The sequence below is a fragment of the Zonotrichia leucophrys genome, chromosome 3 (genome assembly GCF_028769735.1).
Source record: "Zonotrichia leucophrys gambelii isolate GWCS_2022_RI chromosome 3, RI_Zleu_2.0, whole genome shotgun sequence".
Classification (NCBI taxonomy): Eukaryota; Metazoa; Chordata; class Aves; order Passeriformes; family Passerellidae; genus Zonotrichia; species Zonotrichia leucophrys.
In genome coordinates, this window is record NC_088172.1 from 90,906,079 (window position 1) to 91,039,662 (window position 133,584).

General features: G+C 46.2%; 3 protein-coding genes and 1 long non-coding RNA gene across 9 annotated transcripts; 2 read left to right on the forward strand and 2 right to left on the reverse strand.

The window, feature by feature from the left end:
- The first annotated feature begins 5,155 nt into the window (after positions 1 to 5,155).
- Positions 5,156 to 16,517, forward strand: LOC135445009 (uncharacterized). The gene is made up of 3 exons (XR_010439423.1): positions 5,156 to 5,314; positions 6,084 to 6,180; positions 16,270 to 16,517. It is a non-coding gene; the product is annotated as an uncharacterized LOC135445009 (long non-coding RNA).
- An 8,498-nt stretch (positions 16,518 to 25,015) lies between these two features.
- Positions 25,016 to 38,542, forward strand: RAB1A (RAB1A, member RAS oncogene family). The gene is made up of 6 exons (XM_064709224.1): positions 25,016 to 25,407; positions 31,495 to 31,567; positions 33,605 to 33,700; positions 35,041 to 35,136; positions 36,122 to 36,253; positions 36,497 to 38,542. The coding sequence occupies exons 1-6, from the start codon at positions 25,022 to 25,024 to the stop codon at positions 36,692 to 36,694; spliced, it is 981 nt and encodes a 326-aa protein (XP_064565294.1). The 5' UTR covers positions 25,016 to 25,021; the 3' UTR covers positions 36,695 to 38,542.
- Positions 38,543 to 39,170: 628 nt separating this feature from the next.
- CEP68 (centrosomal protein 68) lies at positions 39,171 to 48,488 on the reverse strand. 6 transcript variants are annotated; one of them, XM_064709220.1, is made up of 8 exons: positions 46,760 to 47,465; positions 46,233 to 46,261; positions 44,596 to 45,006; positions 42,632 to 44,068; positions 41,423 to 41,545; positions 41,102 to 41,198; positions 40,490 to 40,645; positions 39,171 to 39,784 (listed from the first exon to the last, which is right to left on the reverse strand). In XM_064709220.1, the coding sequence occupies exons 3-8, from the start codon at positions 44,977 to 44,979 to the stop codon at positions 39,753 to 39,755; spliced, it is 2,229 nt and encodes a 742-aa protein (XP_064565290.1). In that variant the 5' UTR covers positions 44,980 to 45,006; positions 46,233 to 46,261; positions 46,760 to 47,465; the 3' UTR covers positions 39,171 to 39,752. The 6 variants fall into 6 exon arrangements, with proteins under 6 accessions (XP_064565290.1, XP_064565287.1, XP_064565291.1 ...); XM_064709217.1 differs by lacking the exons at positions 46,233 to 46,261; positions 46,760 to 47,465 and adding an exon at positions 48,172 to 48,471; XM_064709221.1 differs by lacking the exons at positions 46,233 to 46,261; positions 46,760 to 47,465 and adding an exon at positions 47,519 to 47,552.
- Positions 48,489 to 53,696: 5,208 nt separating this feature from the next.
- Positions 53,697 to 87,561, reverse strand: SLC1A4 (solute carrier family 1 member 4). The gene is made up of 8 exons (XM_064709225.1): positions 86,968 to 87,561; positions 77,788 to 77,830; positions 76,623 to 76,685; positions 71,382 to 71,548; positions 68,431 to 68,664; positions 67,042 to 67,236; positions 65,493 to 65,627; positions 53,697 to 63,311 (listed from the first exon to the last, which is right to left on the reverse strand). The coding sequence occupies exons 1-8, from the start codon at positions 87,492 to 87,494 to the stop codon at positions 63,077 to 63,079; spliced, it is 1,599 nt and encodes a 532-aa protein (XP_064565295.1). The 5' UTR covers positions 87,495 to 87,561; the 3' UTR covers positions 53,697 to 63,076.
- Positions 87,562 to 133,584: the final 46,023 nt, after the last annotated feature.

Consider the following 133,584-nt stretch of genomic DNA (forward strand, 5'->3'; position numbering starts at 1 on the left):
TTTTAAAACTTTAATCACATCCAGATATTGAGAATGAGGAAACAACAGAGTTGTCATACCTAGAAGGAGGAAGGGACTATGGAAACAAACATGGACTGATCCAGTGGTGGGCAGCTGTGATGGAAGGACATCCTGGTCACTCTGCACAGCTTTACCTGCCTTTCTAATATACATCTGATTAATGATCTTCTTATAATCTGCTTTTCAGAGCATGGCACGGTTTATATTGCTGGTTGAAGCCAGATGCATAAAGCAATTGCCTAAAAAGCCTGCTCTTTGTCCAGCAAAAATAATTAATCTGTATGTTATAAATCCCTCAGCTTGTTGGACCTGACATAGAGGGGTCACTAGGGGAAGTACACCCAGTTTCCTACTCTGCTGGGTAATTCTGAACACAGCACTTAACCAGCCTGTGCCTCAGCCCCATAGAGCTGCATATGGTACCATGGCACCTCATACTAATGCTCATGTAGAAAGCATCTGCAATCTCTGAGTGAGAAATGTTTCATTTTGGGTTCAAATTATTTGTCAGACAGAATGCTTCAGCTGTGCTTCCTCATGCACAGTGGTGGCAACATTTACTCTGCTCCAAGGCAAACTATGTTTTAATATGGCAGCAATGAAGTAAAAAAGGAGCAAACTTTCTTCACTAACTTTTCTGAGGTTAGATACTCAGTAGATCCTTAAATAGGTTAAATATAACACACAACTCCTTCTTAATAATGTTTTGTAGCTTTTATCAGATGAGCCTTTTCCTGCCAGGAATTTAGGCCATCAGTTAAAGAAAACTCAGTATGACAAAGGGTTAGTTTGATAATTGCCATCAGAATTTATGGTGTAATCAAGGTCTCTCAGGAAATAGTGATACTGAAGTTTGGCAAATATAAATGGCTAATTTGCTCTTTGTAGCCCAGCATAAAGATTTAATATCAGAGGTTCTGTACCAGAAGTACCTGAACTTGCATCCTGCATGGTGTAGTCAATAAATTCACCATTCTTCTTACTACCAGCTGTTGTTGATGTTAGCTGCTGGATAGCCATTAAAGATTTTTGTATTTCATTAAATGTCATGTACAGTGCAAGGAGAGGAAATTAAATGTGGTTTGAACAGACATCTCTTTTAAAACTTGTTTTACTGATTTAGCTGAACAGAGATATTATTTCTTATTTTAAAGATTTTTAAAAAGAAGTGTCTGCAAGAAGAAAAGCCATGGAGAGAACTATCCACATTTTCCTAAGCTGTGACTTCTGTGAGTGAGCTAGATGTCGTGATAGGAGATAATAAAGTATGATGACTAAGCAGAGTGCTGAAGCTTATCAGAGAAAGTACTACCTCTCTTTTATAAAGAGCTTGATAGACCTTTATGAACTTGCCAAATAAGTGCTCTGTGCTTAACCTAATAGTGCAGGCATACAAAGAGAGGCAGGAAATACTCAGAATTAGAAGGGAAAATGAGTTATTACAACAGCTGTCCTATAGCTCTGCTCAGTATAGAAGAGAAAGGAGGGTCTAGTGATATCTTGCTTGCAGCAAAGCAAACAGTGTGTTCCTTAGTCCCTCCTCCACGCCCCACAGAGCCCTCTCTCCCAGTGCAGGTGTGTGGAATTTGGACCTGTAAACTCTGGCTGGCTGGAGAAACTGAGGCCAGTTCATTCCTATGCTGATGAGGCTGGTTCCAATGTTGTATTGGCAGGGCAGGACAAAGACATTCTGCCTGAAAAGTAGCATTAATCTTTTCTCTTCAATAATCTGTTTGGCTTCTTATTGAGGCATTTTACCTTTGACTTGGATTTGTTTCATTACTTTACCAAAAATAGAAGACTAGAAATATTCACAGAAAATGTCCCCTGACTATACACTAATCACTGATAGTTTTCTGGATTTGTCAAACTGTGGATGTAATAAGTTAAAAACAGCCTGGATACTTGTGAATAGATCATGGTTTAAAGGGCAGACAAGCCCTCAGCAGACACACCTTCAACATTGTGTGACAGCCTCATTAGCATTGAGGGACTCTGACCTTCCCCAGATCCTGAATATCTCACTTTCCTGCTTATCAAACCAACCACACTCAGGTGCCAGAGGCAGTGTGGCCATGGGGGCCAAAAGCAGAATAATTTTCCTGCTAAGAAAACACAACTTGGTTGTCAAACTGCAGCAGCCCAGGAGTGCTGAGCAGGCCTGGATTTCTGTGAAGGACAAAAGGGTCTGGATTCTCCTCCCTATAAGCACCACCCATTCTGAGTCATCTGGGCTGGAAGTACTGGCATAATTGCAAAACATCTTCACACACATGGCATGATCCACTGTAGGTTACGTGAGGATTCTTGAGTGAGATATTTGGCTGTAATTAAAATACTATGAGGAGAGGCTTTTTTATTGTTGGGTATTTTTCACAAACATTTCTTCACAGGGCAGAGAAAATGGGGGTTTTTTTTAGCATCATGGGTACAGAAAGTGAACTTTTATTTTTTGTTGGCTCATTTCCAGATAAACAAGAACACATTCCAAAGGTCATTTTGTGTTTTAAATTCAACAAAAATTCCATTTTATGTAGTATCTACAGCATATGTCCCATCTGCCATTCAAAACTTTTAAAACTCAACTTCAAACAAAGTTATCTTACAGACTTCAGGCACTGTAAATCGACGTGAATTTTGACCACTGTAGATGTGGTGATGCTTTGTCACAAAAGCCCAGATCCATGCAGGGCATATACTGTGCTGATTTCACTAAAATTTAGGGGACACAAATAGTTTTATGGTAAAGAAAATCTGCCTTTATAGCTTTGCTTCTTATTTGAAACAGTGCAATTTCTGAGGCCTTAAGATGAATCAGTAAAATGTGCAGATGAGATGTGTTGGACACTAGACCCATGGGAAACCCCTGGATGCTCTCTCTCCCTGTTCTCCATTGCCCTAAATATTTTGTAGTTGTTTACATGTGCAGCAGATGCAAGGTATTAATAAATCTGAATTCTTCACTTACATCACTGGTAACATTTTGAGGCCACTTTCCAGAGATATAAATGGCACCCAATGGAATTTCAGAAACCTGAGTTCCAGAGATTTCAAGTTCTTTTTACACCAGCTGAAGTGAATTAAACCATTTTCAGAAAATTGGGTTCCAGATATTAAAGTCTGGCAGGCAAAGCTGGGTTATCCAAAATTAGATGCCAATTCTGAAAAGATAATTGTAAGTGATGATCTCATAGGGGATGTCTGAGACAAAGTTAAAACTAGAATCTAAATTATCTGACACCAATCTTGTGCATTAACCACAACACTGATTTTTTAATACTGTGAGGTCAAATACTGACTTGTTAAAGAATAAATGCAGTTTTCAAAACCATCCACAGCACATGCAAAATAGTGTTTTGATGTAATTTACTGAATTCTGGTAGCTGAAGTCAATTTGCATCTCAAATTTTCAAAGACAGTAGTTTCAAATAAATTTGTTCTTTAGCGTAGTGAAGTTAAGCCCCATGCAGGTAAATATTGCTTTTAATTAATTGATTAATGGATTTTAATTTTTTTTACCATTCTTTATCTGTTTTCTGCATTTCTAAAGTAAATTCTTACCAAATACTTCTACATGGGAGTATCTGTGGTTGCTGTAAAATACTGTACATATTAGATGAAAGAAAGCAGTGAGGTTTTCCATGTGAATGCTGTACATATTAGATGAAAGAAAGGAGTGAGGTTTTCCATGTGAGGGCAGGCTGTGCGAGCTGGGGTTGTTCAGCCTGGAGAAGAGAAGGTTCTGGGGAGACTTTATTTTGCCTTTTCAATACTAGAAGGGGCTTTATAAGAAAAGTGGCAGAAGACTTTTTACCAAGGGCTGCAGTGACACAACAAGGGTAAATGGTTTTAAACAGAGAGGGCAGGTTTAGATTGGGCTTAAGAAAGGCATTTTTTGTGTCAGAGGTGATGAGACACTGGCACAGGCTGCTCAGAGAAGCTGTGGATGCCCCAACTCTGTGAGTATTAAAGGGTTTGACTAAATGAGAGAGACATTTCAGAGTGAACTGCAGTGTCTTTCATTAAGTAGCTTTTCCAGAATGCATACAAATTCTCAATATTGCTGGGAGTTTGAATTGCACCTTTCACTTTTTCTCAAAAGACTTGGTATTTTTAAAGCCTTTTGTTTCTGGCCAAGTCCAAAAACTTACTAAGATTGAGAATGAAAATGGGGAAATAGCTCAAATATGTGGATGCACCACGAGCTTAAGATAAGGAAAACCTCTCTTCCCTTGTCACACTCAATATCACAAAATTTCAGCTAGCAACTTTGTAGAGATTATTTGCCCTGAATTTCAAATTAAATAAGAAAAACACGAAGGAAAGGAAATACAGAATTTTGGGGGGTTGGTTTGTTTTTTGGTTTTTGGGTTTTTTTTATTTTGCAGGTGAACATTGTACGTACTTAAAACTTTTGAATGAGAATTTTTATGCTTCTTGATATTGATGGGAGATATTGATGTCTTAGGCTAGATAGTAAGAGAGGAACATGCATTTACTTATATTCCAGTAGCCAGGCTCATGAAGAGAAAGTCTCCGATGCAAATAAAAGACTGTGAGGTTGTTTCCTAATTGATTAGAAGCAAAGAGCTGTCAGACATCTGGAGTGTGCAAAGTGTAAGACTGACCTCTAATTTCTCAACTTTGGCAGTTTTGATGCCACTTGTACTTTAAATTAGTATTAATACTTGGAGGGGAAATGCAGCCTTCCTCTCTTTAATCTTTTTCTCTTTAATCAACGCTTTATAAATGCAGTAGCACATTTCAGATGTCAGTAATGCATTTTTATCTGGCAATTGATTAATGTGCATAATAAGATGGATAGGCCTGTCTGCTGAGATGCTGAACAGTGACATGCAGTGTAGTGCTACTTGAGGAGGAAATAATCTTTTATTTATTATTTTCATTAGGGCTCATAGCTTTGGAAATCAATAGCTGCTCTAAGATGGATATGACATACTTCTACTTCCTGTAACTTATGTAAATATTTGTTTCTAATTATTTTTGAGAAAACATCCTTTCTATGCAGAATCAGCTTTACAATCAAAGCCAGTGTTGGGAGGAACACCCTGATCAGATTATTAATCAGCCGTGAGGAAGTGGATATTTAAAACAGGAGGTGGCAGCCTTGAGTAGTAAGTCAGTGCTGTCTCTGCCTAGTTAGGCTCAGATCCAAATGGAGTCAGAGCTGGGCACAAACAGCTCAGCATCTCAGCCCTTTTTCTGAAACATCACTACGGCAAGCAGCCCAGATAGTGAAGATGGCAAGAACTAGCTTTGTCGGTTTTGCTTGGTAATTAAAAATGTAGCTAATTAGTTTAATACTTTTAATGTGAAGCTATGAGTTTTCCTAGATTTTTTTAACATTTAACATTTAGATGAGTAGTTGTAGCAGGAAAGACTGCATCACACTGCAGAGGCAGAATTTAATCTGTGTCATTCTCCTCTGGATCTGTTTCTTCTAACTAGGAAAATTATGTTGCAGACAAGAATAACTAATAAAATATGGAGTTGATTTATTCAAAGGAAATTTGTGCCTATTTCTGGTCTCCTTTTGGTATCCTGGAATTCTGGGTGATTCTTCATCCCCTAACTGTGGTGTACAAGCAGGTCATGAGGTACTTATATCTTCTTCATGAACTACCATGCAGTAATGCCAAAGTAACTTACTTTTATTAGCAATATCACTGAAATTTTCTAATCCATAAATCAGCAGAAACCCTTGCAACTACACAGTCTCAGCAGACAGAGGAACTTGATGACATCATTGTTTTTCCCCTGTGAAAATGCTTAGTTGGAAAAAAGACAAAAAAAGATTAAATGAATCAGAGTAGCTCCATGCAACCTCCCACTTCTAATCTTTTTGAAGAATGTGAACAGTACCATTCACTGGGAAAAAATGTAACCAAGAGAGTTCTGCAGTGTTGTTAATTTCTGCTGGATATTCATAGTAGGAATTGTACTTGTAAATTTTGTGTATGTATTGATTGATTTTTCCCTACAGCTCCACATTAAAAAAAATTTTTTGGGGCCAAATTTCAAATTACAATTTTTTCCTTCAGATGCATGTGAAAAGTCTTCATTTGAAAGTTTGCTAAGCAACAAATCCTTCAAATAGAACAGCTTCAACTCTGCTCTGCCTTGAAAGCACACATTCATGTAAGTATTGATCCATAACAGAACTAATTTTCTGAGCTTGTTTTTTTTGTCACAGTCTGTAGGCAAAAAATAGCATTTTCCTCTTTTCCCCTGTGGCTTGAATCCTGCAGTTGACCTGTGCATGCACAGATCTGTCTGCTGCACACAGACACCATTGCCTGGATGGATCTACGTGAGAGACCATGTTTTCTGTAACAGTCCAGTCCTGTTAGGCGCAGCAGACATTGTCAAGGAACCTTCTGTTTAATCTTTTTATTAAGCAAATATTTCCTTAAGTTTGCATAAGCAGTTGCCCAGCCATGGCTTCCACACAATCCTTTAATAAGTGGCAGGGTGTGGTGATTACATTTCCTCAGAGGCTTCTCCTCCATCTGACTACCAAAAGTAATTTATTCCTCAGTTCATTTGTTTTATTTCTCTTCCCTTCCTTTGTCTGTCACAGGCAGGCAGATCAGGGAGTTAATAGCTGTCTTTTTAATGCAAGAAGTGGGTGGGGGATGATTCTTTGAGCCGGATTCCCTAAAGAAATAAGGCTTGTGTTATCATTCTCTGCCTAATCCAACCCTCAACATGCAACTCTAATAATGTGGAACCCCACTGGCCATTTCACTTCATGTGGAAGAGGAACAGGGGACTCCAGTCTTCCAGCTTCCTAGCAATTTATGGAAGTGGGTGGCTGGGGGGAGGAAAGAGAGCCAACTACTACCTTCTAGTATTAAGGTACTTGTTAATTTAGGAGAGAGATGCCAAATTTTGAGTACCAAAATACCAAAAAATTTGAGATTTATTTGAAGTCAAGATGAGCACCTCCCTTTGTGTGTGTTTGGCCACTGAAACTGTGAAAGAATGTGCAAAACTTGCTTGATACAGATGATCAGTACTGATCGCTACTTTTAGGTTGAAGGCTGAGTCATAACAGCTGTTCTGTGCATTAATTTAATTTTCATTCCACAGCATTTATGGGATTGGAAAATGTGCCAAAAAGCATTTTGTTCTATGAGGAAGTGTAATAAACTTGGGCCTTATAATGTCTGTGTTGCTGGAGAAATATAGTTTTCTTTTTTTTGAGTAGGTAGTTTTGGAGTCTTAAGGGCTCTCTTTCTGATTGTTGCTTTCTTGGAACAACAGTAGCTGCAGCCTTGGCTGGGTTAGGACATGGACAGATGTCTTGTTCCAGATACAGCTGTGCAGAGAAAAGAGGTTTGCCCTCCACAGCCAAATGGGTGCTTCTAGCTGCTACAAACTGGCCTGTCATGGAGAAGTTTTTATGGGTTTTCTCTAATTCATACTAAGCACAGAGGTGTATCATTTAAATCAGTTTAAAATCCTGGTCTGAGGTATGGCAGCTGGCTCTGCCTCACCTGAGTTAGCAGTACTGCCACGAGCTCTTCTGTTAGCACCCTGAAGAGTGGTCAGGAACTTCTGAGGTAGTTAATCTCACCCACTGGCTCTTCTAGATGTAGAAGAAGCCACCTCTACATAGCCTGAAGGCCTTTTGGTAGTTCCCAAGCATATGGCATCATGGGCAGGACTTCTGCCTGCACAAAAGGTGAGTGACTGCCATTTGGGGATTTGAATATCTGAAACTGAAAGTAAAAAACTGACTCATATGCTTTTACAAACCAGTTCCAGAGCAGAGTCACATTTTAAATTGGGCCACATGTGAAAATGGTTTCTTATGGTGAGAAAAGCTGTAGATATGTGGAAAAGGTATTTGAAGAACTATTTAGTGGTTTGAGGCACTAAGGAGATCTATTCTGCTAGCATAGTTCTCAGAACTATGACTATGAATGGCATGAACAGCTATTTGGGGAACCCTAGCCTTGTGTGTGGCAGAAAAGTCTAAAAGAAATGAGCAAGAAGTCCATGAATAATGGAATCATTGAAGCCTGGTTTCCAATGGATTTGTGCTTCATGCAAGTTCTCCCCCTGGCCTGTATGGTCTTTGTCTTAGATGGATTTTCTGACGCCTGGTAAGAATGAGGCTTTTGCTACACTCTTCCACGGCTGGAGACACCATCTGGATCTCCTCTTTTTCCAGCTAGCTGCCTACTTTCATTAAACTTGAGATGATTTTTTTGTCTTGAAGCCTCTGATTCATTTTCAATTTTAGTTGAAAATCAGCACTGGATTAAAAAGTTACTCTAAGAGGAAGTGAAGATAGCAGAATAGGCGCTCGCACACAAAATATGATGACAAAGCCTTTTTTGTCCTTAGGGAATCAGAACAGTTGGAGAAGGCACTTCCTTTATATTTAGTGATTTCCAGCACTGGCAAGGTTGCCTCATTGGGACATGGAAAGGGCAAATGGAAGCAGCTTTCTAAACTTAAACCTGCTTTCATCTTGTAGCCCTGTTTTATAGAGAACTGAGGGACAGGTTTACAATATTGAACTCTTGTGCAGGGACTTTGCTGGCATTTATTTGGAAGTTGGTTATTCATTAGGTGAAAATATGCTAGGAGTTGGTCTGTATCTATATGTAGATTGCATTTTTCAACTGTTTCTTACATCAATATTACTGATAAGATTAATTTTGCTTAACCTGCTAGTCATTCCAAAATCACATATATTTGTCTAGTGGGGATGAATGAGAAAACAAAATCCAGTATCAGGTGCACAAAACAATCTGCATGAACATGTAGGTCAAGTTTAATAGGTACGTTTTGTAAACCAGAACAATTTTCTGTAATTCTTATCAACACCTTCAACTTTGATCTTCATCTCAGTAGGTAAGAACCCCATTGTTTTGCTAGTGCTTTGGTTGACTTGAATAATAGTCTTCCTTTGACTATTTGAGAACATGTAGCTGAAATATCTGGTAGTGGCACACTGTGCTTTTCTCCCAGGGAAAAAACACAAAAGCTTAAATGGAAAAGGAAAGAGGAACCTATCAGAAGAACTGTTCAGAATAAACAGCTGTGTGCATGTCCTCTCTGTCTGTGAAAATTTCATTTAATTCCAGGCCTGGGCTTGAATAACCTACTTCATGTTTGCTAGCACCAGCTGAAAATTTATTCTACACAGAGAATATGCACCTTTTTATTCTACACAGGGAATGTATACCATGTATCAGCCCTGGTAAGAAGGAAAGGTGGGTTTCATGGAGATTATGTCATTGCCTGTAAAAAAAGATACATCTTGACTGCAGAAAACAAAAGGGCTTTATCTAGGTGCTTAGCCAAGTGCAAACCTTTTTTCACCAAATAGAAAATATCTGTTGACATAACTAGGATGGAAGAATATGTATAGATAGGTGTGACAAAAAACCTCCTTTGCTTCACTGAAATTCTCAGTAAAAATGTACCCTTCAGTAGGGCTTGTAACAGAATAATATTTCAATTAAACGAACGGTAACTTATGGCTCTGGAAAGTAATAAAGCTTCTACAAGAACTATATGTACAGTACACCCTAGGATGTGTTGTCTAACAGCACAGCTCCAATCCAGGGAAAAGTACTTCTTAAATCTGAGGAAGTTAATTCCTATTCCCTGCTTTTATTTCTTCTATTACTCTATTTTATTTCTTATATTACTTTATGAGATAGCATGCTTCTGCATTAAATTCCTGTCTTCTTGGCCTTACTTTTCCCATTTTAATAGGCAATCAGTTTGCAGGGCATGAGCCCTTCTTCCAACAGTTCCAGTTTATAATATTGACTGTCACTGAGGCAGTGAGAGCAGTGTTTCCCTCTGTAAGGAATTCAGGGTGGTGTCAATCCTGCTAAATGACTTTCACAACACTGATACAGGTGGTGTGACTGGGGCTTGAGTGGCTCCTGCCTGAGCAGTCCCGGCCTTGTAAACTAGCACTGCTCAGATCTGTGCTTGCACAACCTTAGCCAACACCTGAATCAGCTCCAGGGCCAAGAAAGACTGCAGTGGGGGGTTTTCCAGGCTCCTTAGGCTGTTTTCCTGCACGTAGTGTTTGCCAGCAGGTTAGAACTGAGCCTTGTGCATCATCTCTGAGTGCTGGGTAGGTATGGGAAACAAGAGCTGTCTTCCAGTACAAGGCCTCCTTTAGATACCATGAAGCTCAAGTGCCTTCCCTCTGTTAATACCAACAATTCATCTACTGCTACCACCTGAATCTAAGTAGTTTGAGGTGATCTTTGTACTTATCAGACTATGCAGCTAAACTGGTTCTTCTGATTCTGTGAAGGGAAGGGGCTTGTTTGTGCGACCTTGGGAGCCAAACATGGGTATGTGTTCCTGGCTGCAGGAGGAACAAATGGCTGTGGAATTTGGAGACTGGGAGACTGCTTAGAGAAGTATTACTACACATTCATCCTATCCTGGATAGCCTTTCTTTGACCCTGTATATTGAAGTGTCTGTGTCATGGAAAACAAGTCTTAACCACAGACACTGTCTGGAGTGTGACACTGGTGCCTGAGAGCAGAGACCATACTCAAAGCAGCTGTGGTCTTCCTCTTAACATGCTCAGTGTAAGTCACAGCACCTCAGGTCACATTTTCCAGTGCTATTTTCAATGGTTCTTGAGTAGTATTTTGAATATTACCAACTTAAAAATTAATTGTTGCCCAATAATATTTCACTGGTGAATATCTGAGAAAATCTGAAAGCTACAGGGCAGTCTTTCATTTAATTTCTTTTTTCTTTTCTCCTTGCCCCATTTTTTCCCCCTTGAAGATGGCACAGCTTCAAATATAGAGATTTTTTACTCTATGATTTCATGCCTTGAATTATGACCTCATCACTCCAGACCAATTTCTCATAGTCATTTAGCAGTACCTCTGCTAAATGGGGATATGTAAGTTAACTGTGAACACAGTGAAGTTAAGAAAAAGCATTTGGTCAACTTTTAGAACCCAGACCAAAACTTTAGTGCCAAAGCATGGAAACTCTGGGTTTTTCCTAATGAAAATGAACAAACTGAATTATTGAGACAATAAAGATGGTATTGTACACAGTTTTGCTTTTCTTATTACACATTCTATTCATTTTTCTTATCAAAGAGAACAGAAGTAATTGAGAAAGTAAAATGAACCACCCTCTAAGGGCCAGCCAGCTTCTCTCACCAAATGGTCAGTAGGCAGTAAACAGGCAACTCAGAAGATAATTTATTCTCTCCATCTTTGATACCCATTTCAGGTGAGAGGAACTCATCCCGCAGAAGAAGGAAGGGTGTAGTTTTGTATGTGCAGCTATCACTGCTTAGCTTTCAAATTAACACTAACAACCTTATCCAACCTGTTTTTGTGACTAGAACCTAATGAAAATTCAGTCAATATTTGCAAATGCAAAGCTCTGCAGCACTATAAGTGTTTCTACTATATTTCACCCTGTTCCACAGAGCAGCAGAGGAGATTTTTAATTTACCCACTCAGAACAAAGTGCTGATTTGGCTCTGTGCTTCTTGGAAACCATCTTTGCTCAGCTATTTCCTGTTATTTTCACCAGTTTTGTATTTCAGAAGAGAACGGGGACCCAGTCAGAATCTCTTTGTGTTTGTGGCAGTGTGAGGTTGGACAGATGTAGGTGGGTGCTATTTGCAGGTGAAAAGGGAATGGAGAGCAAAAGCACTGCAGAAAGTTTTCTCCTTTTAGCTGCGAAGCTTTGATGCCTGAGGCCAGCAGCCACAGCGAGCACAGCAGCACTGGCCTTGCTTGCCACGTTCAGCAGAAGCTGCTGAATCTCATTTCCTCAGACCTTCAGCAGTTTTCATTGCTGTTCCTCCTTTCGTGCCGAGACACAAACTGTGAGCCGGGTCGTGCTCGCTCTGGCAGCTCCTGTGACACCTCACCTCTGTGGGTGGCCTTATTTCAAACCTTTCTGGATGCCAAGTTGAATTAAGTGTTTCCAGAATCTGCGGATGACCTGGCAGGAACTGAATGATTGTCCATAAAACCATTTGCATTTTATGTTTTGTGCCCTTGACAGATAAGTGGTTGGGAAGTTTGTTCACATGCCATCTGCACCTGCTAGCCTTGCCATGCAGGAATGGGTAATTTCCTTTCCAAACATGATTGGCTTCTGATATCAGTAGGAAATTGGCAGCTCTTCTATGAAAATAGTATCCAGTTTCCTCTTTTCGATTTCCACTGAGATAGGAAAGGAGTTGTTATTGTTATGGTCTCAGTGCTCTGTCCAAGTTCTCTTCCCCACATAACTGCTTTTTCAGTCATTCAAAGCCAGTTTGTCAATAGTACACAGCATCATATCTTCTACTGTGTATGAGATTATTGCAAGATCACTTTTTCCCCAATATCGCAGGCTTCATTCTAAACAGAATTGCACAACCTACAGTAAAAAGATGTCCTCCTTCTTTTGTCTCTTGGTCTTTCTTCCTCATTTCTATGAAAGAAGAAGAGAATGCAGAACAAAGTGTCTATCTGGTGCTGGTGGTAGGGCTTAAGAAACAACATCATGGAATTGAAGTATACTTTTCTTCCTTTTTCTTTGTCATATAAAAGCATTGATGCCAAGTGTCACTCACAGTGCTTTCAATTTTCTTCTCAAATGGCAGGAAGCTGTTGCAATGACTTCTTTGTAAGGGGTGTTTAAATCAGCAGATAGGGAATCAGTTGTGCTGGGCAGAATGCAGGCCATTGCCTCATCTCCAGCCTCAAGTATCCCCTTTGCAGAGAGCTACAAAGGAGTTTTTTGCTGACAATAAGATGGTGAATTTTGTTTCCACTCTAAACAGCATAAAGCAACTGTGTTGGCTTTACAAGTGATTTAAAGGTTTGCTCTCCCTTTAAGTTAGGTTAAATTTTTTTGGGCATCCAATGTGTGCCATATATCTTTTTCTTCCTGTCAGTTACTGGAGATGGAGACAGAACTGTGGTTTTGTCTGTGCTTTCATGTAGCATTATTAATGAAACAGGTAATCCTATTTGTCTTGAAATCAAGGCAAAGATCTCTTGTGTTCTGTCCATCTGTTCCAGACACCAACAGCATGCTCATCACCATGGTATTGGAACAGTCTGGTACACAAATAGCAATCAGCAGTTATTAACATAATATTGTTACTTGGTCCATAAAGCTAATATTGGCAGAGATACAAGACATCACTCACTGTGAGACAGTTTCTCGGGTGATGTACTTTGTTCTGCCAGAATATGATAATATTCTGTATAAAAGTCAGTAAAAGGATGATTTTTTTGTTTGTTTGTTTCATGAAAGCAGCAAAAATTGCCAGTATAATGTAAATATATCAAAAAATTGTCTTTACATCCAGTAATTTACAATCCATTGTTATCTAGTTGTAGAGCAGAATTCTTTGGAAAACAAAAGGGCTTTTTTTTAATATGTATTAGTTCAAATCAAACCACTAAAAGTTCCTCTTTCCTTCCCTTTTTCCCAGTTGCTGATATAGACTGATACAGGACTGGCTTTTTGCATGCAGAACACCATTTATTTCAAACTGGACCTGACAAGTTCAGGTCTATTCAGCAGGTGATCTGTAGTGCTGAAGGACTGGCATGTGATTGCAGCCCACCAGGAATCTCCAAGTCTCCCAAAATATCCTGAACACCCACAAAATTTGGATGTTCCTTATTTGTCCTTACTCCCTTTCATACATCTCATTTATACATGTTCAAAAGCCCAACTTCAAATGCCTCCTTTTTGTTTTGTCACTTTTCCCTTTGATGCAACCTAAGGATTTTTTTCAGAGTTGAACACAGCTACCTTTAAAATCCCTGGTATTTAAATTTCTGGTCCAAAGGAGTATATATTCTTCTGAAGTGGCACATTTGTGCCAATCCAGTTAAATTAATAGCCCATCTATACATCACTTTTCTTCCCTTCTTAATCAGCAAATATACCTGGGAGACCTATTTTGTAAGCTTGTCTACAGAGATTTCTATATCACAGCAAGATGGAGCCCTTTGATCCTGCAGCTTCACAGGGGCTGCAGCCATGAAACAAAAGTGAAACCAAGGCATTGTGGTTGCTGGGTTTTGTACACAACAACCTTTGCTTGCTCTAGAAGGCAAACTGCTGCCAAACTAGAATTTCTCTAAGCATTATAGTGCCCATACCAATGCTGCTCTAATGAGAGGGAACATCTTTTTCTGAGCTGGTTGTGATGATGTCAGTGGGGATGAGCAGATTGTGTCAGCAATTACTACTCTTTCAGGGAACATGAAACTTAAAATGGTCATGGTGTTGGTTCAGTCTCCATTTTTATATCAATGGCTTCTTTTTTTTTAAAGTTAACTACAATAACTAGCTACTATTAATAATTAACTGTTAATAATCACAATAAACTAATTTAAAAATGTAAATGGATTCTTAAGGATGTTGTTGCCAAATGGAGCCATCCATTTGTTTGGAAAGGCCAACTGGAACTTGTTATAAGAAAAGATCATTTTCTGCAAATCAGCTCTGTCTTGAACACTATTTGTGTTTAAAACTATTACATTTAATAGCAACTAGCTTTTGGCTCAGCTAAGGGAAAGAGTCTAAAGCACTGAGTGATTCTCATACATGTCTAGATGCAATGAAGGGCAGAGGGCAGCATTTTTATCCTGTCATTCCCTGTTATCACTCTCAGTTATTAAGCAAGAGGTGGGTATTAACATCAACTTTGCCTCAAACATTTAGTAGATGTTACTTACTAGACAAAGTGCATGTGCCCCATGTTATTTCTTTCTGGGCCTGTCTCTGGATGCATGCCACATTATCCTTTGGGATATAGCCCAGTGAGCAGGAGAAATGGGTTTGAACTTGGCAAAATGGCAATAAGCATAAAGGTACAGTTGGAACTTTCCTGGAATACTCTCTCCTGTCTTATTATCCTAGGTCAGGACATTGGTTCTCTGCAGTCAGATGCTTTGGAGCAATGTTATGGAGAGGAATGAGTAATTTCTGACTCAGTTTAGTGCATTTATCAGGACTGAAAAAGTTACAGCTGGACTAAGTGCCATGTCCACAGCTTGTTTCATGAAGCTCTTTTTGTCATGTACAGTGACTGCCCACCAATAGAAAATGAAGATGCATTGCTTCAGCTTTTATAAGAAAGATCTGTGGCAAGTTGTGATGTATCCCTGAATACAAAAAGTTTCCAGGGCCTGTTAGGTCTCTCTGCTCCTGTGCCTGCAGTGAACATTGCAACAGTTCATGTTGCCACTGCACAGTCTCCCCTTGTCCTCTTCATTTGAGATAGGCTGCATCCTCCTCAGTAATCTTTGAGAGTTATGACTTAGAGCACAAAATGTAACCACTAAAATAAGGCACAATTCTGAATGACTAGTTGAAGCAGGATTTGGGGGAGAATGTGTCATAGTTTTGTAGAACTGGGTGCCTTTCAGAATATCTGCTTGGAGTGGGGTGCTCATTCAATTCACCACGTGTTACACTGGGCACGCTCTAGAAAAGATCAGACACTGCTATGAATTAACAAGGAGGGCTGGGATCTCTGATATTGCTAATTATGTGTTGGTGGACAGCACAGTAGCCCATTGTGCTTTCTGAACTAGAGTATTAGAACAAAAAAAAAGCAGTGAAAAGTCATCACTGCAGAAGCTGTCACCCTTGTTCCCTTGTGTGCTCTGTCTCTTCTACGGGGAGGTCTCATGGATACCAAAGACAAAAGCAAATGTAGTTGTCCTGATTATTTCTTGATTCTTCAAATCCCATCACACACAATAATCCTCTGTGGCTTTCTGCCCCACACCATGTTTTGGTGCTCTTGATTTAGGTAGGATGTTGCTATGGCCTTTGAACCACACATTTTAGCAGATTTCGTATTTGGACATAAAAGCCCAGATATGGAATGCATAATACACAGGGCAATATTGTGTTAGAAAACAGGCAAAATTAAGTAGTTAATATCATGTACTCAAACTGTCACCCTTTTTTGCAGGTCACCAAAGGAATCTCATTAGTTAGTTAATAGAGGCAATGCATGCAGTGTGTAGGGAGTGACTGCATTTAACTATTAATTACTTGATCTTTGAAAAGCTTTTTTTCTTAAGGTAAAAGGATCAAACAATTTCAATACCTTATCTCAAATAATATTATTTGTAGTTATTTTTTGCAATAGCAAATGGAATGTAAATAGCTAATGTTGAATTTATAGCTCCTGAAATTATATGTGTTCTCTCTCTTTTGCTTGCTTTCAGGAAGAAACTGGAGAGCTGCTTCATCAGTGCCAATCCAGTCTGTGGCTGGTCTCATGAAAAGGCTCTTATTGATGAATTAGTGCAGCTACCCTCCCAGACATGGAAGAATACCTCATACAAAAAAATCCATAGGTGACTAACAGGTGTGGTAAGCAGCCTGTGAGATTTGGGAGAAACATTCTGGTATACCTGGAAATCAACCTAGATCTAAATTACCTGCCATTGTGGATATTTTAGTCTTAATTGATGCTTTTCCACCACGTTTCAGAACGTATCCTTTATCTGAACAGCTTTGCTTTCTTGTTTGTTTGTTTTTTATGTTTGTCAGTCATTACACAGTACTATTTAGAATCAATTTAGCACCCTTCCATGTGTTGAGTGGTTGTGGTGAGTGATGATTGCAGGATTAGCCTGCTAGTAATTAAATGTTGCTGCCTCTCAGCTTGAAAATGAAACATCTCTATGGAATTTAAGAGTTTCTTGCTTTATTTAGGCTGGGCATGTCTAAATAGTAGGGGTAGGTTTACCAAGTCAGTACAGGCACAGTGCAATCATAAAATGATACATTTTAAAAGCAAAATGAAGAAGAAGAGTAGAAAAAGAGGAAGAAGAGAAGAAGAAATTGGGAGAAGGAAAACAAATTCAACAAATCATTAAAACTTTGAATTGCATGGGAAATTTTCTACACTTTGCTGAATCTTGGGTGTAATTTCTTAATCTTGGCTTTGTGATATCCAGGTAAAGATACTCATTTTTACTCACAGTTGGGTCTCCAAAATTTGTAAGTGTCAGGCTGTGTAAAATAGGACATGTTTCCTTTTGTTGAAGGGGTACCTGTCTCAGTAAAGCAGAGGCTGAGTTCCATACCATTTGTGAACCCACTGAATGCTTGATTTTCATATTTGCTTTACTACTATGAAGAGTTTTACCTCTTGAATTCACTGATTAATGTTCTAAGCAGAATGAAGCCCTTTTTTATTTTTCTCAAAATCTGCTATCAAAAATCACATTATTTCAGCATTCAAAGACAGTTGTTTGCTTCTTCAAAGACTTATTAGACTGATCTGTCCCATGCTCCTCACAGGACTGTAGCAGTGTAACCTCATGTGATAAAAAATGCTGAACTTCTGTTTGAAATACTAGGGATGATGCCTAATCTTGAACAGACATCAGAAGGATTTTAAATAAAGGTTGTCACTTAGAGAGCAGTGCCCTCACTTAGTTTTCTGTCTGGCCTGTGTTAGGGTAAAGACAAAGGCATTTGAAGGTTTAATCAAAGCAGAGGGTGAGCTTTTTACCTTTAGCTCTTGTTACATTTAAGTATTCATGCTGAATAACAATAATAAAGATTAATCTCATCTGGCTTTCTGTTGATTGTTAGTTTAATTTAGTGTATGGCAACTCAAAGTTTAGTCTGCCAGCCAACGAAGGTATGCAGTTATCAACATTACTGATAGGATAAACCAATTATGTAAGCTTATTTTCAAATATCCCCAAATCCCATAATACTTAACCAAGTAAAACCCTTGAGCTAAAATGTACCTGTTTACAGAAAGGTACAATATCAAATAGAGGTTTCATTCAGAACTTTGGGTAGACCAATTGGCCTTGTTGGCTGCTTTTTTTTTCTCTGTTGCCATTTTTAGGTATGAAATATATCAAACTGAAAAGAAAAAAGTATGAACAAGAAAAACACAGTTGTAAGAAAGAATTTTGAGAGTTTTCAGAAAGGTTTGAGAGTTTTCTTTGCTTGCAAGGCTGTGGAGGCCCAAGCCCTGAACAGTATGTTCTGAGTCTTGAGTGTCTGGTTAGTGCTGCATCTCTGAGCTGTAACAGTATTTCCCAAACCCTGTGTCTAACCATTGCCTTGGCAGGACTCCAGACTAACCCTGTGGGGAGAGGAAAGTGCCTGTGGAGCTTGGCAAAGTTGCTTATCCTTTCCTCCTGAAGATATGCATTTGTTCCTGGGTAGTGTGGGAGGTGGCTCCTCCTTCCTGCATTTGTAGCCACCATGGAGACAGATAATTCCAGAAAACGTCTAATAATATAATTGCAGACCCAAATGTCGTTACAGAGGTCTGAGACTCTCTCTCCTGACACTAAATTGTACATGCATGTGCAAGCAGTGTCACAAGCCTGCTCATAAATGCCCCAAACCAAGTTAGACAGAGACTCCAAGGGATGAGAACAGCATGCCAAGGGCCAAGAAAGACAAAAAAAGCATAAAGAGATTCAAAGTTTAGATCATGGAAAGTGTGAAATGATACTGTCAATGTCAGGCCATGAGAAAAGGGAGGCATTCTGTTGTTGAATTGCATATTGCAGGTCCCTGTAAGCATGCAATACAGAAAGTATTGAAGATGCTGTGCAAGGCAGGTGTGTAAAAGGATGAGCGAACAGAGGAGTACCATGAGCAAAGAAAAACTGAGAAGAAAGTTTCTGAAAGAAGAAAAGGTCAGAAGAGAACCTGGTGGCACAAAAGCTGATAGGGAAGAAAAGGGGCGTGACAGCACAATGAAGGCTGAAAGAAAGCACAGCCATTGCTTTAATTTGCTGCTTTTCATTGGAAATGTATCCTTTTGCCTGTTCTGGGTGCCATGCAAACGTGTAAGAACATACAAGCTTTTCAGCTTGCCAGGGTGAAAGAGCCTTCCAGAACTCTGGTGTCAAAGGCACCTACAAGACCCAAGGAAACAACCTTCAGTATGAATCAATGCCAGTGTTCAATAACATCCGGTGCCAGGCAGGGAGAGGCCAGCCCAGCTGGGTGAGGACATGCCAGGGCATTTGGATGGTAATTGGCTGATGGATGGAACTCCTGAACAAACAGATACCTAGGCAAAGAGCAGAGCAGCCAAATTCCAGGGAGCACTGCCCTGCTATCTCCCTGTGTTGCAAAATCTGTGAGTCAGAGGGAGAAGACAGCCCTGGGCAGTACCTGCAGGGAGTACTCTGACCCCCACTTCTGCAAACCTTGTGTTTTTGTGTGCTTCCAGGCAGGACTCTGCCCCATGTCTGTGGGGAGGTGAACCAAGGTCTGCAGCAGGAACAGAGGGTTCATTTCCGGGAAGGAGATGAGTGCTGCCAGCAGGACATCGGGAGACAGCACCCTCAAAGCCCAACCTCCTGTTGCAGAGTTGCGGTCCAGAGTCTGAGCTGTCATTATAAAAACAAACAGGCCAGATCCTCAGCTGGCACAAAGCCACAGGAACTCAGCACAGTAGCTCGAGCTGTGTCTTCTTTATTGCTTGGGGCACTGAAGATTATGATTGAAAAGATGCCCAGGATGTAACAGATGAAGTAAAGTGTCCTGAATTTACCAGCAGCATTAAGTAAAAGCCTAAGTTGCTTAATTTATCCTTGGAATCATTTTAGCAGTGAGCTTTTTTTACCTTTCTTGTGAGTGCTGCCATAAATGGCCTGTGGGAACAGCGGAATTGTCATATCTGGACATTTTCAAGAATATCGCTATTGAGATTCAAATAGATGCAGCTGAAGCAGAGGAACTTGAGTAGAGCATCTCCTGGAGTCCCTTTCAACCTTCTTTTTTTCATTATTTTAGCAAATCTGTTCAGTTGCTGTCCTAAGCTGGCAATTTTACCCTGCTTCCAGAGGCTTGTGTCCCAGAAACTCCAGCTCCCAAACCCCTCTATTTCCTACATGGCTACTCATACAGTGAAAATGTAGTTTTGTCAGTTTTGCAAAATATTGTGAAATCAAGATCTGAACTGTGGCAACAGTGTGAAGTAAAACAGAAAGATATCAAAGTTAATAGGTAACCTGCTTATTACAGTGTTTCATGTCCTGCTGAACATAATTTTCCACTTCAAATTTAGCTGACAGTTGCCCTAAAAACACAAATGTGCTCACAGCAATACTGAAGCAAACTAGACTTGAAGAAAGGAACCAGAACAAGGTGCTAGATCTCCTTCTAGGAGTTTTCCTAATGAGATTTGCTCACCACAGTTGGATATCTGCTCCCAGAGCATCCTGCTGTATAACTGTGCTGAGAGGACTCCAACAAAGTAGGAATGATGAGGAGGACTCTATTGATATCAGAAGGTTAATTAATTATTTCTTATACTATATTATTTTATACATTTAAAACTGAATTTGCTAAGCACACAACAGTACTCATTTTGTGACTGTCCACTGACAGTCTGCACACACACACTTGGCCCTGATAAGCCAAGGAAAAAAACCACCATGATTTTGAGTAAACAATCTCCATTTTGCATTTTAGTTTTGCACAAACACAGGCACAGCAAATGATAAGAATTGTTTTTCTTTTCTCTGAGGTTCAGAGAATGTGAATTTCAGATATATTCTTGGGAAGATGTGCCTTGCTTTTCTCTGTGAAGAGAAATGTGAGGCTTCACTGCTATCACTTCACATCCAAGTGCTCTTGACACTCCACCCTGCCAGTACCTCTTGTCTGCTGCCTGTGGCTGGGACCAGTGTGAAACCTTGGGCTCCGTTCCCCTCGCTGTAGGAGATGAAAGCACAGGCCAGATGTCCAGCCAGAGAGGTAGAGCTGGACATGAGCTGGTTCCTGGTGACTCATAAACCACTGAATTCCCTTAAAGCAATGTGTGATAGTGGACCAGCTCTGTTAAACAGTTCCAGAATACCATTTTCCTGTCCATGATTGTTTTCCAGACATCTTACTTCATCTGAGTATGGGTACATTTGTACTTTCCCTCCCAGGGGTACCACAGGTCCATCAGCAACTTCTCCCTTTTCCTCTAGTTCCTAAATCAAGAATTAATAGGAGGGGTTTGTTGGCACCATTTTAGGTGTGCTGCCAGCACATCTGACATGGCCTGGTTCTATTCTCTAAAAACCACTGGCAGCTGACAGGTCCTGCAGAAAATGATGCACATGGGAGGGCTGAGCGAGGCGAGAGAGACGCTGCTGTTGATAAGCTGCAATCAGTGTTTGCTCCCCAGCACTGCCAGCACCCAAACAGCCAGCTGCAATGTTGTGTGCTCCTGGTGCCTGACCTTCTCCTGAGGCTGCTTCCCACTCCACAGACCAGACACCGAGAGGGGGCAGGGGAAATGCAGGGAAAGGCAGGAGGGCAAATAAATACCTGGATTGCTTTTTTTCCTGATTTTATACATAGTCCAGGGAAAAGGACCTAGCAGGGGGCAAATGATTCCTGAGCACTGCTGTGCTAACATGACAGCTTTATGGGGAAGCAGTTCTGGGTCAATTCCTCCTACTTTTGGTTCAAGAACTGTTATGCAGGGGAAAGAAAGACAGTTCCAGGGTAAAATTGTGGTAGGGTGCCAGAGAGCACACCTGAAACCTCCCTTTGCTCTGTGACTGAGTGGTGTGGTTATATACCTTAAAAATATGGACGATTTTCTAAAAAGTAAGGGCAGAAAAGAAAGGCAGAATGGATCCTGTGCAGGTTGCTGCTCTCTGCAGGTGGTGCCATCCCAGTGTCACTGCCAGCCCCCTGGCACGGGGGGAGCTGGGGCTCTGTACTGCAAAACCTGTGCTCATGCAGCTGCAGCATTTCTCCTCCATCATCTGTGCTCTTTTTCCTCCTTCCTTTCCCCCCTTACAGTGGCCATCAAAGCTTGCTTTCTCTCTCCCTCCCATCCTCTGTCCTCTTATCCCCTCATTCCTCAGAGCTCTCTGGCACAGGCCTTTTGTGGCCTGGGGAGGAGAGAGATGGGAGCAGGGGAGGGCAGATCACCTGAGTGGAACCAGGAACCAGCAGAGCTCAACCTCAGAAACACCAGTTAGTGGGTCAGGATGCTGCCCCAGGGTGGACAGGACTGAGGAATTTGGGTACAGGTGGAGCCAGTCTGTGCTCATGGCTTTCCTTGGCTGCTCTGGTAGAGCACTGCAGCCAAGCCGAAGGAAATTCTGCAGCTGATTTTACCAACAGGCAGAATCCAGCCCTGAAGGTACATGAAGAATGTCCCCCAAACTGGCATCTGATACTGTTCCCTGCATTGGATCCTGCTAGAGGAAAACAAATGAGGCCCCTCTGACCTCCCAGTGTTCAGGACAAAGCACAAATAACCCCTGAAGGCAGGAGGAGGGACAGGCCAGAATGTGGCAGAGGAGTATAAATCATGGCTGTGATCCCAGACAGAAACCAGGCAGGGGTCCTGAGCCTGCTCATCCAGTCAGACGGGTACACGTGCAGACACTGGGCTGCGGATGGTGACACCACAGCACCAGGTGACCTCAGCCTGCCACATGGGAAGCAGAAAGCCCCCCCTGCACCTCCTGCAGAGCTGGAGGGGATTCACGTCCCCACTTGTTCCCTCTGCCCTTACACCCTGCAGCCATGAGCTGCTATGGCTGCCACACTGCCCGGGCAGTCACACACTTTTAGACATGGAAGCTGATACTAGATTAAACACACTTTTAGACATGGAAGCTGATATTTCTCTGAAATGAAACAGCTTCCCACACTCTTATTAAGCTGTGCCCTACTTCAGAAATAAATCTAATTTGGAATTTCATAGCTAGCTGGTGCTGATGTTGGTTTGTCCCTGTGTCTTCTCTGATTTGGCTGGGTACATTTAGCAGCACCATACGTGGCAAAGTCCTATTTATTGTGGCTTGTGAGCATTATTCCTCACAACAGAGTAAGAAATTGGGGTGGTTGGAGCTTTTTGTTTCATAGGGGCAGAGAAAAGTTAAAGCTCAAATGTTTAAAATGTCCCTGTGAAACCACTTTTCCTGTATTGAGCAGAAAATGAATTGCTGTCTGCTAAATGAAGTTTGTCATCTGGGGTATTCCTGCACATCTGGTCACCTTCCATGGAGTGCCTAAAGAGAACTACTGTACCAGAGAGGAGAGCACATTTCAAAGGGCTCGCTGGATTTCTGACGGCAAACATCAAACAAAACGGGCATTGTTTCACAGATACACAAAGTAATGGAGAAAGGGAAGTGGAAACTTCAGCAATGACCCCCACAGAAGCAACAGAACATACAGCAAGTTATGTGGTAGATTCAGCTGCAGATTGCATTACCCAGCCAGCAGAGCAGAGAGAGAGGAAACCCAAACCCTGTGCAAGCAGCGCTCAGTGTTTCCTATTGCAGCCACCACACTCAGCTGACTTCGTGTAAGGAACTGAACCTAACCAAAACCTCGAAGATGTGTGCAGCGTGAGTGGCTTTTCTTCATCTCATTGTGGGGAGAAAAAGGGGCTAGAGCACAATTTCAGTTCCTCTGGGGCTTCAGCTCTAGTCTGGTGCTGTCCAAGTGAAAGACACCCATTCCTGTGGGTTATCCCAGTTATTATTTAACACCTAGATGTCTGCAGTAACACCTCCCAGCTTGTAGCCCAAGTCCTGCACACACACCCCTGCACAGGTGTTTCAGTGATCTCACAGTCCATGTGCAGGTTGTCCCCCCTGTCCTTTGAGCTGGTTGGAAGATAAACTTTGGTCGTGTATTATACAGTGCCCTTTGTAATGAAAGAACCTCGGGTAATGTGTATTAGTGGTGGGATTTAAATTCCCGAGCTGATTACAAGGAGCTGTTGGAAGGTTTAGCAGCGCCCTGTGTGTGAGTCTGGAATGATGTGTACTGTTCTGTGCTTGTGCTCTCTCTGGTGCTGTTGAAAAGGCCAGGGCTTTGCTAGCAACAAACCTGAGAACATCAACAACTGAAGTGTCAGCAATACAATTCGACATTCGGCAAGACTGTTAAAAGTGGTTGACCAGAAACCAGTTTCCCATACTGTGAAATCCTCCAGCTTTAACAGATTGCTTGCTCAGAGATCCCAGGTGTGTGGCAGTCTCTCCATGCCCACTCCCCAGCAGTCACTTGAGCGTAGAAATATTTACTGTGCCTAAAGAATGTAGTGAAATATGATTAATGCTTGTAAAGAAGTTTTGATAATAGATGCAATGGCAGATTTTTTTTGATAAAAGATGCAAAAAGGGACAGTGAGTTATAAATTCAGGTGAAGAACACAGGCCTTAGAGGAGCTAAAGATGCCCTGGGCTGCTCCAGATGCGCTTCCCACGTTCAAAGTGGGAAAGCCTCAGAGTGCAGAGCCTCCCTCCATGGCTGCCCGCGGAGCGGAGCGGCTGGCGGGGCTCCGGAGCGGGCTCTCCCTGTCCTGGCCGCCTCCCCGCAGCCGCTGCTGGCCCGCATTGCCAGCAGCCTTGTTCCGCACGCTGTGCCCTCCGGGCCGCCTCCCCCGGCCCCCGCAGCCCCGGCACAGCGCGGCCCGGCGGAGGCACCGGCAGCCCGCAAAGGGAACCGTCGGGAGAGAGAACGCCCTGCCGGGACGGACCCAGGGCTGCCGGCAGAGATGGAGGAAGGGACGGGAGGAGGGATGGGAGGAGGGACTGGGACAGCGGTGGAGCCGGGGATGGAGGCCGGGGATGGAGGCGGGGGATGGAGGCGGGGGATGGAGCCGGGGATGGAGCCGGGGACGGAGTCCGGGATGGGACCCGGGGATGGAGCAGGGATGGAGTCCGGGATGAAACCCGGGGATGGAGGCCGGGGATGGAGCCCGGAGATGGAGCCCGGGATGGAGCCCGGGATGGAGCCGGGTACGCAGCCCGGGCGGGGCCCAGCCCGGCCCCATCCCGGCCCCGCCTCGCGCGCCAAGACCCCGCCCCCGCCCCGCCCGCGCGCTGACTCGCCCGAGCTGCCACGTCTGCCCGCTGACGTCACCCCCGGCTGGTGCCTTCCGGCCAATCAGCGACGTCGGCCGCCGCTCCGAGCCGACGGGGCCGAGGGAAGAAAGGCCGGCTATCGCGCATGCGCTGCCGCCGCTGCGGTGGCTGCCGGAAGAGCGAGTCCACAGGAGGGGGCGCGGCCGGGAGGAGGCGGCGGCGCGGACTCGGTTTCCCGTCGCGCCCCTCGGCCGTCCCCCGGCCATGTAAGCGCTGCTCGGCAAGCGGCCGCCCCGTTTCCTGGTCGGGCTCCGGCGGCCATTTTGGGCTGAGGCGCAGCGCGGAGGCCGCGGAGCGGGCGCGGGCGGACGGGCCGAGCCGAGCGCCGGGCGATCGCGGCTCCCTCGGACCAGCGCACCGCGGAGCGCCTGCCTCGGCGGCGGGAGGTGCCGCCGCACCGCCCCCTCACAGCGCGCTCGCCGTCCCTCGGGCCGCGGGCCCCACGGACATGTCCAGCATGAACCCCGAATAGTGAGTGCGGGACGGGGCGGCCCCGGGGCCGCGCTGGGGGCGCCGCGGGGCGCGGGGGGACCGCGCTGGGCCCGCGAGTCCGAGGACCCGAGCCCCCCCTCCCCCCGGTCCCCGCGGAGCCGCGCCCGAGCGGCGGCGGGGGAGGAGGAGGAGGAGGAGGGTGGGGGGCGGGAGGCAGCGCGGCCGCCCGGGGGTGGGTCCGGCGGCGCCGGGGGGGGAACGGGGGCCCTGCGGGGAACCGGCATCCGCCGCCCCGGCACCGCCGCGGGGCGCAGCCGCGGTGATTTTCCCGAGCCTCGGGAAGGCACAGCGGGGCCTGGACTCCAACAAGTGACCGGGGGGACACCGGCGCCCTGTGAAAGCCGATCCCCCCGCCGGCGGCGGCTCCGTAGCCAGGGGTCCACCCTTCGCTTTAGCTGCAAGTCATGTGTGTGTCACATGGCTCTTGCAAAACACTTCTTGCCTATGTAGATTTTGCAACGCTGTGACTCTATAATAGAACGCTCTTGGGGCTGTTTCCAGCTGAAATAGCGCTTGCTGAGAAAGCCTGGTGATGACACGAGGGGTTTTTGGGAGGGTCGTTGTGTGAGTGTGGCCTTTTCCTTTAGTTGGCCTGCTCGGGAGTTGGGCTGTCTGAGCTCTGTTCCCAGGGGGTGTCTCTGTTCTGGAAACTCGGGGAGCTGTGTCCTGGCCACCAGGCTGTCGGGAACAATAAACTTTATTTTGTTCCAGACTTTCTTGTGTGAGTTAGAGGAAGGGCTGAAGCTTAATTTAGAAAGTTAAAAAAATCAGCTGCTGTGTTTCCAACTCTTCAGCCTTGTAGGGTGTGTTTAGGATCTTTCCACTGTGTTTAGGATCCTTTCACTGATGCTAGCTTTGCTGGCACCCCAGTTTGGGGTGGTGAAGCCACTGTCACATCCGATGCCACTGGAGTGGCTCTGGTACTAAAACCCACGTGTGGTGTGACGTTGCTGCTCTGGATATCCATGGACGCTGCTCTTGGAAGGCACCCACAATTTTGTCCTCTCAGCTGAGGCTCCTGACTCGTGTGGCCATGGCTCCTGTGCTCTCAGCTTACGTCAGTGGGGTTGGTTGCAGGCACTCTGAGTCCATGAAAATCACCTGAGGAGCAAACAAGTAGTCATCGGCTAGTGAGGGAGCTGGTGACACCCAGGAGGTACAGCCAGGAACTCGAGTTACATCTTGGCAAGATGACATCACAAACTTGCTCCTGTAGCTTTGGAAGACACCAAAACAGTAACTGGGGGTGGGAAGTGGATGAAAACCCAACAAACTGCTGGTGCCCCATGGTCCTAATGGCTCTCAAGAGTTAATTTATCTTGCATACTGTTGAGTTCTGTAGTGGGAAAGCTGCCTGCAGAGTGTTAGGCCACTGAGAGAAATGAGTTGGAGGGGGCTCTTTCCATAGATTTTTTTTTTGCCTTTCTCGCAGTCCATGAGCCTCTAGACTGATGCAGAGGGTGGTTCCCCGCAGCGAGGTACTGAGTGCTGAGGTCAGTGTTTTCAGAGAGACTCGTTCTTGGTCCTGGTGGTGAGCACGGCTGAGTTCTTGAAAGTGAAACAAAGAGGAGAAGATGGAGTTGGACGTTAACTCGAAGTGTTAAATTGCCACTTCCTGAGAGGGTGGTGTCAGCAGGATGAGGGGAGGAGATGGGAAGGGTGTGGTGAGAGGGACAGAAAATACCTGTCAGTGTGGTGTGTGTACTTGGATCCCTGTTAAAACAGGAATAAGATTTAAGGGATTATGACATTGCTGCTTCTGTTCCCTGTAAAGAGATACGTCCATTTACCTCTCGGAAGTGCCTTGCCTATAATGTAAGACATTCTCACTTCCCTATCACAGCCTCAGATCAGGCTGCAGCCCCAAATCCTCTCTCCTGGGCCAGAGCTCAATCAGAAGTCAGTGGCATAGCTAGTTAAAATTCCTAACTAAAGGCTGACTTCCTTCAGCTTTCCTGATAAAGCCAGAGGGTTAGATCTGCTCGTGCAAAGGTTTGAAGGGGAGTTGTGCTTCCGAGAGCCTCCTTGGAGCTTCAGCCCAGTGGACTGTTAGTTTTTAGATTGAGCGAAGGAGCTGAAGAGGGGTGGATGTGATTCTAGAATTAGTGTTTGGAAGCTGAATTCTGAAAACATCTGCCCACCCAGCCCTGGGATGTGTTCCCTGTGTCCCTCCCTCCCTGCCGGTGTTTGAGTGAGCAGAATGTCAATATTGACTCTGTTGTGACTAGATCATGTCAGGTTCGGCATTTCCTGCCCTTGGGCCGCTTGCATGGAGCACAAACACGCTGGGGGTGCCTGGGCAGAGCAGCCAGGTGGGATCAGGAGTTAATCTCAATCAAATCTGGGTCTGCCTGGGCCTTGTTCTAGGTACCTTCCAGCACAGATGAGGAAGCTCAGTGGGTTTTGGAGCGAATCTTGGGGGGATCTTCCTGCATTCTGCAGAAGTGCTTGGGAATACCAGAGAGGCGGGTTTCAGTCTTGGCTGATGGTGGTTAGTAGGTGACAATTGAGTGACAGCTCCTAGGTTGCTGGAATAATCTGAAAGTGTTTGTGTTCTAACCTTTCTAACCAGCAATCTGCCATGCCAAGTGGCATCGTGTCTGCTGGATTCTGTTTGCTTACACAGACAGAGTGTGATCAGAGTGACAGTCGTGCACCTCTTCAACATGTCTGGGGTGGTAGCACAAGGAGTGGGGCTCGAGGCTGCTGTGAGTACCTGTTTACAGTGAACCTGCAGCTGCCATCAGTGATTGAAGCCAATTCCAGCAGTTCTTGTTGCACACAAGTGACTACCTAGCCTTGTCTGTTTTGGCATAAAACCTTCCTGGCATTTAAAAAATCCCCACATGCCTCCTTATACAAATTAGATAAACAGCCCTATCTTAGAGGCCCACAGGTCCCTTGTTCCACACAGCTTTGGCCAGATCTGTCCTCAGCTTGATTTTGAGGTGCCTTTTTTTTTTTTTTTTTTGGCAAGAGGCAGTTACATTTAACATCTTTGTCCTTTATCTCTCTGGCAAGAGGAAGTTACGGGGAGGATTTGAAAGCCTCACTCTTACTCACCATACCCACCTGCCTTGCTGCACATGCTCTTCCAGTGTGCTCTTGTAAACGACCCAAGGGTGACTGGCTTATGTAAATGGTGAGAAATAATTGAATGATTACCCTGAATTCCCACTGTCTCCCTAGGAGCGTGGAGAGGGCTGTGCTGCAGAGCTCAGCCAGCTCTTTGAAGGCTCCCTAAACCAGAGGAGCTGATGAGTTTTAAGCTTCCAGATTTAAAGAGCAAAATTCAGTGGCTGCAGGAGTGTTTGTGTGGCTCTTCAGGAGTAAATACCAAATAACATGAGTGGCTTGTTGGATGCATTGCTACAGTTGAACCCCTTTACCCAAATATTCTATTGGTGTAGCTCAGTCTAGAAATAGGCTTCTGCAAAGTTTTATAGCTTTTTAAAATTTTATTTGATTTTGTTGCTGTCCCTAAGAGCTGTGTCAAGCATCACACTCTTAACTAACTGCACATTTGGTTCTTATTGCCCTAAATAGGCACCTGCTATATTTTAAAAGGTCTTGGGAGCTGTATATTTTAAAACTTAAAGCTCTACTTGGGAAGGAAGGCACTACAATATTGGAATATGGATTGTTCTAAAAAATTAAAACCCTAAGTTCCCAGAGTCTTACTTACACTGTTCCCGAACTGATGAAAGTCTTGCCACCAAAATTAGGTTTTTGTGACACAGCACCTGTTTCTAAGGTCAGAGGCAGAGCTAACTCAGTGAAGGCTGTTTCCAGCTGTGCACCTGGTGCTGGCCCTGGTTTGGATGGGGCTGAGGCAGGTGGCTTGAGACCACTGTGTGTCTCTGTGATTCTGGAAATACTGCAGCCCAAAGTGAGGGGACAGCTAAATAGCAAAGATACCAGCTCCAGTGCTTAAGGCTTCTGAGGTCTCACTGTGTTAGCTCAACATCTGTTCTGGATGCCCACTGTTACTGCTCTTGTTTGCTGCTGAAGGGTGAGAGATCTCATGGGGACGTTTGGCTGGGAGCTGCTCTTAGCACAAGGAGTAGCACAGGAAGAGAAGTTTTCATGTTTGGGGCCTGGGGAAACCTGGATTACTCTTGGAAGCAAGTGGAAGTTTTTAAGTGAATCTCAGACCCACAGCTGAAGCCTTACCTCTATCAGGAAGGAGTTACTTTTTTCCATTAATTTTACTGAAGGCAATACAGTGCTAATATGCTTGTTTTAATATTCTCAAGGGTATTATAACATGCTACAAGCTCTAATAATTTGACTTCAGGGTTGCTGAAAACTCTGTGTTTGTAGGGAACTGAGCAACACAAAGTTCCTACTGGAGTTGGAAGGAGCTGAGTGAAAGCTGAGGCACAGTGGTGGGGAAGAGGGCAAGGCAAGGTGTAACCGTGGAGCAGGTCCTGGAACCCTCATACTTTACTTTGCTCTCCAGGATGCAGAGTTTCTCCTGCTCTTGGGGACCAAACTGTTGTTGGGGGTGAGAAGTTTTCTGGTCTGTAGTGGTGCTTCAGCCACCTCAAAGCTACTGAGATGTGTGGGTTGTGGGGTGATGTACCTTAGGTCCCCTGAACAGCTGGGGTTAGTTGTCATTCTCCTAAAGCCATCTTGCTTTGTGGTATTGACTTGACAGGTGGAGTGGTGAATTCTGTGACTGTAAACTGCTTGGTTTCCTTTGACTTTTTTTGTCCATCCCTTTAGTGCTTTTAGCTGTACATTTTTAAGGATTGGGTTATTAGTTGCTACATTTAGCACTTTGACTGGTCTCTAGCCTTGGCAGGAGTGCTGCAGAGACTGGAGGTTCCAGCTGGGTGTGTTCTGCAGCCCAGGCAGGTGAGAGGCACTTGAGCAGGAGTGGTGAGAAGCTGCCTTGGCCATCTGCTGGGCTGTTATCAGCTGGGCATGGATGCAGTTTCCTGCCTGGATTCCTGCCAGCCAGCGGCAGTGGCGATTCTAGGGAATAATAGATGGGACAGTGGACTTCAGGCACTCCACATATCTTTAATCTTTACCTCCCCTTGCTTAAGGGGACATAGAAGTATGGCTGTTGTGGTTAAGTGAGAAGAGGACTTTGTCCTGGGCTGTTACTGAAGGGCTGAAGAGTTGTCAACTGAGAATGAGTTAGTGTAGTACTTGGGAAGCAAAATAACTTGTGTAATGGTGTGTTGTTATTTTTCTGTTAATTGCTCTCTAGCATGAAATTTCCCCATTAGTCTCAGGATTAACATAAAACCTCATATTTTGCCAACAGTGAAATCTTCTCTACTCTTTGAAGTGTAAATATAGGCTGGTCAGTGACTCTGTGCTTATTCTTTAATGTTGGGAAGACTCGGCATTAAGCACAAGATTTGTCAATTCTTCCAGTGTATCTTGAGAATTACCAATACCACACCTGACATCCCCCAGAGATGTATCCTCCTCTGGAAATGACTTGAGCTTTGCTTTAATTCCTATGGCAGGTGTGGTATTGGTCACCAATCATAGTCTGTTGTGGAAGGTGGGTATTCAGTTGTGCTGTTGCATTCTGCTGGAACTAAAGATGAGTAACTTGCACTGAGGAAAGAAATGGCTGCATTTGGCAGCTGCCTGGTGTTGGTGAAGCTGGGCACTGGAATCAAACCCTGGGTCCAGAGAAGCAAAGACAATGGCCCTGGAGGGCAGCAGGCTGTTAGCACCTCCTGTGTGTTACCGAGTTCCTCAGCCAGACAGGGGGGCTTGCATTCACTTGCAGGCACGGTTTCCATCTCAGCCACACCACAAAGGCTGAGGTAGGACTGTGCTACTCCTGTATCCTCAGAGTAACTTCCCAGGGAGCTGAGTTCCACACAACAATGCTGTGCCCAGAGCATCTACCTCACACTTCCTTACCGAGTAAATGGTGAATTTCTAAACTGAATAGAGGAGCTTGGACTTGTAGGTGATTTCCCTAGCAGGGAATTAATTTACCCATCTCAAAAGTCATAATTTACTGGCTGTAAGGAACTTCTTTTTTGACAGTGTTTTTCATTAAGTGACCTAATTTTTTTTTTCCTTCTGCAGTGACTATTTATTCAAGCTACTTCTGATTGGAGACTCCGGTGTTGGGAAATCTTGCCTTCTACTTAGGTTTGCAGTAAGTGATCATGCTTGGAAAATCTGTAAAAGAGGTACTTAGCAAGAGCTTCCCTTCAGGTAGCAGGGCTGATGTCTGACAGGCCTGGTAATACCCAAGAATAATTGTAGTATTGCAAACTCCTCCTGTCTTTTAAATTTGCCTCTATCTGATGTAATTGTGTCACTAAATTGGAAAGAAATAATATCAATAATATGTCCAGCTAGGATTAATTCTAATTTTCCTGTTACTTGAGAATGAGGTACCTTAATTTAACTTCCATATTACAGTAGTGGTAGAATGCTGAGGATGGAAGGAATTCTGGGAGTGTGCCCTTAGGCATGAGGAGTACAGACCTTGATCAGTTACTACTTGATAAGAACATTTCAAGCAGATGAAGTTTGATATCTGCAGTAAAAAGACCTACCAGCTGTTTAGTCAGAGAAGTAATGTAAATAATACTCTAGGAATAATAAGGCTTTCTGCTTTCTATAGTGAATGTTAAAATTGCTGGTGAGCTGTTCTGGCTCTAGTTTTCCTGTCAGCAAGAAAATGTAAAATGGGTTTGATAGCCCTTAGCAGAAAAAGCTGAAGTCCAGTGAACTCCTTATCTGTGTCTGTGCCAAAGGTCAGCTTTCCATGTCCCTGGGAGGAGAGGAGGGAAGCAGGATATGGGGCATGAACTCAGGAGCTTGTGTGGCACTGCTGCAAGGTGGTGGCTTTGTTTCCACAGCCTGAGCAGTTCCTCTGGGCACCTCTGCAATGAGTCTGTTGTACGTGGTATTATTAATGTGAATTAATAATTGGTGTGTACACACAGCCTCAGTTAAAGCCATTGTGGCTGATGTTGGTAGCAGGACAAACAGTAGGAGGATGTCACCTGCTCTGCTCCATGATGGAGGCAGTGGGTTGGAAATGACACCACAGCTGGAGCAGTGCTCCCAGAGTGGTCTAACCTGCTTCTCTTGCAGATACTTTTGAATTAATTTTGGCTTCATGTGAATAATCCAACTTTTCTTTTTTGATAGCTAGCTTAAGTTTTTGCTCTGTTATCTGATGTTTATGCAGCTGAGTAGCCTTTTCCTTTTGAGATGTGTTTTTCCAACTAAACTGTTTTACCCTGACATAAGGAATTACCACAGCATACCACACCTGTGTTTTCTTGCTGCTGTAGGTTAAACTTCTTCAGACTTTTCAGACATACCCTTTGGAGTATTGAAATGCTAAGGAAACAAATGTCATGTCATTCTGAAAGGCTTAATACTTTATTCTTCCTTGGATGTATTACCTAAGATGTCTTCCATTCACAGCCAAGAGGAATCCCTTGCTTTTTGTGATACCTACTGGTTGCATAAAGCCTTTTGTGGCACATTGTATGTGAAGTTGTACCCTTTGGGTACTTTAGGAGTAGAAGCCTCCTTCATGCTGACAAGCTGGCAGTCACTAGAAGGTAGCAAAGACTGACCCAGCAGTTTCTGTGTGCTTGAGGCCTGTTGGAGACTGCAGTCAGGTCCCTGCAAGCTGCTGAGGCAGTGCCTTCCCTCCTGTATCCACTCGGGCTGCAGAGCAGAGGCCTCAGCACGAGCACCCGGCTGTAACTCTAACCTGCCTTAGCAACCAGCTGCAGCAGCAGAGCATCTGACACTCAGGTGGGACTGAGACAGCCTCTGACTTGTTCTGGGTAGCTGCTGTGTAACACAGATCAAAAGCCATCAAAGGAAAATAAAAATGTGATGTGTTTCAATAACTTGAGTGGCTATTCTAAGTAGCCCTTCAGTCTGCCACCACAAGCAAAGACTGTTTTTTACACTGCAGTTCACAGGGACTTGACACTATAGGATTTCCAGAAAAGAGGCTTTTTTTGACTGGTTCTGATTGGTGCTTTTAAAAGCTGCAGAATTTTTGAGAAGTAAATACTTGGTGGAAATGATTGGCCACCTCCTGGACTTTGCCATGAGAGATCAGGCTGGTTTTACAAGGAAATTAAGTACCTTTGTCTGACTGGTGCATAATGAAGGAGGTGCAGCTGCCTTGACTTATGTTCACTCTCTCTCCTAGGATGACACGTACACAGAAAGTTACATCAGCACGATTGGTGTGGACTTCAAAATCAGAACTATAGAACTAGATGGGAAAACAATCAAGCTTCAGATAGTAAGTAGTATTTCTCAACTCCTGTGTGCTTCAGTCTCTTGGAGCACGAGTTATATCCACAGCTACTGGTGGTCATTTTGTACTTTAAAAACTTTGAAATACAAGGGGTATTTTCCCTGTTACAAGAGGTGAGGCAGTTTTTTGCAAGACTTACCTGTCCCTAAAGAAGGGTGCTCATTTTCAAGGCCTGGAAGAGGAGATTCTGTGCTGAAGTGCTCCCATATCAAAACTGGTGTAGTTCTGCAGTATTTTGCCAGGATTTGTGTAAGTGCAGGAATACCACACAGTTGTCCAAGATGCCTGAATTCCACAGCAGCTGTTACTACCAGGCTGCTGCACTGCCTTAAGTGCTGGAAACTGCTTTTGTTGCCCTGAATGGAAAAACTGACACAAAGGCTTGTAACTGGCCTGGCTTCCTTAGAACTGGGTGGTGTTTTCTGGTTATGCTTTTGGCCTTTCACTTGGAATAAACAGGGGAAGAGACTTGGCAATTCTTTAATCTTGAAGCACTCTAGAAGGGTGACTGGTGTGATGAAATCTAATATCTGTGCAAGGTCAGACAATCCTTGTCAGCCACTGCTTCCAGCTCAAGCTGAGGCTCTCAGGACTTGAAGGCAATGACTCAGGGATTCAGTGTTGTGGAGCAGAGTCCAGCTCACAGCCAGAAGCTTGAGCTTCCAGTCTCTAATGTAACTGTCCTGAGTACAGAGCAGCCTACTAGGAATGCTGTTACTGCTGAAGTCTGTCTGTGAAGTCTGTTTTTAATACACAGCCAGTGCTATTCTTGACACAGCTCCAGGGAGAGAAATGTTTGGGTGAGTCCTGCTCCCGTCCTGGGTGGGAGAAGAAGTCAAGTGCCTTATGTCCTTTCTTAACTCTCCCAGCAGAAGGGAATCAAGTTTGGTTGGAGTTGTTGCCTTTAAATACCTTTGCTGAAGCCTGTGTGCCAAGAAAGTTGAAGGGAGTGGTCATGTTAGAGACCTGCAGCTCTCTGACCTTATTCCTAGCAGGTTTTCAAGTCCTGGCTTGTGTTTGCTCTTCTAACCATTGAACCATGGCTTCTTCATGGGTCAAAGCTGCTTAATGTTTTCCCCAGAGAGATCTCTTGACTACACTTGGCTGAAACCAAACAAATGAGCACTTTAGAAAAGTACGTACAGAGTGTAATTCTCAGTTAAAATGTGTGATCTCCTCGAATCCTGTTTGGTGTGTACAGCTCCAGAGCCCCTGCTGTGGCTGTGGTTGCAGTGGGATGGCTGCTCTGCTGAGCTGTTTCTGGAAGCTGGTGTGAGCACTGCTGAGCCACGCTGCAGGAGCTGACCTTGTCACTTGTCTTGCAGTGGGACACGGCGGGACAGGAGCGGTTCCGGACTATCACTTCCAGTTACTATAGAGGAGCTCATGGCATCATAGTTGTGTATGATGTTACAGATCAGGTATGTGTTAAACCTGGGCCTGCACAGTTTCTCCAGGCTGATGAGTAAATGGGGAATTTAACAGCTGGGCACCTCGTAAGGGAGACAGTGACAGAGTTCTACAGGCTGTGTTAAGGCTTATCAAGCTAAATATATGTGTTTGCCTCTGGTTTGGCAGAAATAAAACACAGAAATAAAGAGAGCAGTGGGATTTGTGGCTCCTAAGCAATTGTATCTTAGGCTTAACCTAAAACTTGGTGAACAGGTAACTAATTGTCCTGTGTGAGTACCTCTCACCTTGCCTTTGGTGGCAGGAAATCTGAGTTACTGATGGAAATTGTTGAAAGATTTCTGAATGTACTTGAACTGTGGTCTGCAGTAGAGACTGGCATTTGGAACAGAAAATTGCCAGCCTGCGTGCAAGATACAACTGAGCCAGTGTTTTCTCTGAAAGGATCTCTGAAGAACTGGTGCAGTTGTTTGAAAGGCACTTGGGAAGTATAGGGTTTCCTGAATTAATAGAAAAAGAACACTTGTGTTCAGTCACTAACTGGAGTATCAGTCCAGCATTTCTGGAGTCAGAGATTGTTCCAGCAGCATATCTGCAACAAGGTAGCTTGCATCTAACACCTGATGCTTAGTAAATATGTGGGATGCATCCGGTTTCAGCTGTGTGCCACATCTCTTATCTCTGCTACAAGAGGAGGAAGAAGAGCCCCAGATGGTAGAAGATGTAGAATATTCAATATATGGAGCAGGGAAGAGTGCAGGAAGGGCTGTGTAGGGCTGGGAACAGGAGCTGGATGGCCCCTGTGGTGACCAGCCTGTCCCAGGGCCATCAGGGGAGTTGGGCAGATTGGAGAGTCCTCTCCCATGGTTGTGACTCTATCATATGGATCCATGGATAAGTGCAGTGCCTCATACTCTTTGCTGGTCATGACCAAAGGAATAGTGCTGAACTTTCCCCTCCATCAAGGGCCTTGCTTACAGTTCTCTTATCTCGTAGGAGTCTTTCAATAATGTCAAGCAGTGGCTGCAGGAGATAGACCGTTATGCCAGTGAAAACGTCAACAAGTTGTTGGTGGGGAACAAGTGTGATCTGACCACAAAGAAAGTAGTAGACTATACAACAGCAAAGGTACGTCGGGACTCGTGGGCTTGCTTGGCTGAGCCCCTGCTCTGGTTTGTCATGCACAGAGGTGTCCTGGTGCCACGAATGGGGGCAGTTTAATGACCTCCTACCCTGCAACTCATCCTTAGACTGGACATGGGGTGTGGGGTGGGATCCAGGAACTTGTGAGTTATCCAGTGGTGCTCCAGGAAATGAGGTGAGGTATGAACCTGCGTATGAGCTTACTGTTCACTGTTTCTCAATTTGCAGGAATTTGCAGATTCTCTTGGAATTCCGTTTTTGGAAACCAGTGCAAAGAATGCCACAAATGTAGAACAGTCTTTCATGACCATGGCTGCCGAGATTAAAAAACGAATGGGCCCGGGAGCGACAGCTGGTGGTGCAGAGAAGTCCAATGTTAAAATTCAGAGCACTCCAGTCAAGCAGTCTAGTGGAGGTTGCTGCTAAAACTTGCCTCCCCCCTTTTGTCTCACAACAATGAATTTGCAATCTGAACCCAAGTGAAAAAAAAAAATTGCCTGAATTGTACTGTATGTAGCTGCACTACAACAGATTCTTACCGTCTCCACAAAGGTCAGAGATTGTAAATGGTCAATACTGACTTTTTTTATTCCCTTGACTCAAGACAGCTAACTTCATTTTCAGAACTGTTTTAAACCTTTGTGTGCTGGTTTATAAACGTGTAATCCTTGTTGCTTTTCCTGATACCAGACTGTTTCCTGTGGTTGGTTAGGATGTATTTTTGTTTTGATGTTTCTATTGGCATGTTTAGATGTCAGGTTTAGTCTTCTGAAGATGAAGTTTAGCCATTTTGTATCAAACAGCACAACAGTGTCTGTCACTTTCCATGCATAAAATTTAGTAAGATATATGTAAGATCTGATTTGCTAGTTCCTTCTTGTAGAATTATAAATGGAGAGATCACACTATCTGATTAATAGTTTCTTCATACTCTGCATATAATTTGTGGCTGCAGAATATTGTAATTTGTTGCACAATATGTAACAAAACTGAAGAAATGTTTAATAAATATTGTACTTATTGGAAGTAATATCAAACTGTATGGTGATAAATATTGTCTTAATTTGTATGGCTAAGGGGGAAATCAGGCTTGCATTGTGCACAAAACAACATATCTGTGTGTGCAGCCATGGCTCTCAGACCTTCCCTGCAACTCGCCCAGTGACTGTGGCCCCAAAGCCTGAGCTGTCATGGTGCTTAAGGCACGAGTGCTGTACCAGAAACACCCAGCCAAGGTTCATGAGGCATAATGCACTCTGAATGTACAACAGTTCCCTAACTTAGTCTTGGAACTTAATTTATTTCTCAAGGACTCTTTGTAGGGAATTCCCGTCAGCTTTGCATAGCAGGGGAGAGAACAGTGTTTCCCTAACATGAATGATTTCAGTGAAACCTTGAGGAGGTATGACTTTCTACCAGTATATTATGTCTTTTCTATATACTGTTAATTCCATCCTCTTTTAATCAGTACCTTCTGACTTAGTGCAACAGCTTAGCTTCTATCCCTTCTGCAGCGAGGCACCAGGAGGGTGACATGGGGATAGCAAGGCCCCCACCATACTGTTGCTCAAAGTAGGCGCTTTCTCAAACAATTTGGAACTAACCAGCAGCCAAGAGGTTTTGGATGGTGTGTGATTCTTTGTACAGAGCTAATCAAATCATTAGTGCCTGATGTCTAGCTAAAAGCCACAGGAAAGCTAGCCTATAACACTTCCTATACATGTAAAATTGTTCAGCTTTATCTAAACTCAAATGTTCAGCCTATTCTGTAAATAGTCTCATGTTTGAAAGACCATGTAACATTCCCCTAGTAGTAAATACACCCTGTGATAGTAAAAATATAGCCTAGGTATGTTGTGAGGTATAAACTAAAACTGGTGCAAATATCCTCTGATTTTTTTTTTTGGGGGGGGTGACTTTGGCTAACAGCTTTCTTCAACATAGTTGCATAAATCAACAGGCAATTGTAATACATAAAGTATTGTCATGGTTAAGTTGAACTCTTCCACTTGAGACCTTCACAATAAAGTGATGTGCTTTCTAGTAGAGATGTGCTTGTTGGTATAATTCATTATAAATGTGACCTGCTGCTCCTCAGGAGCAGGAGGAGCAGTGAGTGCTGCTGAGATCAGGAAGTGAAGCAGAAGGAGGTGTGTTGAGGGTAAAACATCTTCCCTGCAGAGAGTGCACAAATGAACTTCAATGTCGAGATGCCTGCTACATACTATCCAAACCAATGTTAATATATACAGTAATAAAAGCATTGCAAAACCAGTTGGGCTACACCAGGTGTTTGGTGGTTCTTTGTTTCCCCCTCAGTCACCACTGGGTCACTGGGCTGGTGCTGTTCTGTGCTGAAGCCTGGGCTTGTCAGGCTGAGCTGTGTGATGAGGGTAGAGCAGGCCTGCAACTCCTGGGAAAAGGCACTGTTGTTTCTTACCTGTGAGCCGAAATATTGAATGTTTTTGCCACAATGGGCCAGAAAATTTGCCCTTCAAGCCAAGGATGTAAAAGATGGGAGAATACCAACCCTCCCCCACAAACCCCAACGAATTATTTGCTGTAACTGCTTCAGTTTAACTTTGCTTTCACCTTCTACTTGTACAGAACAGAAGCTTCTCTCTGTTCTGTTCATAGGAATGGGAGGAAGTCATTGTGTGCTTGTGCAGAATACATCACTGCTGTTCAGGTTAAAGGTTAATTAAAGCCAAGTACCACATTCTGTGACTTTTTTTGGCCACTTACCTTATGCAGCTTCAGAGCTGCCCTTTTTCTGTTGGGGAAAGGATGTGGAAACCCTTGATGAATGTTCTCAGCAGTGACTTAACTGCAGTAGCTGGAAGGGGGGAGGCACAACTTCACCCCAGGAAACCAGCACAGCACTAACCCAGCTCCTGCCAGCAGCAGGTTACACAGAACCTGGCTCCTCCCTGCCTGAACTCCCTTGTTTATTATTTTATTTGGATTCATTACTACAGCTTTTTGTGTTTATGAATAACAAAATTGAAAGTTAAGTAGGCTCTGCTTCAGCAGGGAGTGGTAATTATAAACAGGCCTTGAGTTTGCTCCCAAGAACCAGAAGGAGTTGCTATTTCTTGGCTTCTCACACCTATTTTTGTCGAGCATAAACAAACCATGAGAACAGGGCTATTAAAATCACACGGCTTTACTTAGAGAGCACACGGCACACTATGGATTTGCTCAGTTAAAAAACTTCCTGACATTTTGCTCACACAGAACAGCCCACTTCAATAAAAAAGGGAAGCTATTAAAAAAAACAAACCAGAAAAGGCCAGCTGTACAATCCTTGCACAACTCTGGACATCCCAGCACACCTGCTGTATGGAGCACCTTTCTCAAGCCATGGCACAAACCCACGCTGCAATCGGCCCCGTGGGCAACTGGACACAGATTTTGGCATCTCTGGAGACGATGGAGGTGGTTTGGTGCTTGCTGCAATTCTTCTCAGCCCTCCTGAGATGGGCTAACGCAGCCTAGGTCTGACAGAGGCAGCACCTGAAATAAAGTGAGGTGTTTGGTGCTGTGCTTTGCCTGCAGTCTGACAAAGAAAGAAAGCCCCATGCTCTATTCCCCCATCTCACCAGTGCAGAGGATACAGCTGGGTAGAGGCAGCAATTCAAAAACCACAACAAACCAAACGCTACTTAAGACACTGTTTTTCTCTTCTAAGAGGCTGGCACCCCTGAAACTCTTGCCTCCAGTTTTCTTTGAAGGGAGATGGTCAAGAAATAAGCAAACAAGCTTTCCAGCCCCTATACCTGAAATCACTTGCTTCCCTTCCCCACCATTATACTGCAACCAGAATGTTTCTGAGAAAATACAAAACCAGAATGTAGCCTTCCTCATCTCCCCTGTGCTGTGCAAGGGATCTGGGCAGAGCAGGTGTCTGTGCTGGCCTGCTGCCATCCGCCAGTCCTGAGTGACAGGGACCTGCCTGCCCAGTCCCTGCGGAGCTGCCGCCGCTCCCCTCGTGCTCTTGGGTTTCATCAGCTGGTTCACCCGCCCTGCTCTTTCCCTGACACGGTTAAACACGACCAGGCGTCTATTTTGAGTCTCCCTGCTGCCTTCTCAGGCTTCCCAAACAGAATCAAAGGAATAACAATGGAGCCTGATGTTTGGTGTTTGCTAATTGGAGAGTTTCTCTTGCTGTGCTTCCTCCCCTCTGTGCCGCTGCAGCCAGGCTGCTTTGCCCCTGCTTACCCAGGGAGCAGCCGTGTGCTGCATCCCCCGTGTCCTGCCCCGCGTCCCTGCCCCGCACGGGGCCCACAGCAGCCAGCAGGGACTTGTACAGGTGCTCTGCGTGGCTTTCCAGCTCCTCCGACTGTTTGGCAATCAGAGCCAGCGTGTCCTTCAGAGCTGGAAAGCAAAAATGCCTGAATGGAGGTGGCAGGAATACGATAATTCAGTGTCTGTCAGAGCTGACAGTTCTGCTGGTCCAGGCAGACTTTGGAAGGAAATCAAGTGTTAAAAATCAGTAACGTGCTGTTCATCCCATCCCCATGTTGATGCAGCATTGGCAGGCGGTGGGGACTGACCCAGGAGGCTCCAGGTTCATCATGATGATGCAGAAATAGGGGGTCCTAGAGAAAACCTTTGGAAGTGTGCAAGAAAGCCCATCCATAACACAGCACTTGACCTCTAAAACCCCTTTGGTGACTGCACCTACAGCCCACCCCTTAGAAATCCCTTCTTCCAAATCACCAGAGCAACCACCCTGTGTGCTGTGGTGCTGGCCAGGGATTCTGGGGGGCAGATGCCCTGGCCAGCATCACCTGTGTCCATGAGCAGCCCCACACTAGGGCTCCTCCTCACCTGGGGAATTCGATGCCATGCAGTCCAGGAGAGCCTCTCCCCTCTCCAGCACGCTCTCAGTCAGGCTCCGGTGGTCGGCCACATCCTTCCTGAACTCCTGGCACGGCAAGGAGAAGAGCAGCGTTTCTTAGGAGGGTTTTTGAAACACACACCTGTGGCAGGTTGCCCAGGGAGCAGTTTCCACCAAGCAGGTTCCTGGTGCTCCCAAATTTGGCTTGGCAAACGCAGAGCACCCTGGACCATTCCAGTGATGCCTGGCTCCCACTGCTTGCTGCCTGCAGCACAGGAGAGGGGAGGAGGCAGAGCAAGGGTGACACCCACCAGGTAGCGGTGCAGCGATGCCAACACGCTGTCGGCATCTGGCGAGGGTGGCACCCAGCTGCTGGTGACATCCACCACGCTGTACAGCCAGTGGATCAGCTCTTCCAGCTGGCAGCAAAACATCTGCTCAACAAAGCATAAAAAAAGGGGTCACTGATCTATTTCTGCAACAGACACAGCGCAGGGACATGAAGAGGTGAGCCAGTGGTGTTTGGAAAGCATCTGTTCCCTGTTTCTCCCTGACCCTGGAACACAAACATCCCTAAGCTTGGGAAACCAAGAGTCCAGTGGGAAAAAGGCAAAAAAACCTTAAACTCCTGAACAGTTCCAGCACTCACTGAGTGGCAAGAATTGAGGGCCAGCATGAAATGTCTGCATGGAGAGGTGCTGGAGGCTGGTAGCACCCAGGCTGAAGGAGAGGTTGGCCTCCACCGCCTCCCAGCACAGGAGGTATCCTCATCCTCTTCACCAGAGTCATACAGTTAATTTGCAGCTGGTTTCCCCAAGGGATTGTCTCGTTCAATTAAGTGCTTTCATTTATTTTTAAAGCGTCTCGGTAAGGGATTATTTTTGTAAGATGCTGCATGAAACCCAGGGGCCTCTGCTGGCACCAAAACCAGCTCAAGACCTGTTCCTGCTCCTCAGGAGTTTGCCATGAAGCAGTGCTTTTCTCTGGCATTACAATTTGGCGTGACAAATACAGAGAAGATGCTTTTAAATCAACAGAGTTATTTCCATACCAGAGGAGGAGATGAGTTTGCAGCTATGTGCATGACAACACTCCTGTGCACACAGCCTAGCATCGTTTCCAAATTCATCTCAGGACTGGGGTGGGAAGAAGATGGAGAGGAGGGTGGGAGCACAGTGCTGGGATGAATTTAATAATCCACAAAACAACCAGGAAACCCTTAGGAGTTGCTGCAGCTCCTGCCCAGTGCAGCAGCACTGCAGGACGTGTGGGCTGGGGGACCCAGCTGACATCTGCACCCAGCCCGGCCTGTGACACTGAGCCCCAGGGAAGGCAAGATGGGCTCCTGCTCCATCAGAAGGAATTATCTGCTCTGCTGAGCCCCCCTGCATAAATTACCTCCAGCTGCCAGGCAGGACACATCATGCAGAACGGGAAGCTTTAATTAATCCTGCCATAAAGACAGGCACACTTTATGTGAGATCTTCCCGGAATAAACTTTATTTCTGGTCTCAGCCTACCTTAACACACTGGATAAGGGACTCGCTCTGCTGGCTCTTCTTTGGATGCCCCTTGACCCGTGGTTCATCCAGGCACATCCCATCCTGTGTGTCCCTGAGAGCAGCTGGCAGATGAAGCCTGCAGGGAGGATCCCTGTGGCTCCAGCCACACGATTCTGTGTTTTCCCAGCTGGGCTTTCGGGAGCTGCGGTGCCGCCAGAGCCCAGCGTAACCCTCAGCATTCCCTCGGTCATCCCCACCTCTCCCTTCCTCAAAAGGAGCCAGCCTAGATGAAAGGGGCTCCTTGCTGGTGCTCTGGTGTGGAAGGTTGTGGTGGTCACACCCAGGCATCCTTATAGTTAAAGAAAGATTGGACAAAAACTGAGCCAGCCTTTCCAGCTCCTTCAGTCTCGGAGGCAGGGAGAGAAATTCTTCATCAGTCTCCCACTCCTTCCTCAGGGGGAGCACTCCTGTGGTGGTTAAAAACCTCCTGGTGCTTTCCACCTGCCCTGTGTAGTTTGGGCTTCCTCTGGTATCCCAGCTTCTCCCATCGGCAGCAGGGCACCCAGGGGAGCTTGGCCCAGATGATTCCACCCTTACATCCTTAGCAAAACCTCTGGAAAGGTGAGAGGAAGAACTCCTTCCAAATGATGCTTTGGCAATAGGTGAAGGCTCAAAGCATGAGACAGCTCCTGAACAGGCTCTTTTTCCAGGCCTTGGGGTGGAGAATCTCTCTGCAGAGGCCACAAACTCCCAAAGTCCGTTTTCTCTGCTTCCCCGAGCCTGCCCAGCTCGGCCGTAGATGCTGGTGGACCTGGACACGCCCTCAGGAGAAGTAGAAAAGCTGTCCAGACCTATTCCTGAGTCATGGAGGAAAGGCTCCGGTATCCTTCCCAGCTTGTACCTTGGCTTCAGTGGGTAAGCATAGTCCAGCAAGTCCTCGTACTCCTTGTGGGGGTCCCAGTGGGGTGAGCTGCGGTCCGGAGATGGGGGCAGAGAATCCGGAATGGCACAGGCCCAGTAATCGGCTTGGTAGGAGGAGATCTCCCGGACGCGCCCCACGGAGCCGCGGTACCCGAGCAGGGGCCCGGGGGGCTCCCGCCTCTGCAGGGCCCTGCCTTCCTCCCGCCATGGGCAGCGCAGGTCCTGGGCAGCCGTGCTGCCCGCAGAGGGCACAGCCGTGCCGCCCGGCACGCTGCCGCACGGCTCCTCGGAGGGGCCGCTCCCTTCTGAGGACAGGGCAGAGAGGCTCAGCACGGAGCGGCTCCGCAGGGCGCTCTCGGGGCTGGGCGGGGTTTGGGGCCGCAGGAGCTCCGCCGTGGAGGGACACGGGGACGGAGCTCCCAGACTTTGCCTCCGACGGCCAACGTGGGCATCGTGGCGGCTGCCAGCAGGGATGCTCTCCTCGGCAGAGCTGGCAGGGCTGGACACCGGGCACCAACCACCTGAATCCTTCACCTGCTCAAGGGCGGGATGGAAAAGGAAAGGGAGAGAGAGACATGCAGGAAATGAAGCACAGCATCCAGACAAAAGGGTCCTTTGTGCTGGGATATGGAGATGAAAGCCCAACCTGGACCTGCCATGAGCTGAGGCTGGAAGTGGAACCCCGTTCCCTCTGTGGGATGGCCTGCAGCTGCTCAGAGCAAGGCTTGCTTTTAAGGAAAGGCATCTCAAGGGCTTGGGAAGCTGCACGGGCCATCCAGCAGCAAGAGGCTTATCTAAAGTGCACTGTCCTGAGCAAGTTCCCAGCTCTGCACTGGCAACGTGGAATGGACGCTACAGCTTGGGTGTTGGAGCCCAAGCCCCTCCCCACCACACATCTTAGCCTAGACAGGGAACACTCTGTCTGGGAGAGATGGAAAGCCCTTGCTGGGAGAGCCCTGACAAACTCCTGGGACTTTCTGGTGGTGCAGCAACACCCGCAGCTACAAACCCTCCCACCTGTAGGTACAAACCCTCCCACCTGCAGCTACAAACCCTCCCACCTGCTGCTCTTCTGAGGAGAGGAACCAGTGGCCAACTCGACAAGGCACAGGGCCACCATCAGCAGCTCTATCCACCAACAACCCTTTCCCTGAGGAGTTTGCTCTTGCTCTGGGAAATCCGGGTGCAGATGCTGAAGACACGTCTGGGTGGCAGCTGGAGCCTCCGTGGGTGACATCAGTGGCCTTGTGACCTTGCCTGCTCACTGCCACCCCCTGTGTCCCTCGCTGGCTGGGCTTGGCCTCCTCTGTGCCCAGAAGGTGGTGCAGGCTCCCTGGCGGCTCCGGGAATTCCGTCTCCGTGTCTGCGCCGTCCCACCGCCCATCGCCCTCGGCCTGTCCGCTCAGGGACTCCTCAGAAGGCGATTTGCCCACACCCACGGCCATCGGCACAGAGCTCCTTCCTCGGGCTCTCTGGAACACACAGCACACAGCAACGGCATCTCAGTGTCCGCCTTGTCTCCGTGCCAGGAAACCGGGCTTGCCCAATAACAAAGAGCTGAAGCAAGATCGGGGTGAGACCCCGAAATTCATAAAGGAGCATCTTGGTGCACCAGGTGGGACAGTGGTGAGAGCAAACCCTCCCATCTCAGCAGCATTTTCTACTTCTGAGGATGTGACACACAAGGAAAATCTCATTCCAGCTCTGGCCGTGCCAAGAACAAACCTGGGCTTTACACCAGGCAGTGATGGCCAATGTCCCCAACACTCTGTGCCCCATGAGCTCACTGGGCTTGAGTGAGACATCCTTAACCAGGACATGAAGCACTTCCCGGTGTGGCTGAGCCCTGAGGCTGTTGGGGTGGAAAGCTGAGTGTTTTCTAAAGATACAAACCCAAAACCTTGAAGCAGAAGCCACCCAGAAGCAAGAAGCAGCTATAAAAAGTTAGAGAGGGAGGTAGGAGGCTGCGAAACTCAAACCTGGAGCTCAGCTCTGCAGCTTCTACCTCAATTCATGAAATTAACTCTTTGGGAAATTAATCAATGGAAATACTGGCTGGCACTGACTGGGCTTGAGTGAGGAGCTGCTGCAGGATAACCCGTGAGCCAAATGAAGGAGACCCAATAGAGTCTCCTCCAGCAGCTCCAGCCCAAACCAAGGTGCTGGCAGCAGGGAAATACCAGCAGAGTGGTTCTGCTGGTACTCCCTCCCCCAGCTGTGCCAGCAAAGAGGCCAGCCAAGGGAGCACCCACAGCAAACTCAACTAAAATGAAATTTAAATTATTAAAAAAAAAAAAAAAAAAAGGCGAGAAAGAATTCCCAGACAATACTTGGAAGTGGGAAACGGGATGATACTTGCCCTCGGAAAGGCTGGATCTCCACACAAAGAGGTGGGGTTGTTGGGAAAATGTCATCAATAAATCTGCCCTTGTTATGTGACTTAAAATATATGTATAAAAGACAGAAAAGCTTAATAAGGCATCAAAGCTGCCTTTAAAGTTTAAAAGTGACTGTGCTGTAACCAAAAGTCGGCCTCAGGACAGCTTTATTTTTAAGATGCCACAATAAATTCAAATTTGAACATCTTTACCTCCACCAGATTTGGTGGTTTGGGTCAGGTGTCAGCCCAGAAAAAACAACTGTAAAAACCATCAAAGTTCTGAAAAACATGCGTTAAGGAACATAAAATAAAACTTACAGGTCATGACCCATCTGTTATTTTCCTGACTGTGTGGAGGAGGGCAAATATTCTGAAGTTAAGATCATTTGTTATCTTACGGAGGCAGCAAGCAGTGATTTACATTTCTACCGTGCCACTGGTCTTTAAAAAAAGAGCAAGTGCTGGTTAACAGGTTCATTAAATCTCCAGAAGCTAATTGGATGCTAAAGGGAAACCAGGAAACCTGCCAATACACAGGAGTGAGAGTAAATCTGCTTACTGCAGGATTTGTACGGGTATTTAAAGGGACACCAGAGATCTCGCTGCATTTTCCAAAGGCTCTAATTCGGGCAGCTGATTTCAATTAACTTCAGAGGCAGCTGGAAATCCGAACCACACCCGGACACAAACGAGACGGGGATGCCGCACACACCCCGCACACAGAACAACCGGGCAAAAAGTCATATTTAACAACAAAAAATCATATTTAACTACAAAGCGAGAACACTACTGCCGCTAAGTGCAACTCCCAGCTACACGAGCGTCTAGCGAACGAGCTTTCTCACCATTTTCCAACAAGCCCAAAAACACTCAGAGGTCAGGTTGCCAGTGGCAGCGACGCATCCAGATTAACCCTGGCGACAGGAACGAGCAATCCCAAATCCTCGGGCAGGACTGAGGAGGGATGCAGGACCACAGCTATAGGCACGGTGGAAACTTTCCACTGGCCTCAAAAGCACAGGAAAACAGCCCGAACAGCCAAGCCCTGCATTGTCTCACAGAAATGATACCCGTGGTTTTAGATAAGAGAAGACAGTGGGGCTAATTCATTCATTTCAAAGGGAAGGTCCGCGGGGATCTCTCCTGAAAAGCGATCCCGAGCTGTCTCAGGCCCTCAGAAGGGACCCGCCGGCACAAGGGCGGCCGGACAAGGAGGGCTCTGCCCAAGGAGCGCCCCCGCCGCCCCTGGGATCGCCTGCCTGACGGAATGCACTGAGCGCAGCGGATGCTGATGGAATTTCCGTCTCCCGCCAGCTCCGCTTTGCCTGGGGAGCATTTCTGGGCTTGTTCTGGGGAAAAACCCACACGGCTCTCGCCCCTCAGGCCTGCGGGATTCGGAGGGTTGCTATTTTCTGCTCCTCTCCTTGCCCGCTTTCTGCCCGCCGCTGGAAAAAAACGGCAATTAACCAAAAAGACAAGAAGTACAGGCAAAGAGGCCGAGGAGGCGCCGCGCCCGGGGGTACCGGGGTTCCAAAGGGAACGAGGCCGGGACCCCCGGGATCCCCCCCGGGGCCCCCTCACGCCGCGCCCCGGCCCCCACTCACCGAACGCCGGCCCGGCCCCGCCCCGCCCCCTCCGCGCCCGCAGCCAATGGCAGCGCCGGGTGCGTCAGCGCGCGCGCCCCCGCCGCCCGGCAGCCAATGGGAGCGGAGCTCGGAGGCAGCCCCGCCCCGCGGCCGGCGCTGACCCCGGGGCGGGAAGGGCGGGGGCGACACGCGCGGCCCCGCCCCCTGGCCCGCCCTGGCCCCGCCCCAGCCCTCAGGGCCTGGCTCGGGTCCCGCCGGGCACCGGGAACGTGAGGAGCGTCCCGGGCCGCCCTTGAGGAGCTCGTGTCAACAACAGGGTGTTTCCTTGTACCGCTATTGACCTTCCCGGGCGGAGCTGCGCCCCGGCAGCGTCACCGCGCTGCGAACCAACTGAAACGGGCCCTGCGTGGGCGGCGGCTGCCCGCTCCACGGCCGAGGGGTCCCGGTGTCCCCCAGGCACGGCTGCGGGAGGCGGTGCCGGTGCCAGGCCTCCCCTGGGGGTGATCCCTGTGGGATGCCGGCCGTGCCCTGCCCTCGGGGCGGCTTTCTGGGAAGATCCCCAGGCCACGCTGTAAAGCAGGCTGCTCTGGGGTTTGTACCTGGCCAGACCTTCCTTGGAGGCTGGAGTGGACATACCCTGACAAGTTCCCATGTCGTGCACAAATACTAACCTTTCTCTTCATTGTTGTCCATTGGCTGATTCCGGTTTTTGTCCATGTCACCTGTTCCTGGAGATTATTTCTTGGCTAATGCTGCGATTTTCTAGAGGTCAAGTGTCTGATAAAGCGCTTTATGGACAATATTGTTCCCAGCTTTAGGCCAGGAAGGACCAAAGAGACATCCTGGATTTGCTCATCAGCTTGGCAGCAGGGTGAGGGGAGCAGCACAGCTACCCCAAGCCCCTGGCCTGTGCTTTGGTCCTGAGCACACTCCCTGGCCCGGCAGCCTGCTCCGGGCCTGCCATCCCAGCGTTATGGTCCAGATTCCCAATGGCTTGGAACTGGGTTTATTCTGCTGCACCCACTGGAGCCAGCCCCATTTATATCGAGGAGCTGGCTTATTTACATTTTGCTCCCTAGAGAAACAGTGGCAATATCTTTTCCGGGGCTGCTTCAAGAAGCAGAGCTGTAAGTCTGCAGTAGAACTCACAGTAGAACTCTCAGAAGAACTCACAGCCAGGAAAGATCCAGGATCATCTCTGCTCCTGTGTAGTATTTCTGTATTTGGGGTTTCTTTGATGAATGTTACAGCAAGTCTTCCTGCAGGCTGCACATCCCTCTGCCCCGGATGCACACTTTCTAGAGCTGCCTTTTTATTGGCGTTCACACAGGCAAAGCCCTTGTGAAAGAAAATCCCTGTGAAATGTTGTTTATTGCTCATTCTCCAGGGAGCCGCCTGCCTGCCAGTAGGGGCCGTGCTGATCTCAGGCCTGTGAGTGGAAAGGCGGAAGCAAACACGGATGGGCCATGATTCATGCCCAGGCTGGGCTGTTTTTAGCCGGTGTAAATTCCTCGGGAGCTGCCAGGCATTGTTCTGGGAGCTGAATAGCAGCCGGGCCCGGCAGGAAAGGTCTGCGTCCTGTTCCGCCCCCATCAAACAAGTGCCAGGATGTCTGCAGAAACCTTCCCCTCCCCTTGGGCTGAGTGGTGTCAATAAACAAGAGGGGAATCAGCTGGTGATCTAAAGGAGAGGTTTCTTAAGAAATTCAGGGGGACAATACTGATTTTCTTCTGCTGGCATCTGGCCATCTTTGTTAGGAACTTTGCTGAAGGGAAACTGGCTTATTTGATCTGTAATAGAGGGTCAACCCAGCCAAACTCCCACCCAAGCTCACTCAAGGCTGGCAAGGAATAACAAGGATATTTTCTTGCTGATTTGAGACCTCAGGATTCTTTCAAACTTGGGTTTTTCCAGCAAAGACAATGCACCTGTGCAACTGTGGATGCAACAACTCATCAGTAATCTCCATATCTATGACATGAACTAGAGCTTCCTTATGATGATCAGACTTGAAAGCAGTGTACTTCTGATATATGAGAAGTTCCCTTTGTGGTGAGAACATGCATGGGTTTTGCACAGAACTGGACCCATCATGAACACCAGCTGTATGTGTTCAGAGTTTTAGTATGCCCTAACTGCAGTGACCTGCAGTTATCCAGCTCTTTGGCACATCAGTGTGTCACTTCTTTCTGCCCTGAAGGGTTTCAAGCTACAAGGCAGACAACCAGCTCTCTGGGATGAAACCTGAAGCCTGGAGGTGCACCGTATGTTCTTGCATAGCATCTGCACTAGCTTCAGCATCAAATTTCAGTCTCGCAATGCAAATGTTTGGGATGGATGTGATGTCAGCAAATACAGGGCTTGGACCTAACCTATCTCTTCCCTGACTGATAATATTAATTAGCCTTGGTACAAACTGCTCAGGACTCTGTTTGGGCTGCCTAACCCTTCTTTGGAAAGTGTCTGTCCTTCTCAAGGCTTGTTAGCCTTTTCCTTTCCCCAGAGGTCAGGATTTCCACATTTTGGACCATTCTCTCTGTTCTCACTTCATTCTCATTCTTTGGACCACATTTCTTTGAAGCCCAACACTGATCCAAAGCTCCAGCATGGGTTTGGCTGTACTTAGGCAGAACCGATGGGGTATTCCAGGCTTACAGGCTGTGATCCTGCTTACAGGCTGTGATCCTGCTTACACAGCCTGGAACAGGATCTGCCTTGTTCACAGCACAGGACTCCTGCTTCTGACTGCCTGTGACTTCCTGATCCTGCTCCTTCACCTACCGTTTCCCACCAGCAGAAGTGCAGGTAATTACCCTTATCTAGGTTAATTCCAGCCTCTGTTTCCCAGACTCTCTCTCAATTTTTCTGATGTTGCTGTGAATTTCAGCCCTGCAGTTTTCCATTTGCCCAGACCTTCTTCTCCAGGTAAGGCCTGCAGATTTTCTCTGTTCTGACATTTGATGTCACTAATCAGCTACTTATGGTCCTGGAATTACAGTAGGAATCCTGTCATTCAGCTGGACAGCTGCTCTGGTAATGCCTACATAAGCAGGTTCAAGCTCAGCCATGTCGCTTTAATTTCTTTATAAAGCCATGAGAAGAATTGCCTGAAGCCTACAGACTTCCCATTGCTCCTCTAGATCAGCACTGCACTATTACTGAATATTTCCTAAAAAAGGAAATGCTGATTTTCTTCAGATGGCTTTGGACAACCATCTGAGAATACAACTGAAGCATACCCATGGCAGCTGACAAATGAAATATGGAAGGCAGGATCAAGGAAGAACAGGGGGAAAACTGGAGTGGCAAGTATTTTAACGTCAGCATGGAAGTGCTGAGTTGGGTGTGCTGTCCGGTGCTAGAGCTGGGCTGTTTGAGTCCTTTCACCACGTGTTTGCACAGCTGGAGCGAGTGGCAGGATTTAGCTCAGGGAAAAGGTCAAAACCAGGACGTGCACTTCTCCTGTCTGGCCACACGATGTGCCCATCGCTCCGCGAACACAGCCAGGCCAGCCCGCCTGCAATTGCAGGCGTAGCCGCAAAGGCAGGGGGGTTCCAGGGGGTTGTATTCCCTCACAGCACCTCCTTGTCTCTAGCCAGGCCCCCTAAAACACTCACACAGCTGCAGATCAGGGCCGCAGCCGTGGAGCAGAAGGTGCTGAATGGGATGGAGTTGGTGTGATCCAGGTGCTTTGCCTTTGAGGAAGGTGACAAGTGCTGTGAAAGAAATAGGAGCCAAGTGGTCAAGAGACAATGGCAACTCTTCATTAATTATTGACTCATCAATAATTCCAATTATTCACTGCCCAATTATAATGGGCAGGGAATAATTGGAATTAAGTTGCCTTACTAAATGTGAGATTTACTTCTGCTTTTGGTGGGAAAATGTGAACAAGTTCTTTTTCATTCTAATTGCTGGGATGTCTTGGCCCTCTGTCCTTTGTATGTTCTCTGAGCAGAACCAAGAGGCTCTTCAGAACTAGAGCTGGCATCTGCAGGAACCAGCCATCAGCACAGCAATTTGTAAAAGAAATATTGGGATTAGCGCAGATTAACATCTGTTTATGTAAGTGCCAGAAGAAATAGCAGAACTGGGGGACTAAGAATGGCTTGAATTTATAACAAATGACACCAGAAAAAAATTTAGGACTGATAATTTGAGCCATTTCTAAGACCACAGGACACTCAACTCACTTGAGTGAGAGCCTCCTCCCTGACAGCAGAGGATAGACATCTCCCATTTCCCTCCTCTGCAACCAGGCAGGAAGAGGGACTGCAGCAAAGGATCATCACAAAATAACTATTGATTGTTAAGGATTATTAAACAACTGCCCCACAACGGGATATTTAGTGAAGAATTCACAGGCATCACCCCTCGTGGTGTAGGTTGCACACAAATGATTGGGGCTGGACAGAACTGGTTCCATGAGAGTGAATGAAATCTACAAGAGAACCAGTGCAGGTGGCTACAATGAGAATAAAATGCCATAGTCCCCTTCTGTAATAAGTCCTACAATGATTCAAAGAGACTTTAATACTTATAATGGGGACATAGCAGAGATCTGACTTCCAACAAACCTACACATTTTAAAGGTGACCAGTTAGTGCAGTTGTACCACACAACCTGTGTGAAGCAAACCATTAATTTCAGGGCAGAATAAATGATATTGTCTTCTGTTTAACTCACAAGGCACTTTCCTATAGTTCTATCTACCTTAATCAGACAAACTAGGGATTTAAAAAAAAGGATTAATCTGCTCATTGGCCATAATTGCATTTCCTCTGCAAATATTAAGTTAGAACAATAGCAGTGGCTTTTGTAATAAATTTACTTTTAAATGCTTTTCATGTGAACAAGAGAAATGTGTGTTGCCTGCCTAGAGCTTAGAAGAAAGAAGTGAGGAGTATTTTCCCAAAAAATGCTTCAAAAAACCCAACAAAATGAAGAAGTTGCAAAGCAGGTGGCCAGATTTGTAGGTGGTGGTAGAAAACCAGAATAAAATCAATGAACTTTAATTAAAACTTCTCCATCTTTTATATCTTTGTTGAAATAGTATAGGAAACCATCTCTTTATCCATAATAATGCCTAACAAGGGCTGATAATGTCTGGCTGGGACTCAGCCTAAGGCTTAGTTTAGCTCCCATTAAAGACAAGCAATCATTCCACCTTTTCCATGGGTCTCACAAATCTCTATGGGTTTCATATGGCAAATCACTATGGCTCTGCCAACCACCCCAGAAGACTTCAGAAAACCTGTATGCAAAGCTGACATGTGAATGGCTCCAGGCTCTGGTCCCAGAGGACCACAAGGGAGCTAGTTCAGCTGGGAAGTGAGAAGCCAAAGACACAACCATGGAGTCAGATGGGCTTTTTGGAAACCACCACATTGATGGTTTTGTAAGATTTACATTCCAGGGCATAACACCAGTCACAATTTGTAAATCATAAATGGGCAGGTCCTTCAAATTCTGCTTCTTTCTTTCGTTGCTTGCAATTCTTGTGAATTTTGCCCCCTTGTTTATTTGTTTTGGGAGTTAAATGATTGAAGCTAACCCACCTACCCTTACCTAGCAGATGTTTTTCCCTGGATTTGTAATGTTATGTGTGTGCATCTCAGGACAGACTCCACCCTTTGGAGATGTGTAACTTTTAATGGGAAAGCTGTATCAAACCCACTTAGGGCAAACCCAGGCCCTCAGTTCTGAGACCAGCACATTGCTTGGGTGGCTGTGTGGCAAATCTAAAAATACCTTGAACTTACCAGCCTGGCTGCCTATTGAAAAGCATTTCCTAATGATTATTCCCACTCTTCAATCCTTCTCCAAGGAACAAAGCCAGTGGGCTTGGCCAAGGGCAGCAGGTGTGTCTGTCAGCCCTTCCACCCCACCACTGCACAACTGCCAATCCAGCTCTCCCAAAGACCCTTTGTAGCCCAGCACCTGTGCAGACGGCTTGGAGAAATGCCAGCAGGGAAAGGGTTAAATGCTGGCAATCAGTGACACCAGCGTGCCAGCAAGGGGCAGGGTCTGGGAAAGCAGAACCAAACACCAAACAGCACCATTCCCATGCAGGGCCATTTCCAAAGGAGCCTTTCCTCAGGTGACACAGCCTGATCCAGCAGGATGCCCCACTGCCTCTGCAAGGCTGATCCAACTTAAAGGCCAGATCTTCTCCAAACAAAGATGGAAATATGAATTCTGTTGGGGGTGGTTTTTATTTTAGACTGAGAAGCTACACAAAGAGAGAACAAATACACATTTCCATGAGAGAAGGGAAAAAGAGAGTATGCCATTGTGTCACCCTCCTAATACAACAAACCATCCCAACCTGAGCCACAGGACTGGCTGCTCCCCAGGTAGGCAGGGAGTCCTTACTCCAAAGGGTAAAGCACACAAGAAACATCTGGAACATCTGCCCCAGGGTCACACACCCCCAACACAGCGGTACGGTCTTGTCTTTGCATCTGTGCACGTACATCTGTTCCTGGTAGACAGTGGAAAGGCTGATACAGTCACAAGGGAGAAACCCACAGCTTTGAAAGAGGAACAGCTACTGATGGGCACAAGGATCAACACACCCACATGGCACAAACACCTCTTCAAAGGAGTGGTTACTCTAAGCACAAGGCAGATACACTTGTATCAGTGATTCTGGATTATACTGGAGTGGATGGCAGTGAATTTCAGAGTTCATCTTTCTCTTTATTAAAGTAATTAATCAAACGGTTTAGCATATAAAAATACAATAATCCTTCCTCCTAATAGAGCAGTTTGTGTTCAGGTAGAAATAAAAGCACACACACATACACACCTCAGGATTGCTGCCAGAGAGCTCACAGGATAAAGAAAAGAAACCCATTTTCCTTGTCTCACACCAGGATATCCCATTCTCCCTCCTGTCTCCAGGGATAATGGAGTCTTTCAGCTTTGGTGCATAGTTATACTTGAAAGCCAAACAGCAACTTGGAATTTGTCCTGAAGGGAGCCAGGACAAGGCACCTTTAAGGATAATAAGGCAGAAGGGGACTCCTCATGTGCAGGGGTGGTCCTGCTATCCCTGAATCTGAGGGATTAATCAAAATCTAATCAAAGTCTTCACCCTCACAAAGTGTGAGTGAGTCAGTCTCAGTTTGCTGTAACCAAGAAGCCGTTCAGGAGCAGAGGTTTGCTCAGCTGTTTGCAGTGCTACACATGGTCTCCATCCCATACAGCACAGCCTTACAAGAGTGCAGCCAGGATAGGAACTGAGGAAATCTAAATAGGATTGTGTCCTTAAAAGAATGGAATTCTCATGGATGGCAAACACACCATGAAGTGAAACACATGTGTGAAACACATGATGTCTTCCCACAGTGGCCTTCAGGGAAGACAAGTCAACAGAGCATCTGTTGTGGAGTAGAGCAGGGAGGCAGCGACAGCTGGGCCACCTTGGTCACAATTATTTGACTAATTAAGTGTAAAATGTCATTAAGGTATTGCCTTAATGAAGCAGGGTTTGTTCAGCCAGATGCTCTCCAAAGCTGCAAACGTGTCTTTGTCCCCTCCCAACAGGACAGGAAACAGTCCATGGCCCCAAACTTGAATACCTTTAAGTTTGATCTATGTACTACAGGAGCCTGATCCTGCTGGCATCTGGGCAGGCTCCAAGGAGCAAACAGACTCTGCAGGAGGGATACAGAGAAGGCAAACTGAACAAAACATGAGGAAGTTTGCTTCTGCTTCAACACCGACCACTAGGAAAACACTTTTTTATTAGAGGCACCACATCATAAGAATACTCTGAGCACATAAAATGCCTTTAGTTACAGCCAAGAAAGATTGCTTTAAAAACATTGCTTTACTGCTGCTTTGTTGATCATGATCATCTTAAAAGGTCCAGACCAATCCTCTAATGCTGCTACAGAGGTATCTCCATCAGAAATCCAGAAACCACAGAAAACTCAGGAAATTACATCAATGCACATCAGTGAAGGCCCTGGCCTGTCCTCTTTGCAGCATTCCTTCTGATTCTAAAAAAAGCTACAATCCAAACCAGTTAATATCTAGAGTATTTTTTATGGTTAAGCACAACTTTTCCTGTGGGAATGTAATCTGGGGGATTCAGATATTGTAAACAGTTCCTTGAGAGAAGAGTTCCCTTAGTAATTTCCTTCTGCAACATGTAACTGCAATTAAGTTGCACGCACATGCCATACGCAGTTTAGTTTCAATTACTAAATACATGCTTGGCAAGGAAGAGCATTGCTTTCTCAGTGTTGTTTTACCAGAAGGAGCAAGTGAAAACTATCCTAAGGAACATCCAAGACCAAATTTCTTGGTCTCTGTGGCTTAAAACCACACCGTTAACTTTGCATTACAACAGAGCTGGCTCAAAATCCATTTCCTCATACTGGTTCCTGTTGGTAGCCCTGCTTGCCTTGCAAGCAATATCTGTGGCCTTGGGAGACAAGTATAAATGTTTATTGAGCAAGATTTTACATAAAAGCTGTGGGCCAGCTGAAATGTCCACAGTCCTCACCTCCTGCTGGCACCAAGATCTCAGGTTAAATCCAAATGAGATTTCACAACTGTTAAGGATGATGCATCTGCTGACACTGACATATAATTTGGTAAGTAACCACCCTGTGAACTCTTGAATGAAAGATTTTTTCCCCTCTCCTATTAAAATCTCTGTACAGAGTCAAATATATTTATAAGCCCTCAGATGTGGATTCTTTTAAGGAGGTGATAGCTGTTAGCTAACAATGAACCTGGCTTAGGGACTGAGTCTGCTCCTAACCAGCTTGGCAACTCTTCATGTGACTCAAGAGAGAGTTCTTTCACCTTTTTCTGTATTCATTCACTTGTACAGATGTGAACTGATGCCTGCTGGTCACAAATGCCTGTAAGGACCCCATGCAGAGAATGAATTCTGTGTTAACATTAACTTCCCAAGACAGTGCTCAGATGTGAAGACCTTCGTGAGCCAAATAAGGCTCTGGATCACTTATTGTCAGAGTTGAAATATTCAGGGGCAACTGTCTCAATGTGTTGCCCAAAGTCCGGAAGAAGTTTTAGATCATTTGTCAAAAGATCCGTGTTCCTCCTGCCAGAAAACTGAAGCAGCAAGTGAGCATGGCTTTCCTCAATATGCTCCCACAGATAACAAGTTGGTCTTTGTCCTTGGAGAATAATGGTCTCCATGCATTTCTCTGAGGAGCATTTGTCCTAGCTATCCTGCAAGGAGGAATGTGGGTCAATCCCTGATGCAGAACTGCACTGCTGTTCCTCTGGTCATGGCCAGCAGCCAGCAGCAGCTTACCAGAGCTCCATGCTGGCCCTCTGCATGCTGCCTTGTTGCATTTCAGACACTTCAGCACTCCTGCCTCTCCTGCAAACCCCACCAAGCACATTTGCATTGTCTCTGCTACGTGCCAGACAAATGCCTCCAACCTCTCTGATCCTGTCCATATCAAAATGCCAAGGAAAAGATGCTTCTGTATCCTCTTGCTTACCCTGTGCCTCTGCAGCCTTCCAGCTCTTCCTTCTTTTTCTCCACCTTTGTCACCCATACTGACAACAAGACAACTTGTTCTTTGAGTTGAAAAGCTCTTTCTCCCACTGAAACTAGTCAGGAACTAAGCTGTCAAGACTCCCAATTTAGATGTTGAATCCATGGTGATGTCTGTTAATTTACCTGAGCCTAAGCTTTCATGGTATGTCAGGTGGAGATGGAAGGAGGCAGACAGAAGAGGGCACTGTGTTGTCCTTGACTAAGTCACATCCCCTTTCTGAACTGCAGCTCACACTGACACCAGCTCTTCCCAAACTAGCCCAGCAAATGCATCCACCTGATCTCTTTTCCATCAGTCATTCCTTCTCTAGCACAACGCAACTCTGCATAATTTCATTACTTGATTCCTTTAAAATTTTTGAAAAGTTCATTATTCTTCAAGATTTACTGCTCTGTGTCTTAGGAGTGCTTTCCAAATATTGCAACTCACTATCTTCCACACTAGGGCCTGTGAGAGACATCTAAGTATCTGAAAACCTAATTTACAGAAAAGGAAGCACAGGTATAGGACTTATGCAACCTGCCTAATTCTGTGCTGTTCATCTGTCACCAGATCAGTCACTACAGGCAGCTCTGTCATTATGAACTGCCCAGGCTCTGTTAAAATCAGTGAAGATGTAACAATTTTTCTTTGGTGAGAGTTTGTATTTTGGTCTTTTGACTTGGTTCCTGAGGCCCACTGCTCACTGCCTGTGGGAGGGTCAGGATTAAAAAATTATCATTTCCAACAGATGATGCTTTACAGTGGCTGCAGAAATGCTCTGTGCTAGCAAAGGACCAGAGTGAAGATTTGGCCCAGACTGTTGACCAATGCTGCAAATCTTTGCAGAAGAGGTGCTGATTTTGGCCTTTTTGCAAGCTCTTGAGGACACAGCCTACAAAATATGGCTGGGTGGTCAGTCACAGAGATGACAGGGACTTTGACTTGACTGAAAGAGGAACTGTGTTAACACCTCAGATTTCATTGTTCTTGCTGCAAAATAAGGAGGAACCACAGGAGAACAGGAATGGTGACACTGGGTCAGGTCCATATCTGGCACTGGTCACAGCAAATGCCCAGGGAAGAGTATGGGAGCAGAGGAAGCACCAGGAAAGCCTGCCCCTCACAGCCTCCCCCCAGTCTCTCACCACCTCAGGGCCACTGCCTCCTCAGGGCTGCCCAGCAAAGACAAAGCAGAGATTGTTTCACCAACCCATGTGGTGCTTTGGCTGGCTCCACATCTCTGTTCTATCTGTCACATCTGTCACATCCTGGCAGGGGAAGCGCTGGGATTGGCTCTGGTCTGTTCTCAACACAAAAGCCATCCTGATTGCAGAGACATCCCCAGCAAGGGTTGAAGGGGTTTGCAATTACCCAGTCTTGTAGAGCAATTACCAACACCAAGACTCAGCTAAAGCCCAATTCTTTGGAATACAAGATCTTTACTGAAAATACCCTACAAGCAGTCAAGTCCTGGCATCTTCCACTGCTCACTGAAGTTTTTCAGGCATCTACAGCCACATCTCACAGCACAGAACAAGCACCTTTCTCAATATGAGAGACAGAGACTGCTTGGCACTCTCAGAGCAACTCAATTACCAAGGCTCACAAACCCCTGCTGAGTCCAGAACAGGAGCAAGGCAGAATGCAAACTGGAGCCCTCAAAACTCTGTCCACTCTCCCCTTTATTCCTGAGCCACTGAAACATAAAAAGAACATATGGTATCCCAGGAAACAGGACGAGATCAGGCAGTGATAAATAAAGAATGGAGTGAAAAGTCAGTCCTAGAGAAGAAATAAAAGATGGTGCAAAATGGTCAAAGAAACTTCCCTGAAAAAAAAGGCTTGCAGACTCTTCAATATTTCATAGAAACCACTGAGTTGGAAGGGACCCATGAGGATCATCGAGGCCAACTCCTGGCCTTGCACAGGACACCTCAAGAAACACACCATGTAATTTCCATAACTTTCTCTCAAAAAGCAATTCCTGTCCTAGAGGGTAGGACATGAGCTGAGGAGAGAACTTGTACCTCCCAGAAAAAAAACAAAACAACAAAAAACAATAGAAAATAGTGTTTTCTGAAAATAGTGCTTTCAATATGGAATTTATTTCCTCTTAAAAAAAAAAAAGCAACTGACTAAAGGTTTCCAATTTACAGTTATGCCATGAGGACAGAAATATATGTCCAGACAAGAGACACTGGAGTTAAGTACCACACTGGCACCAGATTAGTGGAGTGCCTGGGTGAAGCAGAGCAGAGCAGAGCAGGTTCCCACTGGCTGCACCCACAAGGCTCCTGAGCACCTTGTCAGCTTACAGCCTCCTGGAACAGGAAGGTCAAGAACAGCATCTCAAATGGACATCCCCCAACTGCCCTTTCATTTTTCTCCCAGCAGCCTGAAGACCCTGACCACTTGGAGCAAATGCCGAGTCTTCTATCTCATCAGGCTTACCACCAGGATCCACATCATTACAGTGGCAGTTGTTGGAATGCATCACATTTTTTACAGTCTCAGAGAGTGCAGTAATGGATCTTTCATATTCCTACCTTAAGAAAACAATCCAGGAAGAGAGTTCTAGAATGCATCACGGCTATTGTGAGGAATGGGAACATCACAGAAAAACAAGAAATGTAAATTTTGACACAAATGATTAAAAAAATGACCAAGAAGATGTTCTGACAAGCAGTAATTATCCAGCACTACTGCTTCCATCCCTCTTGTTGTGCACAAACAACAAAAGACCTGGCACATTTTTAAGTCTAAAGTAAGGCTTCTGTAAGACTACAGATTTCTGGCAGGTTAAGGGCTGAATACTCATGGTTCATATAAATCTTATGATACCTGTCTCCAAGAAAATTAATATCAGATTTCCTTGATTAAATTCCTGCTATGAGAATGATTTGACCTCCTTAAATCCAACTGCTCTAACAAGCTTTACATGGGACTAGACATTCACATCCATGTAAAATAGGGCAACCCATAGTGGGGACTGGGAGAGGTGTTCAGTGAAGACTGAACTTCTGCACTGCTATTGGAAAATACTAATACTGGGGGATTTGCTTCAATCCTCAGTTTCCTGGGATGCCCTGTCAGGAACAATGTGCCACAGCCCATGGCACACTGCCACAAGGATGAAGCAAGCTCCAGCTGCAGCACCATAGGGAAGAAGGATCATATGGCAAAGCAGTGCCTTGCAAGGAAGCCCAGCCTTTGGGTTTGCCCGGGGCAGTACTTCTTCCTGTGGGCAACAACATCTTCAGGGTGAAAAAAATTAAAATTGTCATTTCTTCTCTGAAATGGTGCTGTGATGCTTCAAGAATTGTCAGGTTAGTAGTGCCCTCATGTGCTGATGCTAGCTCCATGTGTCACAGTGAGAGAGAGCAGCACAGAACCACAGAATGTTAAAGGGTTGGAAAGGACCTTATAGATCATCCAGTCAGAATCCCCCTGACATGTGCAGGGACAGCTCCCACTAGACCAGGTTACTCAAGGCCTTATCCGGCCTGGATATTTGAACACTGTCAGTGTTGGGGCATCTACAACCTCCCCGGGCAACCTGTTCCAGTATCTCACTAAATTTCATCTCTTTCAGCTTGTATCCATTGGTCCTTGTGCTACCACTCAGTTCCTGACAAAGCCCCTCTCTGGCCTCCCTGTAGGCCCCCTTCAGATTCTGGAAGGTTGCAATGCAACCTTCTCTCCTCTGGGCAGAACAACTTTGGCAGCCTGTCACTGCAGTGCTCCCATCCTCTCTGTGGCCCTCATCCGGACTTGCTCCAACAGCTCCATGTCCTTCTTGTGTTGGGAACACCAGAACTGTACACAGCATTCCAGGGATCTCACAAAAGCACAGGAGCTAAACATCTGATGAGGGATAAAATTAAACTACAGAACCAGCCCACAGGAGACAGTCAAGATTTTCAGCTTCCTTGAGACATCAATATACTACTTTAAAATTGAAGTATTTGGGGTTCTGGTGCACTCAGATATTTCAAAGAGATACTTAGACCTAAAAATGTGCTTTTGGTTTCCTGAGTTGAAAGGAGTTGGGATGATTCTAACAGGAAGAAATGCAAAGTTGATCTGCTGGGCAAAAGACATCCCTACAGAACTGTGTTTGTCTCCTTTCATTTTGAAGGTGAGCCAAGGAATGACCAAATTTTGTGGACATGGTTACAAATAAATTGGTTAAGAAGAAACTCCACCTGCAGTTTCCCAGAGGGCTGACTAATCCTTTCCTGCTTGGATTGTCTGCATGGCTGCAGTGCCTGGATTAACCAGCCAGTCATGACACACTCACGGTGCTCTCCCTCAGGGGTGGCCACATCTCACTCTGAGTGTCCTCCTGCAAAATCCATTGTGTCCCTCTACCAGGAGGGATGCTTTGCAAAGGAAGGCAGCTGCTGCTATGGAAGTGGAGCTGCCTCTTCCTAGTGCTGGTATCTTTCCAAGATAGATTCCACTGAGTCAAGAAAGCAGAAAGTAAAAGGGAGACTTTAGCATTACATTATATCAAAGCTAAGTGTAAATATATATTGCTGAATTAACAGTGTGGAGATGGACAGTATGTAATCTCTTGCTGCAGTAGCCAAGGGAAAACATCACAAGTCCAGGCAAATCTTGACATGTGTAGTTATAATTTTCTAACTATTAGCATCCAAAGAGCCAAGATAAAGCAACAGGATCTTTGTAATGAATTTGCCAGACTTTGTTCAGGTTTGGGATGTAAATTCAGGAAGGACAAAGTAAAGGCAAAAAGGAGGAGTAAGAATCCAGAAGCATTTTGCTGAGCTTCGAGCAAAGGTTACCACCTGCCATGAAAGCATTATCCTGGCCCAGCACCACCCAGAATTACTACAAGTAAACTGCTGCCAGAAAAACATTTATGGCAGGACCAAACTCCTAGCAAGAACAGGTAGCCAGCTCTCACACAGAGATCACTGGGGTTATAAACTCACCTCTTCCCCTTTCAAGCCAAGACTCAGAGTTGCCTGTCATCAGTTCTCACATGATGTGTGTTCAGAATTTTTCTTCCCCTATTCAATTTTGCTGAAAGAGAGCATGACTAAAGTTGTTTTGATTGACCCATTAAATAAACATGAGTAGGACAGGGCATGCTAACAGAGAATCATGTGTGTTTTCATGAAGGGAACCGACTTTTGGATTTATGGATGTTGTCAAAGGCAAGCCTCTTTCAGACATACTAATGCTGGAACAGACTCTACATTTTTTTCAGCTCCAAAGGGATTACTTTAACAAAATTTGCTCTTCTTCTGGATTTTTTCCTTAACAGCTTGGTTAGAAGAAAGGAGGAAACCAATCCTTGATCTGCATGAAGATCTCCTCTGTTTGGTCCCACAGTTTGGGAGTTACTAAACAAGGAAAGCTGCTATGAGCTGCAAGGTAGAGAGAGAATGAAACAAGTCCCTATAAGCTATTAATTTAGGTATGAAACAAAAAAAATTAAAAATAGAAAACAGCTAGTTTTAAGGACATATTTAAGGTTTTTAATGGATCGGAGAACATGAAGGAAGGGGAGTGGGAGAAAAATGTTGCTTCATATCATGGCTGTAATAGTTGGTAAGTGTTTCCAGGCTGGAAAACAAATTTAAGCAACATTTTCACCCACTCTGGAGTTTTTAGACTGCTACTCCATTCAAACAGCAGCAAAATTTTTTCCCTACAATAAGCACATACTGGGTTTGTCTACCTCCCTATCTTCAACCCATCTGAGCCTTCACTAATGGAAGTCTTGTTACACCAGAAGCCTCGATGGCAGTGCTCACGTACATGTACACAAGTGTGCAGCGCAACACGCATACATGTACACACATAAACTATCAAAATACTATTATAAAGCGAGTGTTCCTCCTCAACACCCCTCCTCTGCCCACCCCACCTCCCTCCCCTTCCCCAGGCCAGCATATTTCAAAGCAGACTGGAACGGAGCACTTCCAAGAGCCACCCAGCCCCAGGTCGCACTGCAAAGGTCTGGGTGCGTTGCCAAGTCCCTGGGCTGCCTCGAGGACTGGTCTCGAGTTCACAATACTGATTCCTTGGAGTCAGGGTCTGCCGTGCTGCTTGTGTTGGAGACTGGATTTTTGTGGGTTACCAAGGGTGACGTTTCTGCTTCAGACTTGCTGTTAGCAACTGCTTCTACGGTGACTTCCTTGAGCTCCTGCTCTCTCTCTTTCTTGTCTTTTTCATTCAGGTAATTAAGGATGCCTGCTCCCAGGGCATCCCCTTCCACATTCACAACTGTGGTGGTTCGGTCCCTGGTGAAGATCAGAAACAAAAACCAAAGCAGCAGGGTTTTAGTTTTAAGAGAGTTATAACACAGTAAGGGAAGCTGATTCACCCCTGCCAAACCACAAACATCAGTGGAACCAGACAAGGGAGATGCAGTTATTACAGGTCTTTTCCACAGAAGCATCATCTCTATTTCAGAACTAAAAATGTGCACCAGAGCAGGTTTAAGGTCAGTCAAACTTACTATCAGCTGGTTCTGGTCCCTCTGTGGGTTGCAGCAATGGTACTGCTCTTTCTCAGGCATCCTGCTTTTCACAGGTCACCTCCTTCCTCTTCCCTTTCCGCAGGCCAGCATTTTTCAAATGCATGTTCAGAGCAGGAACTTACTTCAGGCTTATCCAGTAAGTGACTCAGAACACCCAGCTCTCTTTTCTAACTACTGTGACTGGTATCTTAATCCAAGCACCTACTTAAGGGATCCTTTCAAAAGCAAGCAGAATGACTTGTATTCTCTGCATTTGTTCCCCATAGCACCTGCCCTTATTTTTGGTCCTATAACACTAAACTGGTGTGCCAGGGCATAATGGAAGAGATTTATGAGTCACAAAGATGAACAATGTTCTCATGTGGCTTTTGAGACTTGCTAGTCATTCTGCAGCCTAGCTTTAACAGAGGATCAATTTGTAATTGTGGTCCTCTCTGGTAACTAAACAGCTGGCATTGAAAGAAGACATGGGACTCCTTCCTCCCTCTTTTCCCCTTTTGTTACAAGGCTGAGCTCCTTGACTAGAACACTGCTGACCACAGAGGGATGCTACCTATTTTAAAAGGAAGGCAACCAGCACCACACAGGCTGAGAGCAGCCCAGAGTGAAAGGATGGGCAAGTTTTTCACTCTTACCTCGAAGCACTTGCAAGTATAGGTGCGGAACACCCAGCCACTACTGTACTTCCTTAGGAAGACAGGATAAAAAGGGCTAGCCAGTGATTTGCCTGTCTCTCCTGTCCTCTGGAGGTGGCTGATCCCCAAGAGGTTACAGTAAGAAAGAGTGTGATGACCATAAGGAAGCTGTAGGAACAAGCTCCACAGATGTGTGCTGTTGGGAAGGGAAGGTAATACAGCTGCCACATTCCCCAGGCTCTGAAATTCAACGGTGTCCTCAGGCATCCTAATTTCCACATCTGCTGTGGGAATGCACCACCTACACAGAGAGGCTGGTGCTGAGGCATTACATGCAGTCCAAACCAGGAGCAGCCCAATAACTCACCAAATGGAAACAAACTATCTAAGCAGGATCCAGATCACTTGACCCATACTGACCTCTTACCTCCCTCCCCAAAGATGGAAAGGAAAGGTGGTGACACTGTCTGCTAAACTTGTGACACTCAGCAGTGTGTTCCAGCCATGAGAGTGCCCAGGGCAGTCCCAGGTGTCACAAACCCTCTGTGTCCCTGCCCTGCCAATGGACAGCACCCATCTATGACACTTGTGCTGGTGCTTTGACCAGTCTTGAAACTATTAAAAAAGTTCAAACAACAGCTGACAAGAGTTTCTGATGGAAACTGCTTCCCACACATGACTAAGGAAGTTTTCCACAACTGACGTTCAGACTAATTTCCTTTATTCTCCTCTGCCCTTCTGGCGTCCAATTAATTTCCAGCAATATCAACACATTCTAAATGGACTTTTAACAAGCATTCTAATAGGAACTGAAGCCAAGAAGAAATACATTTCTACAAAAAAAGCTGAAGAGAGATTTCAGCATACTGACTGCTTTAAATGGGAAGGCACCACCTTTTCCATTCTCCATCACAAGTTACCTGTCCCATAGGGTCTTACTTTCTACTGGGTTATATTCTGTACTTTGACTACGTTTCCAGGTAAACATGCTACAAGGATGCTGTAGTGATGTGGATGTCACTCTCTTTTCCCATGTAACAAGTGACAGGATGAGAGGAAATGGCCTCAAATTGCACCAGAGGAGATTTATATTTGATATTATGTAAATCTTTTCATGGGAAGAACTGTAAATCATCTGAACAGACTGCCTATGGAAGTGGTGGAGTCCCCATGACACAGCTTAATGGGGAGCACGGTGTGTGGTGCTATATTGACAAAATCTGAACGTTTTTTTCCAGCCTTAGCCATTGTGAAATTCATGTTTCCATGCCTCCCAAGAGCAGGTAGGTGGGGCCTGCAGTACTCACACGATCCAGTCCACGGCCAGGATGAGGGACAGGTCGTTGGTGGGCAGCCCGATGGCCTCGAGGATGATGGCGATGGTGAGGACGCCTCCGGCAGGGACGCCGGCCGCTCCCACGCTGGACGCCGTGGCCGTCACGCTGCAAAGACACGTCCGTGCCTGGTTAGGGGGCTCCCAGGTCTCCTCTGCTGCACTCTGCCACCTGCTTCCCACCATGGGAACTGTAAACAAACGCTCCAGCATGGGACACGCCGAGCATTCCCTTCCCAGGCAAACCCCATCCTGCTCAGCAGGGATCCGCAGCAGTTACCGTGGCGATGGCTCTGGGGTCAGCACCAGGACTGCCTTCTCAGGATAAGAAACAACCAACACAGCTGTATCCTGCTGCCTTACTAACACTCCCAGCTCCAGTATGCTGGGGGACTTACAGCTCCTGACCCCACGTGTACAAAGGCAAACTCTGCCATGCAGGGCACAGCACCTTCTCTGTGTCTCGTTTGCATCTCAACCCAGACCCTAAACCAGGAGCTGGAAACCTGCAGTGCCTGTGCTCACCACACCTTTTTGTGTGCACATGTCTGCAACTGAGCTCTCCTTGGGCTATCACTGCATCATCCTCAGACCTGTCTTCACACCTGATTCACTGAGAGAGTACCTGAAAAGCTAAATTGGCTACTCACCCAAAAAAAAAAAAAAAAAAAAAAATCAGTGCCCCAGCCCTGCCTTAAATAGACAAACAACATACTGGGAAACATAATCAAAAAGAAAATAAAACCTGGCCAGGAAGGATAAAAAATGCCAGGAACCAGCCCTAGGAGGCATGTGGTGGATGTAGCTGTGGCTGCTGGGCACAGTGAGGAGAGGAGTTTACAGAACTGCTTGTAGCATCCTCATTTAAGGGATTTTGAGGAGAGAAATGAAGATAATGACACTTCATGAGATATGGGGCATTGGAGGATATTCCAGGCATAGAGGGATGAGAGTCTTAGAGGAGGTAGGACTGGGGGGATGGAGGGGATAATGGAGCAAAGCAGTCAGGAGGGGAACAACAAGAGATCTGATCAGGAAAGCCAGCAATGTGATGGTAGGAAGAACAGAGATAAGCAGGAACAGAGTCCTTAGTACAAAATTCATACATAAGGAACCAAGGAGCTGGCAGGAGAATTTTCTAAGACATTCAGAGGGGGAGTCAAAGGCTGCTTTCTGGGCAGTGCAGAATGCCTCAATTACCCAGCCTAATGGTGACTGAAGGATGGAGGAGTGAGATGCTTAAGGAAGGAGAGGAATTTCATGTGAGAAAGAGCTTTAAACAGCTCAAAGACTGTTTCAGAATTCAATTACCCTTCCCAGGTTCCACCTTTCATTAAATCGAGACTCTGGCAAATCTTGTAAAGGTTTAAAGACTCCATCCTTTAATCACCCTATAATTATGTTGCATAGCAGTTTGTAAGCTTTAGGTCAGAGATGTGGAATGCTAACTGTTAGCTATTAATGGAGAGACCACAGCTTGAATGTGTCTGGGGGCCAGAAGAATGTGGCTGCAAGCAACTTACAGAATTGTGAAGATCTGCCCAGGGTTGAGGTCGACATTATTCAGCTGAGCAATGAACACAGCTGCCATGCACTGGAAAATAGCAGCTCCATCCATGTTTACAGTGGCCCCAATGGGAAGGATAAACCTGCTGATCCTCTTGTCAACCCCGTTGTTCTCCTCGATACACTTGATCATGGACGGGAGCGTGGCTGAGCTGGAAACAGAGCAGGAGAGGTGAAACAGAGCACCAGGGTGTTCTGAATGCCCCATCACTGTCCCATGGCTTCCATGTTGCTGGCCTGCTGCACACAGGACTGCAGTCAAGGCAACAATGCCCTTTTACAGTCCCTCTCTGGCACGATGGCAATGAGGGACCCTCCTGGTTGAGTTTTGAGCAGAGGTATTTAATAATCTGCTTTCATCCAGAAATAGCTGATAAGGACTTTAATCTCCCAGAAGCAAGAACTCATGACTTTACACAGTGTGCAGCATTACATGGCTGTAGAATGAACAAGTCTCAAACTACAAACACGCAGTAACAGATGCAAATATAGCAGGGGAGGTTGGAACTAGATCATCTTTGAAGTTCCTTCCAAGCCAAACCACTGTATGATTCTATGATAATATAAACACCACAGATGCAACAGCAATCTCTGTTAATGCTGCATTAGTACCTTCTCAAATGAACAGAAAAATAATTAAAAATAAAACACCACTCTTGGATTTACTTTTGCATTATAAATTAGATGGTTTTATTCATAAACCCTCTCCTACTACACAGAAGGAGAGAGTTTATAATTAGTACTTCAGCTCCATCAGCAGACATGCAACTGCTTTTGGGGATGACCTGGAATGATTTTATATAATATGTCATCTGATCAGGTGTTTGTACCTGAGAAAAGTGTAAGTGACATGCTCAATCATTTGGTCATGACAAATGAAAGCTGATCAGATATTTAAAATAAATAATGTTAAATGCCTTTACACTAACAAGCAAGTCTGCTTTGCTCCTACAAAATTAGTCTAAATTTGTTCCAGGTTCTTCTGAACTTAAAAAGTAAACTTCTGAGGACAAAGTCACTCTCTACTGACCCTCACTTCACTAAAATTGAAAGGACAGCTAGCAGGATCATTTAAAGGCAATATTTTTCCCCCCAAGATATTTCTAACTAAGCATCATGCTATGGCTTCAATATTTGAGGAGTTATTTTCAACAGCTGATAACCAGCACGTGCTGTGTGGCAGGCCGATGACAGCAGTGAGCATCTCTGTGCTCAGAAGACTCAGAACTCTCTCCTTTCTGCAACCTCAGGAACAACAGTCACACCTAAAAGTAAAACTGGATACAGCCAGTTTAGGGTGACAAACATAGCCAGGCTATAGTCTCAGAAGTGGCACAGAAACCCACCTGGAGCAAGTGGCAAAGGCAGTGGCAAGTGGTGTGATAAGTCCTAAGAGAAAACGATACGGATTTTGCCGTGTGGCTGCAAAATAAATAAGTGGCAGAATGATTCCTCCGTGGATGACGTGGCCCAGGATAGAGGCAAAGATGTATTTTCCCAGACTGGTCACCAGAAGCACAATATCTTCCATTTCCACAATCTTGCTCCCAACAAGGAACATAATGCCAATAGGTACATACCTGTGTAAATGAAATATTGATTGTCATTAAGTAAAAACAACAAGCCTTGGAAAACACGACATTTTCTGTCCTGGAGATAATATTCCCCTAAACAATCTGTTGCCCCTACTGAAGGGTAGTTCTTTATCCACCACACACTCAGGTTAGGCAAATCTGGAAGGCTTTTCTATGAGTCTTGTTTGGTGAATGGTAAGCATTAAATTTTAAAAGGTCTGTTCACTTATGCCCTCAGAGACAGGGCAAGGAGAGTGCCAAAGGAAAGGTGAGTGGGAAGCAGAAATGCTGCCAGGAGCCTCCAGGACAAGACACCAATGAGGAGAGGAGGGAAGGGAGCAGCATCACATCACTGGAGTACAGAGAGGGGTCAAAGAGTTGGGTTTCAGACATGCAGAAACTGCCAGCAGGAGTACAGAGTCAGGTCATTAAAATCACAGACACACTGGGTGCCAGCTCTGTGGAGGTTAAGAAAAAGCTGTGCACATACCAGAGAGCTCAGCTAAAGGCTGCTGATGTATGTGCCAAAGACAGCAATTAACTCTGCTATTTGCCTAAAAAGGACTAAGTTAAATGATCAGGCTCCCAGAGCTTTCCCCAAGCCACATCCATGCCTCCTATCTAGAAACATGCCACGTCAGCATTTGTTTGAAGTCTCCTTTGTAAAGGACACGTGGAGCTGCTCCAGGGGAAGGGCCACCTGCAGGCTACAGCCACACCTCTGGTCCCAGTAGCCCTGAAAAGGCTGAACTGCCCCTGCACCAACAGCACAGCAGCTCTAAACACACTGTTGAATCACTGCAGGCCCAGGGCCTGCTCCTTCCTAAGCCCTACTGGGGTGTTTGTGTCTGAGTACCCCTGCTGATGCTGTCCACACTTCATCCCTTTCTTCTAAGATTAAGAAATACTAAAAGACCACCCAGCTCCCTAAAATCCTGCCCCAGGAAAACTTGTGACTAAAAAAGATTTACCTGTACATCTCAGGAATAAAGAATCCAATGCCCATGTTCAGAGAAGCTGATTTGTGGAGTCAGGACAAACTTCAGAAGGTTTGGTTAAGCATGCAAAGGTCTGGAAAGGTGGGCAAGCCTTAAGGCAGCTCAAATCACTCAATTTTTCCTGGCCTGCCTCTCCCTCAGTGGTTCTACAGCTCCTCTGTTCCATGCAGAGAGCATCTCCCTATGTCCCAGATCCATGTGAGCATCCTCTGTCCTCCCTTGACCAAATCTCTAGGGGAGCCTGTGGAACACCCCCCACTGAGCCTCTGCAATTCTGCCTTTGAACTGTGTTTCTGAGGAGCCTGATTAGCCAGATCCTGATTAGCTGAGCCCTGGTCCTGCACAAGCTCTGAACACTGCATTCCTCCCCTTGAAGAGGGAGGCTGGAGAGGAAAGAGCTGAAAGCTAAGACCCAAGTGCTGCTAAAACACAAGAGTGGCTGTTGAATGGGACCAGACATGAGCTCAAGCTGCCCTTGCTGCTGGTGGTATGGTTTCACCATTCCAAGGTATCCCTTGGGAAGCACATGCAGCTTTGCAGATTTTGAACAAATACCAGGACTACACAAGAGCCTTAAAGAAGGAAAGAGAACAAGTAAAGGTTTCGCTGTTAAGGGTCAGCAGTGGTCCCTATAATCCACAAAATAAAGGATTACATACCAACTGATTGGCTTGAAGTGCTAGCACTGTAATAAGCTGAATGCATGAACTGCCTCTTATCAGTATTCAGTGTCCAAGGAATTACACTCAAGAGCAAAAAGCTTAAGCTGCTTGGAGACTGAATTTTTCAATCCCTTATGATACCAACTAACACAGAGATCTGCCTGTGTAAAATCAGGTATTTTGTTAAAACCCCTCTACTTCTTAGGGAGAGGAAAACAGTAGGAATGAAAAATGCAGAATGAAGGAAGAAAGAAACATGTTTAAATATACATTTAATATATGCATTTAAAAATACATTTAATACATTAGGTACATTTACAGCTTTTTCACCAGCTTCGGAAAGGGAGCGAGAAATGTCCCACTGTTAATTTGTTTGCTAGCTATCTTTATGAATATGAATAGTTTAAGGTTTGTATGAGAGGTGTTAGTACTGTTGGTTTCAGAGGAGCAGCCTAACTCCACAGAGCTACCAAGGGCAGCCATGATACTGCTCTGAGGCCCAGGCTCATCCCACCTGATGGAAAACCCAGCCAGGAGGCTGCTCCTACCCCAGCTTAGGTGGCCTGAACCACTCTCTAGAGGTGCCTGCCTCCTCTGGTTTCTCGCCTAATGAGAAAGTTTAGTGTGCTCCAGCTCCTAACTAAGAGACTTTTTTGGCATCAAAAGCTTTGTGGGATTGATCAGAGCACTAGTCAGCCCATAAACTTTTCCAGACTCCAAGGAATCAAGTGAGATAATGTATTTGCTTATTAATAGGCAAGAGAAAAAAAATCAGCATTAGGAAATACTGAGTTTTCTTTCCACTAAATAATCAAAATGGAGTCCTGGAGAGGATTTATAGGCAACCCTTTGAAGTTCTCCAGCCTGATACCTTAAGCTATGAGTGATTGTCTCATTACAGGGCACAAGCAAGGAGAGAAGACCCCATGGTGTGATATCACAGCATTCGCTTTTGCTGTGATGAGGGATCTCACAGGAAAGAGCTGGACAGAGAGATGAAAACTGAGTTTGCTGGTCTGAGCACAACACTGCAGTGCAGATGTTTCTGCAGCCACACACTTACCACATAATCCAGGTAACCAAGACCATTGTTGCCTCATTGAATGAGTTAAAGAAGCGAATCAGATCTTCCCCCTCCGGGCCAAGCTTTTTCAGTGCCACTCCTAAAACCAGAGCAAACAGCACCAGTCCCAGGATGTTCATCCCTCTGATATCAGTACCTACAGGGACCTGCAAAGACAAAAAAAGAAGGCTTGTTACATGTGAGAATAGGACAAAACCCAACAAAAGGGTCATTTTGTTGCTGTCTGATTGATCTGAAATCAACAAGCAGAGCCTATTTTGTCAGAGGGAATCAAGGAGATCTGGATGCAGCTCAGGTACAAACCTGCCTAGTTATGAGCTGGCATGGATTCACTGAGAAGGAAAGGGCCTGCCCATGTGCCCTTCAATATAATAGCTGTGCTCTCAGTGACCTGAACAAGAAAACTCCCCAGTTTACTCAGGACTTTAGTGCAATGATGATACCAAGGTGAAAACCATGAGAAAACAACAAATGTTATGAAGCAGAAGGAGGGGAGAAAGGCAGAGAAAGGCAGCAAACCGTGGCAACCTACTCCTTCATTTGTCCATGTCAGCTGTGGGAGATAGGGAACAGAAGAGAGATACCTTCTCAGAAATCTGTCACTGCCTGGAAAAGAGAATAAAAACAGGATCCACCTATTGACAAAAACTAGTCTGCCCACAGGTCTGCTCTGTGGTTAGTCCTTCACGGTTTGCTTCTCAAAGAGAGCCAGAGCTCTCTTTGGCAATGCAGTATCATATGAACTGAATGAGTACTCTTGTGGCTACATAAAAATATAATTGTTTTGACAAACTGGGTTTTTTTCTCTCCAACTTGGCAGTACAAACATGTCAAATCGTTGTTTTATTTGGAAGAATTTCCATAACAGATGAAGTTTGTGTACAAGTTTTGGCCTTTTGGCTAGTTTAAGTGGACACTAGCTCAATGCTAGGAAAGAAAATACATTCTGAGCTAAAAGTTTGAAAGTAGTATCAACTAAAAAACTCAGGATACTGATCTGCTAAATCTGATAAAACCAGCCTGCTTAAGATTGATGTTTTTTCTGGAAGTACACTGCTGAACTGGACTGTCTCTCAATGGCAGGTGGAAATAAAGTCCTGCAGGGAAAGGGATAAAATGTAAATTATACACAAAAGCAGGAAGATTAGACTGCTGTTAAGGGAAGTGTTTACAAACAGTGAAGGTGCTCGCTTTCTTTATTCTCTAGGTAAAAAAAAAAATAGTTATAGAATCTGCAATTTTTATGGTAGTTGCTTGTTTCAGGGTTAAGCTGCCACTTTATTTATTTGATTCCTGATTGAGAGAACTGAGAACATAGACAGATACTAAACACGAGGTACAGTGTATCTCCAGAGATGTCTGAGGAAACATGCTGTCACACACACTAACACTTTTCTGTCTGGATAGTTTTGGCTATATTGTGTTTTTTCTGAATGAAAGCTCTAAACTCTTCTGCAGCTAGAAAAGTAAAGACAAAACAAATTACCCCCTCCTATGAGCTAAACAAACCATCTGTGCATGTGGGATGTTATAAAATAACATATATCATTCTATACTGGGTTTGTCTGATACAGGGGTAATATGAAAAGTGCAGCTGGAACTGAATTTTACCATAATGGGCCCAAACCATTCCTCAAAAAAAATGCTAAAAACAGTGAATACTCTCTTGTTTTGGTTCCCATTCTGGGAAAAAAAGGGTATAAAGCTTTGCCATGAAACAGAATTTCAGTGTTTCAGTGCTTTAAGAGCCCAGCATTCCAACCTGGATGTTGCTGGGAGAGAAACTCTGTGCTCTCCACAATGACAGTACATGGACCTCGGGGAGGTCTCTGTCCACCTTGCTCCCAGCACTGTGGTAACTCCTGCTGCTGTTCTCCAAGTGCTCACACTCACCAGCACTGCAAGCCTAGATTCTGTGATCTGGGGACCCCTGACCTCTTGGTGACCAGAAGCTGACTGTGTGTGTCACTGCCAAAAGCTTGTGAGCTGTATCCCCCTACTTGCTGCCATCCTGTCCCCATTTTCAGGCCTTGCTCTCCCTTGTCTCTCACTGATTTCTTTACAACACACAACACTCACCATCACCTCCCAACACTGCAGATGTAGGCAGGAGATGCACCACTTCCCTAGAGCAGAAACTTATTGCAAGAAATTTCTCCCTGCAAATCCAGGGCATGATCCTCAGCATTGAGGGAATTCTACCTCATTGCAACACCACACGGAACGAGTCCAGCAGAAAATCTTCAGCGGAAGATCCTCACAATCCCAGCCTCTAAAACTGGCAGATGCTGAACAGCCTTTTTGTATTCTCACACAAGAGTGCATCACCCCAAAGGGGCAGCCAAACCAAGCAGCATTGTGGACACCAAACAAAAACAGCTTTAATGAGAACTTTGTTCCTGGACAAACTACGGGACACGTTATTGTTTGCCTGAAATTATGCATTCTCTTAGGAAGATTCATGGAGCTCTTCTGGTCCTTGAATCTCTCTGAAGATCCCATTGTTTGTTAGCTCTTGAAACAAAATGCTTATCAAGGAAACAACTGCTGACATTGAACAGTCCCAGTAGTAGGTGGCTGAAAAGAAAATGCAGCCATGTGATGTGAGGAAGAAGAGCAACCACTGGTTTGTGTATTTTTACTCCTGTCCAAAGAGGAACTGAGCCCCCCCAGGCTCCCTGTGCTGCAGATGGTAAAGTGAGATAGTCTGTGCCCCAGGAAGTCTTGCTGCCAATGAGACAGAGAGGATGTAGCCATAAAAGCTGGGTAAACATGAGGTGAGCATGTGAAACAACAAAAAAGGACATGGCTGAGCAAACAAGTACATGTCCCACTGTTCACTTCATCAGTGGGGGAAGACAGAGCCTAGTAACCAGTGGTGGGGGGGAATATAATCAATGGAAATTTTTGCTCCACACTATTCATATGGAAAGTTGAAAGAAAATATTTCTCCTCTACACTCAAATATTCTGCTGATGAAAGAAAAAAGTAGATAGGAATATGATCTTATTCCTCTGGAACCAAACTTCTGTCACTATGACATCCAAAATTCATACTCTTCTTTCCAAACTTAATCCTCATCTATCCATAAATACTATAGCTAGACCAGTACTAAAACTGAGGTAACAAAACTGAGATGATGCTCTCTTTTTATTTGGTCTGTTCTTCCCTAGAGACAGTAGGGCGTCTTCTGGAATTAAAGAAGCTCAGTCTGGTTTTGCTCCAACAACTTAAAAAAGGTTTTGGAAAAATAATAGCAGAAATAACCTTTACATCATCACAACTGTTGGCAAAAACAGGCAGCAGTGGCATATTCAGAATATTTTTTCTGATGTTACATCAAACAGGAGACTGATAGGCAGGAAAAAGAGAGAGGAAAAATGAAACAAACAATGTTGCATTTTAAAGGGCCAAAAGATGCATTCTTATCTCTTAAGGAAAAGTGATGGTGTTGAACAAGCATTAAAAAAGTACTTGACAGCAGCACCATTTTCAATGGATTTGGTTAGCCTTAATCCATGCTTGGTTGCTACGGAGCCCATATCAAACCTGACAGTGAAGATAAATAAAAGATTTACTCCCATTTCACTTACCCTTGCTTAAATGTCAAATAACTCAGCACTCTGCAACAAACACACAAATCCAAGTGCACGTTCCTACAGCCTCTCATACCGAGCGTGTTTCAGCAGCACGAAGCTGCAGGGGCGTGCCCTGCCCGAGGGCACACAGACACAAAGCGCTCCTTTGGGATTCCCGGTGACATCCGTGTCACAGAGTCACACATCCGTGTCACACGGGGTGACCGCGGAGCCGGGCTAACGCCACCAGGCAGGGGGAGCTGCCTCCTCCCCAGCAGAGCTGCTCACCCTGGCATGCCAGGCTCTGGGACAAGGCACAGCTTTGAGTGCTAATGCCATCCAGCAGGCACCAGTGGAGCTGCTCACCCTGGGATGCAGGCTCCCAGGCAAGGCACAGCTTTGTCCCTGCTCGGTTCACGCGTCATCCCAGTCACCTGTCACCCTGTGTCTCCGGTGCTGGTGAAAGTTCAGGTCAGGGCTGGAAGCAGAGTTCACAAACACTGTTCTGCATCACCTGCTCACACACCACGCATGGGGAGGAGAAGGTAATGAAGCCAATGCTTGCTGTGCTCAGGGATAGGCTCCAGAGTCCCTCTGGGTAAGCATAAACTGCTCTTTCCTTGATGGTTTTACAAACTGGTGGGCAAACCCCAGCTGAGCCCTTCCATGACAAATGCAAACATTACAAGTCTCTTGCCCTAGGGGAATTCAAATCATATTAAAAACGTATTTACCCAACATCTGATACTGAGCTCAGACAGCCAGAATGAGCCTGAGGAAATGAAAATCACCTTGAAAGTAATTTCTCAGACCAGTCTCCCAAAAATCCCATGGCAGCACATGAGACACTTTATTTGGAGCAAGGTGACACCTTGCAGGCTGGGTCTCTGGGTCTGTTTCACAGCTTGCCGCTTGTAAGACAACAGTAACTATTGCTGAGCCTGCAACATGTTGGCTCTGGCCAATAATAAACATGTTCGATAGCCCTGTCTGCAGGAGAAATGACACTTAGTGGGATACAGAGCATCTCTGGAAGCCCCACCATCTACATATGGAAGGTGCCACTCTGCTTTGCCTACACCTACACACCAGTTCCCTTTTTGACACCATTGCAACAGTAGCCTATTTGTAATCTTCTGTCTGTAATTTTTACTCCTTCAGACCACTTGTTACTGCTTCAAACAAAATTTCAGCAACGAGAAAAAATTCTCAACCCAACAAATTAACAGATTAAGAGCCTTGGGTAGAGGGATAAAACCTCAATCTCTTTAAACTCTTAATGAAGAGAAAGGTTTAAGGGACATACTCGGCCAGCCTGATTGCTATTTAGTTCCAAGTCTACAGAAAGTTATCTGGAAACATCAGGTAGACTCACTAAAATTTAGATCAAGTGAGACCAGGTCTCAGAAAGCATGGCCTAGAAAAATAAAGTGTCATGGGTCACATCAGTTGAGCTCAACCCTCCTCTCAAGCACAGCTTTCTGTTGTGGCTGTGGGTACTCATTCAGCTTGTGTGTGTCTCAGTTCCAGGCAAATAAAAGTACTTGTTTCTTTCTCAAGACTGCTGGAAAGGATCAAAGGCTGTGAAGTAGTCAAATATTACTGACAACACTTTGTTTAAAAACCTAAGAAATGACCTTACCTTTTCCCATGTGATATTTCCAGAGGTTGTGTTCCTGAGCAGCAGCTGATAGTCTGTCGCATACTGCAGGTAAAAACAAAACAAAACCAAATAAAAATGGTGAGGCAGGCATTAAAATTGTCAGCAAAATACCTAAAAACTAGGGCAACAATTACTTTGATAAACAAACTAGACACCTCACAAAAGCAGGGCACTTCTTTGGGCTTGTTTTCTTTTAATATGAAAGGAGGGAAGGAAAAGCCTCTGTCCTTGTCAATTCCCTGTGACAACAGCAGCACAGAGGAAAAGAGGACTGCTTTATTTCATCCCTGAACACACACAGCCCTGACACTAGAGGCATCACAACATATCCTTCTCATGGTGTTATTTTTGTACTGCTTCTGGTTTTACTCATGGAATATTGACTCGTACTGTATTACATATTCATGAAAAATGGAATGTGATTTTAAGAGTTTGCCCCTGGTTTTGATACAAAAGCAAACCCCCCATGAAGGCAAAAGCCATTATTTTGCTCCTGTATCATAAAGAATCATTCTGCCCTATGACAATATCCTCAACACTCTCTATCCTGACATATAAAATTAGCATTGACAACTAAATCAAAATCTTTTTGGAGCCTTACAGCTCCTATCCATCAGTTTAAACCACACTATGTTCTGGTGCCAGTCACCATCCCACCACACTGTCTCTGTTGGAAGGGAAACCAGGCTGAGTAATTAATCCAGCAAGGGATACAATGGAAACTACTGAATAAAACCATCAGGCAACAGGTAATGCTTACACACATGGGAGCCTAAAGGTCTACAGCCCTGTCTGTTCTGAGCCCAGCTCTAAACTACATAGCCAAAGGATTCCCAGCTAGCTCCTGCAACATGGTCAGCAGTCTGGCACAGGACTGCCACTGCTGCCTAGCATGGTACCCAAAGTTTAAAGAATATTTTTGGTGAAGGTAGAAAAGATGGGCTTTGAATACGCTTTTTTTTGAGGAATATTGTTCAAATAATTTGCCATGGAAGTTGTATGTCTCACTGTATCATGTGCTTTTAAAAACCCTACCTTCTGTAAGTAAATTAACTTCTGGTATTTTCTACACCATCTTTCTAGTCCTCTTCTAATAAAAGAGCCTATGCATGTAGCTCATGTCCAAAGTCCTCACAGATCTTACCGTTTCAAAAGCTGCAGCAACAAGATTTGCAGGGAACAGGTTTCTGTAAAAGACAAACAAGAAAATGAAATATGTCATGGAGAACTTCTAAATAAATGCACCAATGTGTATTACTCTCAGACAGAATGGCTTTTTCAAAGGCAAGCACATTGGCACTGGTGAAGTGTGTAGCACAGAAGATTCTCCAGCAGTATGGAGCTTGCTTGGCTGACATGAGAGAGGTGACAGGTGCTTGCTGCCACACCTCACCTTGTGGGCAGGGCCACAGAGGCAATCACACACAATGCTGGCTTTACACACCCACTGCCCAGTGGCTACGGAAACTGGTTCAGCCACACCACCTGCAGCACCAGCTTATGGCCTCCAGTGTCAGGCAGGATTCTAACATTGCTCATGTGATTACTCTTCACTCACAGCATCAACATGAAGGACAATCCAATCAGCAAAATCCACTTACGAGAATGGCTTAACCCTTCAACACAGCAAGGCCAGCTTCCCTGATCACCAAGGCAGAGCACAACAACATCACAGGCCAGACCTCTCTGCAAGGACTTAGACAACACAGGTGGAAAGTACAGGCAACTCCTATGGAACATCTGAATCCAGCAGTGCCTTCACACAGAAATGCCAATCTAGCATCAGGTTAGTGCAGAGAGGACAGCATGCAAAGTGATGTACACTCTTTCTGACCATCCAGTATGTATCTGCATACAGGAAATCAAAATCATGAACTGGACCAAGCAGGGCATTCTTCCAAGCTTCTTGTGGTATCTTATAGTTGGTTTTAATGCTCCAATTCCTTTCTCACCTTAGGGGAAAGAGCACGTGTTCCCCCTAGCCAAATGACAGCTCTTGGTTTTCTGTGTCAGAAAGGGAAACAGGAATAAAAGCTGATCTCTGGGGTCATGGCAGGACCACAGCTGGAAAGGGCAGGAACATGTTGGGTATCAGCTGAAAGTACTGCCAGCAGAAGGCATCACAGAGGCACTTATGGTGCCTTACCTGGGTAAGGAAACACAAGACCTTACCCAGTGCCAGTTAACTGTGGTAAAAAGCATTTGGACAGCTGCTCCCCATCCTTTGCTCTTTGTGCTGCTCTGAGGAAGCTGCAGCTCCCTCCAGGCTGTGCCCTGCTAACTTCCCCCCATTTTTGCCACAGTTACCCAGGCAAACATTAAACCAGGCTGTGGTCATTCCATGAACGGCACGGAACGCGCAAATCCAAACCAGAGCAAGAAAAGGAGCAGCAGAGTCAAATCTTTGAAAGCAAGAGGGAGATTAAAATGTGGCCCAGATAAGGACTTTGGCCTTTGCATGGCTCCATTCTCCTGCCACACAGGGAGTTTTCCCACAGCCTTGACAGCAACTGTAAAGGACATGGAACTTTGTCAAGCACCTGTCTGCTGTGAAATACCTCAGCCTCTCTCTCTCTGATGCACCACAAGTGTATTAGGAGGATTGCTGCAAGAATAATTTGTCTTCTGGAGTCTACATTCCACCAAGCATGAAGGGAAGAGCAACTTTTTCTTCTCATAAGCTGACCTTGCAGCTGTCTGTCTGAAAGCAGGAGAGCTCCCCCTCACTCAGCAAAGACACTCAAGAACTGGCCAAATAAGATCAATGGAACAGCTAACATGCATCACTTCTTGCACAGCTGGAACTCTCTGGTGGATAAAAACCTTCAGTAAAGTAAAAGCAAACTTGCTTTTATCAGGAGTAAAATATCACGTATACAAATGGGCTCATGCTGTTGGGAAAAGAAAGATATTTCTTTTCAGCTTTTCATAGCAGGATGATTATTTTTCTTCAAAAAAGAACTGACTGGACTTTGAAGAAGCAAAGAGATGAAAAAAGACTGAAAATCAACCAAAAATCAATTCTTTCTTTTTTCTTTAAATCAGCTTTTCCATCCTGATGAAAACAAAACCAAAGGAAACAATACTAAAGCCTAAACAACATGGTTCTCCAATGTTTAAATGTGGCCAGGAAACCAAACCCTCCATAATTTGCACAGTATGTCAGGCATGGGCCTCAGTAACTAAACATTAACTTATCTCCAAGCATATACTTAAAGCACACAGTGAAGTGATGCCAGCAACCCTGTTACAGCAAGGCAAGGGGCAGGTTCTTACTTCAAGTGTGAACAGTGCTAAAAAATAACCTAGAGTAGACACTTTGCTTTATTCCTCCAGCACCAGTCGCAGGACTTGACAATTTGCCAAGTAAAAAATTTTGATCTTAAGCAGCTCATAAGGAGTTTTATGTTCTGTTCAATCCAACTTCTAAGTACACCTGACTGCAAAATACCAAAACCACATAAAATAAAAACAGCTCCTCTGTTTCAAATCCCAAAACTTAAGAACAAAATGTGTCGGCTCATAAAAAGCAATCTACAAATAAATGGCTTATCTTGGAGGCACGAGGTCTGCACAGACTACACTTATTGCTCACCTAAGATCAGCCAGCTTGTGAACTAAATTAAACTTTAATTACAGGTGGGTCAGATCACAAGTTCTTACCTTTGGATGGATTTGTGCAAGAACACCACTGCAGTGCCTGAAAAACGGGGCAAGATGCTGCGTGCCTTGGGGGAGAGATAAAAGCTGGCTGGTGACCTGCCTGGGCCCATCATGGACTTACTTGTGCCTGCAGGGTTTGCTCCTCATGCCCTGGTAAGGTGAAGCTCACCCATCACAGAAACCCAGACACAGCTCTGTCCCTGTGAGCAGAGGAGCTGCATGGGGAAGTGTGGACATCCCTCCTGCGAGGGTGAACCAACAAACAGGAAAGCTGATGAACTGGGTAATTGGGCATGCAAATGAAATTTGGGTGTCTGCCAGTTGTTTTTTCTGTGAGGACCAAAGGTTTAGAAGGTTTTTGTGCTTTGAAAGCCTGTAGCAAATGTGAACATGGAGTTTAGGGAAATCACCCTGGCTGTATGGCGGGATTGTTGACTGTTTCTCATGGCCCCATCCCCATGCCCTGTGCCAGAGAACACGGTCGTCTTTCTGAAGCAGATGTGGATTATCACAAGAACACGGTGCTGGCCAGACCTGGGTCTGGGAGATAAGGAGCCCAGCACAGCAGTGTGGGATCAGACAGCCTTGGCCCCAGATGCAGGGAGACAAAACTTGCTGCACGTGGCAGGAACCAGACAGGCCAATAACACACCATGGCAGGGGGACAGACGTGCTGCTGTACCCCCCGTGCTCCCCTGCTGCCAGCACCTCGCTCCACACACACACACAGACCCCAAATCCTTTGTGCCAGAAAAGTGAGGCACAGACAGGCTTCACTCCCCTCACCAAGCACCAGGCAGGAAAGGCTCTCTCTGTCTGCTGCAAGTTGTGCAGACAGCCCCAAAAAAGCCGTATCAGAAATCCATCTGACAGCTGCCAAGAGGGACAGCTGTGTCCTGGGGCTGAAGCAACAGCTGGGCTGAGCCAAGAAACCTCCATGTAACTGCACAACACAGGGTGAGAAAGCATTCTTCTCAGATCCTCTTAAAACAGGAACAAGAAAGTAGTAGCACCAAGGGCAGATGTTAAGTGTGTATTTCCTGCTTGAATACTGTGCTCATCACACCATCTCCCTGTGCACAGCTGGATAAATGCACCTTTCTTCCCGTGAAAAGCTGCTCCCACCAGTCAGAAATGGACCATTACTCCCCAAAAAGATCCCACTGTACTTCTGCTGTAATAGAAATCTTTAGTTTAGCTGCAACATCCATTCTTGGGAATCCCAGACAACTAAGGGAATCTGGAGCTGGCAAATGGAGAAAAGGAGGGCTGTAACTCTCCTCCTTCTCCATTTTGATATTATGGTCAAATTGCTCTCTTCCTTACAGGCCTGTATCTTTCCACCAGAGGGATGAGGATTACACAGGAACTCCTCCATTGTATGTGTAAGGGATTATTATTAACAACTGTTTCTAAATGATTCGTTTGCTAGAGCTCTGCAAACAACTTTGCCCTGGCAGCAAAAGCATGAAGGGAAATCCAGGCAAATGGAATGAAACCCTAAAATACTATGCATTCCTCTCACATTGCTTCTTACAAAAAGGTTCCACTTCTGAGGCCAAAAACCTTGGTGTTGAAAAACATACTTTTTTGAGGAAGTCTACAAAAAAATAGTCTGTGTTGGTCATCTCCAGTTTTCAGGTTTTTTTTTTCAATGGTACGAATCCACTTGCAGCAACTTTATTGCCATTTGTGGCAAAATGCCAGAGCCCAGGTCAAATTCCTCCAGAACCTCTGCTTATTTTCTGTCCCAAGATTTTCCTTCAACATCACACAGCAATTTTCTTCATCTGCTTTTTGATATGTGGATGCACAACACATGCCCTGTACATACTCATATCTGTGAGTGTGTGCATTTGTTTTAACACAGAGAAACTTGAAAATGTGTTTACTTATAGCAGATATTTGACACATTTTTTGTCTTAATGGTCCAATCTCTATTTTTGATGCTTGCAAAATAAAACATAACTGGGGGGAGTCAGTTGTAAAAGGCAACAAATGAAGGAGCAGAAATGTTCAGAGGCTTACTAAAAAAACCCTACCAGAGAGTGCAGGCACATGAATGAAAACAGAGTTCTTCCTACAGAACTCATTCCAGACTCAGAAAGTGACACAAGCAAGGTGGGACAGTTATCTTCACTTTAAGAACCAGCCATCAGCTTCAAACCCAGAGGTCAGCCTGTCTCCTGGGCTAACTGCAGCCACTGCCTGGACACTTTTTATTCTATTTATGAATTCACAGGTGGCATCTCCCCCTCCCCTCTAACAGTCACATTTTACTGTCTTTCCACACTGGGATTTCAGAGATGGCTTTCACGGCTGCTGGTTTGGGGTGACTCACTGGGAAGAGCAAGGCTACAAGGAACAAGTGCTACTGGAGCAGCTGGTGCCCAGGAGAGGGTCACTGCCACTCTGGCCACCTGCTCTGCAGCCCAGCCAGCAAAACACAACTGATGCTTCTCCCTGTGCTCGTGTCTGCCTTCCCTGCGGCTCTGAAGACACCTGGAGCAAAGGAGGAGCTGCTGTGGGTGCTCCCTTTGGCAGTTTGGCTGGTAACATCTGGCAGACAGACAGAAAGGGCACTGAGAAGCAATAAAATTTAAACAGCTTTTGCACTTGCTTGGCAAACTGGGAAACCCTGACCTTACTGCTTGGGGCAGACGTGTGGACCTCTGTGCACTCTCCCTATTAAAAAAAAGGGATTACCTCCTTCCCTTCCCAGATTCTTACAGCTAGGGTTGGATTAAAAACAGAATTTCCTTCTCCAAAGCCAATTTCACAGTTGCAAAACATGTTTTCATCCCAAAATTGGGCAAAGAAAGCCTGTTTCAGATCCTTTTTTCCACTAAAAAAAATTTGTAAAATACTCTGTTGAAATGTTCCTTTTTTTGATGAGTGAGATTCTCTACTTAAGTCCTTTGTATAAAATGACAGCAAAACATTGACCTCACTGAAATGAAATGCCACAATCACCCACCATGGAAATTTTGTCAGGATCAATAGGTTCCTGTGAAACTGTTCAATTTTGTTGAATCAGCAAATAGAAATCAGAGCTAGAACAAAACTCTGACCTTACTGAAACATTCAGCCGTGACAATTGCCCATCAAAAGTGTTAACAGATCAATAGATTCTTGCAAAACACTTGATCCTGCTGTTCCAGCTGCTTTCCAGCAAGCTGCAGGTGGGCTGTGTGAGCAGGTGGATGGAGTCCCATCCTTGGGACTCCTCTCCCTGGTTACATGCAGGGCACAAGCACAGCCAAGCTGGCTCTCCCCAGTGTCACCTTCTCAGGTGGGGGCTGAGCCCCAGAGCCCACCACATCCCAGCCAGCCCCTTCCTCCAGCTGCCAACCACTTCACAAGCAAGCTCACAAGCTCTCTTTATTCTCTATTGCTTTATCTTCTCCACCAAATGCACGAGTAAGAGAAAACCCCAGAAATTCTAAAATTTCCCTTCACTTAGGGAAGGAATTGTGACAGACTTAAGGAATTCTAAGATCCTGCTCTGAGTCCAGGGAACACCCCACTTTCTGGGTGCCTTTTTTAACGCCATCAGCCTTGTGGAAGTAGCTCTTGGAAGTAACTCTTGCTGGATCCCCTCCCACAGTCACTGCCCTTGGCCATACTCGTCTTTAGGAAGCTCCAAGGATCTGCCCACATGACAGACCTGAGATGAGATGAGCCACCAGCATTCCTGCTTCGGGGCACAAAAGCACCCTATGGCAGCTCTGCTGTCCCCTCCCCATGTCCCAAGGCAGAGGACAGTGTGCCTACGCCCTGACTGGACATGCTTAGGGCTCACTAGCCAGAAGGGAAACCAGGAGGGTGCTCCAGCACCTCCAGCCAGACAAATCAGACCTGGAGGTTATGGTCAATGGACAAAACCAAACAGAGACAGCCTCTGGGTTCACCAGTGAGTCATCTTTCATTTGATACCAAAGCCCAAGATAAATCTTTTTTCCAGAGGTCATTTGTCCATGCCTAGATGCATGTCTGTGGGGAAGGTTTAGACTTTGAAAAGGAAAACCAAGAACTAAGCTGGCTTCCAGACATCACTGCACAATGAAAAGCAACACCTTGAATCATTCCCTAAAAGACTTCCCAAAGGCAGAGGTGATTGCAGAACCAAATAGTGACACACGGCTGTGATTTCCTCTTTGCTGTTTCTTCCTTGGGTCATGTTGTACATTGGTTTTCAGTGCTGATAGAGGACTCAGTTTACCTGCCTGCAACTCATTTTTACCTCTCCTCTGAAACCAAGCAGCAGCAAAGCCTTGAAGGACAGTCTTGTGCTACACTGAAAACAGAGTTTTCTTGCATGAAACAGAAAGTTTCATGGCCAAATGAGATAAAAGGAGAAGCAAAGAGGAGGATGCTGTAAGACCCACCTACACAAAAAGCAATCATTTCAACCCTCCAGGCCCTATAGAATCATGGCTTTGTTATCTCAAAATGAGTTTACTAAGTTTCATCACAGCAGGGACCAAGTTCAGCGCTCAAACCAGAACACCCAGGTTTTCAAGAGCAGTTAAAAGAGTAACATTACACAGCAGAGAGATCCTAGTTCCTGAAAATCACATACTCTCTCCATCCCTCAGTCTGTCAGGGATTTGTGCTCAGACTGAAAGCTTTAGTGATGGCTGTGTCCAAACACAACTTTTCTGGACGGGATTTCGCTGTCACTGCTGTAACAACCTGACAGCCCAGCAGTGTGCCTGCAACAGCCCTTCCTTGGGGTTCCACGAAAAAGCTGTATTCACAGCCCCCCATACATGCATTACTGAGGGAAAGTTCCTGTCCCCTCACCTCCAAGAAGGAAACTCCTCTGCAACCCACCATGCTTTCCCCAAGCCTCATCATTATGAGCTCTGCTTTGGAATTAGGGACTCAATCCCATCACCATCATAACCCCTTTGAAGATGAACTCTACACCTGCATTTACAGACCAGACCAAGAAACAGCTGTCTCCTCTGAACTTTAGATATTACCCACAGCCTGAAGCTCACTGGAACATCCCTGGCCTGTTCCTCATCTCCATCCTGCTCCATGATGCCAGGTGACACAGGATGTAACACCAGGATGTGCTGGGCAGCCACCACTACAGGCATCTTCCCAACTCTCCCAGGTGTGCCTACTCCTATTTATTTTTTGGCAATTTTCCTTCACCTCCCTCCCCTCCATTCAACAACAAATCACCACCACAGCCAGACCACCTACTCCCATTCCTGCTATTCCTTCTTAACATGCTGTCAGGAACTGCTGGTCCTTAAGAAAGGTCCTTAATTGTTGGTTCTTAAGAGAGGGAGAGGTGAGCTAAGGACACTGAGGCATGGCTGCCAAAGGAACAAACCAGACTTAATTTCTATCCAAAGGGAACATACTTGTCTCAGGGGGAGAAAAGGACATTAACCTGAATTTGTAAATACAGTTCTGGGTTTGGGGTATTTTTTTTTTTTTTAGAAAATCTTTTTATCTTTATTGAGACATCCACTTATCCAGAGAGAGCAAAAACATATCTCAGCTGAAAAACTGGACTCATAAAAGCAAAGCAAAGAATCAAAATAATTAAAAAAAAAAAACCACTTAGTTTTGTAATTACTGGGATATCGACTAAGCTCAACTTTCCAGCCACTTCACTGTAACACACACAGGTCACCTCCCTTATTCTTGTGTTTGTACCTGGGTGCAAAGCACAAGGAAATACAGCCGGAAGCCCAATACTCAAAGCACCATCCGGATGCCTGACTCGTTTGTCTGTGTGCTCCTATCCCAGACAGATCTCAACAAGACATGGGCTTTGAGAAAAACAAAAAAGGTGAAGTTTGCAACTTTGCAAGGAGGAGTAACGATACACTAAAACGCTATCATCTGATTAGAAGTGGAAGCCTTGCTTCCAGATAGATTTGGGGAATGCAAGTCTTGTCCTGGAAAGCTGCAGAGGTAAGAAGGGAAGCTCACAAACCTACAGAGCATCCTTACACGGGACTATGTTTAGGGTATGTCCTCCATGGAACTACAGGGCTGTGTTTCCACGTGCACATCTATGGGAGGGCACTCTAAGAGGCAGGAAAGCATTTGGATGAGGAGACTTGGTAAAGCGTTGGAGAATTAAAAAAAAAAACTGTGTGTGAGGGATGAGAGGAGCTGCCCAGCCCTGCCCTGCCTGCAGGAGACAGGCACCAACAGGCAGCAGGGCAGGGAAGGTGCCAGGGAAAGCCTGCCCTGCAGCCGGCACCCAGGAGCCGCTTTCCCTCCAGGCAGAACCAAAAACGGGCCTAGGCACCCAGAACTCCGAGCAAGCCTCGACTCATCCTTGCAGCCACCCAGGCAAAATTGAAAACAAAGCGGGGAGAAGCGGAGCACCAAGCCTACACCTGACCGGGCTGCGGGTACTTGGGCAGAGAGCCGTGTTTCTGGAGAAACCAGGATTAGGATGAGGAGGATGGTAAAATGAAGAAGATAAAGAAGGAGGTTAAGGAGAAGGAGAAAAATGAGGAGAAGGTGCAGAAAGAAAGGTGAGAAGATGCAGGAGGACAAGAAGATGAAGGAGGCTGAGAAGGGGGAGGAGGGCTCCCCGGCTGCAGCGTGCAACACTGCCGGGTCTGTCATCATCCTCGGGCGGCGGGAGGGCGGGGGAAGGAGGGGAGCGGGGCGGCCTCACCTGATGAGGTCCAGGAAGGAGTCCACCGTCTCCTTGCTCTTGGGGAGCGCGCCCGGCAGCCCCAGCTGGGTGTTGAGCGCGGAGGCACCGGCGCCGGGGCGAATGATGAAGCCGAGGGCGACGGCGAGGCCGGAGGCGAGCAGCGTGGTGCCCAGGAAATAGGCGACCGCGATGCCACCCAGGCGGCCGAGCGAGCGGGTATCCAGGCTGGCGGCGCCCGACACCAGGCTGCAGATCACGAGCGGCAGGATCACCATGCGCAGCATCCGCAGCAGCAGCTCCCCGGGGAAGGCCAGGTAGGAGACCTGTGCCGGGCTCAGCTCCGCGCTGCGCACGGCGGCCCCCAGCGCCACGCCGGCCACCACCCCCGACACCGTCAGCAGCACCAGCGCGTTGCGCCGCAGGAACCCGCGGCAGCCCCGCAGCCGGGCCCCGCCGCCCCGCCGCTCCTCGGCCGCAGGGCCCTCGGCATGGCCGTTCCGGCCGTGGCCCGCCTTGCTCTCACCCGCCGCCGCCGCGTCCTCCATGCTGCGCCGAAGTGCGGCTCCGCGTGTGCCGCTAGCGTGCGGCGCTCCAGGCACGGACTGAGCGGCGGGCCCGCCCCGCCCAGTGCCGGGAGCGGCACCGCCCCGCCCGGGGGAGGGAGCGGCAGCCCCCGGCCCGCCCCGTGCCTGCCCGGCCCGGGCTGGCTCGGCGCCATCGCCGGCTCTGGGCCCGCGCCGCTCCCCCGCGCCCGCCGTGAGGCGCCTCCGCGGCCTGAAGGCCCTTCCGTGTCCCCGCGGTGGCCCAGAGATCGCGCGTGTCCCACGGCTTACACATATCCCCATCACCTTCCCGCCCACCTTTGTGTCCCTGTGGGTCACACTTGTCCCTCCATTGTCCCCCCTCAGTATCCCTATTGTTAGTACACACCGCTGTAGTGTCCCCATAATTCACATGTGTCCCCTCCATCGCGTCCCCTCAGTGTCCCAGGGCTCACAAGTGTCCCCTCTGTTCGTGTCCATGACCCCGTGGATCACACGGGTCCCCTCACAGTCCCCCCTCAGTATCATCAGAGTTCTTAACACACCCCTGCAGTGTCCCCATAGTTCACAGATGCCCCCTCAATGTCCCTACAGCTCACACATGTCCCCCTCCCTATTCTCGTGGTTCAATAACGTCCCCTCGGTGTGCCCGTGGCTCACACATGTCCCCCTCAGTGTCCCCATGGTTTGCATACATCCCCATCAGTGCTCCCACAGCCCACCTGTCCATTCAGAGACCCCCTCAAATTCTTCACAACTCACACATTGTCCCCATCAGCGGGGTTCACCTGTGCCCTCAGTGTCCCCCTCTCCTCTGCAGGAACTTCTCACAGAGGCAGGAGCCACTCTCTGCACCAGGACAGGTTGTCTCTGTGTCCCCTGTCTACATGGTCAAAGCCATTCAGCAGGTCCATGGGTTCATCCAGGGACTCTGAGCACCCTTCCTTGAGGAACCCATGTCTCACCTCACAAGCTGGTTGTCTGAGGAGCAGACAGTGTCAGTGATGATACACAGAGCTGGAAAAGGGCACTTGGGGCTTTCAAACCACAAGAGCCTTGTGGGTGCACCAGTGTCATGTTTGCTCACAAGGGCACTTCCAGGAGCTCCAGCTGGTGTTTGGACTCTGTCAGGGGCTCCATTTCAGCTCATTCCCTTGACATCAGCAAAGCACAGCCTAGCAGAAAACATGCTGTGAAAACAGCCAGCCACACATCTGCTTTTTGAGTAGACTGCATTAATTAAGGTGACTGACAGGGTGTGATGCAACAATAATCCCGATTTAATAAGACTTTTCTGTTTTCCAATCTCATGGATAGGCCTGAAGATCGCTATATCATGGCTGGAGCTCCTGGGAATTGTTTGTGTGTAAATAGGTAACAACACCACTGACAAGCAGCTGTGTCTACCACCATCCACTTTAGACCTTGATGAAAATTCTTGATTCACTCTTGCTCTGAAATTAGACTCATGATACTAGCACATTCTTATTGATTTTGTATTTTTTTCCTTGATAACTTTCCCTTTGAGTAACACTTAGTTTGTTGAAGTCTGTGAATCAATGTCCCATCAAATCAACAGATATAGGAAACAGAGACTAAACAGGAAAACAAGTATCTGCAAACACTTTTAAAGACATACAATTCCACAAACCTCAAAAAGAACAAAAAAATTATTTAGATCTTTTAAAATCGGGTTTGAATTTTTTTCTGCAAATAGGTTTGTGAATAATAAACAAGTTGCTGTCCAACATAATTGTTTCTTTCTCCATCAGAAGCATTTCGAAAATGGTTTTTAATTAATATTTTCAGAGCAGTCCTTGTGAAAATGTCATGCTTCATTTTATCCTTGCATTTTTCCCTGCCCTTCTCTCTTGATCTCACATTTTTTTTCTTTCAATTTACCCATGAAAAGGGAAAGAGAAAAGCAGAAAAGAAATTACAACAGAAAATTATCATATAAATACAAAAATATGGAAATCTATTCCTTGTTTCGGACAAGAAGAGATTCTAAAAACCAAACAACAAACATAAATGCTGTTCCCTTGAGCAAACTGAAAGCAAGGGGAGAAATTCAGGAAAGTGTAAGCAAGAAGAATGTATTAAATCAGAAAAGTCACTGATAGCGGCACATGTATGAGACCAGTGCAAGAACCAACACGGAACCTTTTCCACCATGTGACAGTGGACTCCTTCTCTCTTGGAGCATCCCCTGTGTCCTTGTGGGACTGACCTTGCTCAGAGCAGTGCCATAGAACTGCCAGGGGGCCTGCAGAAACACACACCTCCAGAACTGTAGATCCCAGTGAAAGTTCTTGAACCCATGCTGAGGCTGTTTAGTCATAGCCAACCCTTCCAAAACAACACTTTGACATAGGCATGCTGGTGTCAAGCTTCCTTGTCAATGACACCATGAGAATTCCCCCTAATTTCCCCTTCCTTTTTCCCCCTCTCTTGATTGTTTAATTCAAATACTGATCCAGTTATCCTTCCTCTCTTGACATACCTCCAGATGTCAATGCTTTTGCCAACAAGAAGACAACAGAGCACATGAACCTCCCACCATACAACTGGACATCATCCCAAAGATGTTCTAGGCAATGCTAACTGTTTTTCCACCCTGTGAGAGTTCATGGATGGCTGCAGTGATTAACCCTGAAGCCCGCTGGCTTATTCAGTAGTAATCGTTGACTGATCCATTGTGTCATGTTTTCATTTCAGCGCTTGTAGATCTTGGGAGCTTTCCAGTGAGTGAGTCTGCATGCTTCCAATGTCCACCCTGTTGGTGCTTCTAAATTAGGGATTTTGACTTTCCCTCTTGGAACCTGAAGATTCTTTTTTTGGCTTAAGTGGCTTTCAGCTGCATAGGGCTAGGGTGCTTCCTCCAGAAATCAGCAGAGGGATCATGAACAGGCAACAACAACAAAACAACCAGAAAAAAAATCCAGTTACTTTTAAATAAATTTTTCAAAATCCTTTTGCTTTCAGTGAAAAAACAGCCAATATAGTTTTCACCACTGGCCCAGTAGGAAGATGTCATGCTGTTTTCCAGTCAAATTCAACTTGATACCAATTTTTGATGGTAGGTATTTGAATTCCGGCCTCAGTGGAAGGAATGAAAAAATCTTAATGGCTGTAAGGGAACCAGGACCTTCCCTTCTGTGTTTCATCTGCATATCAGTGCAGATGGATGCTGATAATAACACCTGGAAATGTAAGATTGTAATGCCCCTAGGAAACAGAGGTGATTGTTTCTCACACCTGTGGAAGGTCAGCACAAAGACTGGAAGAAATCAATTTTGAATTTCTTTGCTAGGGGAGGAGAGGACTGCCTTCAAAGAGCTGTTTGCAGCTCCCTGAGTCTCATGCCTGATACATACAAGTCTCAGCAGCTGGCACAGGTTAGAGTAGCCCTCAGGCCACATTTCCTGCAAACCTGCATAGCAGCAAGAGTGCAGAGAACACTCATTGTGCCACCTCCGCTTTCCGTGTCTTTCCTGCTGCTATTTCCCTGTTCCTAAGACTGGCAAGGTCATCTACAGCTTTTTCTTTGGGTCTGGCTGCTGTTTGCTCTCTGTTTTTGGGAGACCCAGTAGAAACATCAGCAGGATTCTAGATAAGTAATCCATGAGTCGTCTCCGGCAACTGCTTTGATTTGAAGTAGTTTGAAGACTGATGCCTCAAAGACATGGTGGGGAAGAGGGAACAAGATGAAAGGGAAGACTGCAGGAAGGGACTGTATTTTATACCCATGTTTTTCAAGAGAAGCCTGAATAAAGGTGCTCCCAAACTTCCCACCGGAGATGTGCTGGGCAGCCTGCAGTGTCCTAAGGGGCTGTATTACAATGTGGCCTTTTTCTGAGGAGGATTCATGAAGAGCACATGGGAGAGATCTTGTTTTCTACTAAGCAAAATGAAGTCCTCAGAAGAGCCACAGCACGTGAGCTGAGGCAGGAAGGCCTAGAGCACTTTCTTGGTATGCAGACTTTAGTTTGGCAAGAAGACTTTGTTGGGCCTGGGATGCTGAGCAATTTGGAGCGACTCCAGCCCCGTTGCAGAAATCCTCTGTGTCTGCATCTGGGAGGAACAAGAGATGTGTTCCTCGGCTCTTCCCAGTGCCCCTGGCCTGCTCACCTCATTGCAAGCTGGATGCAGGACCAACCACCCATGTATGGTTACCTGGATTTACCAGAATGAGCCAGATTTCAAGACATCTGAAACCACAGAAAGAAACCCCCTGGCCTCCTGTGATGACAGAACCAAAGAATATTGCTCTGGTCCTGCTTCGTTTAGGTTCCTGGCCAGCAACTGAAATAACACAGTCCCAAACACAATCCTACTACAGTGTCACATGCTGATTCAGCATTTCTCCAGGCTGGGTAAGTGTTCACACCTGATCAAAAATATTCTGGGTAGGAAAAAAAAAGTCATCTGTAAATGCATTTTCTATTAGCAGAGGCAGGCAAGGAATTTTGCAAATACCACTTGCTTGCCCAAACTCCAACAAAATATAAACTCTGCAGACAGGGATGGTTGACCCAGGGTAAATATTTAACTTTATCCTTCAAAGGTACATGCAGTTTTACCAGAAAGAAGATGAAAAATATAGAATAATACCCACACACACATACCTTGTTTACTCTAAGGATCCTCTCAGAGCTCTGGAAACAAAGTTATACTGAGGCAAGAGTAATTTTTAAACTGTGTGTGTTGTTCCCTTTTTCAAAACTATTATAATATGAAAACATGAAGGAAAACCAATCACCTCCCAAGAACAGTAGAATTTTTTTCCTTCATAAGCTCTCTCTGAGGTTTTTCTTTGAGTTTAAATCAAGAAAAAGTAGGGAAAAGTAGGAAAAAAGGGCAAGAACAAGAAGAGACATTCAAGATCTTGGATATGTGACAACCTGTCCTAGCAGGGGACATTGCCTCTAGCTGGTGGGGGAAATTCAGGGTCAGGCTTTTCAAAACTAACAGGGCTGATCTGAAAACAAGCAGTGAAGCTTTGCTACCTAAGAGCGAGGGAAGCGACCAGAGTGTCTCAGCCATGGGAAGCGTGCTTGAATGAAGAGCTTGAAAATGCTCCAAGTGCCTGCTGATTTTTCCCATGGTAGTGGGTTGATAAAGTGCCTTGCCACTGGCAGGAGGTGGATAAGTTGGACATCTGAGGGTTTGCCTGGCATTCAAGGATCCATACACAAGCAGAGCATGCATTGATTCACATCAGTCGTATGGAATATGCTATAAAAAACCACATTAGGGGGGAAAAAAAAGCGTGAGCAATTTCTGAACGCTGATTGTGATTCAGTGGCTAAAAACAACAAGGAGAATCTCTATCCTTACGTATTTCATCCCTGATTACAGTATGACAATGAATACTGTATCCCTGATTATGGGTGACAGTAAACTGGGATGACAGCAAACAGGAATGACAAAGCTTCTGCCAAGAAACATAGGGGAGCAGGCAGCTGCCCTCTGTCCACTGTAAGGCTGTCTTCCCATGCCCTCAGTTCATGCAGGATGTGACATGGCCACACCAAGGAGCTATGGGAGCCAATGTGAGGACCAAGCACATCTGAGAATTAACTGGAAAAGAACATAAGGGTGAGCAAAGCAACAAAGTGGTATTTTCAGAGAATGCTTTCCAAGTATCCAACAATCTGCATAATTCCAGGTGGTCCTTCCATTAATTTTCCACCTGGAAATTTGTCTGCTGTGTTTTTTCAACACCATCATCTCTTTTCCAAAGAAGTGGTCAATCCTCTGCAGAGCTCACTGTATGCTTCCGTTACCCTCTGCACCTCTCCTGATGGAGACAGGTAGCTACCAGAACTGCATCCACTAAAAATCTCCATGTTTGCTACAGTCTGTGAGATACAGATTTAAGAAGGTTTTACAGCCTTTTGCCTCTGTCCTCCAAGGCTACTGTTCAGCCACCAAGTGCAATTCCCTCCTTCATGAGGAAGGGAATTTGGCATTCTGGCTCAGGAGACATTATTAGGCTCATGAGTCTAAAAAGGTTGTAGGTCTCTGAGGCTGTCAGTCCTTGAATTTCTGCTCAGAGGTAATCCCAGGCAGCTCCTCAGTGGAGGTTTCTCTTCAGCCAACCTGCCCATGTTTTTGGAAACTCACAGAAATACACTTCCTGTGAGATTTCTACCCTTAAGCAAAATATTCAGTGGAATTGCATGTTGGAATCAAGTGCTGTTAATGAGGGACTAGATGGAGTCAAGTAGAGACACATCTCCCAGTGGATGTGCCAATGTACCTGGCTAAAACTTACCTTTATGTTCACTGCCGTCCCCGCTCTCTGTGTGACTCACAAAATAGTTCTCGTGATCTGGGAGAAAGGGCTGATGCAGATTTTCCCTTTAATCCTGAAAAGACCCATAAAATATGTGGAAATACAGGGCAGTCACATATATCTCAGGCAAACAGTAAAAGCATACTCAAAAGAAAGGAGAAACACAGAAACGTGTGTGATGAGTCTGCAGGTTAGTATGAAAATAACCTCAAAGTCTTCAACATCACAGCAGGGTGTCGCATTGCCACTCTCTTCCTTTTCTCCCAATGTTTACATAATGGAAAATGAGCTTTTTGCTGCTAAAGTCCACGGTTTCAGGCCCATTTCTTAGCTAGACCTAGGAAAAGTACATAGGTACCTGATGTTTTTCTGGGGCTTGTAGTTCTCAGTGATCTCAAAGCCTTTGAGAATCTGAGCTTACTTTATCTATTGTACAATTTTCAAAGCTGCCTGGGCTACTGTATGTGTGTGGGATACCTGCTGGGAGCTCCAAATGCCCTTTTACTTGCCTGAACTGAAGCAATTTTAGCTCTCTAATGAAGCAGCATCATTATCAAAACCATAAAATCATTATATTAGGTGAAACAAAACAAACAACAACATACCTGTGCAGAGTAGATTACTCTATGTGTGACTATGTAACACTCCTGTTACTGCAGGTTTTGGAGTAATAGCCCAGCTGGGATTTAAGATAAAAGAAACAAGGCAGGAGGAGTGTGAACGTTCCACCTGCCTGAGGTCAGAGCCAAGACTGCATCAGGGAGTGCAATTCACCCCTGGCACAGTGAAGGGAGTCAGCCCCAGGGTGAAGTCCCTGATCCTGCCCTGGGGCTGCTGATCTGTGGGACACATGTGCCTCTGGGGGGAAGGTGAAGAGGTCCTACTTAGCCTTTTGTCCCCAGCTTGCAAAGGAGCTTTGAGAAAAGTGAAGAGAGGCAAAACCACCCTCCACTCCTTGCTCACACGCCACCTGTTTTCAGAGGTGACAGAGTGGCTCTATTGGCAGCAGAGGATATGCTGAGCAGAGCCACCACATCTTTCTGGTGGATAAGGAGAGGCAGCAGAGGCGGGTGCTGGAGCACACTGAAAGTTTTTTTCTGAGTGCCACAGGAAAGGAAACCATTATGAGAGTGTGCTAAAAGCCTATTCATTGCTAAGGAAAGGGCTGCTGAAGAATGTGGGATGCCTGCCGAAAACTGCCAGCCAGAGCAACAGAGAGATTATTAAAGCCCTTTTCAAGGACCCCCGTCTCCTTCCTTTGGCAGTGGCAGCTCTGGACATGGAGTGGTTTCGGCCCTACCCATTGAAATCCTGTAAATAGCTGTGTGCATGGAGGCAGGAGCTGGGTCACAGCTGAGGGCCCTGTTGGTGTGGGAACTGTAGGTGGCAAACGTGGCTGTGCTGAGCTGTGCTCCTGGTGGGAGCGGTGCTGACCCCCTCCCGGCTGGCTGTCTCTGCTGGGGCTGTGCACACGGGAAGCTGGGGCTTTGCTCTTGCCCTGAATCAGCAACTACCTGTTCTGGCAAACCTGACAGCTGTCTCCTGCTTTCTCTGTCCCATTTTCTGCCTTTCTTCCCTGCCTGCTCTTACATTTCCTTCTCTTACCACACCTTAGCTTTTTATCTCCTTGGTGTTGTTTGGGATGAGTGCCTGTGAGACAAACCCTAGCTGAGGGGAACTCATCCAAGGAACAAAGCCCCGGAGCAATGGCTCCTACAAGACAGGCTCTTTGCTCTCTAACGTGAAGCTGATCCTGTGAAATTGGGGTGCCCATAACTATTTTGTTTGTTCTCCCTCCCTGCACGCTCAGCCTGGTGGGAATCCTGTAGTAGTAGGTGCTGTACAGACACACCAGGGAAACCCCCACCCAACAAGGGTTTCTGCAGGATAAGTAGAGAAGTGGAGGCACAGGAAGGTAGAGACATGCCCAGGGTTACTCAGTACACCCAGCTCCTTCATCTGCTTTGTCCCATGCTGTCCCCTCTGGCACCTGTACCACATATCAGATACAATAGCACAGCTCCAGGCTATGAGCATTGCTTTCCTGCCTCTAGGAATGGCATGGCAGGGAACCAGCAGCAAGGAGGAGGTGAAGCTCTACTTTCTGGGGGTTGAGATGATATATTAACTACTCTTGGCTTCAAGGAGACTCCAACATGACTGTTTCCATACCCAAGGGTTTAAAAGTCATGAGTCAGGTCCCTCCAAAAGCATGAGACTTTATGGTTTCAAAAACATGAGGTTTGAAAGAAAAGCAAGTGCATGCTCTTAATTTGCCTTTGGTACTGGAACCCTTGGATCATATTTTTGAGGTTTTAGCCCAAAAATCAATGTTTATTCTGCCATTTGGTTAGGCAACACAGAGCATCTTCCTTGTCTGCTTATTCAGACATACTCATGAGACTTTTCAGAACCTGAAGTCTTCGAGCCATCTGACCCTCTGTCCACCTTCATTAAATTTCATTGATGGGTTCAAGTTGTGAGGGAATCAGCAACTATGCCCACACATAGTACCCTTAACTAAACCTTGTGTCCTTAGAAAATGAGACAGAAATAGAGGTGTCCAAGGTTACTGCTACCTTTTTAACATTACAATGAAATCTTCTTGGAGCAGAGGAAAGACATGGAAATACTTCATGTGTTGGAAAAGCAGCTCAGAGGCTGGACCAGGAGTCTCGCTGGAAAGAAGGAAGCACATTTAATAACCAAATTCAGCTGAAGCAAAACCATAGAAAACAAACTGCCTGCACAAGGAATTTGGGGGAAGAGCCAACACTGGGAAAGGGGGAGAAAAGAGCACAGGGTATTATTTAGTTCAAGTAAAAACAGAGCAGCACATCTGAAGAACATAAGGGGGAGGTACATGTTACAACTGGCTAGGATGAAAAGAATCAGAAAACAAAGAAGGAGAGGCAAGGAGAGCTTTAGGAGTAATGACAGGGAGATCAGATTTTCAGGCAGAGCTCAGACATGTCAGCTAAGTGGAGCCTTGTGAGTGCTGCGTGATGCTTAATCCAAAAGGCATCCCAAATTCCAATAACAATATCCACCTCAAGCCAGAGATGCACTGCTTCACCTACAGCCTTGGGGCTCAGAAAAATACTGGTGTTTGGAGGCTTGCCCTTCCTTCCCTGCATCCATCTCAAATCCTGACTTACCTTTGCACAGGCCACAGCTCCTAACAAGGCAGGAAGGAAGATGTTCAGCTGGGCCCAGCTAATGAAGGGTCAGAGATCTGCCTGCCAAAGCCGCATGGCATTTTCACCCCAGTGCAACCTGGAGATGAGTGGCTGAGATGGAAGTACAAGTCACTTTGGTCTCTCTGCTTTACATCCCCAGAATTAAATGGAGGTGTTCTTAAAATTTCTTCTCCAGGAGGCTGTGTGCATTGTCAGGAAGTGTTCAGATCCCCCGGTGCTGCAGCACATTAATGCAAGTGGTGGCTGGGTAGTACTTGGTCCCTTAATGATCTGGTAATGAGCAGGAAGACAGGGGAGCAGCAAGGGTTCTCCAGGATGTGCAAAAGGATGAACTATGAGAGGGTAATACTCAAGGGTATAATACTTAAGGATGATTCCTGTGAGTCCTGTGATGGGAAACTGGCCACCCCTTGCTGCCAACTGGAAACAGAGAAAGTGTTCAGGAAAAACTTTGAGATGCAGCCTGAGCTGAAAAGGGGAAGCTAATAGGGACAGGAGATCACTATGGTGGGTCTTGCAAGGTAGGTGGGAGGTAGGAAATTCCTCCATGATAAAACAGCAATTCCTCCAACTTCTGCTCAATCCAAAGTGCAGCATGAGCCAGGCACTGCCGTGTCTCACCCTTGGCAGCACAGTCGCCTGTCTTGTTGATTCAGTTCATTCCCAGTGGGACAGGATGGGGCAGGGTTTGGCCCTTTGTCTCTAGATGTCTGTCCAACTGTGGGCTTGCAAGCAATGAACCATAAAAAAGGAAGAGTTGACAATTAAATGCTCAAAATCTACTAGGACTTTGTCCAGAGTGGGCTAAGCAAACAAGCACAGATGGAGCAACCTATGATCTGCACAGTTACATGAGCTGTACATTTAAGGGTGTACTCTATGCTGCTTAATTGCTTTAATCATACTAATTTATGACCCAGGTTTCTTGCTTAATTAGTGAAATGAAAAATGAAAAGTGAATACATAGAATTAAGTCTTGACTTGTTAATTTGGCTTATAACCTTCATTATTGAGCTGGTAGAGCCGTGTTCATTTGGTGTCTGGATGTTTAATGTGGTTGTTCACATGGTTCAGAAAAATGGTGAGGAATCAGCAAAGAAAGGGACTGAGCTGATCAGCAGCCCTCAACCTCAGGGCCTCTCAGGGAAGGCTGAGTCAGTGACCATATGATGTCCTTGGAAGGGCCATTTTGGGTGAAGGGGGATGCAAACTTTTGAGGTGCTGCTGCTGTGCATGACACAGCATTTGCCTGCACATCTGGGGTGAAGTTCCCACTTCATCCCCAAATGGTTCCCCCAGAACTCAGCATCTTTCACCAGCCAGCTCCAGCAGGTTCTGGATGCATTCTTCTTCATGGGACATTGACCAGTGTTGTTCCCACTCATGTGGAACAGGGCAACACCATCTCTCATGCCTCCAGGGACCCGAAGAGAACCTCGGGGAAAATGGCACAGAATCTTCCCTGCATTAGCATTTTCAGACAGGAAAGAATTTTCAAAGAATGAATTCTAGTCATAAGGTGGGGTTGGTTTTTTCCCACTCTGAAACCAATCTTTTTCTACCTGCAGAAGGTTGTTCTCACCATACTGTCAAATAGGAAAATTAATTTTTAAAAATCTGATGCAAATGCCTCTGTTTTCTTTTGTCCTCCCCTCTTTTTTCTTTCTGCTGCTTTTAATTTTTGGACTTATTCTATTATTGGATAATTGCATTGGCTAATTGCATTTAAACAGTTTTAGCAAGATTGGGTAATTAAATTCAGAGCAATTGGGCTGAAAATGCACAGAATCTGGTAGAAGTATTTCACAAGAGGCTGAACTAGATAAACAAGAAGGGATGTGTTAGTTTGTTTGAGGGTACACACACATACTTAGGGTACACGGGTCCAACTCCCAGACAGGAAATGCCATATTCATGACTCTGGGCCCTTCCCCAGGACCTGGAATCAATGGAAAACAATTTCAACTGGGAATGGAGAGAATTAGATTTTCATTAACAGCAGATAAACCAATTCCAGAAATGAAAACCCCACAAGTATCTTAGGATCTTCTCTTGTCACTGTATCAGAAGCCTCACTAGCAAATATAGCTATTATTTCTCAATGCATCCAGTGAAATACAAATTCCCAATAATTCAAATTTCTAATAATTAAAAGGTTGCAGCCTGGTGTGTAGCCGTACTCTTGGCTCTCCTGTAGCCAGCAGGAAAACAACAATTTTCTTTTAATCTTGGACATATTCTGAAATAACTTCTTGGGACCTTTTCCCCCACCATGTGTGAAGCAGGTATCCAGCAGGAAGGGACATGGGACACATGACGTTTTACCCAACTTCTTGTTGCTGGCTCCTTTCCCACTCCTCCCTGTGGCTGCTTACTTCATGCAGAGTTTCCTCCTGCAGATCTCAGGCGTGTGGGAAAGCTGGTGGGAAATGCAACAGATTTTGGTGAAGGTTTTCCCAGGCAAACCCAGCAGCCCTGGTGATGGAGCCCTGTGCTGCTTCTCAGGGCCCCACAGCACACAGGAGGGAGGAGTCATTTCCCCTTCCTAGCCCTGTGCTTTGGTCCTGGTGAGGAAATGAAATCCTCTCATTTTCTGCTCAGAGGGAAGGAGCAGGTAGGAATTGCTTGTCTAAAGCCCACCAGCAGCGTCTCTAATGTAGCTAAAGAAATTTGCAGAGCCTGGAATGAAACTTGCACCATTCTGCCTATTTACCCATCCTTCCTCTATCTCTCTCTCTCATCTGAAAGCAAAACACAAGTTTGTGAGTCACAAGCAGACTAATTTCAGAAAAGCCACTTCTGAGAGCCTCTGGCTCCTGGATGAGACACCAGCCCCACTGGAGCAAAGCTCCCGCCAGTCCCAGCGAGGCATCTGACTGAGATAAAACAGGGCAAAGCACTTCTCATTAAATGACCCTGGCTGAAATAGTTTCATAAAGGGCATCTTATTGATGGCAAGGACTTCAGGCCAGGGCTGTGACTCTGCCACACCAACCACCATGTCCACACTTGGCGTGATGAGGAGTGATGGTGAGCAGAGCCAGGAGAACAAGTCTGAGCCAAGCGCTTCAGCCTTGGGCTTTTGCGAGCGCTGCCGCCTGTGTGGGCACCGGACAGGCGCAGGTCTGGGCAAAGCCTGGCAGCTCCCAGCTCCAGAGGCACAATTTCATTTTGCCACTCAAGGCTTGTGGAACTGAGGCACATGATGAACGGGAAGAGGATGGTGGGGACAGATCTTGGGCAATGGGCTTCTGCTTCCTTACTCCCGGAGTAAGGAAGATGGGAGACTGGTGGGGGGAATCTCAGGGGAAACTCCAGAAAATTACAGGACACCTCCGGCTCTGACATAGATGACAGGGCCATACTTGCCTGACTTGCCATAAAACCTCACAGATTTCACTACCAGGGCAGATTTTGGCTTTTCTACCAGCATATACAAAACCCATAAGCATATGGACAGCAACCACAGCAGCAGATGGTGTCAATCAGTGCTCTATTGCACTGCCCTCCCAAGCAGAGAAGATGCTGTGAAGGACAGGGTGAAGGTCTGGCCCATGTGGTCTGGCCCCCTGAGCCCCAGGTCCTCTGCAAGAGGGGGCAGGGGGGCTGACATTGTGTGAGGTCTGTGCCTGTTTAGATCCTGTGGTGTACAGAGTCAGTGTGCCTCAGGGAAACTGGTGTTTCCTCACACCCAGGCATCTCCCCTGGGACAAGAACATCTTGTTTTTCCCTCCAGCCCCACTAAGGTGAACCTTGCTGGAGCTACACTGCATTGGGATCTGACTGATGTACAGACACTGTAGAGTTTGAAGTGCTGGCATAAAGCCCACAGAGTCATTTACTTTAAAATAAAGAAGAGCAGGGTATGGCTGTGGAAGGAGACACACACTGTGTGCACAGAGGGTTTGAGATTGGTCATGAGCCAGCATCATAGCAGCTGTCATCCCCTGAGGTGGACATAGAGACAAAACTCACCTGCTGTAGCCTGCAAAAGTGGAATGTGCTTTGCAGTTGCCAAAGAGGTACCTTCTGGAAGTGGAAAAAGCAGGACTCTCCCAGCACATTCATGTGCTTTTGGTGGTGTAGCACTACTGGGGTCTGCAGTGAGTGTCCACCATGTGGCACCAGTCCTGTGTATGCTTGCCCAGCCTCTCACTGCACCTCAGAGGGATTTTATGACCATCTGCTACTCTCCCTGCATGTAGGGACTGCGTTTCTGAGAGCTATGAAAGTCTTTTCTCTAGTCTGGGCCCCCAAAAAGAGCACTGTTATTCTTCCAAAGACTTCCTCCAAACATCTAAGAGAATCATTAGTAGCTTTCTAGGTCCTGGGGGTGCTCTCTTTGGGAAAAAAAGCTTGATCCCATGTCACTACCACAGGCAGGGTCACCCTAAGCCTTCCTGGCTGCCAGCACCAGCACAGGCCCCATGCATGACACTGAGCATTTCCAGCTCAGCAGCCTCACTTTGTTTGCATTTTATTGCCCAGGGATGACTTCTCTCCCTGCTGATGGATGTGTCCACAGTGGATGTGCCAGGCTGGGCACAGCCTGTCCTCTAAACTGACCTGAGATGCTGCAGGCACAACCAGCAGCTCCTGGGGTCACACAGCATTTTTGGCTCAGAAGATGTTTGAGTTGCAGTTTCCTCACTTGGGTCCTCATCTGCCTCAGCGAAGTTGAACTGGCCAAGACTGACAGAGTGGAAGGGCCCTCGAATAAAATACCCTCCAGAGAGATGATGCATTGTTGTTTTACAAACCCTCCTTCAGCAGGGTGCCACATTAACTTGGGCCACCTGACTAAAGTGTTTTGCTCCTATTTTGGGATCATTTTCACTAGGGCTTCACCCTAGTGAAGATGCACCCCAGGTGGATATCCCCCCTGTTCTATTTGAAGAACCAAAGAGAAGCTTTAATTCCCCTACTGACCCCTATAAACTGCTACTTTTCTCTGTGGACCGTGCTGCTGTTGAAAGCTGGTCCCATTCCTCTGCTTAAGGCAGGGGCAGCTTTCCATTGAACAGATCCCAGAGTCCCAGAGCTGCAAACTCTGAGCAGCTCCTACCATACACTCTCTGCAAGCACACCGAGCAGAGGCAGGAGACACTGACACCTCCTGGTATCCTGTACCACTGGGAAAAGACTCACCAGCCACTGCCTGAGAAACTCTGCTTTGGGCTGTACCCAACACAACACACTGGGCTTTGCTGCATGGCCCCCCTTGGAACCCGGTCTTGCTTTGAGGTGTCAGGAGATTCTGCATTTTTGTCATGAATACATGGTTGTTTTCTCATTGTTTCTTTATCAAATCGTGGTTTCCCTGCCAAAGTTGTGGTTTAGCTTAAAAAAATCCATTCAGCTTTTAAATACAGTTTGCCATATAGCTCAGTGTTTGCTAATGCTGTAGAAATTTTCTTAATTATTTTGAGAACAACATTTTCATACGAGTCCAGCCCAGCTGGTGACCCCAGCAATCCGAGCAAACATTTCTGTGTCCTTTCCCCTCATGATAAACATGACTGTGCCATTGCTCAGAGACTCACAGACCACACTCTTACTGTTTTTCACGAGGTCCATTCCATTTGGCAGAATTTTTGCAATGGGAGTTAATTAGGGAAAGCTTGCTGATGAGAAAATACTCGGGCAGACGAAAGTCAGGCTCAACCACCTCCCTTGCACCCCTAACAGAGTGAAACACAAATAAAAATTATTGCAACAGATGCAAATCAAGTTCCACATGTCTTCTTATCAGGAGCAAGTCATGACACTGAGTCTCAATATTTTGAAGTTGTACATAAGACAGGGAGTGTCACAAAATAACATCATCCTGGAAAAATAGACTAGAAATTATTCTCCACATTAAAAAAAAAGGGGGGGTGGGAGGGGGAAAGCAGCACTCTTACTTGATTTATCCTAATAAATACTTACTGTTCCTTAAATAATAGAAGAAGTAATGAAGAGCATAGCTCAAACCAAGCTCAGCCTTTTGGAGAAAATTTACCATTTCTGGTTTTCATAAGGAAGCATCCTCCAGTTCCCATCCTGTGAACCTCAGCTTTCAGATGCTGTCGGTGCTGACCTCCCTTGTCCCTGCAGAACCGCAGGGCTCAAACCTCAGCAGGCTGGAAGATGAAGGCAGTGGAATTAAGAGAAAGCCAGGCTATTCTGATTGCACAGTGCCACCCACCGTCGGAGACACAGACGGCACCGGGGCCGCTGCGCGGGATGGGCGGCGCTTGCTGCTGCCGTCAGTAACAAAGATATTTATCCGAGATCGATCATTCCGATAGCTAAGAGAGCCAGACGTCTGTAAGGCAGCTCTCTACATACAGTAGGATATATACACACAGATATGTACATACTGCTGGGGTGAGCTGTGTGTGTATATATATAGATAGAGATATAAATATTCCATAGATATAAATCTACATCAATCAATGCCTGTGTACCGTTCTGAGTCTTGGTGGGTCACAGAAAGCTGAGCTGAAGTGAGTGGGGATCCAGCGAGGAGGAGACCTTTCTGGAAAGCCTTTGGATGGGTCTGGAGGTCACAAGTGTCTGGTAAAATACATCATTGGGTGCCAGCCGCCCTGGGTGGCCCGCAGGTGTAGAAGGGATAGTCAAGGAGATTGGGAGGGGATGGAGATGGGTGGTGCAGGGAAATGGGGAGCTGTGTGCATGCTTCAGTGAAGATGCTTAATTTGTTTTTTGCAATAGATACATATTTTGATTATCAGCTACTTATGTGTATCAGGATGGATGGAGTTATGGGATGAATATCTGCTGTGTGGACAGTGGAAAATATTTCACCCAAAGCACCACGTCACTCTCTGGGTTATGCCATTTTGCATCTACAGAAGGGAAGATATTTCCAACAGTTTTATGAGGAGCTCAGACCAGAGCATCCCAAGACCCTCCAAGCCTACAGAACTGTGTGTCCTGGGAAAAGAGTGAGCTGTGTTTTCCTATCCCTCCACCAGCCATGGCCAAAGGCAATCCAAGCAGCCGGAGAGCAGGGCATGCTCTGGCCAGCGGGGAGCTCCTGCAGGATGGTGTTCTCTTCTGCAGAGATGCCCTTGGAGAAGAGATCTTTCATTAAGATTGTCATTTGCTACCGTTTCCATCTCCACAGAGGCTGCCTCCTCCTCACAGGCAGCATCCCCAGGGAGGCAGTGCTTGTGAAATATTCATACATCAGAAGAAATTACATTTGGAAGCGTGGACTGCAAAGCGACAACTGGCTGGAGGGGCGAGCAGGGAAAAACAACAGGAGAGAGGGAGGGAGGAAAAAAAGGCAGAACATGGGAAATGGAAGGTGAACTGTGATTTCTCCCTGCCAAAATGCAGCAAGGAGCTTTGTGGGCTCTACTGGGGTTCATTTGTGAGGGCATGTGTAGGGAATAGATTTTCTCCTCTTTCGGAGATGTCTAAAGAGCATTGGTGTTCGTGCTTCTGCGAGGCTGGAGAAAAACCTCACCCGAGCATGTATACAGGACAAAAATGCCCCCTAACTGCTGGCAGATCTGTGTCATGGGTTTGAATAATTTGGGTGTTCCTGCAGGGTCTACTCCAATTTTAAAGAACATAAAAAAATTTCCACATTTGGGAATTTTTGGTGAAATGGGATTGAACAGCAGGAAAAAGGCAAACCCAAGACCATCTAGCCCAGCATGTCAGGAGACTTCAGGCCCATGATCAACAGGAGGCACCTGAGTGCTTGGTGCAGGCTTTGGGTATCTCCAGCAAACAGCTGCAAATCTTCTACATCCTCATGGATCACTAATGCTCCACAAGCACATTGCAAGAACTCTGTGAGAAATACATATTCCCTCTTAAAAACCACCCTTTTCATTTTCTTCTCCTCAGTGTCTCCCCCTGAGGACTGGATTCCTTTTCAAGATCCAGTGCCTAAGACCTCTAGCAGTGTCAGTTACAGTGAAAACTGGAACAACCATGGTTTTTAATACTGTGATCATAAAGATCCCCCCCTTGCTGATGCAGTCTGTTGCCCACTGCTGCTTAATTTATCCAGATACCCTGTAGGTATAGGAAAGGGGTTGGATAGCATCCTACAGATGTTTTTTGGAGATGATGGCTTCCCCCCCTGCACCCTTTCAGCCTCCCTACACCCTCCTAGCTGGGTCCTCGCCTCCCTTGCAGGAAGCACACGCACACTCACATGATGCAGGAGCAAGTTTTGACTATTTTAGGGCCTGAAATTTCCCTGTCGGCATGGCAACTTTCAACTCCTCACCTCTGACGGAAGCTGCTTAAAATAGAAAATCCAGAAAGCAAGCTTTGTGCTCCATGCTCTGCAAGCTCAGCTCCAGTATGGCAGGCAGGGCAGGATCTGGCCTCACAGGGCCAGAGAAATGCCAGGGTTAGGGAAGATGACCCACAGGGCATCACCACCCCCTGCTGCAGTTTGTAAAACACCACCTGAATCTTCATGATTTTTGCTGCCTAAAGGTATCCCCTCCCTATCCAGCCTTCTTAGCTCAGGGAAGCTTTGTTTCAATATTCCCAGACTTATCCACAGCCACTGAGCCTCCATCTTTCCATGGTTATTGTCTCCATCTTGGATACATTTTCCCCCACACCTCCAGGCCTATTCACTACCACTAAACGTGCCAACCCTCCAAGCTTACTTTTTATTTGCATTTTTTTTCCTTTGCAAAACCCATTAATTTTTTACACTTACTCTTTTTCCCGAACCAATTTTTCCTCCAGCTCACACATAAACAATTGTGATTGCATGGGGTCAAGTGGGCATGTGGTGTGTCTGCTCTAATCCCCGCTTAACCTAATTCATTTTCTGCCTAAGAACAAAACTCTGCGAGATTCATTCAAGAGTCTGGATTATGTCTCTCTTGGCCTACAATGCTCACATAGGATTAGGGAATAAAAAAACCTAGAAGTCATTGGCGAGGCACTAAACCTGCAAACAACCCAAACACCTTAAAAATCCCTTTCTGTGCCTGGATTTGAGCTATGAGCCAGGATGTGCGGGAAGAGCTTCTCCACTGAAACGTCACTGCCAGCACAGAGTCCAGCCCTCAGGGCTATTTTTAGGTCAATGGGGATCTGGACCTTGCTGTCATATTTTGTGCCTGAGGGCTTTTTCCCCTTATTTTCTCCTCTCTGCAACCCAAAGTTTTCTGGGCAGTTCAGCAGATGGAGCTGGGATGTCTGGGGGGCTTTATTCGGCTTTCATATGGGAAAAATAAAATCAATCTTCTACATCAGGGAGAAGGGCTTGTTTTCTACAAACACAATCACTGCTGCTTGTTGTTGCTTCTAGGGGAGCTTGTTGACATTTTTCAATCAAAATATTTTCCACTCTCCCTCCAATTGATGTCTTTTTCTTTTCTCCCCTCCTCCTCCTCCTCCCCTTCAGTTTGGCAGGTGTTGTTTTTTTAAACAATTTATGCACTTTCATTTCTATGTGTTTTTGAAAGGGCAACAAACACCCAAGCATGTTTCTCTCCCTTTCTGCAGGTGGGCAGTGAGTATTAACATAAAGACTTTCTCTCCTGTCTTTATTTTATTTATTCCCATTCTTTTTCCCACTGCTTTCCTCTCTCCTGAACTTGACAAAACTGCTCCGAGCAGGCAAAGGGCAAATCCCAGCTTGCCTCTGGAGAGCTGGAAGCACCCCACTGAGCCAGGCAAGGCCAATAACCTCTGTTTTCCAGGATTAAAATTGATTCACTTTACTTTTCCTTCTTAATTTGAGATCCAGGGATGCTTGACTGAGGCACCTCTAACAAGGCATCTTCTCAAGAGTCTGCTGCAGGCTCCTGGCTCCAGGGGGACGCAGGACTCTGCTGGGAGGAGAAGTCACCTCCAAGCACGGGGACGAGATCTTGTCAGAAGCAAGCCTGGGACACTGTCCCCTGCAGATTTTGCACCTTTTTTTGGGTATTCTGACCCTTTTAAAAGCTGCTGCTTGAAATGGGGATTACCTGACTTCAGGCAATGACTTTCGCCTGACTTGCATTTCGAAATCACCACTCATAGATTCCCTTAAAGGAGAAACAGGGATGTCCATTCCCCAGACAGACAGAAAACCTCAGGGCTGTATCTCTTACACAAAGTGCCAGAGGAGATTTAATGCTTTACTACCGCAGCGTGTGCTGTTGTTCAGCCTAAGAGACAGCAAATCCCCATTTCCCAGGCAAAGCTCCTCCTGAGCTCCTCTATGGGCATGGGAGCTGCTACAGCCTCCAAGGAATGACAGGAAGAGTGTGGGATATCAAGAAAAAGCAGTCAAGCTGGACAAGCAGGTATCTGCAGCTCATCTAAAGGACTTGCAGATAAGAGAAAAACAGCAACAGAAATTTCAAAAGCAGATTAAGGGAGTGAAAAAGTTCATTAATCTCATTTCACTCCCAGGTGTTTGGGAGTGATTTACCAAAGTGTGCTCATTCCAAACATCAGCTTTCCTGGAGCCATTGAACAGTGAGGCAAAGTTAATATGCTCATGTAGTTGCCTTTATATAAATGTCTGTGGTGTCATTATTAACACAGTCAATACCAGGGGCTTTATTTCTTGATTCCCCTGAGCGGGACACGAGTCCCGAGGTGCCCTGGGTGTGAAGCCCTTAAGCCTGGAGCTGCAGGTGGGTTCCTGCAGGACTACAAAGGGTGCCTGTGCTCGAGCTGCCCAAGCAGACAGGGTAAACACCCTCAGCCCTAACTATTATAGGAAAGAGTGAGCCCACATGTCCTGGCTCACTCCCTGAGGGACACCCAGCAGAGGAGCTTGTGGTCACCCGTGCCTCCCTCCTGCCCCACCGCTCGCCTTTGCTGTGGCTGCAGCTGCTTCCCTCTGAATGGTGGAGCCTCTCTGACCTCTGCTCCCAAGGGAGTGCCCCCCTCCTTTCCCAAATTCACTGTCTGTCTCCTGTTCCTCCTTCTGTGCAGCGCCAGTTCCTCCCTCAGATGCCCCTTCTTCTGTGGCAGGCCCTGGCAGTGATGGAGCTCCCTTTGGGGCAGCTCTGGGTTAGCCCACTGCTCCCAGCTGACGGTGTTCATCTCCCAGAGCTGTAAACAACTCATTGAAAGTAAATCAAAGTTAAATATCTGAGCCCCCTTCCTTGTTTGGAGCTTCTCCATCAGCCTCATGGTCTTACCTTGCACGATGGCCATGCCATCACAATGCTTCAAGCTTTGGCACAGGGATAGGACAGAAATTTGTGTGTGCATCTACAGAGAAAAGGGGATGATCAGTATGAGGAGAAAGGATCAGAGAACCTGGCACAATCAGAGACCTGCAGATCAGAGAATCTGCACAAACCTGCAGAAGATTTGTGCCAACAAAGGATGTTTTTTCCTCTCTGTCGCTTTCATTCCTGTTTAACTCCCCCCAGCCCCTCACCAGCCACCAGCTGAAGCCCAAAACCAGCTTTCAGTGTTCAGGCTCTGTCTGAGGGAACAGAAACCTGCTGTGAGAAGCCCAGATGTTGGGATAAATGGAAAATTTCCTAAAATTGTTGCAAAAATCAGCTACTATTTAATTTAGATATTGCTAATGAGAATTGCCTGGGTAGGCTATACAGATTACTAGAAAGTCCCTTCCATACCTCTCCGTCAGTCTGACTATTTCAAACCCCCTCTGTCCCCTCCCTAGACACCCCTCGACTGCCCCTGCTGGCAGGACATCTGCCAGGGGAGCATGGTAAGACAAAGAAGCCACCATAAATCACAGCTGCTAATTGCAAAGCTGTATGAATCTGCCCTTGCCCTTTTGTGCCTTCACCTTCAATCCACAGCTCGCCCATCCGATCCATCTCCTGTCAGTCTTGCTCCTTCCTGTCCCTCTGTGCTGCTCCCCTCTAGGCTCTGAAGCACAGCCTCTGCTTCTTCATAATCAGCTTGATATTCCCTGTGTCTTCATTCTTGAGCACTCCTGGCCCCTCTGCCAGCTTGTTCACTCCTTTGATATTTCTCATCTTCCTCGAGTATCATCACCCTCCTTGCTTCCCTGCTTGCCTCTCTGAGCAGACACACATGACATGTTTTGCTGTTGCCATGCTTTTCAGACATAAACTAATTACGGTCTGTGAGCCAGAAGGTCAGCAGCAGGATCCTTATTTTTGCAGCCCTCAATCCCACCATGCACACACAAACATGGATGAAGGTCTTTCAGGGAGATGGTCAGGCCCAGACACAAAACCCCTATAAAACCAGTAAAAAAGGCTGATTCTTATCATAGAAGCACTCCCTTGTCAGCATATGCTGTGCCCAGTGCTTGAGAGAAAAGCCACGTCAGCTGCACTTTAATGTCAGAAATACTCAGGAGGCAAAACTGCCAACCTGCCAACCTTTGGGTCATCTCTTCATCCTTAAAACATTAGTCAGCCTCCAGATTTCCAGGAACAGGTTTTTTACCACCCTGAAGAGTGTTGGGAGATGACAAGAGGCCATACTTTTACATTCAAGTGATTTAGGAAAAATATCAGGAATAGATCCCAGGGAGAGAAGGAAATCCCTTGGGGATTACTAGGAGCCAGTTTAGTGCTTTCCTAGGGGAAAAACAAATTGCAGGGCAAACCAAGAACTGGCAGTCTCTGAGGCAGTGTTTGACTACCTGCAGAAAACCATCCCTGATATTTGCTGTCAGTGCATTGTTCCAACCTGAACTGCCTCCACCCAGGCAAAGTTGTTCCACAGGTTTCAAACACTGAAAAATTGTAGGGAAAACAGGGTTAAAATATTTCCGAGAACAAAGCAAACCAGGAAAGTTCTTCTATGAGCCAAATACCATTATTTTTTAGCAGAGACTTCCGGACTGTGGGACCCCAGCATTAGCAAATCTTGTTAACAATTTGCTTGAGCATTTTTGTGAGGCACCAGAAGAATGGGTTACGTGTCTTATTGATTTAATGACAACTATTGCTGCTGGGAATTGATGCTTTCATTAGAGAAAGCAGGTTAGCAATAGACTTGTGAATGTCTGACCAACTCAGGAGGTGGCAGGGAACAAATGGTTTCCCCTATTGAAATAGGCAAGGTGCAATGCAGAAAGACTCTGCTAATATCACAGAGCTGTAACACAGCTCTGGTTCACTGGATTAAAAAATCCCATAGTTGCTGAAACCCTCCAAAGATTATGATTAATATATCATCTCTTTGGGAAAGAGCAGTGAAATACCTGATCAAAGCTAGTACTCTTTGCTGAATATCTGCCTTTGAAACCTTGGGAATAAGACTCAGTTTCCCTACACTGGAAATCTTTGGCTGATGATGCCACAAGACTTGGATGATTATTCCTAGAAGGATGTAGGCAACCTCAGGCAGAGAAGGCTTCCTCAGTGGGAAAAAAGTCAGAAAGGAAATTGAGGGCTGAGGTGGGAAGAGACCTCTGGAGGTCACCTGGCCCTGTATCATCTGTGGATGCATCCCTATTCTCTCCTTGAGGTCCTTAACAGAGATGTGGGGCAGCCCTGGGGGGCTCCATGTCAGCCCCTGCCTCTCGGGGTCTCTCGCTGGTCGGAGTGACCCCAAGATAAGTTAGAGAGTCTCTTTTCCCATCCCAGCAGTCAAAGGGCTCTTCATTTCTCAGTCTCAAGGTTGTTTATTGTATCTTATCTATAAAATTCTTTCTCCTGTCCTGCCGAGGTCCGCTCAGCGAGACAGTCTGAGGCACTCTGCCTGCCCCTGGGTGGTGTTATGTCTTTATACTAAAAACTGCGTGTACAACATTTACAATTATTTTCCAATACCTATCACCTATGTTAGACAGTGAGCTTCTACTCTAAACCAATCTAAAAGTGCCACCATCACAGCAGAAGATGGAGGCCAAGAAGAAGAAGGAGAAAGGCTGGACACACTCAGTTCCCTCCATCTTGCCTCCTGAACCCACATTCTAAAAACCTCAAAAACCTATTTTTTCACCCCGTAATAAATTCACTATCATTCTACTTAAACTTTCATGGCTTGTAATTCCTCATGTAAGGTTGGTAATTGTTTTTCCCAAGGGCTAAATCAAAGGCACAGGGGTCTTGGGCTCTGTGCCAAGGTCTCTGAGCCCCTTGGGCAGGGTCTCGAGCCCCTTGGGCAGCAGAGGAATTTCCTGGGTTCCCACACCTGCCTGCACCATTTTCCCCTGAGTGGGCTTTGTGCCACCAACCACAACCCTCTGGACCCAGACATTCAGCTGCTTTTTAACCCACACTGCCATCCCCTCCCCTAACCTGCATTTTGTCCAGGGGGGTGTCACAGGAGACAGTGTCAAAGCCCCTCTGAAGCTGAGGTAAAGAATATCCACCATTCCCATCTTGTCTACCCTGTCACCTCCTTCGGGTTGGTTAAGCACAATTTCCCCCTGGCCTTTCCCTTTTTCTGCTGAAATAACAGCAGAGCCCAAGCATGTGGTATTTTAAGAAAACAACTAGATTAAGAGACAGATGCTAAGTGTTCAAAGACTTCTGACAGAGATAAACTGCAGTATCAGTCTCTATCAGATGGAGAGCACAGGCCCCATGCTTCAGGGGAGAGGTTTAATGATTTAATAGAGCTTTCCCACCTCTCACTAGTGAGCTCCAGCCCTGCACACAGGTATGTGAGCACCAAGGGGACAACCCCAGATATAAATAAATCATTAGAAACCCTCACTCAGGGTCTCAGCACTGAAGACATTGTTTGGGCATGTTTCAAGCAAGAAGCGGAGCAGGTTTCCCTGTGCCAGGTTATGTCCCACGCCTCCTGCAGGAGGGTGGATATCTCTCTTCTTTCTTCCTACTGCCTCTGGGGCTACAGCCTGTGTTTTCTCTGGTGCTTCAGGCTTTTTAGCAGGTATTTAACTGTTCATTTGACAGCACAATGATAATGCTCATGGTGGGAGAGGGGGATCAAAGAATTTTCTGGATTCTGCTTCCTCTTTGTCCTTTTTTTTGTCTGCCTCCCTGTCCACTTTGGCTTTCTGTTCCCCAGAGGAGCTGCTCCACGTTACCCAACCAAGCAAGCACAGCTTGGCTCTGCAGGCTGTCCTCCATCTGCAGCTTTCACCCCAACATCCAATGAGGTGGAAACCTCTAACTTCCAACTGGGTGGGAAAGGAAGGAAGAAGAGAAACTTCCATGTGGCTGCTTGAGGTGCAGCATCTCTCCTGTTTGTTGGGTCATATCTCTGGCATCTGCACTGACTCCATTTCTGAGGAGGGATGCTCTCTGCAAGCTTCATTTTCCTGTGCAATGGCTTCCAGAGGCTTTGCCCACTGAGGGATGATGTTGAAGCATTTAAACACAACAGCATATGTGGATCCAACAAGACCTACCAAGTTTTATCCACAAGGAAAATGGAGGCTTGTGATGGTACCACTGCTCTATTCCCTCTGAACTCGTTGACATGGTTGATGTATTAACCATGGCAGTTAATACTCACATGGTTTAGGTTGATGAAATGAAGAAAGAGAAAGGGAGAAGGACACAAGCATACAGATTGGGAGAGAGGAAAAGTCCTGAAAATGCCATAAAACCTGCCAGGCATCCTTATTGCTGCCATTGGGGTAAGACTTTTTCAAGCACCATGGCAGAAAATAGTTGAAAGATGTGATTTCAAGGACCTCCATAAGAAATCCTTCTCCTTGCTGTGTGAAGCTTCACCTTTTCTGATTAGTTTTTAACATCCTGCTTGGACCACTGTACTGATTACAAAATTAAGTTACTCCTCTGAAATCAGGATGTCTACTCTAAGTAACAGCCAAAGAAGCTCTAGTCCCAAATCCCACATAAGAAGCTCTGGCACCCACAAATTTCACAGGATTTTTGGGTGCTCACCACCTCCCAGGCAGCATGTGTCCTCAAATGACTGAAATGAGAAGAAAAAAGAAAAAGAAAAAAAGTCCTCTCAAAAGTAAAACACGCTTCTGATGCAAAATTAGCATTTGGCAGAGAAGTGACTCATGGTGACTGAGGGCTTCGTGCAGCCCTTCTCTGAAGCATCCAGAATCTTTTTCTGGCTTGTGATTCACCAGAAAATGGTAGATGAGCACATCTTGACCTAAGCAAAAACTGAGGGTGTCACAGAAGAAGATTAACATCTCTTCTCTGCTCTCTGAAATGGCGCTGCTGGCAACTCTGTGGTGCCAGGAAGAGGGAAGAAAGACAGCACTTCCAGGGCTGGGTTAAAAGGCAGAGAGCTTCATTTACAGCATATTCTAAGCCTTTGGGAAGCCCAAAGGTGAACCAGTGGTGGATTCCATTTTATACAGAGCAGGACCCTGTGTAGGAGGGTGACATGTCAGCTCTTCTGAGGGTCTGATACCTTTTATTTTTTTTTATTATTATTTATTACAGGACTCTATTCTTGTCACATTTTCCATATGCTCTTGTGACTCCCGAGTCCAAAAATCTCATCTTCAGGCTCTTCACAAAGGCCCTTCAGACTTCTTTGAGCAGAATTTTTGGGAATGGGGATCAGCAAAGCACCTGAGCACCACCCTAAACCCCATCTATTGCTTCCCCTTCGGACCCAGCCTCACATCAGCAGCACTGCGTGCGGCAAAGACAGAATTTTATCAACACACATGAATTGCAGTTTCACCACCTAAATTGCTACAGGACAGAAGGAAGGAGACATCTATAAGAAATGCATGTGTTTACTGGGTGGAGCACATATATAACAAATTTGGGTTAGAGTCCAGCTGCATGAAATGGGGCAAGCACAACATCTCCAGCCCCACAATGTTCTGAGAGAGCCTTTCTGCCCAAGGCAGGGCTCAGTGTGGAGCCAGCAGGCACAACTGGGCTGATGCCCCAGGGACTCTCTTGCTTTTTGCAGGAGGGGCCATTGCAGCTGTCCAGGCACAGAGAGGCAATGAAACACATTTTGTTTGTGGTTGGATTAGCTGGGTTTACTGATGGCTAAGGTGAAAAGACCAGCTCATCTTCTGCTTCTTGTTTCGTAACTATGCCCCCTGTCATACTTCATTTCTACATCTCTCTTAATTATTTTTAAATCCAGATGACTCCCCACAGCAAAGTCTCAAGTCAAGCAGTCTCTTATTCTCTAGCAGAGAGAAATAAATGTTGACAATGATCTTTTTTTCTTCACATCAAGTAGAATTAAGTGCCAGCTTTTGTCATGACTACAAAACATTCTCTCTGGGCAGAGGATTCCCTTTGGATAAATGCTCATCACAAAATAGCACCTTCCCAAGCACCTTTGCTCATTAATTATCCCCCTGGTCAAAATTTCCAGGACCTTCCTACTGCAAAAACACTATGACACTGATGTCATGGTTTAACCTGAGCTCATCTTGAGCAATCTAAATCAGGTTTTGTGGGAAGGGTAGCCACGACTACAGAGCAATACTGAGGGTAAACACTACAGGTGGTGGATGTTAGCTGAGCTCTGTTGGATGCTATGAGCATTGAGGGATCCCTGGATGAGTGGCTGGGTGTGTCACTCCTCATGGCTCCAGACATCCAAGTGCAAAGTCCCTTTTTGCCACTTGTGTTGTGAATGCAGGCAAGGCCAAGTGTCTTTGGGCTTTTGTGTTTCCCTTCTCTGGGCTCTCCATGAACAGGAAGGTGAAAATTGCTTTCCCTGTGCTGTTGCTGAAGGGAATCTGAGCAGGAGCCCTTTCCATAAGGATGCTTTGCTGTAGGATCATCCCCCTGCGCTGAGGTACCTGCTGAACCTTTTTGTCAGATGGCAAAAGGGAGATGCAGAAGTGGTGTCAGGCCAGCCATGCAGACCTGAGCACAAAATGCTGTCTTGCTGAGGCTGCCTCCTTGAGCAACAAAGGCAAAAAAAAAAAAAAAAAAAAAAAAAAAAGAGTAAAATTCCAATCCCACCATTGCTTTCATGGTAATCAGCACGGCATTATGCAGAATGATTTGTAATTTTACACTGACAGCTATTCTCTTCTGGCAGCCACCATGACTCAAACAAATGTCTGACGTCGCAAGGGGCTGAGGGTTTGTGCCTTTGACAAAAACCTCAGTTCAATAAGGAGCCCAAAGAGAAAGAGATGCTGCTCTGCAGTCCTCACTTCACTCCTGGCCTACGGATCATGGAATCCTTCCTTGGTGCCTATGGTCATTCTGTGATGTCAGCCCCACCTGAAATTCCTTTTGCAGAGCAAACAAGAAGCAAAACCTGTGGACTTTGCTTTCAATATCCTCCTTTTCTTCTGATGGAGAAGTGTCTGGAATGAGAGGAGATGCAGGGATAAACCCACAGCTTGACCCAACTTGGCAGATTTTGAATATAAGAAATGTCAAAGTAATATCCAACCTCTTACTTGGGCAAAAACTTTTATTTTTTTAATGCCTTCTAGATAGACAAAGCAGGCAGTAAGTGCCTGGGTAATAAGTGATCAGGTAACTCTTCAGGTTCACAGGAAATTGTCTAATCTTCCTTACAACTCACAAAACAAGGGAAGCAGGATAGAGAAAATGAGAAATATTCTCTTTTGCCTTGAATTAACTGATCTTTTCAACTGGATTTCTCAGAAATCAAAGTCCAGTGACTGGAGGAGCTTCAGCCTTATGAGCTGTCTGGTCCTGGACACTGAGGAGGATCAAACACAAAACAGGATGAGGCTCCAGAGCTGGAATGCTCCAGCTCAGATTCATTCATAATATTAATATTTTTCTCGCCATCAGGTCTTGTTCATTCAAGATACCTGTACAGCTCAGGCCTCCCACCAACCACAAACACACCCTGCCAATCCACAGGGATTTCCTATAGGTTTATTTTTAGAAAAAGTTCAGAGTTTGGAATCAATAAAAACTGCTTAGGTCAGAGTTCCATCTGTGTCGAGCCTGGCTGGTTTTCAATCAATCTCTTCATTAAATTTTCATGTCTTGATAGAAAATTAGAAAAAAAAGAGGAGGATTTGTTATTGTGTAGGAAAAAAAAATTGCTTTTCAAGCAAAGCAGCTGTAATTTGTCCAAAGTTGATCCACACTTACAGAACTACTTTGGCTTCTGTGAATATTTTTAGTTTTTGTCTGGCTACTTTTGATGGTTTATTTAAGGTGTTGTTGGCACAAGTGGGAGATTTCTGGGAACTTTATAAAAGCTTTTAACTTTTTTAGCTTTTATTCTGGAAGCTTTTGTGTGCCCAACAGCTGACAAGCTGTTTCCAGCTCTAGTGGCTTGTCCAATAAAATATATTAATGTTCCCTACGGCCCTGATACATTTCTGTGATGCTCAGAAAAATAGAGGGCTGCAATTCCCACCTCAAAGCCTCTCACCAAGTACTCTGCCTGATATGTAGAAACCCCGGTGTCCTGAGGCATTTGTAATATAAAGATGAGGTTATATAATGCACCATCCCCTTCAATCCTGATCGGGACAGATCCAAGGTCATTTCCCTGGTAACTTCAGGAGACTGGCACAAACCCATGGCTTTATTTATCATTTCAAGCCACTTTTGAAAATGTTGCCTGATACCACCAAAATCTCCTCAACCCAAAGAGATTTTTTTTTTCATTTTTTTTCCTTGCAATGCTTTTTTCCCCCCCAGGTGCTCCTTTTTTAGGGTGAGGAGGTGTTGGCATCTCTTTTGATTCTGTCCAACACGTGAGATCCAACAGGAGGTGGCACAGTGGCCCCTCCAAGCAGAAGAAGAGTTCCCCCAGGTGGCTGTGGCACATCTGTCTGGGATTTTGTGCCCCGTGGTTCCCTCAGTCTGAAGGCATGAGAGCCTTGCCAGCTGGTAGATTAACATCACACCAGCCCCATCCAAGTAAAGCCATTTTTAATTATTCCAAAGCTGTGGCTGCTCTCCTCGGTGGGCATGGCTCCACAGCCTCTCCACTCCCCTCCTTCCCAAGCCCTGGCTGGGCCCTGGGCTCCTTTAATGTTGGAGTTCTTCCTTTTGATCTCAGATTTAGTCTTGGGAAGAGTAAATGCTCTGCAGCCTGAGTGGAGCCAGCCACAGCTACTCCCCAATAAACATCTTGTCTTTGTTTTGCCCGGCAATGTTATCTGGGTCATTGTTTTACCTTTCCTGCTCAGGCCCACTCAAGGAGACTGAAACCACATAGAAACCATAAAAAATTGGGAGCTCCCAGTTCTCAGGGCCCATCTTCACCCATTGTTTGGATGCTCACCTCACCTTCTCCACCCTAATTTCTACCACACTGAGAGCTCCTGGGATTTCTCACTTCCTCATGGCAGTGTCTCACCAATCCCCCCATGGGCAGGATTTGCCTGAGGTCACTCTGCACAGAGGACGTGACCAGCTCATCATCACTAGTGCCTGTGGTGGGCAGTGGGGTGAACCTCAAACACCTGAATTCTGCCCCTGTAAAGAAATCAAGCCCCTAAGGCTCAGCTCTGTAACACTGAGCATGAATATGAAAGAAAAATTCAGAGAGTTGACTTTTATATCCCCATTCAGCTCTGTGTCTACCTCTGAACATCAGCACTCATGGCAGGACTGTGTTTCCATGTAACACACACCCCCCTTAGATAATTACACCTAAATGCTGTTGTTGGTGGCTCAGGCTCTCCCAGGCTCCACCACGATCCTGCCAGCAGTGCTCAGGAGCCGAGCAGGGCCACCACGTGTGCTCCAAGCTGCATCCCAAGGATGCCCAGCGCCACTCGCACCCCCTCCCTGCTCCCTTGGCAGCTCTGGGAAAACAAAAAAGGCCCAGGGCCTGTTACAGAGGGATGCCGAGGTCTGCCCCAGCATGCAGGCCAGGGTTTATCTGGGAAGTGGGAATAGCCCCTTTCATCCCAGCCAATTAACTCCGAAGGATAAAGATGGGGATGGAGCGACAGCAGCTGAGTTTATCACAGCTTTCAATTCAGGAGAAACAATCCACTGATGTGTGCTCTGAGCAGATGGATGTCACACAAGCCAGGGGTTTAGGAAGCATTCCTCATTTTTCCAGACTCCTCTCCTTCAGACCTTCCCGTTGCCTCTTCTGAGCTCCAGGGAGACCAGCAAGGCCAAAATGGGATGGTGGGGGAGCAGCAGCAAGGAAAGGCAGGAAGGACTGGCTGGAGCCCCTCGGACCCAGGTGGGGAGCGCTGAGGCTGGTGTAACTTCTGCCCCTGCAGACAGATAACCCTGGGGCCCTGCAACAGACAGCCCTCCCCCATGAGGAAGGGATTTGCACCTGGAGCCTTGGTTCCTGTGCTCACACTGCTTTTCTCACCTGGAAAATGCCCTGCTCAAGGGAAGGACCCCACAGAGCTTTATGGAGGCAGCCGTCTGACTCCAGCACATCATTGGGATGCCAGATTTGCAACAGCCTCTACTACAAACATTTTGTTTATTGCTTGAATGAGAGAGGAGAGAATCCCTATTTTTCTGTCTTACTTTTGAATATTTTTGCTTATTATATATATATATTATATATATATATTATATATATATATATATATATATATATATGTGTATATATATATATATATATATATATATAATTATATTTGCTTATTTTTGCTTGTTCTTTTGTAGTTTCTGAAATGCCCAGCCCTGCAGGAAGGTTAGCAGGAGCTTGGTGTTCTACCCTTAGGGTATGAATCAGTGTGAGTGGGCACAGGATAACTCATAACCTGCCTGCCTGCTCACTTAAGGAGCACAGCACCAGAAGCAGGGCTATATTGCCAAATAATCCCTCATTCCTGAAATCATCTACCCCAGCACTCTGAAATATCAAGAGATAAATACTAATTTCAGTGATTCCCTAAGCCACCCTCACAGAACTTGTCCACAGCATTTATCTGAATTGTTTCAGCCAAAAATTGCTCTAATACTTCTTCTTGGTAGTTATTTGAAAAAGCCATTGCAATGTGCCACTGCCCCTCTGCCTATCCCTGTATTTTACGGGCAGCTACAGGAACCAGATGCCAGGGTGAGGAAGACAATTCCTCCATGGCAGGAATATCTGGCCCTTTGGCAAACTCCAAAGGCCATTGTGTCAACCAACCTCTCTGGTGTCCATTCTGGTTGTGCAATCAGCTTGCACAGGAGCTGGCACTAAATCCTTGCTCTTCCAGGCACCTCCTGTCTTCAGGTGACTTTTGAACGTAGAAGATTGGTTGCTTTGCCCAAAAGACCTGTTTTCTTGAAAACTTCTCAGCTTATCTATGCTGTCCTTGTTTCTCAGCTGAACCCTTTGCTAGCCTCAGACCTAACCACATTTCTGCTAGGCACAGTGGCTTCTTTTTTCCTTGGAAAAGGTTTATGCACTGACCTTTTCCCCACACACCTCACTTTTGCCTTCTGTTTGTCTCCCCCAGCTTCAAGCAGCTCTCTGAAAAACCCAAATAAGGAGTTTTGTCACCCTGTAGTCGATGCCTCAGAAGACAGAAGAGATATTTCTCCCAGCAGGAGTTACAGCTTGGCACCATGGTGTTCTCCAGGTCCTTCTTTCCATTTGCATGACCATGGACATCTTAGACAGCTCAGTGGTGTGCAGTGATGGGCAAGGCAGCTTAGAGCTGACTCGTAATTCACTTGTGCTGTGGTGATATCAGAGATCATTTGTCCAGGCATCACTCAGGTGATGTGGGCTATGGGGCAGGGTGGGATCCTTCAGGTCCCATACCAGAAGAATTTTGTGGAGTCTGCTTTGGGAGTGCATTTATGGGTATAGAAGAGCCAACAGCCACATGAGGTGCAAATGCAGTGAAGAAAGTAGCCTTTGACTGGTGTTATTTTTTGGCTGGTGAAAAATATGCCTCCTGTCTTCTATCAAATGCATTGAAATTACTACATTAAATTAAATAATTTCCTCCTCTTTTTTTCCCCTTAAATATACAGTGCTTTGTTTCATATAGTAACATTTTCTATAGTAGAATGTCAAATTATTGTGGTAGAGCTAAACTACTGTGGCTTGAAGACTTTTGCAAAATATGGGGTTTTATATTAGACTAACATGGAGATTTTGGTTAGTCTGAGGTAGCAGCAAATGAGGCAGAAATAAAAAACTTGGAAAGTTAAGAGACTGCTCTCTCTGTTTGGTTTGCTACTTACATAGGAAAGATTCTTGATTTTACAGGAAACTTTCTGTACACCCCTTCTTAAACTGATGCTCTACTTTGCCAGGATCTGAAACATAAAAATTAAAAATAATGGACTGTCCTGCATAAATTACGAGACATTTACACCTTGAATGCATCTTCTTTCTATTATTAATTGTCCTTTTCCCAGAAGGGGTTGTGACAAATGGGCTGCTTTGAAAACAGTCTCCCCAGCCTGCTGATGGAAGGAGGGATGATGGACATGGTTTGGATTCTACATCTTGTTGCTCCTGGGACACCTCCTGCCTGCTCCTTCTGCCTGCAAGAGAGGAGAGGTGTCCAAGGGCACAACTGCCAGGCCAGAAGTCACAGTTATCATGAGTTTCACCCCCAAACCCATTGATATGTTCATGCAGAAGGGTTTCTCCCTCCGGGCTTTCATTTCAGCAGCTCAAGCTGAGCAAACAGAGAGGGACACCCATGTCCCTGTCACTGCAGTGGGCAACAGCCCCAGGAGACCAGGTTAGCTCAAAGCCAGCTCTGGAATAGCTACTCTTGCAAAATGGCCATGCAGGAAGTGTCTGAGTGGAAAAACTCTACTAAAAGGTGCATTGTGCTGCCTAAAAATAACTACCAGGTCTTTGTCCAAACCACATGCCTCCAGAGGGCTCCAGTATTTAAGCACGTTTGGATCAAAGAGGAATCCCAATCAGGGAGATGTTTTGCTCTGGCCACAGACCTCTCTGAAATCACTGGGAAGCATCTGCAGAGGCTCTGGGAGAGCTTGGCTGTCACCCATGCCCAGGCACTGCAGCAGTGGGCTGGCTCTTGGAGCGCTTCCCTTTAATTGGGGCGACCGATCGATCGCTCACTCGCGTGCAGAGGAGCGAATTAAAATCCTGGGAGCTTGGCAATGTACAGAAGCTCACAGCTGCCCAGGGAAGGCTGAGGGGCTGACACAGAGCCGTGGCCTTCTTTAGGTTGGAACAGGACTTTAGGGTCATCACATCCAATCATTAGGGCAGCACAGCCAAGGCCACCACTGAACCGTGTCCCCAGGTGCCACATCCACACGTCTTTTAAATATGTCCATGGATAGTGACTCCACCATTTCCCAAGGCAGCCTGTTCCAGTGCTTCTCTAGAAGCTTCTCCAGACCCTTTCCCAGCTTCATTGACCTTGTCTGGACATGCTCCAGCACCTCAATGCCTCTCTTGTAGTGAAGGCTCCAAAACTGACGACAGACAGGGTTTGAGGTGCAGCCTTACTTGTGCTGCATAAGGGGGACAATCACTGCTCTGCTCCTGCTGGCCACACTCCTGTGGTGAGCAGGAGGTATCACTTGCCACCCCATCCCCTGCCCCATGGAAAAAATTCCCCTCCAGACACCATGTTTGCCTTTTCAAGAGTGCTTGCCTGGAGGGAAGAGGCTCCCCAGAGTATGGTGTCCTACCATGGGCTGTTCCAGCATATTTTGGGGATACCATGACCTGCCATGCTGGGCCTGTGCCTCAAAACTCGCTGCTCATCTGTCTCCCCTGCCTGCAGGATTCCTGTAATTCCTCCCAAGCAGATGGATGAGATTTTGGATGGGAAGGGTCAAGGTCCAGCTGAATCCAGCAGATCCCCTTCCTCCTTCACCCTCACCCTGTCCTTTGTGGAGCTCAGCTTTGCTCCTTCCATCAGAGCAGACATTTCAAGCACTACTTTAAGGAAATAAAAATAAAATTGTCCCAAAACTCTCCCCAAAGCTCCTCTTTTTCTTTTCCCAGCAACTTTCTTTCTTTAAATTTACGATGGTGCTGGTCACTTTTGCTCCAAAAATACACAAAACTGCTGCATAACTATTTTCCAAATAATTAATCTTTCCAGTGGAATAACTCGAAGCCTCACGTTTCCTGTTATGTTACACAGCTGCAATTTGTAACAGGAGATCCTGCGCTGAGCTACATGGGCAGAGGGCCAAGGACGTGGCACTTTACCTACACAAGAGCCCTACATAAATAATCCTTCCCTGCATGTTAAACAGTTAGGTGCTGTTCAGTTCAAGAAAAAAAGGAGATGGAAAACAAAAGCCTTTCTTTTGGTTGTCATTTCACAGTTTGGGATTAAATTTTCAGTGGTAATCTCTTTTGTTTCCTAAGCTTTGGGGGTTGGGAATGCACCTTCTCAGCTGCCAGGGGCACCCATGCTCAGTTCCACTACCAATAGCTGTTTTATTGATTAATTCATGTGTCACACAAATATTTTGTCTGCCATAAAACTTACAGCCTCCTGTACAACTGGGATCTCAAGAAATGCCAGGTATAAGCCGAGTAATCCTTACTTCTGTGCCCAAAACCAGGCTTGGGTGGAAATCGTGGGAGATGGCCAGAAGATAGGGGGTGTCACTGGATGGGACAGCCTTTGGAGGGCCACTGGAGCCAGGCATAAATCAGAGCCACCCTGAGATGGTGACAAAGGACACCAGGAGCTGCACTGTCCCCTGCCAGCATCAGCATGGGGACAGCTCTGAGGTGAAATGAAACCTCCCCTGGCAAACCTTCATCCCTCCTCTGCCTGGCACAACATGCAGCTCCCATCAAATCTGCAATTTGAGGTCTGGCCTCCCAAATCCCTGAGTGTCTCCGGTCATGTGTGTTTTACATGTCCATGATAACAGCATCATACGGGCTGTGGGGCGGATGCAGGGCTTGGCTGAGGCAGCAGCAGTGTTTATGGGTGTTATAAATCATCATCAGATTCATGCATACTGCACTTGTAGAGTCAGGATAACAGTGAGAAGGACTGGGATATGGCATAAATCAGTTGTAAATTGTTGTCTTATCAAATTGAGGGGAAGGATTTCAAAGGCTTTCAGCAAAGGCAGATAAGCACAGTGTGCACGCTCACGGATCAACCTCCCAGTTTCGTCCCTGAAGATACAAGCAGGAGCTTGGCAGAATTTTGCTGTGGGATGGGAAGGTCTGAAAGCATCTAAACTAATTCAGCACCCAGCATCCTGTGCTGTCAGTGGGATTTTCGGCATCATTCACTTCCAGACCTCTAAACATACTCAAAGCATCTAACCTGTATTTAATGGGACTAACATGAGGGAGGTGGGATGGAATGGAGGATGCGTCCCTTGAAAGAGCAGGTGCTGCTGCTTGTCTCCTCTTTTTGGTGAGGAGATGAGGGTCTGAGTGCAGCGAGGTAAAAATCACCGTTCACTCAGCCCAGTGAGACAAAGAGCCTGGAAAGATTGCTTCCAGCACCTCCCAAATTTGAGTGACACTCCTGGTTTGGGGGTTCCCATGAGACTTCCAGGTGATGGAGTAGTTTTGCTGGGAGGAGTGAGTGAGGCGACTGCAGGCTGTGGCTTTCCTTGGCCCTACCCATGGTTTGTGCTCACATTGACAGGATTCACCCCAGGTGATGGGCAGGAGCCTGGTGCCCATGCCAGGACCAGTCCCAGCTGGTGAGCTTGGCTGCCCTGGGCAGAGCAGCCCCATCAGCTGCAACGTACAGGAGCAGCCCTTCACAAGGGAAACAATTTGAAATCAGGCAAACAGGAGAACAGCTTCCAAAAGGCATGAAAATTAGCTCGTTTCATGCTTAGAATAACCCCATTACTTCAATATCCTGAATGAATTATGCCAAACTTCCCATGCACACACGCACACGCACAAAATCCCCCTTTGGGCTACTTAACAACAGGGAGAAATTTCAGAAGAAGCAGCTCCTGAAAAGAGGGAATTTGAAACAAAAGCGTTCTTTGGAGCAGAACTACAAAGTGTGTATCATTGTGCTTTGATATTTAGAATGGCAATTGTTCTTCTTATTGTGAAATATATTTTTTTTTGTACCAGCAAATCCTTGAAAAAAGCCTAATCTTGCACACATGCATTAGGAAAATTCTCAAATTAAGACCTCTTTGAGACACTGATCAATGCAGGGGTGAGGAAAGCCAAGAGGAAAAAAAAGCAGCTCAGAGAGGGAAATTTACTTCCTTCTAGACAGAGAGGGCTATTTATTGTAAGTAAGGATGGGGGGAGCTTACACTGCATTGTGAGAAATGGTATTTGTGACTTCACTTCTCCTGTGTGAGAAGGTTTGCACCCTGGTAAAGCAGCTGTACAGGTAATTGTTCTTCAAAAGTGTCTAATGTTCTCCTCACACATGGGTGCTGTCAAATTCCATGCAACTTTAAGAGCTTAAAAACTTGTTTGTGAACTTTTTTACTTCAAAGCACAGAATAAAATGCTGGACTCAGGTGAAGTCCTTGCCTTTTCCCCATGTCTGCTCTTGGTTGCTTCTCTACATGTGACTTAACCATGAGTCCACTTTTTTCATCATTGTGATCCAAAAGACTGTGTGCCACCTGGAAATGCCTTTGTGTCAGCACAACTCTCATCAGACATCACAGTGTCCTCACCAGCAAATTGGCCCAACCCTGGGAACACTTTTATCCTTTCTTGCATGGAAGAGACACAAATCCAGGGTAAATTTGTATATACTTTTCCCACCATTTGCAGGAATTTGTAGTTTGGATATCTCCTCCCAAGTTTGAAGCAGTGGGTGGCAAACCTTGGAGAAGAAATGGAAAGGCCAGAATGGGAGATCATATATGGCTGGGGAAAGGAATGTGGCAGGAAAGGTGATGAATTGGTGAAAAGAACAAGCAAGCAAACAAAAAGTAAAATAAACCTACAGAAACATAGAGAAGTTTCAGTGAAAGGGGAAAGAGAAACAATCTGGGAATGTCAGGCAGCAATGTGGACAGTATATTTAGTTAAGCCACTGACACTGGTGGGAAAAGTGACAATTGCAGGGTTTAGATCTTAATCCAACAAGGGAATTTCAGCATGGGCTTATTTTTAGACATGCGAGTAATGCTCATGATTTCAGATCAGAAAGGTAGATCCCAGCTGGTATCATCCTGTTGTCAGCATGGACCTCACTGTTAGGAAAAAAAAATATTTTAAACCTCTTTTAAGTCACATTTTCTTTTCCCTGTGAAAAAAAATATACATACCCAAATTTATTCAGATTAATAAAGACATGGAGGTGGCTGCTGTGAGACAGGGAAACAGGGTTTGAGGTTTCCTGTGGGCTGAGGCAGGTCTGCCTGGGAAGGCTGCTCCTGCTCCGGTTGGGTTTTGCTGAGAGCAGGCAGAGCTGGAAAAGCAGAATGCTGGAGTCACTTCTGCATGATGGAGGGAGCAGCAGGACATGGGCACCCAGGACATCACACCCGCAGAGTGGGACTTGTCTGGTGCAGAGAAAACAGGGCAGGTCACTGCTGTGTGCATCCCAGGTGTTGCAACCTGTACAGAGCACGGCTTGGGTGGAAAGGGAAACAGAAGAGCACATCTAAGGGTGAGCCCAGCTCGAACATTCAGTGCACAATTCATTATATTTACATTTTAGATGAGATAATATTATTATAGTTATTTATTGATTGTTTCCAACACCACTGTCTCCTCTTAAAAGTCAGACTAGACAGTAGCTTGATTCACTGGATTTTAGGGTGGTTTCTTTTGGAGGGGGAGGCAGGATTGCTAGTTCTTTCTGCATCCATCCTTTTAAAATGCTCTCAACAATAAGTGTTTTTAAGCTTTCAGACACAGTGGATGCTTGGAGTGACCCAGCTTCAAGCGACCTGTCCCTGCATGGAGATGGTCCTGCTCTCTCTCAGTGACATTTTATCACTTGCTGCAAGCACTGCAATGTTCCCTGAGACAGCAAAGCCCACCACAGGGTGTTCCTTATGTGCCACTGATACCAAAACGATTAACCACAACCTCATCATCCCCTTTTTGTGCTGGGCTTTGTACTGGTTGTCCTGGTTTAGGGCAAATTTGGGAGAAAACCTCCAAAGGGGTTCCTCTAGAAAGCAGATTCAAGTGGCCCCTCCCCCAGCTGGTTGGCAAAAAGATTGCCTTGGAGAAAAGTGGAAAAAACCTGTTTCTTTAACAGGTAAAGCATTCACCAGCACAAAATATTAACAATATTAAACAATAAAACCTCTTGCTGCTCCAAGAGAGATGACAAACTCAGAAAGTCCTTTCCATGTGCTGCAGTTCAGCTCAGTCTCTGATCAGTCCCTCCAGGGGTGGAAATGTCACAGGCCAGGCCCGGCCCTGTGGGCCACAGGCGCAGATGCCGGTGCTCCCCTGGGTGTTCAGGCCAGAGCAGGCTTGAACAGGGCCAAAGAAAAGGGAAAAATCCACAGACCAGGGAACTTCTCTGCCTCAGACAGCTAAACTAATTAAAAGCAAAGGAGAGCTCTGTCCCACTGTCTGTCCATCCACAGACAACTCAGTCCAGGAGCAGGAATATGGAGGAGCAAGTGCAGCTCCTGATAACAAACTGCTGCTTCTTCTTCCTCCCTTTCACTCTTGGAACCAGTCTTAAAGGTGCAAAACTTATTCCTGGGCTAAACAGACAAATAGGAATACAAGCATCATAAAGTCACCCCAGGACATTCCAGCCCTTATACCCATATCTTCAACTCACTACCAAAACTAATACATATTCCAACTTCACAAAAGCATACATTATACATATATATTATACATATATATATATATATATATATATACACAGAGAGTATATAGCTATATGCAGACAATGACAGTGATATTCAGCAAACAGTGATATTTACACATGATTCTCACCCAACAATCAGATCTCCCTGAGGTACACATCGTGTTGTTCCATCTCTCTGCATTATCCACCATGAGCAACCTGGTCCCTGAGCAAAAACAACCCCACAAATGGGTTTGTCTGTACTTGAGGCAGAATTGATCCAAACAGTTTCCCCTAACAAACCTCTGATGTGTACCACTGGGACTATGGCTACTGTGTGCAGGGGCTCAGATTGGGCAGGGTGTGCTTGGTTGGTGGAGCCTCGGGTGTTTACTAACCAGGCGGCCTTTGTTAGATGCTGCTCCCAATTCTTGAAAGATTCCCCCACTCAGTGCTTTCAATGTGGTTTTTAACAGCCCATTGTACCTCTCCACTTTTCCTGCAGCTGGTGCATGGTAGGGGATATGGTACACCCACTCAATGCCATGTTCCCTAGCCCAGGTGTTGATAAGGCTGTTCTTGAAATGAGTCCCCTTGTCTGACTCGATCCTCTCAGGGGTGCCATGTCTCCACAGAACTTGCTTTTCCAGGCCCAGGATGGTGTTCCTGGCTGTAGCATGAGACACAGGGTAGGTTTCCAGCCATCCAGTGGTGGCCTCCACCATGGTCAGCACGTAGCGCTTGCCCTGGCGTGTCTGGGGCAGTGTGATGTAGTCAATCTGCCTGGCCTCCCCATACTTGTACTTGGACCACCGCCCACCGTACCAGAGGGGCTTCAGTCGCTTGGCCTGCTTGATGGCAGCACACGTCTCACAGTCATGGATAACCTGAGAAATACTGTCCATGGTTAGATCCACCCCTCGGTCTCGTGCCCACTTAGAGGTGGCATCTCTGCCCTGGTGGCCTGAGGCACCATGGGCCCATCGAGCTAGAAACTGTCGCAGACATCTTTTGTGAAAAATCTTTTCTTTAGATTTTTCCTGCTAAAGCTGAGAAGTTTCAGCAACAAATGTAAACAACAGTAATCTGCTGCTGTGGAAGGCAACAGGCTCATCCATGATTGATGTCCTGTGGATGTTTGGATGTGGTGATCAGTCATGATAGAGCTGGGTCTCGCTCTCTGTCCAAGACAGCTGCCTTTGTTATTTTTTTCTTTTCTATACTTAGCTTAGCTATCTTCTGAGGAAACCTTTTCCTTCTATTTCTTTTAGTATAGTTATAATGCAATATATATATATATATATAATAAAATAATAAATCAAGCCTTCTGAACATGGAGTCAACATTCTCGTCTCTTCCTTCACCTGAAAACCCCTGTGACCACTGTCACAAGGAACAACTCCCCCTTATGTTGCCAATCTAAGTCTATATTTGACATCTTTTTCTTTGCAGCCTGGTCTACCTGCTCATTGTTTTGGTACTCCTCATTGGCTCTATTCTCGGGGACATGGGCATCTATGTGACAGACTTTCACACGTAGCCTCCCTACCCTGGTAGCAATGTCTTTCCACTCATCAGCAGCCCAAATTGGTTTTCCCATATGCTGCCAGTTGGCCTTTTTCCACCTTTCCAGCTATCCCCACAAAGCATCCATGAATCAGTGTAGAGGTAGAGCTTTGGCCATTTCTCTCTCTTTCTGCAATGTCCAGGGCCAGCTGAAAAGCTTTGAATTCTGCAAGTTGTTGCAGGTGTCAAAAAATGTATTTGTCCTGGTTTAGGGCAAATTTGGGAGAAAACCTCCAAAGGGGTTCCTCTAGAAATTCAATTGGCCCCTCCCGCAACTGGTTTGCAAAAAGATTGCCTTGGAGAAAAGTGAAAAAAACCTGTTTCTTTAACAGGCAAAGCAATCACCAGCACAAAAAAATAACAATATTAAACAATAAAACCTCTTGCTGCTCCAAGAGAGATGACAAACTCAGAAAGTCCTTTCCATGGGCTGCACCTTGGCTCACTCAGTCTCTGATCTATCCCTCCAGTGCTGGAAATGTCGCAGGCCAGGCCCGGCCCTGTGGGCCACAGGCGCAGCTGCCGGCGCTCCCCTGGGTGTTCAGGCCAGAGCAGGCTTCAAGAGGTCCAAAGAAAAGGGAAAAATCCACAGTCCAGGGAACTTCTCTGCCTCAGCTAGCTAAACTAACTAAAAGCAAAGGAGAGCTCTGTCCCGCCATCTGTCCATCCACAGACAACACAGTCGGGAGCAGGAATGTGGAGGAGCGAGTGCAGCTCCTGATAACAAACTTCTGGCTCCTTCTCTCCCCTCCTTCACTCTCAGAACCAGTCTTAAAGGCACAAAACTTATTTCTGGGCTAAACAGATGAATGGGGATACAAGCACCATAAAGTCACCCCAGGACACTGGTAAACATGCTGGCTATTGAAATATCCAGAGAAAACTGCACCTCCTCCTGCAGAGGCTGCTCTTAGCCAACTCCTCCAAAATACTGCTCCAGAGCTTCGCCATCTACAAGGAATTTAGGAAATTAGGATGCCTGAAGGGGTCCCAAGTTGCTGGGTTCAGAGTGATGGCACAGAGGGATGGCTCCTCCACTGGACATTGATGTGGCATTTTTGGACCCCATGGAAACCTCCAAATCTGGGAGAAATCACCACCTTCCTTGGAATGGAGCACATCTCAATGCATTGGCTGATCAGAAAGACCTGTGTCTGCCTGCCTGTGACCTGGCATCCTCTGCTTAACAGGTTGATTTTTAGCAAATAGACCCATGTAAGAAGAATTTGTTAGCAGGTTATTCTGCTTCTTTCCATAGAATTGTCATGAGACCCTTCAACTATGTGCCATCATTAAGAATTTATTTTGGAAATGGGTGGAAAGTAGTGAGATTTGGCTAGTCTGTCCTCATCCTTTTATCAGTGATATTTGTGGGTCTCTGAAATTTAGGAAGTTAAGAAAAGAAAAGGAAAACTCTGTTAACTGGGCTCTTTCAAATATATATCAAATTGCCTGCAAGTTTGCCAAACCATCCAAGGAGGAATTAAGGAATACAAAAGAGATGGAGAAATGACTGATAAGAAGCAGGTCAGATGCTCAGAAAATATAGCATTGTTGCAAAAACCAAAAACGAGCATACAAATAAAAACAAACAAAAAAAAAAGGTGGGGGGAATAAGTGGAGTCTTATTTCCATCAGAATCAAAATTCATCTCCATGATTATGCAAGCATTTTATACTGTCTTAGATACAAGTTCTGTGGAAGAAGTGCTTTAGCATAGCTTGCTGCTACGGAGCTGAGCAGGAGCTCAGGAAGGCAAGGGCCAGGTCCTCTATCACTCCAGTCCTGAAACTGGTTTAGACAGCAATGGTTTAAAAGGCAGGAGCAGCAGCTTTGTTTATGGGGGGGGGTTATCTCCAGTGGTGCGGAGTGATGGTGACAGCCATGGGAAATTTGTGCTACAAATGCTCACAGGCATCCCTGAGACGTTTGCTTTTAGTCAGCTTTGAGAGCAGCATTTAAACCTGCAGAGGAAAGATCGCTAACCAGTGGTGGCACTGAACCTACCTGCGCATCTTGCTCACCTTTAGCTCCTCATCTTCCTCCTCTGACCTTTCACTACGGGGAGAGGAGTGAGGTGGGGAAGCCAACAGCACAGCAGGGCTTCGGAAATCCTCCCATCGTCCAAGTCAGGAGCGACACAGACCTTGAACACCCATTTATCACAGCAAGGAGCGTTTATCGCTGCCAACCGGGCAGTCGCAAGAAAACCAGAGCACGCTTTGCAGCGCTCGGGCAAGGCGAGGCAGCTGGCAGGGACTCGTGGATCATTGCCCCACTGCTCCCCGGGCCTGCCTGCGGCTCACAGCGCTCAGGGCACAGTGCTCAGGGCACACGGCGCTCAGGGCACACACACAGCACTCCGGGCTCACAGCGCTCAGGGCTCACAGCGCTCAGGGCACAGCGCTCGGGGCACACAGAGCTCAGGGCACAGAGCTCAGGGCTCACACACAGCGCTCAGGGCTCACAGCGCTCAGGGCACACACACAGTGCTCAGGGCTCACAGCGCTCAGGGCACACGGCGCTCAGCCCCTTGGCCCATCGCGGCCTCCCGCGGCTGCCGGGCCCGGTCCCGCCGCAGCTCCCGCTCCGCTGGCACGGCTGCAGCGGCGCGGCCGGCAGGGCCCGGTGACGCACCCGATCGGTATTAGAAGACTTCACTGGCTATTTATAGGCCCCCACCGACCGCAGAAAGCTCTTGGCCTAGCTTTTTCTCCCTCCCTCCCTCCCTCCCTCTCGCTCACTGGCTTTAGCTCAGCACAAGAGGGGGAGCAAAGAAATGCTGTCAGTGAACCAGCGAGTCCAAGCGCGATATTCCCGAGCACAGCAAAATTTCTGCCCCTCCGCTAGTGGATTCAGTCTGAACAAATTATTTCCAGCATGCCGGCCTTTCACTCTGGTGTTCTTTCCTCCTTTTCAGCCTGGATTTCTTTCTTGCTTCGCTTTTTTTTTTTTTTTTTTTTTTCCTCCCTCCCTCTCTGCGCAGTTTCACTTTCCAGTTCCTGGCATTGGCTTGGCTGTTCCTCAGCAGGGCTGGATACACACCAGAGACGGGGGGACCTCTCTGTTGAGCTTGGCAGATTTCCCCCGTTCCCGCCAGGAGCTTCCCTGTGTGTCTCTCTCAAACACCCAGGCTGAGCCCTGACCCTTATTTTGGCCCGGGACATCTGATGCTCTCCTGACTGCAGGGCCAGGCTTCATTCAGCTCCCACGTTCACCCTCTGAAGGACAAACCCATGGTCTCCACCCTTGTCACCCACGTCTCCCCAGCCCCTGCCCTGTTCCCGTGCTGGTGGGTGAGTCAGCGAGGACTAAGCAGAGCTGTGGATGGAAATTGTACCTGCGTATCGACCCTGGGTGCTCCTTCAGCATGGATAACCACAGCAGTGAGCTTTAAAGTGCTGTTGTTGCAAAAGCACAGTCTGCCCCAGTTTGGGGCAGAGGTGGCATTTGGAAATGTGAGTTAAAAGTTCAGTACACCTGGATACGGGCAGTGAGGTAAAAACAATGCCTAGTGTCCACAGCAAAGGCACTGATGGAGAAGTGAAGTCATCTATAATCACTTCAGTGAAGTGAAAAATAGAGGTCACTGGAGGTGCACATCCATTCTTTTTTTACCAAAACAATGCTGATTTTCACAATATTTATTGTCAGAAGCATTTCTAACAGAAACACTCCCGTCTGCATGCAGGCCCTCAGGTTTACAGCAGAGGTAAGAGAGCACGACTGTGGGAATTAAATCTGGAGCAAGCTATTCTTCTGCTTTGTCAGTGAATTAACCATTGCCCCACCTGAAAGGCTCAGTTCCTTGCAGCTCCATCAGCACTTCAGAGCTAAAGCAATCAGGGAGTGGGGCGTCTTCTAAGTCTTATCCTTGAGTAAATCACTTTATCTCTCAGTTTTTGTATGGCACCCTGCTCCTCGCTTATCTCTGTGGACTTGCAGGCTCCAGGGCTCTCTCCCACTGCAGGGCAGGATGTCCAGCACCAACTCCAGGCACATCCCCAGAGGGCTGAGGTTCACTGAAACACTGGCAGACAAATAACAGGGCCAGGGTCTTTGTCTTCGGAGAGAAATGGCACACCCAGCTGCAAACAGCTGGTCCCAAAGTTAGTGCATTATGCTTTTCAAATTTATTATTATTTGTAGTATTTACCATGTCCAGTTCTGGGCTCCTCAGTATAAGAGACATTGAGCTCCTGGTCCAGCAGAAACAAAGATGATGAAGGGACTGGAGCCCCTCAGCTCTGAGGAGAGGCTGGGGGAGCTGGGGCTGCTCAGCTGGAGAAGAGACACCGAGAGGAACCTCATCCATGTCTGCCAGTGCCTGCAGGGAGGGGCCAGAGCATGGACCAGGCTCTGTCCAGAGGCAGTGGGACAATGGGGCAGGAACTGAGGCTCAGGAAGCTCCACCTGAACATGAGGAAGAACTTCCCTGTGCAGTGCCCGAGCACTGGGACAGATTGCCCAGAGGCTGTGGAGTCTCCCTCACTGGAGATATTCCAGAAGCATCTGGACACACTCCTATGCCATGTGCTCTAGGACAACCCTGCCTGAGCAGGGAGTTTGAATCTGATCCCTGTGGTCCTCTCCAATCTGACTCATTCTGTGATTCTGTAGCTCATCGAAATGAAGACACAGGAAATTCACTTGAACCTGCGGATGGTGCTTAACATTTGGCCACAGAACCAAAAGCATTCTTGACAAAAATTACTTTTTCTTGACAAGCTTGTCCCTTTGTAACTTTCTGATCCCATTTCTAAACCCTGATGTGAACGAGACTCTTGCTATAGGTGTCTTACAGCTGTGTCTTACTCATGAGCAGGTCATCTGGGATGTGTGGGACTGAAAACTGAGTAAGAGAAAGGAAATTCTTATTCCTTCTATGCTGTTTCTTTAGAAGCTTCACAGAACTGTGTTTGCTGTGTCTGCCAAGGTGAGCAGGCTGCCAGTGATCAAAAACAAGGGGGTGGAACGGGATGGGAAGTGTCCTGGCAAAGGGAAAGTGCCCCTTCTTACCTGACCATGCTGGAAGGTGCATGGTGTGGTACTGAAGAGCCATGTACCCCGCTGACCCCTCTCCTCACACTACTTCTCTGCAGAGCTGAAAGCCTACAGAACCTTTTCAGAGGCAAATCAGTACACATGGATTCCCCTTGCCACAAACGACAGCTGGGACACTTCACTGTTGCATCCTTCCCAACTTGGAGGTGCTCTAGCTCTGAGAACTGCATGCTCACCCTGGAAATGTGGGACAAGCCAGTAAAATTTCAGGATGCCTCTGGAAGGCTGTTTTAAAAGCAGATCAGAAGCAACAGGCTGCACAGGAAAATTTTGATTTATTCCTTAGTTCCTACTTCTTCAGTTTTGGAGAGGCACATTCATAAACCATAAAAGCAAATTATCCCTCCGCTGACAAAGATCCAACCTTGACCTTTCTGCAGCACAATTAAAATGTAAAAGCATTTTTGCCATATGACTAGAATTGTTCCTTTCATTTACACCTCATTTTCTGCTAACACCAATGTGTAAGGTGGACATGACTCACAATAAATGTCTGGTAGTTCTCCTACA

Coding starts and splice junctions, on each gene's coding strand:
- RAB1A (XM_064709224.1), top strand. CDS start 25,022: ATGCGCTGCCGCCGCTGCGGTGGCTGCCGGAAGAGCGAGTCCACAGGA. Junction 25,408..31,494: donor TCCAGCATGAACCCCGAATA/GTGAGTGCGGGA, acceptor TTCCTTCTGCAG/TGACTATTTATTCAAGCTAC. Junction 36,254..36,496: donor TAGACTATACAACAGCAAAG/GTACGTCGGGAC, acceptor CTCAATTTGCAG/GAATTTGCAGATTCTCTTGG.
- SLC1A4 (XM_064709225.1), bottom strand. CDS start 87,494: ATGGAGGACGCGGCGGCGGCGGGTGAGAGCAAGGCGGGCCACGGCCGG. Junction 77,831..86,967: donor TCCTTCCTGGACCTCATCAG/GTGAGGCCGCCC, acceptor TGTCTTTTACAG/AAACCTGTTCCCTGCAAATC. Junction 63,312..65,492: donor CTGGCCGTGGACTGGATCGT/GTGAGTACTGCA, acceptor GATCTTCACCAG/GGACCGAACCACCACAGTTG.
- CEP68 (XM_064709217.1), bottom strand. Junction 41,199..41,422: donor CATCGCTGCACCGCTACCTG/GTGGGTGTCACC, acceptor TTGCCGTGCCAG/GAGTTCAGGAAGGATGTGGC. Junction 39,785..40,489: donor AGCACACGGCTGCTCCCTGG/GTAAGCAGGGGC, acceptor ACTTTATTTCAG/GTGCTGCCTCTGTCAGACCT.